General features: G+C 39.0%; 2 protein-coding genes, 1 long non-coding RNA gene and 1 pseudogene across 8 annotated transcripts; 3 read left to right on the top strand and 1 right to left on the bottom strand.

Annotated features, from left to right (window-relative positions):
* Nucleotides 1-1,343: 1,343 nt before the first annotated feature.
* LOC143853972 (pentatricopeptide repeat-containing protein At3g16010 pseudogene) lies at nucleotides 1,344-55,768 on the top strand (annotated as a pseudogene). Of its 2 annotated transcripts, none has more exons than XR_013237311.1 (2): nucleotides 1,344-1,536; nucleotides 53,912-55,768. The product of XR_013237311.1 is annotated as a pentatricopeptide repeat-containing protein At3g16010 pseudogene, transcript variant X1 (transcript). The 2 variants fall into 2 exon arrangements; XR_013237312.1 differs by lacking the exon at nucleotides 1,344-1,536 and adding an exon at nucleotides 33,228-33,282.
* A 1,224-nt stretch (nucleotides 55,769-56,992) lies between these two features.
* Nucleotides 56,993-62,828, top strand: LOC143853981 (uncharacterized). The gene is made up of 2 exons (XR_013237313.1): nucleotides 56,993-61,098; nucleotides 62,285-62,828. It is a non-coding gene; the product is annotated as an uncharacterized LOC143853981 (long non-coding RNA).
* A 24,106-nt stretch (nucleotides 62,829-86,934) lies between these two features.
* On the bottom strand, nucleotides 86,935-89,708 carry LOC143868028 (uncharacterized). The gene is made up of 5 exons (XM_077376153.1): nucleotides 89,468-89,708; nucleotides 88,990-89,166; nucleotides 88,228-88,872; nucleotides 88,032-88,144; nucleotides 86,935-87,483 (listed from the first exon to the last, which is right to left on the bottom strand). The coding sequence occupies exons 1-5, from the start codon at nucleotides 89,706-89,708 to the stop codon at nucleotides 86,935-86,937; spliced, it is 1,725 nt and encodes a 574-aa protein (XP_077232268.1).
* A 15,987-nt stretch (nucleotides 89,709-105,695) lies between these two features.
* On the top strand, nucleotides 105,696-114,202 carry LOC143853956 (proline-rich receptor-like protein kinase PERK1). 4 transcript variants are annotated; one of them, XM_077363656.1, is made up of 9 exons: nucleotides 105,702-105,900; nucleotides 107,938-108,426; nucleotides 109,466-110,262; nucleotides 110,594-110,680; nucleotides 111,187-111,257; nucleotides 111,571-111,650; nucleotides 112,307-112,454; nucleotides 112,671-112,820; nucleotides 113,844-114,202. In XM_077363656.1, the coding sequence occupies exons 3-9, from the start codon at nucleotides 110,055-110,057 to the stop codon at nucleotides 113,913-113,915; spliced, it is 816 nt and encodes a 271-aa protein (XP_077219771.1). In that variant the 5' UTR covers nucleotides 105,702-105,900; nucleotides 107,938-108,426; nucleotides 109,466-110,054; the 3' UTR covers nucleotides 113,916-114,202. The 4 variants fall into 4 exon arrangements, with proteins under 4 accessions (XP_077219767.1, XP_077219771.1, XP_077219778.1 ...); XM_077363663.1 differs by lacking the exons at nucleotides 105,702-105,900; nucleotides 107,938-108,426 and adding an exon at nucleotides 109,122-109,266; XM_077363660.1 differs by lacking the exons at nucleotides 105,702-105,900; nucleotides 107,938-108,426 and having other exon boundaries at nucleotides 109,327-110,262.
* Nucleotides 114,203-121,896: the final 7,694 nt, after the last annotated feature.

The raw sequence follows: 121,896 nt of genomic DNA, 5'->3' as shown, positions 1-121,896 counted from the left end.
TTGAGGTTGTGGCCCATCTAATGGATGGTTTTGATCGTCTTTTGGTGTGGGACATACCGTACTTTTAATAATGTGAGGAGTGTGATCATCAAAATACGGTAGTGGTGATATTATTTCCCGCAAATAATAGTATTTTATGTTGAAAAAGTCTAAACTGAAGGGCACCCTTGCATAAATAAGGTGAAAGGGCGCCCCCATTGGTTGAAAGTGCATTTAATGCCTTTGACGTTTACATTAAATGCACTTTCAACCAATGGGGGTGCCCTTCAGTTTAGATTCCCTCTTTTATGTTATTTAGAAATGAGATATTAAGTTTATTTGCAAGCTTATTAACTATATCATTATTAAAATTAGAGAATTGTGCTTTAGTATGCGAATGCGTCGGGAGAATCTGCCGGTCTGAAACCCTTATAAGGCCAAGGCCAGAGGGGCAGCCACATCTCACTCGAAAGCCTGTGAGGAAGAGTTGAGGTGGATGATCATACTTGTTGGCATGTTGGTATAAAATACATGCTTGTGCGTGTCTACGTGGGAGCTTGCAGCCTCTCTCGAGGCAAGAAATCGTAAACTCAATTCGAGGGGCTCGAAGACCTAAACCTCTCCGTCTCCTAGGATTGGATTTCAGGTGATTGAGAAAAAGAGGGGAACGACACTTCTTCCTTGGGCCCCTCTACCTTTGCACAGATATAAATGACCTTTTAGTTGCAGTGCACGACACTAAATTTAAGGGGGTGTCCCATGCGCAGAGCACGAACAACACTCATGGTCGACAGACCGTTCGACTCAAGCTATACGACAAAACAGTCACAAATCAGACGCTAGTGTCAGGGATGAACAAATTAAAGAGAAAGACTCACTTGAGGAGATAAATTAATTGCTCCTTAATCCGGGTACAGCTACAGCTACGAAAAGTAAAGGGTACAAGTGTAGGAAAAGTAAAGATAAAATACCAATACATGTTTGGATTTGGTTCTAGGATCTCTTTCATAAAGACAGACGCCTCCTTATATAGCTATATTCGGATAACCATTTCTCATCACCCCACGTTCTTCTTAGAGGGAAACTTTTTGGTAACTACCCACAATGGGTCTCCTTATTCTCACATCCTTCATTGTCCAGGTGGTTATCATCTACCTTCACACGATTGCCAATAGTTGTGCCACATCCTTACATCAGCCCAAACAAAAGGTTACTTGATAATTCGATCCCATTCCACCGATTGTTTCCTTAGCTGGGCTTAGTCGTGGTGGATTTGTGTGGTCTTTGGCGCATTTGACGAATCCACCGTTAGTCGAGCGTGTCTTTTTTTGTGGACTTGCAAATACACCATTAGTGGCAAGTTCCGAAAATCGTGAACTTTTGGTGCGGCACGGACATAAAGTCACGACGTACAAGAGAAATAGCCCGGCCTAATGTTCACCTCAAACAGCTGAAACTTAAAATCCCACGTGAAATCGTGTAACCCTAATCGCTAAGGATGAAATAAGAGCTGGAAAATGAACGCACATCTTCATCTCAAAGGCTAGAAAATCAAAGGTATGCTCTCTGTGCACCTCTCTCTCTCTCTCTGAGTTTGGCCTATGAAATAAAACTGGAAAATCAATGAGAAAATCAAAGGGAGAAACCCTTGAATTAAAACTCTTAAAATCTAGGGTAGGAAGGAGAGTTTGAGTGGAGAGCAGGGGGAGATTTTTATGTTCTGGCCGGGTTTCAATCGATCGGGTGATGGATTGATGGAAGAAGGTTATTTTTCCTTTGAAAAGGGTTTGAATCGCTATTGCTGCTCTTGTTTATGATTGGAAAAAAACGGTGGTGGTCTTTTGAAGCTTCACGACCACATATTGAGCTCTCCATCTCCATAAAAAATGCCTCTTCTCTACCCATTCTCCAAGAAACTGTATTAAATTCACAAACTTTAGATGCATCTTCTCTGCCTCTTATATGTGTATCTCTTTGCAGGTTCTACTTTTTGCACGGGGTTGGGTATAATATGGGTTCTGGGTATAATATTTTACTTCTAAACTTCTAAATCATGGGTTTTAAATAGGTTTTCTGGGTAACATGGGATTTAAAGCTTCATGGGGTTTAATGCATATTTTAATGCATATGTGTATATACTCTTTGTAGGTTTTTCTTTTTGCAGATTTTACTGTATATAATATAGGTTTTGGTGGGTTTTAATGCATATTTTATTCACAAACTTCTAAACCCAATGAAGCTTCTAACATAGGTTTTGGTGGGTTTCTCGGTAACATGGGTTTTGGGTATAATATTATACTTCTAAACCATGGGTTTTTGGTAACAATATTTTTTTGGGGGCTTGATCGAGCCTTGATTTGGGTTTCTCCCAGAAAGGCTAGATCATTAGTTTGTGTAGTCCTAGTTGATGGGATGTTTGTGAATGGGAAGACAATGTGGATTGTCTTCCTGATGAGGGTTTTTCAGTTTTTTCCTTACTTTTTATATCATATATATTTGCTTAGAAATACTTTGTCTATTACTTTATGTTCTCAAACTCAAATGTTTTGTGGCTCTAAATTATGTGTATTATTTATTTGTGAGATGTTTGTAGATGTCAAAGCCATCAAAAGCCAAGTTCCTTTGAGTAATGGAGTACTCAGGAATCTAGAGAGTTGTTAAGGATTTTAGTGGATGAGGCCAATAATGGGGCAAGACAGGCAGATGGTTCTTTTTCCAAGAATCTCATCACCATTAAAGTCCTTCCAGCATTGAATTCAAGACTTAGATGTAGCAAAATGTATGATCATGTTAGGAGCAAGCTCAGAGTCTAGATGAGAATATACAAACCGATTGCAGAATTGATGGCATCAAACTCAGGATTTGGTTGGGCCATATCCAAAGTGCAATGACTACTTTGGCCTTACACTTAGTAGGACCTACAAATGCACAGTATTACTTAGATATTTTAGTAAGGCCCACAAATCCATAGGATCATAGTAGAAATTGATTATTAAAACTTTAGGACTTCAAATTCATGTATTTGTTGATGACTAACGGGTGATTTCAATGACGTGTGACTCTAAAAAGTCCCTGATGGAGTCCCCAGAGTTCCAAGTGTCCGCACATTAAAGTTCAAGTCCCCAAAGAGTCATGGACAATATGGAAAAGTCCACACATTAATGTCCACACATTAAAATCCCGCAAAACTAAACCCCCCTTAAAGACGAATGTGCTCTGATAGGATTTTCAATAATTGTCCACCATTATAGGTTCCAGTGCATGTGTATTCTCCCACAAGTCCATCAAGTGCTTGCATGGCATATCACTTGGTTGACCCAGTCAAAGCGGACTGCCACTTGATAACTCGGCCATCTACGACCGATTAGACACCAAAATGGGCGTAAACATTGCCCCTCACATTTCATTGGTCGACGAATGGAGACCGATAGAATGTATCTTTGAGTGTGGCCATAATTCTTTAGACTTGTTGGTTCACCTCTCTCCATTTTTGTGTATCGACGGTATTCTAGGGACACGTGTCCACTGGGGATTCAAAGTATCTTTCCGAGTTTTGTGAGATTGTAGGTCCCAGAGGTTCAACCCTTAGCTATTTCTATCTTGTTTTGATGATTCCAAACACAAGTGATTTTGGTAGTAATGATTGTGGTGTTTAAGTTGTAGATTTATATGTTCAATTTGACCAAAATCACAGGAGTCTGGATCAAGGCATTAGAGCCAAAATAGACTATCAATCAAGCGTAAAAGAAGATTTAGAAGATCTAGAAGATCAAAGGTTCAAAGGATTAGAAGCAATTGAAGATCAAGTGTGCTCAAGTTAATTAGATTTTATTGGAGATCAACTTCAATATGGTTTTGCAAAGTACTTTCAAAGATTTCAAATGATTTTAAATCCACTCATTTTGAAGTGTTTCCAAGTCGTAAAGATTTCAAATGATTTTAAATCCACTCATTTTGAATCAAATTGAATCAAAAATCAAAATATGGGAGACACGGACGTTGGCCCAAACGTCTGTTCCCAACAAATGTGGAAAGGGCTCTCTGGTTGGTGCTGCAGACAATCTTCCAAATGTATGGCAGTGCGATTATAGCTGTTGGAGGCTCTGACGACTAGTTTTGTTTTTGCCCTAAATTTTACCAAAATGCCATCAAATGGTCATATTTGAATATGGGCTATATATAACATTAAATCATGTTTTTAACACAAATTTACATTTGGAAAATCTCCAAAACACTTGGAAAACTTCAACTTCACTTGTAAATCACATTTATCATAGTTTTACTTGTTTTATCTTCTTCAAAGCCTATAACTTGCATTCTATTTTGAAGAAGATCTCCTTAGGGCATTATTGTATATTCTTTTGAGAGAAAGATTATCTTGAGAGCTTACAGAGATATCCACGCTTGTGAAAGGATTTTGTATTTTCATTTTCCTTGATTCATTCACATTGTAATTGACAAGTGTTTGGAGAGTGAAGCCATCTCCAAGAGCAAGTGTTGGGAGACTCGTAACTATCTTTGACGGTAAGTGGTGAGGCGTAGAACTATCCTCATTTGTAAAGGGTTTAATCTTCACCACAAGAAGATTTGGTTTAGTGAAGCCATCAAGGAGACAAACTTGGTGGAGCGGAGTAGGAATCTTGGTTGAGGACCGAACCACTATAAATCCCGTTGCACTCTATTCTCTCTCTCTCTATCTTTTATTTGTGAATCTTGTGTTTATCTTCATCGTGCTTGAATGTTTGCTTTGTCCTTTTAGTTTTAATTTTATATTAATCTTGAACAAGGGCAAAAGTTTTTATAAACCCAATTCACTCCCCCTCTTGGGTTGCCTATTGGGATTTCATTTGGTATCAGAGCACAAGGCTCTTACATAGAGATTTTTTATTTTTCAAAATTCTAAAAGAGTAAAGATCATGGCAACCCCATCCAGATATGCCGAAGGCCAATATGTTTTAGACCATATTTTTTCAATGAAACAAATTATGGTTATTGGAAAACTAGAATGTTCTTTTTTTTGCAATCTCTTGATTTTGAAATGTGGGAATTAATTAAAGATGGGTACACAACTCCCACAAAAGAAAGAAAAAAGTGGACGGCCGGAGAGATTCGGGCTGGCAACGGGGCGGGTCGGGGCCGGATGTTGGGGTCCCCTACTCCTTCCCCTCTGTGGGGAATTTTCCCCCTCCCCTTCCCCTCCCCACTACGGGGATGGTGGGGAATCCCCCTCCCCTCCCCACGGGGAATATCTAATCCCCATCCCCTCCCCTTCCCCGCCCCGCATCCTTCGGGGACAATTACTTTACTTTCTCATTTTACTTTGTTAAATGTTAGGTTTAAAACTAAAGATTTGCTAGGGACAATCACTTCAGGCATGTTGCGGCTTGGCTGTTGCATGTGAGAGTAGCCACACAACCCACATAGGCTAAGATTTTGTCTTATTCATTTTATTAACCTGAGGACAAAGGTGGTTGCTCTCAGATTCATTTAATTGATCACTAGTCCCTAGCAGATCCCTAATTCCCAATCCCACTTGCCAAAAAGTACTGTACGTGCCACACCATAGGAAGATCCAAACCTTCCATTTGATGGGCACACCATACTACCATAGGCATAGGATGATCCAAACCTTCCACTTGACGGGCACATTGTAGGATGATCCAAACTGTCCATTTGATGGGCCACAACGTAAATAAGTTGTGGCCCAAAAATCATTTCCATAGGATAATCCCAACCCTCTGATCTATAGAGGAATTGCATATTATGGTACCTTCTATAGATCGGAGGGTTGCAATCATCCTATGGAAATGATTTTTGGGCCGCAATCTATTTACGTTGTGGCCCATCAAATGGACGGTTTGGATGATCTATGGTGTGGCCTATAAAGTACTTTTAAATTGTAGCCTATCAAATGGACGGTTTGGACCATCCTATGGCGTAGCCCATACATTACTTTTTGAAAAATAATGGACTATACGAGCGCACACCATATAAAATTTCATCACTCATCAGAGAGATGTTGCCTTTATTTGGGGGAGGGAGATTTTCAAAGAATTTAATGTTGCCTTACAGTGATGGTTCGAGGGAGAGATTTTAGGGATTTCTAAGGGTAATATACTAATATAATGAGGGACAATGCCCAATGAATTATGGGTAAAAGAAAACATAAAAAGCTATGTCAGGGACGAAACTGTACTAATGGAAATTATGAAAATTTTGGGAGAATCTTGTAGATATGTTTTGATCCAAGGGGTTTCTAGTAGTTTTCCCCAAAAAAAAAAACACTTAAAAAAATACAAGAAAAAAATGGCATAAATGCGAGGCGGGGCGGGGCAGGGCGGGGCCAACTCCATCCCCTTCTCCTCCCCTTTCCCGCACCGGGAAATTTTTTAAATCCCCTTCCCCTTCCCCACTCAAATTGGGGAATCCCCTCCCAAAGCGGGGCGGATCCCCGCTTTTCCGGGTGAAATTGCCAGCCCTAGGAGAGAAAAAGAAAGCCACATTGAAATAAACATAATTTGTTGTGCTTTAGCGCTTGAAGAATTCAATAGAGTTTCAAATTGCAAAACGGCAAAAGAAATTTGGACAACCCTTCAAACCACTAATGAGGGGACCTCCCAAGTCAAGAAGTCTAAAGTAAATATGCTAGTTTATGACTTCGAAGCATTCACCATGCATGATATTGAATCTATTTCTGGTATGTATACTTGTTTTATTAATATTGTAAATGAGCTTGAATATTTAGGTAAAACAAATACTAATCTAGAGTTGGTGAAAAAACTTCTTCGATCTCTTCCTCCGATTGGGATTCAAAAGTCACTGCAATGGAAGAAGCAAAGGACCTTGACCATATGAAGTTGGAAGAGCTAGTTGGATCCTTGATTACGCATGAGATGAAATTGAAGAAAAAATCAAGCCAACTGGAAGATAAGAAAAGGCCAAAGGAGAAGATAGATGTAGCTTTCAAAGCCTCCTACTCAAGTGACTCCGAAAGTGAGGATGAAGACGAAATTTAAAGGAAATTAAAAAGATTTGGAGAAACAGATACAAGAAAGAAAGAAAGAAAAAGAAGAAGATGAAAGATAGTGAAGAAGAAGATGACGATCCATCCCAGTGCTTCAAATGCGGGAAGGAAGGACACATAAAACTGGATTGCTCATTCGACAAGTCCACCTCCTCAAAGTACAAAAAGAAGAAAGGCATGGTCGCCACTTGGGGTGATTCGGAAAGTGAGAAATCATCAAGCCCAAGTGAGAAGGATGCCAACATATGCTTCATGGCACATTCCTATGAAGATGAGGTAAGTTGTAATTTTTGGAGAAGATTACATGGATCAAACTCATCAAATATCAAGGTCAATTTTTTTTACTAATAATTAAACAATATGATAAATACTAATAAAATTTGATGCAACCATTACATATCTTTTAGGAAACAAGGTAATAAATATAAAATATTTCATCATAGATTATATTCTTAATATTTCACTAATCATGACTTAAATTAAAGTATCTAATTATAAATCTATTTTTAATCTGGACTTTGCATGTACAATTGGGGCTCTTATAATTTATATTCCTGGTGGCATCCTTTTATATAAAATATTAAAGTATATTAGGTATTAGAAAATAAAATCTATCGCCCCATTTTTCCTGCAATATCATCACCCCTTAAATTTCATTTCTTTTTAGCATCTAATATCAAGGGGGAGAGAGTGGGAAGGGAGAAATGAGCATTCTTACACTTTTTGTCATTTGAGAGAGATGAGTTGGAGGGATAAGTTGAAGGGCTTACACTCTTTTGGTTAGAAACATGCTGCATGTACACACCCTCCAATCCTGTCAAAATGCTAGTAGTATAAAATGCGGTTAGGACATGTGAATTTTGACACCCGTTTTCTTTTCTATTTTCTTTTTCTCTTCTCCTCCTATGTTGTACCTCATATAGTATTGCAAAGTATATATAATTTGAACAACACTTTCTAACAAATTACACTCTTATATCTTATATCAATAGAATTTTCTATTTTTTCTTTATTAAGTATTAGAAATAAGATATTATAAATTACCAACGTAAAAACAAGTTGGTTCCTGGTCTAGCAATAAGATATAAGAGATTATAAATTTATGGAGCATTAACCATGAGAGCCCCAACTATAATCTTACCTTAATTTTTAGTTTAACTTGATTTTATTTCTCCCACCCTTTATTCTTCCACCTTTTCTCCTCTTTTTTTTTTTCTTTTTTTTAAAACAACTAAAAAAAGATTTTTCCTTCCTTCTCATGTCTATTATAGTTTTTTCAAGTGAGGTGCTGGTGACCCCTGGCAACTCAAATGACACTTGTCAATCTCAATTAACACTTGCCAATCTTAATGACACGTGACAATGGCACTTGTTAAGCTCAAATGACACTTGTCAATCCCAATGACACTCATCAACCTCGAGTGACACATGGCAACCTCAAGTGACACATGGAAACATCGATGACACATGGCAACCTCAAGTGACACATGGCAACTTCAGTGACACTTGGCAATCTTAGTGACACTTCTTAACCTAAAATGACACTTGTCAACCTCAATGACACTTGTCAGTTTCAATGACACTTGTCAATCTCAATGACACATGGCAACCTCAAATGACGTTTGGCAATCTCAAACGACACTTGTTAATTTCAATAACACCTATTAAGCTCAATGACACTCGTCAATCTCAATGACACTTGGCAACCTCAATGACACTGGTCAATTTCAATGACACGTGGCAATGACAATAAATGGATTGAAGCCATGAGATATGGATTCCTTGGTTTGGATTTTTACGAGTGATGCTTCACAAATTTACACCTCTTGCCTCCACTTCTTAAAAAGACCATTCTACCCATGGTGAAACAACAATCTACATCTATTGCCCTCATTTCTTATAAAGTCTATTATACCATTGTTGTAACTACTAATTATACCACTTATCAATCCCGATCATAACTTTATTTAAAATTAAAATTACCATCTAGTCCTAGGTCTAATGGTCTAAGATCTTAGGCCTTGTGGGCCTCCATCTTTCCTCAATCCAAAGAAAATGCAAATGGATCTAGATAAAAGGTCTTAAGAGATTTTACTCAAATCTTCTTAGTCCTAATCATCCATTAATATTATTTTAAAACCCAAGGTGTTACAAATAAGGCCCTATAGTGAAAGTAAATGAGCTTCGAATAGTTGAAAAGATTTGAGGGCAATAAGCTGCATCAGCATTTTCCAAGAATTCATCAAAGGTCTTCAAGCTTTTCAACGGGTCTGGATCAAGGAGGTTCTCGAAGGAAGAAGACACCATGGGAAACAAGTGAGAAACCTAAGAAGGGGAAGCCTCAATTGGAGAAATGAGGTGAAGAATCGGAGAGGATGAATGTGATAGCCGTCGTTTATTTCGGTCTTCATGTGCATTTTGCTGGTTTTGAAATAACGCGCTCAACCCCAAAGCAACATGTGTCCCTACTTAACCGCCAAAACTTATGACACAAAATGACGGCATCGGGCCAATGGCATGAATTTGAGTTTTGAAAATTTCCAAAGGTATCAACATTGCATCGGTCATGGATGAGATAATGATGTACAAACATGACCAACATTCGGTCTGAGATACATTCCATCGATTTCCTTCTGTCAATTAAAGGAATGTAGGTATTAATATTTACACCTACTTTTGAGCACAATTGGTCATAAGAGACTGAATTATTAGACCATGACTCATTTGGACCGAGTCAATGAGGTTGTGTGCCAGGCTGGCATTGGATAGAAATGTGGGGGAATGTGCATATGGTGGAACTTAGAAGACTAGGCAGTTACTAAAAGTTTCCCCTGCTCATACCTATCTCTAAGCCCGATCGTTCAAGCGGGACCGAGTCGCTAAATAACTACCCAATTGGACCGGGTCAAAGAAGTGGCGCTTCAGTTGCCACTCGAAAGAAGGTGGGTGATAACCACCTGGAAGAACGGAGGACGTACAAATAAGGGAGCCCGAGATAGTCAATTACCAAAAAGTTCTCTCCTAGAGAACGTGGAGTAATGAGGAGCGGTTACTCGAATAAAGCTATATAAGGAGACACCTGTCTTCAAGAAAGAGGTCCCAGAACCAAATCGAAATATGTTTTAGTATTTTATCCTTTATCTTTCTACTACTATACCTTTTACTTTTCGTAGTTGTAGCTTTTCAGGATTAAGGAAGCAATGAATTCATCTTCACATGCGAATCTTTCTCTAATATTCAACTATCCCTCGCACCGGTGTGGACCCGCAATCTCGAGGCTGAACTCGAAGGGGGCCTCTCGATCTCCACACGATGGAGAGCTCTAGCCAAGGCTCTCTTGAAATGGTGCCCTCACAGCATGAGTAGTGATATATGAGATACCCCTTGTTTCGGAGTCAAAGCCCGGAATCAAGACGTACCTGAAAATGAAGAGTCGCCATCCATGGAATAAGGCCAGGGAACCAAAGATCTACTCTGTGCAATGGATAAATCCAGAGATATAACTTGGGCCTGTGCCTGATTACGAGTTGGGAAAGTATTAGGCATTCAACTCGCCCGAGCGCACTCGGTCTCTTATGCCATTTATTATTATTTTCAACAAATTTTGAGCGAAAATCATATGAAATGGGAACAGATATCCCTGAAAAAACGTCTACCTAAACATGCATGACCCGGGGATGGGTAAAAGAAAAGAAAACATCCAGGTCCTAATGAGAAGTGATATCAGAATTATCTGATATTGGAATGAATACTAGAATCCATCGTCTCTCATGGAAGCGTAGAAAACTAGAGCTAATCCAATATCAAACAATCCTGCTACATATCTCCATACGTCATATCTAACATCCATACCTAAAGAGAGTTGGTATCAGTATCATCTGTCATTAGAATGAACAACTAGAATCCACCGTCTCCTAAGGAGGCGTAGAAGACTAGTGTCGATCCATAACAGATAACCTGTTACCAGTCTCTATACATCCATCTAATCCTAACTCATCACATCTAAGAAAGCGGTAAACAAACACATGCATAGCTATAGCTAAAGAGATAAACTTGCACAATGAGCAAATGTCAGTAGATGATAACAAAGGTAATAATCAGCAATAGTAAAGAGCTGCAGCTAAGCATGTGAGAGCTACAACTAACATGTGATCAGGAGATAATAAACAAGTAAGCGGTAAAGAGCTAAAGCTAAGCATGTGAATAAGCAGTAAATTAGATAAGATAAGCATGCAAATGCTACAACTAAGCATGTGAGTAATCAAATAAGAAAATAATCTCAGTCTGAAAGAAAACACACTGTCATGATCCTATGTCAGAAATAATGATAACCACAAACACAAATCCTAAAAAACTAACAACAAACCCTAAGACTCTAATTATTTTCGGGCCCGAATCTTTGAATGGTCTGATGTATCCATCCAAACCGCCTACGTATCCCCGCCTCTACAGGAATTAAGGCCATGTAGTTCTTGTGCGCCTATTCTAAACTATGATGCCTAACGCATCTAGGACCGCTATCCTAAACTCGATCAACTAGACTCGACTAGTTGTTAACAACTTCTTGTGCGATTACTTAAGTTCAAGTGGATTGTAAATTTTAAGACACCCTATATGTCCTAACTAAATGCAAGTTTAGCCCTAAGGTAATGCAAGTAGTTCATATATCCTATGTGCAACTAGGCTGTGTGTCCTAAAGAAAAGAATGGGTTATCTAGCGCATCCTAATCTAGTCATCAGTCGGCGAAGAGTATCGCCAACTGACCGGACAGAGGCGAGGACAGACTCCTAGCTAGGACAAACTCCTAACTCTAAAACACCCAAGACATCTAGGACAGACTCCTAACTCTAGAGAAAGATCTTTTCAAAAATATGTGTAAAAGATTTGTTTGAAGAATTTTTATATTTTTGAAAGGATTTAAATAATTTGTGTTTGAAGGTTGGACTGGACCTGGGATAAGGATCCCAAGCTGCCTACTTACCTAGTGGAAAAGGATCAAGCCAACGTAGTTCGGAAACAGACTTTCCTAACTACTCTCCTATTGACTCATGACTTTTATATGTTTTGAAGTTTTCAGATATTTTTTATTTTTGAAAATGTTTTCACCATCTCAACTAAAGGGAACCTATATGACTACACCCCGTGATCCACATCATGGCGGAGTGTCAACACTAATGACAGAATCTCTTGAGCTAAAGGGTATACTCCTATCTATAGGACAGACTCCTAAAAAGAAAAGGACAGACTTCTAAACATCTATAAGTGCAGGACAGACTCCTAAGATTTGCAAAGGTTTGACAGAATCCTTTACTTTGCAAGGGTTGGATTGAATCACATGACTTGATGAAAGGTTGGACAAAATCCTAGCTCCCTATGATGATAGGACAGACTCATATGACTCTATGGCAGTAAGACAGACTCCTGAAAAACCAACTCCTAAAACTAGAGGACAAATTCCAATCTATAGGACGGACTCCTAACTAAAGGGTAGACTCCTAGTCTATTGGCTGACTCCTAACCTATAAGCTCTAAGGGGAGTGCTAACTAGACTAAAGCAAGTCTCCTAGAAGAAGAGGAGATAAATGACAGTGCTAGTGAGACTAGATAAGTCTCCTAAATGCAGAGGTGGGCTCCAAGTATCCTTATCATTGCCCTTGCAATGATAAATATGGTAAGGCAACTAAAAGACTAAGTTAGTCTTCTACTAATAGGGGTACAAGTTGGGGTACAACTTACAGAGGGTTCTATAAATGATGCCAAGCATGCCTCCTATGAGTAACTTTCTAATGTAACTGAGCTTGCCTCCTAACATCTCTTAGTTAATCATTTTCACATCTTTTATTTTAGTTTTGATTTCTACTTGCATGCATTTAACATTTTGCATCACAAAGCATTACGCAAAGCATGAAATTCAAGGCATCCAAACATAGCAAGACTCAAAACAATTAACTTAAGCATGAGTGAAAGCCTATAACATGTATAATATCAGAAACTAAACTCAAAATACTCAAAGCATTTCATCTCATCCATCACAAATTAAGCTAAGTACGAATTATGCATCAAAAGCAAGCATTTGCATTCTACATGAAAGCTGCAAATTCACATTGAAAATTACACTATCCAAATGGAAAAACTAGCAAACAAAATACACATCAAAGTTGTAGGGGACAAATCAGGGAACATTTGATTAGTTATGCACTTCCGCCGGTTCTCACCGGAAGTGGTCAACAAATTACCATCTTTGGGCTGATTTCAGATTTTATTTATGCAGTTTTGTTTTGAAAAGTTTCAATTTTGTTTTACAAAACAATGAAACCAAAACACATTTTTAGGAAACGTGTTTAACACCAAAGTCTCGAAAACTTCATTGATGAAAACTTTCCAAGTTGACAACTCCGGCTAGATCTGGCTGGAAGTGGCCGAAAAATGGTAATCTCCGATCAAACCGCAAATTGGAAATAGGGTGTTTTTGGCTGAAATCTTAAAAATATCATAACTAAATTAGACCCATAATATGTCAAATTGAAGGTCTTGGAATGCTCTACAACCCCTCATAATCCATTCATTTCAGATTTGACCGTAAATTATGAAAATGATGAAAAATAATCTGGACAACATGTAATTTTGAGGTTTTCAAGACATTTCAAAGCCAAAATTCACATCTAAGAAGCCTGGGTCTAAACCTTTGAATTACATATGTTTCAAGACTTGAAATAATAACTATTAGGCTCAAATTCCAAACTTAAAATTATAGAAATGAGAAAAATCAAGGAGATTTCCCATTTGAACCTTTGAAAATGGCTGAAATAGTAAAATCGCCACAACTTTTTCATTTCTAACCCGAGTTTAGCTTAAAATATGTCAAATTGAAGGTCTTGAAGAGCTCTACAACTTTTATGTGTATCACTTTTACAAATTCTAACTGAAATTTAATGAAAAAGCACAAATACAAATCTGGACATCATGTATTTTAATATTTTCAACATCTTGCAAGAGCATTTCACATCAAAACCCTAGATCTATCAATGATTTCACTAGATATTCACATCACACACATATTAACACATATATTTTTGAATTCCAAAGCCTAACACATCAGATCTAAAGATTTTCACAAAAATCAACCAAGAATTCACCATTTTAACCTAAATTTTCAGCTGAAATCTTAAAATTGGAATAACTTCTTCGTTGTTTAGCCAATTTTGAGCCATACTATGCCAAATCGAAGATCTCAATTAGCTCTACACCTTCACATTTAAAATTTTTACAAAATAAAACTGAAATTGATGAAAATGGCAAAAATGAGGCTAGACAACACATAGTTTTGTTATTTTCACATCGAAATTCAAATTAGAACTCAAAATCTGAGGTGAATTGCTTTAGATCTTCATATGAGACTTATTTTTAAACATATTTTGGTAGATTTTAGCCCTGAGTTGCTAGATCTAACCATTTTAAAGCATTTTCTACTCAGATTTTCCATTTTAGGCTAGATTTTCAAAGAAAACTGAAATAAACTCAAAATCTACTAACCTTGTGCTCTTCTCTTGGATCTCTCATTGAAAGCTTCTCCTCCTTCTTATTTCTCTCTCTATATCTTCTTCTTTCTCTCGCTAAAACTCTTTCTTACTCTAGAGTTCTCTCTCTCACTCTAGAATCTTCTCTCTAGAAAGCTCTCTCTCTCTCTCTCTCCTTCTAGAAAACTCTCTCTCTCCCTCTCTAAAAAGCTTTCTCTCTTAAGAGAGATTGTGTTAATTTTTTACCCCCATAAGTTTTCCCAAACAACCCTCTTTTATATATATTTTGTGCTTTGACTAAAAAATGGTTCATTTCAAGTAAAATCCTTAATGGGCGAATTTATACGGATAATACACCCCCCTTTCTGCTCTAGTACAAAAAATGGCTGGTTTACAGGATATTTCACTCCCCTTTTGCACTACAATTCTAACTCAGCTCGTCTTATTAGGCAATTCTTATCCGATTTTTTCAAAATTTTACGAGCACCAACTTGAGCCTAACCTACGTTAGGGAGAAATTTGGGACCCTAATTCACTTATTTGGAAGATTTTCTATTCACACACACACACACACACACACACACACACCTATTTAGGGTTCTGTCAAAATTAGGTGTCTACAACTGACATTTCGCTTTCGTCAATTTGCCGTTTAGTTAAATCGAACGGTCTGTCAACCTTGAGAGTTGTTTGCATTCTACGTGCATCAGCGGCGGCGTTTGCGTTCTGCGCATATCGACATTTTGATCAATCACGAGTTGTTGATGTTCTGCGTGTGTTGACATCCCCACATTTGGCGTCGCGTCTGTACTACGAAGTTCTTTCCATCTATGTAAAGACAGAGGAGCCTAAGGAAGAAGTTTTGTTCTCCTCTTTTTAAATCTAATCCCAGGGGATGAAAATGTTTCGGTCCTCGACCCCTTGAATTAAGTTTATGATAGCACGCTTACGCATCTCACACAAACACACACATCCCACACACGGTGCACTTACTGACCGCACCAAAGCATTTTAGACCGAACAAAGATACATGCACCGACATGGTTTGATGTTTGGTTCTAGGACCTCTTCCTCTTAGGTAGTGGTTTCCTTTTACAGCTTTTCACTCATATAATTGCTCACCATTGTCCTATGTTCAAAAAAAGGGAACTCGTAATAACCGTATATTTCAGCTTACAACTTACAAGTGTCACACATTCGCTTGTTTCAAGATAACTGCCAGCTGACCCATCTCTAGAGAATGATAGATGGTGTGCAACTTCTTTAACTTCATTGGAATAGTCATTAGTTTTGACAGTTGATTAAATAAGAAAAGACAGTGACTCTGTGCAATTATCAAGACATGGCAGTGCTAATATCAGTAGCCAATAGATAATACGAGGAGGGAAGTGATATTACGCCCCTTTTGATTTCTAGGGACACCCAGCGCCAGTGTATCAATGACTAAAGGGGGCGCTAGTGTACTTGACGTCGGAAAAATCTAGTGGGTTTGATTGCCACGTACATTGGCGCTGGGTTTGAGCGTTTTCACCCCTTTTATTTGTCTTTTCATAGAAGCAAGGTCATTTTTAAGAAAGCAAGGGTTTTTGCAAAAAGAGTAACCTACTATTCAATATTTGCAAAAAGGGTAATATGGTTTGATAATTTGCAAAAACAGTAATGACATTTGGCCCTTTTTCGTAAATAGGTAAAGTTGACGGTCTGTTGACGGAATTCAAACGTAAGATGGATTTTGAATTTTAAAATGACAACATTGCCCTTTATTCAAAGAATGTTTGGGATAGCATTATGATATTCTCCCACCCCGTTGACTGTATAGTTTTTATATGGTGTAAGCTTGCATGGTTTGATGTTTTTCAAAAAGTACTGTACGATACACCATAGGATGATCCAAACCGTCCATTTGATGGCCCACAATGTAAATAGGTTGTGTCCCAAAAAAAGCATTTCCATGAGATGATCCTAGCGTTCCAATCTATAGAGGAACTACATGTTATGGTAACCTCTATTGATCATAAGGCTAGGATCATACTATAGAAATGATTTTTTGGGCACAACATATTTACGTTGTGGCCAATCAAATGGAAGGTTTGGATCATCCTATGGTGTGGGTCGTACATTACTTTTAAAAAAATGAATAGAAGGCTAGGATCATCTTATGGAAATGACTTTGATCACAACCTATTTACGTTGTGACCCATCAAATGGACTGTTTGGATCATCCTATGGTGCGGGCCTCCACTTTCAACGCGAAGTGAGCCCCTATTATACAATTGCCCCTCTGACTAACAAGGGCCGTACATTACTTTTTGAAAATACTGAACTATATGGGTTTACATCATATATCAATTCAAGTTTTTAAATATGCCATGGCCCAGTTAGTTTGAAATCTAGATTAGGTGCAAGCTTGACTGAAATTTCGAAGTACTTTCCTTCGCTCTCCTCTGGCGTCTTTCCTCCCTCTCTCAAAAGTGTAGTTAGGACTTTAGGGTAATAGGATGGGGTTTGCATTTTTTCCATTTGGGAGTCAAGGGCATTTTCATCTTTTTCTAAATTAGAATCGTGTGACGTTTGCTTTCCGTCAAAAGATACTTGATTTGCATACTTTTTTCAGCAAACTAGCAAACAATGTTACTCGTTTTCGCAAAGAGACAGTTTCACGTGCATCGCGACGAAGCCATTTAACGCTTCGTCGCCCAAGTTGTACCGTGCGATATCTTCGACGGTCAAGATTAATACTAAATGGAACTTAGTTTCAAAAAAAGTAATACCGGTAACTTGTAATGTAAAAATGTAAATAATCCCCCTTTTTAAGCCCTAACTTGTAGAAGTCCATAACCCTCTCCATCTACGCGTCCTCATCCCTGCTTTTTAGGGCAGAAAATCAAGACCAAATTCGTTCATCTCTTATGCTGACGGCAACAATATAAAAATCCCGGCCGAGATAAGAAATCAGCAGAAATGCTTTCTTCTCTATCCGAAGCCCCCATCTCACCTTCCTTTTCATCTCTTTCATTTCCACCCAAATCGTAAGACAAGCCATCCACCCACTTTGGATTGACATGACCTTAAAATGATTCTGATGGAATTTTCTATCTTTTAGGCCATTAAAGTGATATCAATTAATAGCCTCTTTTCATGGGAATTCTTCTCTTAGGCTCTGTTCACTTGTTTTTCCGCTGCGGAAAGGAAAAGAAAGGAAAGGAATCTGACGTGGCAAAATGGAAAGGGCAGGAAAAGAAACCGTGATTTTTCCTTGCTTTCTCGCTGTTCATTTGCCCAGAAAGCAAGGGAAAATACGCAAGAACCCATATTAAACATATTTTCAACTGATTTTTTTTTGCAACAGAAGTTTTCACGAAACTCTGTGGGATACACACGGGGTTCCCGTGAAATATTATTTTTCAGACAGAAGATTTCATAGAACTCCGTGGGATATCGACGGAGTTCCGTGAAATATTTTTTCTGGGATACCCACGGAGTTCCGTGAAAGCTTCTGCTGGAAAAAAAGAAGTAAAAAAAACTATTCTTAGGCATTACCTATTACCACATAAATAACATACACATAGTATGATACACCACCTAACTCCTACACTCAAAATACAGATAAACATCACATAGTTCATATATAAACAGTTCAACAAAAAATAGATAAACATCACATAGCCAAACGGTGCAGAATGCGCCCTAACATCTCCACTCTGTCCATCTCATCCAGAGAAAGGAAGGGTAAGCCCAAGGGTTCCCATGGGTTAATCATTCACCTTACCTACTTATTTTGATGCTAGCATACTAAATTGATTAGCATTTATGGACTGATGTGTTGCTTTGAGGTGTTATGTTATATACAGGATTTTCATGTCATAATCGTCATTACACAACTCTTCATAACACATGGCTTGTGGATCAAGGAGCAAAGGAACCAAGAGCTTGCACCTACATTGAAGACATCCTCATTTGAAGATGTTCGAATAAAGAAGCTCATCATGAAGATTCCACAAGTTTCCTAAGCAAGTGTCAAGAAGGAGCTTGGAGTTGAACATACCATGGTGACATCTCATGTACCTCAACAAGCATTGAAGATTTGAGGACATGTCACAAGAGCCAAGACAAAGTTCAAGATGTTCACTCAAACCAAAGAAGTCCAAGAAAGTGCAAAGGAGCCAAGACATTTCAAGAAGACTCATGGTATTCATTTTTAGAATGTATTTGGAGTCCTCTTGATTTTATGTTTAAATGCACTTTCAAAAGGTTTTTAAATGGTTTTTATACTTAATATTTTACAACTTTGAAAACCATCAACACACCCAAAAATGTGTTTGAAAACCTAGGACTTATGCCCAAAGACCATAGCCAAAAGCTCATGGATTTTAAAGTTAAAATGAAATTTCACTCAGGGCCGGTCGACCGGGCTATGCCGGGTGACTGCGGGATGGAACCTGAAAATCCAGGCCATCTCGAATTTTATCGGGCCGGTCGATCGGGATTATCCGGGTGACCGCCGATGCACTTCTGTTTCTACAGAAGCAATCCAATTTGGGTCTAAGGCGGGCGACCGCCGTGGGTCGGTCGACCGGGATATGTTTTATGAACCAAAATTTTGAGCAAACAGTTAGCCCTCGTTGGGCGACCGGTCATCCGTGATGGTAAGAAATTTAAAAATAGAATAGGGCGCACGATAAGGGCAGACAACCGCCGTAGCCTGGTCAACCGCCGCGATCGAGCAAACTAGCCGTTGGGGCATTTTCTGCTTGACTTTTTCAAGCCATTTATTTACAGTTTTACCCCAAACGGTTATATTTTCAAATACACTATATATACATGATTAAAACCTATCTCCACAAGGTTTTGAACATTAGAGAAAGATCAAATCTCATTTCTCTTTGAGCTTCAGCATTTTATTTCTAAAGCTAAAAACCTCTTTGATCTTCCATTTCTACATGTTATCAAGAGGCATTCTATAGGGCTTTTATTTGTTTATTTGTTGGAGTGAATGTGAGCTTACAAAGTTGTAATCCGCCTATTAAGAGGCATTGAGAGTTTTATATTTTATTTGCTCTTCAAGAGAGGGTCTTCTCTTTGGCCCGTAAAGAAAGGTGAAGAAAAGGGTCTCCGATTCGGCCTGTGAAGAAAGGTGAATCATGTGTGAGGGTTTTATTCCCTTACCAAGCTTCGTGCGACGGGCTTCGCTTTGGCCCTTGAGAATGGAAAAGCTTATTGTAAGAGCTTCAAGATTAGGCTTGAAATCTCACCATAGTGGAGTACCCAAGGAGCCAAACTTGGAAGAGTGGAGTAGGTCAAGTTGTGACCGAACCACTATAAATTCTTCGTGTCATCATTGTGGTGTGCATTGTCTCTCTGTCTTCTTTTCCTTCTCTTACACGTGTGGTAGTTGGTAATCTCTAACCTTACTTGTGTTTATGCTTTAATTGAACAAGGGTTAGTAAATGCACTTGTGTTAAATGTTATAAACCCTAATTGCATTATGATATCCATTTGAACAAGGGTTAGTAAATGTGCATGATTAGAAAGTCTAAATCCTAGCTTTTATTTATATACATATTTTAACAAGGATTAGACTAATTAATGCTTAATTAAAGATTAATTTTTAATCTCCCTTAATTAAGCCTCAAATTTCTAATTGACCAATTCACCCCCCTCTTGGATTGTCACACCTGTATTTCATTTGGTATCAAAGCTTAGGCTCTTAAAGAGATTTTTAAATCCTAAAAATCTACAACAGAAAAGATCTGTGACAATCCCTATGAATTTTGAGAAAGGCCGATCCACCCAAATTCCTCCATTATTTGATGGAACGAATTATGGAGCTTGGAAAGCAGAAATGCAAGCCTATCTCAAATCCATAGATAATGACATTTTAGATGTCATTAAAGAGGGTATTTCTTTTTCAAGGAAATGCACTGAAGGCGACATAAAATTATTTTCCTTGAACTCAAGGCAATGATCTTATTGTGTTGTGGTTTAACTCCTAATATTTTTGACAAAATTTCAAATTGCATCAATGCAAAAGATATTTGGACTTTATTAGAAAATATTTTTGAGAAAAATGTTTGTCTCTTTTCAAATGATCTTAGACAAAAAGAAACTTTACAAAAATCTTTTGCAAATGAAGTTTCTTTTAAACATTTAATTCATGATTTGAAAATTCAAATTGAAAATTTGAAATTAGAAATAAATGAAAGTTTGAAAGGAAATGAAAAATTAAGTTAATTGAGCATATTTTTGATAAATAAAAATGTTGATTTATTTCAAAGATGCAAGGCCTTTGAGAAAGAAATTAAATGCCTTGAAATCACAAACATTGAACTTGTTGAAAAATATAAACATGTTTATGAAAATGAAGAACAAATGAACGAAGAACTCTCCATTAAGAATCAAAGACTTCATGAAGAAAAAGATAAACAACCTTCAAAGTCTTATGATTCTAATTGCTCATCATCTATCAATCATAATTATTGTGGTAGAGTTGAGCATCACAATTCTGAGTGTAAGCTTGGAATTGAGAAATCTAACAAGTTTGTTTAGATAAGAAAATGTACACTCCCGCAAACAAACTTGGATGGAACCAAAGGGATTTGGGTTCCAAAAGAGTCCCTCTAATCTAATTAGTGAATGAGTTAGTTTAGGGGCTATGCTAAATTGTTTTATCATTTACATTCTTGCTAGATACTTGAAATTCATTAAATATATTTTGTATCTAATTTTCTTGAGCTTAATGATATATCTTTTTAATTTTGAGCTTAAATGATCACATCTTGTTATTTCTATAATCTAAGTATAATTCAATGATATATTTTATCCTAGATTATAGTTTTGTACTTATTGAATATCTTTTAGAAAAGCCTATCTAAGTGCAAATCACATCACTTGTGCACTTAGCATCCACATAGCAAATCTACAATAGAAAATTCAAATGTGAAAACCATGTGTGCTTCCATAAAAATTAACCATCATTCTTGCCCTTGAGTTCAAATTGATCATTCAAGTTGATTTCTTTCATTCTTGAACTCTATTTAGGATAATTTTGGCTTTTGCTAGATCTTTGTATATTCAACTTAGGAAGAATATCATTTCTAGCAAAATTAAGTGTTAAAAGTCATGTCTAAAGTAATCCACTCAAATCCTTTCTTAGACAACTCTTTTTCCCTATGTGAGTAAGTATGTTTATTACTATCCACCTAGTTGTCCTTCTAACCCATTCTTTTTTGCTTAATGATTATCAATAAATGCATAAGAAATCTTAATGGGTTAAATTGATGTATTCCAAAAATGCCTAAAATGAATATCCTCTCATGACTAAGATAAAATTATCTAGTCATAGTAGTTCTTTTTGGAATGCATGTCTCCAAGGTGTTCGTCACTTGACATTCTGTAGAAGTCCTTGGATTATTCTCTACAGTGCTGCATGAATATCTTTATTTGTGTAGAGAATTGAAAATGAGTCTAGATTCAATGTATGAAACTCAATTGAGTAAAATTAAAAATGTCATAGGAATCTAGTACCATTGTTGGGCAGTTTCTCATTGTTATGGTTATCATGTAACACATAGTGATGAGAACACTTGTTTCCCACACATCTTGGTTTTTCATGGGCCTTTTGCACTTTGTGCTTAAATGCCCTATTTTTATATGGTGATTTGTGGATATAGGCATAGATGTTTGGACCATGATTCTTGTGTCCAAACATGGTAGATTATCCATGAATGCTCTCATTGGATGAGCCATGGAAGTCTCTCTTAGACATGGGACTCTATTGATCCCTCCCATAATATCTAAGTTCTATAGATTTAAGCCTAATTGATAATTTATATAATCTATAGTTATTTTCCCTTGCATGCTACTAGGTACATGATAAAGATGGTAAACTTAAATTTAAAAATCACTCAACTAGTACTTTAGTCCTCTTACCTGTAAGATGGAGAGTGTACACTCATCTTTAATTAGAACACTAATTTCTTTGGTTGTTAGCCAACATCTTAACCATAATAAGCCATATGTGCCTTGAGTGTTATATATACATATATATTATTTGCACATATTTAGGGGGAGTATGGTTTGCTAGGTTGTCACCTCTTTTGGTATCATATGACTACCTATAGCAATCATGCTTTAGTGGCCCAAGGCTAGTTTGAAAATTATTCACCTTTAAATCCCTTGGTGTCTATGTGGTTGGACAGCCCTTTGAATTCATACATTGTATGAGTCACTTACAAAGGAAGAGCTATACATGCTGAATGTTTGTCCATCCACCTTATCATATGATGTGTGATGTGCATCACATATGATAAGTACACTCATGTGGAGCCACATTGCTCCATGTGTGTTATAGTTGGGTCTTGTCCTATTCTTTAAATTTGAGATCATCTCTCATCTTCTCACATGTTTCCTTTGCCTAAAGCCTTAGTGTCATATCCTTTTTGGCCTTGTACTTATCTTGGATAGACTTATATGTTTCTATCTCTGCCAATGATAAGTATCTTGCTCTAGAGTTTGAAAAATCTCTAGAACCCTTCTTCATTGGACAATGCCTGAGATGATCATCTCATTGTCTATGAAGTAATCTCTTATCATGTGCTCTTAATCCTAAGAACATCTTTTTTCATGATAAGTTCCAATGGCTGTGCTTTTACATTCTTATCTATAGCCATTGTGTATTGTCAGGCATTGCATTATAAGAATTATCTAAGGCCAATGACAATTTCTTGGAAGATGGATGATTTAAATATTTTTGAGTTTGTCATGTCCCATCATCTCTTCTAAGATTTTAGCTTCGGAGGACCCCACTCAGATCATGTCCTTCTTAGCTTATTTATGGTACTTATCTCCTTTCATCGTGCCAGATGTAATAAGATGGTAGACGTACTCAATTTTTCTCTGTCCATCTCTACATTCTTTCACTGTGAAGGATGAACAGAGATTAAGAAAATTGAAGACTCTGTCTAAAGGCTGGCATGTGCACTTCATGATCATTCTTTCAAGGATGACCCTTTGTTGAAGGAGAAGATTTAAAACAAGTACCCAATCTTTCAATCCGGAAAGATTTGTCAAATGATACTCCCTTACATTGAAGAAATGGTCAAGCATTGATCTAAGCTCTTCTAAACATTCATCAGTACAAGAGTTCCGGATAGAAGAAAAGAAGTTTAGTTTTAATTCTTTTGAGAGTTTTCAAATACCACTTTTATCACTTCTTGAAGTAATAAAAGAAATGTGGTATTAATCTTCCATCTTGATCATGTATATTGAGTTTTATGGTCCTCATCTATGTATACATGTTCTTTTGGTTGCCATGGATATGTACCTCATTGATTTCATTTTCTTATCCATGTGTTTATTAGACCATCTACCTTAAACTCATATTCTATGTCTAATAATCATCCATTCATATTCAAAGTGTGATTGGTTTATGAATGGAGCAATCCGAATGGTTAAAGGTGATTAATTAAATCATGTGATCTATGTGCCTTGATCTATTACATTTAAATTAGATGCACTCAGTCAGGGGGAGATTTCACTTTGATATGTGTAAATCTCTATGAGCAAGAAACAAGTCATCTCAAAAATATTATATTATAGTTCAGAGCATATCAATGCTCTAGAAGAGACTTGTCTGCTTATTGTCAAGAAATCCCCTACACAATGCAACTTGTGAACGTGAAAGTTATGTCAATACTTGAGTATATCCTTGCTAAGGCAGAGACTCATCTTCTTACAAGTTGCAAATGAAGCCCAAGTGTTTAAATCACTCACCTTTTAAACCATTCTGCCTGGTCATGCCCTATCACATAGGTTTCACCTAGGGCCACTGACAAATAAAGGGGGAGAGCCAAATGGTTATTTTTTCATGTTTATATAGACCATTGTGATATGCTCACATAGTCTATTGCCCCATAATTGTGCTTAACTTACATATCTTTCAAAAAAAAAACTCTGCTTATCATGCATTTCACTTTGTTTCCATTTTGATAAACATCATATGAGCTTCATTGACACATCATATACACTTTGAATAACTCTTATGAGTTATTCTTCATCTTGACACCCCACTTGCACTCACACTTGCATATTCCTACCTTTTTGTTGTTGCCAAAAGGGGGAGAATTTTGGGAATTGATTAGGTAGTCCAATTGTATCTGCACCACATACCTTATATTCATTTATTATACTTTTGCATAGAGGGGGAGCATTGCTAAATTATTTATTGTATTTAATGCTCATTCATATATTTGTTTAATATCTCCTACCTCCCTAACCAATTTGTTTGCCATCATAAAAAAGGAGGAGAATGTAAGCCCAAGGTTCCCATGGGTTAATCATTCACCTTACCTTCTTGTTTTGATGCTAGCAAACCAAATTGATTAGCATTTATGGACTGATGTGTTGCTTTGAGGTGTTGTGTTCTATACATGATTTTCATGTCATAATCGCCATTATACAACTCTTCGCAACACATGGCTTGTGGATCAAGGAGCAAAGGAACCAAGAGCTTGCACCTACATTGAAGACATCCTCATTTGAAGATGTTCGAATCAAGAAGCTCATCATGAAGATTCCACAAGTTCCCTAAGCAAGTGTCAAGAAGGAGCTTAGAGTTGAACATACCATGGTGACAGCTCATGTACCTCAACAAGCATTGAAGATTGGAGGACATGTCACAAGAGCCAAGACAAAGTTCAAGATATTCACTCAAGCCAAAGAAGTCCAAGAAAGTGCAAAGGAGCCATGACATTTCAAGAAGACTCATGGTATTCATTTTTAGAATGTATTTGGAGTCCTCTTGATTTTATGTTTAAATACACTTTCAAAAGGTTTTAAATGGTTTTTATGCTTAACATTTTACATCTTTGAAAACCATCAACACACCCAAAAATGTGTTTGAAAAGCTAGGACTTATGCCCAAATACCATAGCCCAAAAGCCCATGGATTTTAAAGTTAAAATGGAATTTCACTCAAGGCCGGTTGACAGGGCTATGCCGGGCGACCGCGGGATGGAACCTGGAAATCCAGGCAATCTCGAATTTTATCGGGCTGATCGGCCGGGATGATCCGGGCGACCGCGGATGCGCTTCTGTTTCTACAGAAGCAATTCAATTTGGGTCTAGGGCGGGCGACCGCCGTGGGTCTGTCGACCGGGATAGGTTTTATGAACCAAATTTTTGAGCAAACAGTTAGCCCTTGCCGGGCGACCGCCATGTGGCCAGTCGACCGCGACGGTAAGAAATTTGAAAATAGAATAGGGTGCCCGATAGGGGCGGACGACCGCCGTAGCCTGGTCACCCGTCGCGATCGAGCAAACTAGCCGTTGGGGCATTTTCTGCTTGACTTTTTCAAGCCATTTATTTACAGTTTTACCCCAAACATTCATATTTTCTAATACACTATATATACATGATTAAAACCTATCTCCTCAAGGTTTTGAATATTAGAGAAAGATCAAATCCCATTTCTCTTTGAGCTTTATCATTTTATTTCAAAAGCTAAAAATTCTTTGATCTTCCATTTCTGCATGTTATCAAGAGGCACTCCGTAGGGCTTTAATTTGTTTATTTCTTGGAGTGAATATGAGCTTACAAAGTTGTAATCCGCATATTAAGAGGCATTGGGAGTTTTAAATTTTATTTGTTCTTCATGAGAGGGTCTTCTTTTCGGCCCATGAAGAAAGGTGAAGAAAAGGGTCTCCGATTCGGCCCGTGAAGAAAGGTGAATCATGTGTGAGGGTTTGATTCCCATGCCAAGGCTTCGTGCGACGGGCTTCTCTTTGGCCCTTAAGAATGGAAAAGCTTATTGTAAGAGCTTCGAGATTAGGCTTGAAATCTCACCATAGTGGAGTACCTAAGGAGCCAAACTTGGAAGAGTGGAGTAGGTCAAGTTGTGACTGAACCACTATAAAATCTTTGTGTCCTCATTGTGGTGTGCATTGTCTCTCTCTCTCTTCCTTTCCTTCTCTTGCACGTGTGGTGATTGGTAATATCTAACCGTACTTGTGTTTATGCCTTAATTGAACAAGGGTTAGTAAATGCACTTATGTTAAATGTTATAAACCCTAGTTGCATTATGATATCCATTTGAACAAGGGTTAGTAAATGTCCATGATTAGAAAGTCTAAATTCTAGCTTTTATTGATATACATATTTGAACAAATGTTAGACTAATTAGTGCTTAATTAGAAGATTAATTTTTAATCTCCCTTAATTAAGCCTAAAATTTCTAATTGACCAATTCACCCCCATCTTGGATTGTCACACCTGTATTTCAGGAAGGCCTCAACTTCCTTGTGATGCCTATACAGGTCCACATAAGCATCAATGAGCTCACCTCTGGTGAAACCATCAACGTTCAGCAAGGCATCTTTGAGGTCAGGGAGGCTGTGTACCCCACCAGCAGTAATTTTGGCATCATCAACCATTTTAATGCGCAGTCTGCATATAAAACCATAATGTGAGTCAACATACCTCATAAACAAGTGGAAAAAAGTCTAAAATGCTACTTTCAAAAGTACTAACCCCACACCAATGGCTAACTCCAAAAACCAAGGAACACTGTGGATGTCCTCCTCCCGCTTGTCTTTCAAATGCTCCTCATGGCGCTCATCATATGCATTTAAGCCTCCTTCTGCCTCCTTCTTGTGGCATAGGAGCGATAAGATGCTCCACTATACCTGTTCACTTGAAGGTGACAGTCTGCCCAACTATCGAATATGCCCACCTGTTGTCCCTTGAAAATCACATAAACCTTTTCCTTCGCCATTACCTGGTACCACTTAAACAACACATACATAGTTGCAATAACAAATGATAGATAAACATTTACTTAGATCCATAAAATCCATCCACCCAAAAAGAGCATTCAATAACACATACATAGTTCCATAAAACCCATCCATTAAAAAGAGATAGAATGATGCACTAACAAACCCATAAAACCAAAATATAGATATAACAATTCCATCAAACGCATACATAAGTTAGTCCATCAAATCTATACTAACAAACCCATAAAACCCATCCATGATTTATTACAATTCCATCAAACCCATACGCCCAAAAAATAAATAAACATCACAAAAGTAGTTCATATATAAACGGTTCAACAAAAATACCCAACAACCCAAAAAACCATCCAACCATAAAAGATACTTATAACTTCATAGGCAAGCGCCGCAGAATGCACCCCAACATCTCACTCAGTCTATCTCGTCCAGAGAAAGGAAGGCCTCAGCTTCCTTGTGATGCCCATGCAGGTAGACAAGCATCAATGAGCTCACCTCTGGCAAAACCACCAATGTTCAACACCTCATCTTTAAGGTCAGGGAGGCTGTGCACCTCACCAGTAGAAATTATGGCATCAACAACCCTATTAATGCTAGAAGACACAACCTGCAACTCCGATAGAAGTGCAGCATTAGGACTCTTCTTTGACTTCTTCCCACCACTAGCAGAAGTTGGGCCCCTGATAGGAGAGGAGCCACTAAAGCCCATGCTAACATCTACGACAGGTGTAGATGAAGAAGCTCTAGCACGAGGCGGACTACAGAGGAAGCTGTTATCCATATCATCGAGCCCAACCGGAAGGGTCGATGAAGAAGCACCCGGTGTGTCCTGTGTCGCCTGAGTGGGGTCCGCTCTCCTATCTCTCACCTCCTCCCCATGTGCGTAATCATCATCGCTGACAGCTTTCATCTCTTCGTAGAGTGGATACCGTTTCGAAAAGAACCTCTGGTGTTCTGGATGCATCTGTAAAAAATGATTGTCATTGTCACGAAGAGATGATTTAAACACGTAACTTATAAATGACACACAACGATATACGAAAAAATTTTATTACCTTCAAGTTATTATTCTTCACTTCTTTTCCAACCGATACCTTGCAGAAGGTTTCATCCCAGCCAAAGCCACTAAGATTAATAATGGAGTTCAGAGTCCTGTAGGTTGTATTGAGTGTCTTTCACCGATTCTTAACATTATCTTTTTGTCAAGGTCTTGTTCAGGACATCAGACACTTCCTGTGCAACAACATTGTAAGCGCACTCCTTGAACCTGGCACTAGTCTTTTGCCCTTCAGCTATCTGATTCTTAAGGGTTTCCAAGAGAACCCCATCCATAGTTCCATTCCACGTGACAATCCCCTTCTTTTCGGTCGTACCTGCACTTGTTGCCATCTCGCCTGCAAATTTTTGAAAGCCTTCATATAAAATATATTTAATCAAAGAAGTATAGATAACCAGTACTAATGCAAACATAAAAGTAACATTAACCAAGACTTGCAAACATAGAAATTATATCAACAAATCTCAACAAAGCACACCAAATGAGTATCTATAAAAATAGTACAGCACAAAGCAAGGAATATAAGCTACGGTTCCAGCAAACAACACATTGAATTTGTAAAATCCACATCCAAACATAGGTGCACAACTATTGCGACCATGTCATTTCCTAACGACGACGACGTGCTTGGAACTCATTCCACATTTGATTCATGATTGCGGTTCGAATGTTACGACCTTCCCTTACATCCTCGGCCCTGGTCAGAGGAGAAGGAGGAACAAGTCCTTCTTCCTCCTCTTCCTCTTCAGCTGGAAGCGATGCCGGCTCATCCTCAACAACCTGAATGTAGGAATCGTCAGCCATCTCCCTCCTAATGTGGTTGTGGACGCAGCAACAAGCCAACACTATGTCGATCTGCTTGGAATATGAGTACATGGGTGCTGAATTTAATATGCTAAGTTGCTTCTTCAGGACACCAAAAGTTCGCTCGATTACATTCCTGGCTGAAGAATGCCTTTGATTATACAACTCCTCGGGTTTTCTAGGTCTGCTCTCTCTAATCTGATTGAGATGGTAACCAATACCTCGAATTTGAGTTATAAAATGGGACAGACACATATACCCAGCATCACCTAGGTAAAACTTTCCTACAATCAAACAAAGAATTATACTTAAATTAGCTAAGTACTATGGAAACCGCATCGATATAAATGGAATAATAAGCTAACTATTACCTAGCAAAATGGGAATCCCGTAGCAGATGCTAACACCCGTGAGTCTGATGCCGAACCCTCCACCCACAAAGGATGTATGTAAACTTTAGGTCAAAGTCGCAATAGGCTAACACATTTTGGGATGGGAAGTGCTTATGACAAATATATCTTTTTTGAATATCCTGAGATACTTTTGCATGAATGTATGTTCCGTCAATTGCACTGATACAATCCTATAATAAGGACATTCAGATGTCAACCGTAAGTGTAAACATACCGGCCTGAATTACTAACAACCTACAGTCAAAATGCTTAGCTATCGTAAACGAACCTTAAAGTAAGGCATAAAATTAGGATTATCAAGGATTGCCCGTGGTGTCTCCCTTGAGGGACGTAATATGAACATGTCTTGCAGAATGAGAACAACATTGAGAACCTTATTAAAATACTTTGAAATAGTTGCCCCTGACCTTCTTGTGGTTTCCCTAATAGTACGATTCCTTTCGTTGTGTGCAATCACACTTAAGAAAATAGCCACATGTTCCTCAACAATGCAGTGAATTGTGTCTTCCTACAAGGTCGTGTTTCTGAAAAGGCCCACAAAGGTGCAGAAGCACCAAACATCCATACGAAGAAGAGCAACACAATGGTCCTCTGCGTGCGTGATACGTGTAACAAAGGTCATACGGGTTAAGTACCCGCTTTCGTAAGGGGTTCTTGTAATATTTTGCTCAAGGTATAGTCGAACCCTAAGCGTAACTACAGCCGCTGCAGAGATTACTATAGCTGCAGCTCGGAGATCAACATGCGCTTATCTACTGGTTGTCGAGGCATGACGGTAGCCCTACCAAATACTAGAAAAACTACATAATTTAAGATAAGAACCCAACCACCAACAACACCATAACCACATTGCAAACCATTGAAGCAAAACCATTGAAACAATCACCACAGCCACCCAACAACCACCAAAGCTCCAAACAACCATCAACCACCCAAGAACCATTGAAACAAAACTATTGAAACAATCACCCACAACCACCCAAAACCACCACAGCTCCAAAAAGCCATAATCCACCAAAGCACCAAGAACCATAGTCCACCAATCCACCAAAGCACCAAAAATATAGTTCAAGGTTATACATAACTAGTAAGAAGCAATAGCTGATAGTAATTCAAATACATAAACTAAATATACCCATGAACGAACCCATCTGCAATTTCTTCAAACATAACAGGAAAAAAATGCGCAAAATCTAACTGTTGATATCGAAATCCGATCCTTTGATTCGATCAAGAAGACCCAATTTAAAGAAGAAAGCCTCCATATTTAGGGTAAAACTCCAATAACATATAGTGACTGACAAACCCCTTTTTTGACACAAAAATTTGGATTTTCATTTTTTTCCAAACATGGGGTTTTCAAAACAGATATATATATATATATATATATATATATATATATATATATATATATCCCCATTTTTAAAGAAAATTTCCACCATTTTCTCAACAGATCGAACCCCTTTTTCAGACATTATTTCAAACTCACAGACCAAAAACCCCATTTTTGCCGGAAAGAAGGGGTTCCGAAAACGAGAGAGAGAGAGAGAGAGAGAGAGAGAGAGAGAGAGAGAAGAAGAAGAAGAAGAATCCCCATCTGTTTTCAGAAAAAAAACACGACACCAAAGTTTCACAACAAAATGAAAAAGGAGAGAAGGAGGGAGAGGGAGACGAGATCTAACCTGGAAGAGTTCGCTGGAGGGAAGAGCTCACCGGAATCTCATGATTTTGACGGCCGGATTTGGATGGGAGGAGGAACGTTCGACCAGAAATGGGTTCTCATGGAGAGGAGTTCTGAAAACCCTAGCATGAGTAATTTTCCCGAGCAAGAAAAGAAAGTGCTTTTCCCATCCCTTTTGCGAGAAAATTTAGACTGATTCTGCGAGAAAATTCGTTTTCGACGTATTCAAAAGTAATTTCCACATCATTAAATCAATTTTCCCGAGAAAAGTAGTGAACGGCAGGAAAAGCAAAATCCCGAGAAAATTTGCCTTATTTTCATTTCTTTTCCTTTCCCAGGAAGGCAAGTGAACAGAGCCCTAAAGAATGGATTCAAATGGGTCTCTTGATTTTGTCCTTGCTCTCATCTTAATTCTTTGCTGCATGTATGTATTGCAGCTTCCAAATAATGGTATTTAAGACTTACGCACATACTATACACAAAAACATGGAAACAAAAGGCATCAATTGATATCACTTACACGGGCATCAATTGGGTGCTTCGTTTCTTCCTTTGGTTGATGATCAACTCATAGATAAAAGCATGTGTGGGTAGGGTTTTTTTTTTTGTTAATTTTTTTTTCTTTTGGTGCATTATTAGAGTAAATTTTTGCTATGATTATTCTCCATCTCTTCTTTTAAGCCATGTTTGGCAACATGAGATTTTTTTCTCCATGGCCTTTGGCAGTGCTGCCTCTCTGATGATGCCAAAATCCTCTCTACACGATCTAGTAATGATAGAGTTATTCCTGTAAGCAACTCATACTCACAGAAAGATGTTAGTAGTACCGGAATTATGATACTTCAATATTTAAGCTAGAAATCAGAATCACAGGTGAATTGAAGGGAAGGAGATGGGATTCAGAAGCATTACCAACGAGAAAGAGGGGTAGATGATTGTGACTGAACCTGGTCTTCCCAAGCTGCCTACGTACCCTTTTTTTTAGGATCAAGTCTAACGTAGTTCCATTATGAAGTAAGGGTCCCTTTTTATAGAGAAAGGAGTCCTCCATGATTAGAATCCTGCTATTTTAGGAGTCTTTCCTAATTGGTTGACTTCTCCGGGAGATAAGTTTATATCTAATTTTAATGATATCATATTTCCCTTAACGAACAAGTTACGATTCAATGAACTTCCTATAGGTAGAAAGTCATCGCCTTAGAGTACATTGCCTCTTTGAGGGGCGATTTCCTAACTATGAACGTTGCTACTTATTCGGATGAGATAAGGTCCGTGACAATTCATACTAAAACCACTAAGTCGGTTTCTATATAGTTGGAAATGCCACGTGTCGATCATAGACGGATGGTGCCGATTTTATCCCCAACACTCTCCAAACCCATCCAAATCGTCCAACGAAGGTAGATAGAAGGAGAAACATGCCTTCTCCCAAGCAAAAAAAAAAAAAGATTTTCATTACTATTACCTTTTCTAGCAGACTCTACGACCCCTGTGTTTCTGCTGTATAGGTTTCAATGAGAGGGAAAGAAAGTGGTGCTAAAGAGGAGACAAGGGATAGGCCTAGCTGGAAAATGGCGTCCTTTTTTAGCAGGAATTTGAGATCGTCTCTTCCCTGGTTTTAGGGCTAAAAAACATAGACAAGAGAAGAGGGTTACCGGATTACCTTTTTGGAATGGGTTTTAACCCTTATAATCCGGACCGTGTATTCAATCGGACGGCTGTGAGAGGGCAACGAACCATTTTATTGTGCAGCGCGGCGCTTTTGCAAAACAAAGGATAGATGATAGATAATTTCATTCTTAACCCCTCTGCCTTCTCTCTCTCTCATTGTTTTTTATTTTCTTTTCTCTGCAACAGAACACAAATTTTTGTTTTCCTTTCACACCATTTATTTTCCTCTGTGCCCCGACGTTGGCAATTGAATAGACCCGTAGGAATGATGATCTCGAGGTCGAGCATTTTGAAAAGAGCCTTTTCATCTTCGCCTCATCTCTGTGCCAGAATTCCTCAAACAGGTACGAGGCACTGCCCTACTTCCTTTCTTTATTTGCAATCGGGTTTCAGTTCATCATGTATTCAGTCTATTTATTTATTAATGTTTTAGGAGTTCAATTTCATTTGTCGTGGTCCTCTATGGTTGAAATATTCAGAGGGAGCATCTAGAAACCTATCACTATGCTGGTGTTTTCTTTTCTTTTTTTGTTTTTGTTTTGTTGAGAAGTTCAATGGTGGAATGATGAATCATACAGAGATGAAGGGTCTTCTAAGGTTTCTGTTTTTATTTGTTTTGGTTATTTGATGAATATTCAGGGCTCGCGATACTCTAGTTCTATTAGAAGCCCTAGCACTGGTGAGCGGTTGGCTATCATTTGGCTGCAATGATTATTGATCGCTTATTTGGGGCTTTTTTTCTAGGGTTACAGATGTTTTCTAAGAGTTTGTGTGTGGAATCTGGTAGGTAAAGAGTAGAGAGGAAGTTGGGGTTGAAAGAAGGGGAATCTGTTGACATTTGGTAGTAGGATAGCCTTGATCAAGGCAGATTTTTCCAATCTGGCCACATATAAACTATTTTCGGGATTGCAAGGGAGGTCATAAAGAAGATGGAGAAGTTATAGAGGGATTTCTTATGCGAGGGATGCGAGGTGGGAAAGCAGATAAGACACATGGAATAGGAGTGCAATTCTAAGAGAGAAGCTGGTTTGGGACTTGGAAGATTGGTTGCGAGGAATAAAGCTCTGCTGGAGAAATGGTTATGGAGGTTTGGGGAGAAAAAAGAGGTGATATAGAGGAAAGTCATTGTGGGAAAATATGGGGAGGGAGGCGATGCCTAGGGAGAAGCTCAGGTGCACAACGGTGTATATGTGAGGCCAAAGATTATTTTTTAAAGTTCAGGGTAGGTGGGGAGAGGATATTAGATTCTGGATATAAGTGTGTTTAGAAAATGTTACTTTGTGCCATGCGTTCTTGAGCCTCTTTCAGTTACATTGGATAAAGAGGCGAGGATTTCAAATGTTATGAGTGGGGGAGAAGGTAGTGTGGGAGTGGGTTGTTATTAGAAATTTTGTGGATGATAAATCCTTGTGTCTTCTTAACCTTTTTGGCCTTCTTGAGGTGGTCTATGTTTCTCATGTGGAAAGGAGCCAGAGGATCTGAGTCAGATACAAAAGGTGGGTTTTTGGTCAAATCTTCTTCAATGTTAGTGAAGGAGACATTGAAAAAGATTTCAGCCAGGATATGGAGGACCCTTGCGGCCCCACACATGCCTTATTTCATTGAAGTGTTTTTGAAATATAGGTGTGACAACCCAAGAGGGGGGGTGAATTGGTCAATTAGAAATTTTAGGTTTAATTAGGGGAAGATTAAAAATTAATCCATTTAATTAAGCACTAATTAGTTTAACCCTTGTTCAAATAAGCATAATGATCATGGCTAGGGTTTAGACATTCTAATCATGCACATTTACTAACCCTTGTTCAAATATATATCATAATGCAATTAGGGTTTATATATTTAAATCAAGTGCATTTACTAACTCTTGTTCCATTAAAAGCAGAAAGAAGTTAGGGTTAGAGATTACCAATCACCACATGTGCAAGAGAGAGAGAGAGAGAGAGAGAGAGAGAGAGAATAGCAAGCATCCACAAGGCACAAGATTTATAGTGGTTCGGTCAATCACAAGTCCTACTCCACTCTTCCAAGTTTACCTCATTGGGATCTCCACTAAAAATGATGAAGCCGTACACCCGACTCCTCCATCTCCAAAGGGAACAAACCCTTTTCGCACGAAGCCTTGAGAGGGACACTCCCTCTTACATGATTCACCTTTCTTCACAGGCCGAATCAGAAACCCTCGTCTTCACATTTCTTCACGGGCCGAAGAGGAGACCCATGTCTTCACCTTTCTTCATGGGCCGAAGAGGAGACCCTTGTCCTCACAATTCTTAACGGGCCGAAGAGAAGACCCTCACATGAAGAACAAATAAAATGAAAACACTCAATGCCTCTTAATAGGCGGATTACAACTTTGTATGCTCACAATTACTCCAAGAAAATACAAATGTAAAGCCCTATGGAGTGCCTCTTGATAAGATGTAGAAATGGAAGATCAAAGTGGTTTTTAGCTTTTGAAATAAAACATTGAAGCTCAAAGAGAAATGAGATTTGATCTTTCTCAAATGTTCAAAAGCTTGTAGAGATAGGTTTTAATCATGTACATATAGTGTATTTGAAAATATGATCGATTGGAGTAAAACTGTAAATAACCGGCTTGAAAAAGTTAAGCAGAAAACGCCCCAACGGCTAGTTTGGTCGACCGCGGCGGTCGACTGAGCCACAGCGGTCGGTCGCCCCTATCGGGCACCCTATTATATTTTCAAATTTCTTACTGTCGCGGTCGACTGGCTATGGCGGTCGCCCGACGAGGGCTAACTGTTTGCTCAGAAAATTCGGCTAAAAAACCTATCTCGGTCGACCGACCCACGGCGGTTGCCCGGCTCAGCCCGATCGACCGACCCGATAAAATTCAGGATGCCCTGGATTTCCAGATGCTATCCTGCGGTCGCACGGCCTAGCCTGGTCGACTGGCCCTGGTAAAAATTCTATTTTAACTTTAAAACTTCAGGGGCTTTTGGGCCATGGTCTTTGGGCTAAAGTCCAAGGTTTTCAAACACATTTTTGGGTGTGTTGATGATTTTCAAAGATGTAAAATGTTAAGTATAAAAACCATTTGAAAACCTTTTGGAAGTGCATTTAAACATAAAATCAAGAGGAGTCCAAATACATTCTAAAAATAAGAACCTTGAGTTTTTTTGGAATGTCTTGGCTCCTTTGCACTTTCTTGGACTTCTTTGGCTTGGGTGAACATCTTGACCTTGTCTTAGCTCTTGTGACTTGTCATCCAATCTTCAATGCATGTTGAGGTACATGAGGTGTCACCATGGCATGTTCATCTTCAAGCTTCTTCTTAACACTTTGTTGGGAACTTGTGGAATCTTCATGATGAGCTTCTTGATTTGAACATCTTCAAATGAGGACGTCTCCAATGTAGGTGCAAGCTCTTGATTCCTTTGATCCTTGATCCACAAGCCATGTGTTGTGAAGAGATGACGATTATGACATGAAATTCCTGTGTACACCACAACACCTCAAAGCAACACATTAGTCCATAAATGCTAATCAATTTAGTTTGGTAGCTTCAAAACAAGAAGGTAAGGTGAATGATTAACCCATGGGAACCATTGGGCTTACATTCTCCCGCTTTTTGATGATGGCAAACAAATTGATTAGGGAGGCCGGAGATATTAAAAAAATACATGAATAAGCATTTAAGTACTACAAACAATGAAGCAATGCTCCCCCTCATTATATGCACAAGTACAAAATGATAATGTAAAGCATGTGGTGCATATAAAATTGGACTACCTAATCAATTCCCAAAAACTCTTCCCATTTTGGCAACAACAAAAATGTAGGGATATGCAAGTGAAAGTGCAAGTGCAAGTGGGGTGTCATGTTGAATGATAGCTTATATAAGCTATATATATGGTATATGATATAACATTTATGTTCATAGAATGCTTATCAAAATAGAAAAACAAAGTAAAATGCATGATAAGCCCCCCTTTTTTTTTATTTTGTTCTAAAGTTTTCTAGCTAAGCACAAATATGGGGGCAATCGATCTTGTGAGCATATCACAATGATCTATATAAACATGAATATGAAACCATTTAGCTCTCCCCCTATGTATTTGTCAGAGGCCCTAGGTGAAACCTATGTTAGGGCATGACAAGGAAGAATGGTTGAAAATGTGAGTGATTTAAACACTTGGGCTTCATTTGCAACTTGCAAGTACATGAGTCTCTACCTGAGCAAGAATATGCTCAGATTGATGACATGACCATTTGGGTTCACAAGTTGCTTTGAATGGGGATTTTCTTGTAATAGGGTAGACAAGTCTCTTCTTGAGCATGAACATGCTCAGAATTATAAAATAACTTTTGAAGCATAAGTTGCTTACCCTAGAGTTTTAAAACTCCCCCTGACTATGTGCATCCAAATATAAATTTGAATTCCAAGCACATAGGCCCTTGATTTGAAATCACCTTAACCATTCATTATTGATCAATTCAAAAGAATTTTTCATTTAAAATGTGAATGGAGGAATATCAGACGAAAGATATAACAAATGAAATGAATATGGTCTGATATAAAAATGCACATGGATACAAAAATAGATAAGTATATACCATATCCGTGGCAACCAAAGAACATGTATATATGTATAGATAAGAACTATAAAGCTTCATATACATGAACTCAAGATGGAAGAATAATATCGCATTTCAATTAATATATCTTGAAATGCCAAGAGTGGTATTTGGAAATCTCTTAGAGGAATCTATTCGGAACTCTTTTACTGATAATTGTTTAGAAGAGCTTAGATCAATGCTTAACCCTTTCTTCCATGTAAGGGTAGCATTTTAAAAATTTCTTCCTGGATTTGAGAGATTGGGTACTTGTTTTAAATCTTCTCCTTCATCAAAGGGTCAACCTTGAGAGGATGAGCATGAATTGCACATGCCAGCCTTTAGACATGAATCTTCAATTTCTTTAGTCTCTGTTCATCCTTCACTATGGAAGAATGTAGAGTTGGACAGAGGAAAATTGAGTACATCTACCATCTTATTACATCTGGCATGATGGAAGGAGGCAAGTACCATAGACAAGCCGCGAAGGACATATGATTTGAGTAGAGTCCTCCGAAGCTAGAATTTTGGAAGAGATGATGGGACATGACAAACTCAAATATTTTTAAATCATCTCTCTTCTAAGAAATTGTCATTGGCCATAGATAATTCTTATAATGTAAGGCCTGACAATATTCAATGGCTTAGATATGAATGTAAAAGCACAGCCATTGGATCTTATCATGATTAAAGATGTTCTTATCTTTAAGAGCACATGATAAGAGATTACTTCATAGGAGATAGGATGATCATCTCAATCACTATTCTATGAAGAAGAGTTCTAGAGGTTTTTCAAACTCTAGAACAAGATACTTATCATTGCCAGAGATAGAAACATATAAGTCTATCCAAGATAAGTATACGGCCAAAAAATGATATGGCCCAAAGGCTTTAGGCCAAGGGAACTTGTCAAAAGATGAGAGATGATCTCAAATTTAAAGAATAGGACAAGACCCAAATACAATACATATGGAGCAATGTGGCTCCACGTGAGTGTACTTATCATATGTGATGCACATCAAACATCATATGATAAGATGGATGGACAGACATTGAGCATGTTAATCTCTCCCTTTGAAAGTGACTCATACAATGTGTGAATCCAAATGGCTATCCAACCAAAGGGACGCCAAAGGATTTAAAGGTGAATGACTTTCAAACCACCATTGGGCCATTAATGCATGATTTGCTATAGGTAGTCATATGATACCAAAAGAGATGACAACAACCTAGCAAACCATGCTCTCCCTAAATATGTGCAAATAATATATAAGTATAACATACAAAATACATATGGCTTATCATGGTTAAGATGTTAGCTAAAAGCCAAATAAATTAGTGTTTTAATTAAAGGTGAGTGTACACTCTCCATCTTACTAGGTAAGAGGACTAAGAGTACCAATTGAGTGATTTTTAAATTGAAATTTACCATCTTCACCATGTACCTAGTAGTAGCATACAAGGGGAAATGACTATAGATTATATAGATTAACAATTAAGCTTAAATCTATAGGACTTAGACATTATAAGAGGGATCAATAGAATCCCATGTCTAAGAGTGACATCCATGGCTCATGCAATGAGAGCACTCATGGATAGTCTACTACGTTTGGACTCAAGAATCATGGTCCAAACATCTATGCCTACATCCACAAACCACTATATATAAGATAGGGCTTTTAAGCACAGTGTGCAAAAGGCCCGTGGAAAACCAAGATGTGGGAAACAAGTGTTTCCATCACAATGTGTTACATGATAACCACAACAAGGAGAAACTGCCCAACAATGGTACTAGATTCCTAAGACATTTTCAATTTTACTCAACTGAGTTCATAAATTGAATCTAGACACATTTTCAATTCTCTACAGTAGAGAATAATCCAAGGACTTCTAGAGAATGTCAAGTGATGAACACCTTGGACACACGCATTCCAAAATGAACTACTATGACTAGATAGTTTTATCTTAGTCATGAGAGAATATTTATTTTAAGCTTTTTTGGAATACATCAATTTAACCCATCAAGATTTCTTATGCATTTAATGATAATCATTAAGCACATAAGAGTGGGTTAGAAGGACAACTAGGTGCATAGTAATAAACATGCTTATTCACCCAGGCAAATGAGATGTCTAAGAAAGGATTTGAGTGAATTTCGTTAGACAAGACTTTTAACACTCAATTTTCCTAGAAATGATATTCTTCCTAAGTTGAATATACAAGATCTAACAAATGCCAAAATTGTCCTACAAAGAGTTCAACAATGATATGAATGAACTTGAAAGATCAATTTGAACTCAAGGGCAAAAATGATGGTTAATTTTCATCGAAGCATACATATGGTTTTCACATTTGAATTTTCTATTGTGGATTCTCTTGTGAATGCTTAGTGCACAAGTGATGTGATTTGCACTTAGGCTTAATCAAGAAAGATATTCAATAAAGCACAAAAAATGTGATCATTTAAGCACAATGAGCAAAGATACAAACTATTAAGAACATGTACAATTATGAATATCTATGCTCATAAAAACTAGAAACAAAGAGTATTTAATAAATTATAGTATCTAGCATGAATGTGAATGATAAGACAATTTAGCATAACCCCTAAACTAACTCATTCACTAATTACATTAGAGGGATTCTTTTGGAACCCAAATCCCTTTGGTTCCATCCAAGTTTGTTTGTGGGAGTGTACATTTTCTTATCCAAACAAACTTGTTAGATTTCACAATTCCAAGCTTACACTCAGAATTGTGATGCCCAAATCTACCACAATAATTATGATTGGTAGATGAGGAGCAATTAAAATCACAAGACTTAGAAGTGTGTATATTTTTCTTCTTGAAGTCTTTGATTCTTATTAGAGAGTTCTTCATTCATTTGTTCTTCATTTTCACAAACATATTTATATTTTTCAACAAGTTCAATGTTTGTAATTTCAAGGCTTTTAATTTCTTTCTCAAGTCGTCATTTTTATTTATAAAAAATATGCTCAATTGACTTAATTTTTTATTTCTTTTCAAACTTTCATTTATTTCCAATTTCAAAATTTTAATTTGAATTTTCAAATCATAAATTAAATGTTTGAAAGAAACTTCATTTGCAAAAGATTTTTGTAAAGTCTCTTTTTGTCTAAGAATTTCATCATTTGAAAAGAGAAAAATATTTTTCTCAAAAATATTTTCTATTGAAGTTCAAATATCTTTTGCATTGATGCAATTTGAAATTTTGTCAAAAATGTTGGCAGTTAAACCACAACACAGTAAGATCATTGCCTTTGAGTTCAAGGAAAACAATTTTATATCACCTTCAGTGCATTTCCTTGAAAATGAAATTCCCTCTTTAATGACATCTAAAATGTCATTATCTATGAATTTGAGATAGGCTTGCATTTGTGCTTTCCAAGCTCCGTAATTTGTTCCATCAAAGAATGGAGGAATTAGGGTGGATCGGCCTTTCTCAAAATCCATAGTGCTTGTCACGGATCTTTTCTCTTGTAGATTTTTAAAATTAAAAATTTGTTTAAGAGCCTAAGCTTTGATACAAAATGAAATACAGGCGTGACAACCCAAGAGGGGGGATGAATTGATCAATTAGAAATTTTAGGCTTAATTAGGGGAAGATTAAAAATTAATCTATTTAATTAAGCACTAACTAGTCTAACCCTTGTTCAAATAAGCATAATGATCAAGGCTAAGGTTTAGACATTCTAATCATGCACATTTACTAACCCCTGTTCAAATATATATTATAATGCAATTAGGGTTTATATATTTAAATCAAGTGCATTTGCTAACCCTTGTTCCATTAAAAGCATAAACAAGTTAGGGTTAGAGATTACCAATCACCACATGTGCAAGAGAGAGAGAGAAGAGCAAGCATCCACAAGGCACAAGATTTATAGTGGTTCGGTCAATCACAAGTCCTACTCCACTCTTCCAAGTTTACCTCCTTGGGATCTCCACTAAAAATGATGAAGCCGTACACCCGACTCCTCCATCTCCAAAGGGAACAAACCCTTTTCACACGAAGCCTTGAGAGGGACACTCCCTCTTACATGATTCACCCTTCTTCACGGGCCGAATCAGAAACCCTCGTCTTCACATTTCTTCACGGGCCGAAGAGGAGATCCATGTCTTCACCTTTCTTTATGGGCCGAAGAGGAGATCCTTGTCCTCACAATTCTTAACGGGCCGAAGAGAAGACCCTCACATGAAGAACAAATAAAATGAAAACACTCAATGCCTCTTAATAGGCGGATTACAATTTTGTATGCTCACAATCACTCCAAGAAAATACAAATGTAAAGCCCTATGGAGTGCCTCTTGATAAGATGTAGAAATAGAAGATCAAAGAGGTTTTTAGCTTTTGAAATAAATGTTGAAGCTCAAAGAGAAATGGGATTTGATCTTTCTCAAATGTTCAAAAGCTTGTAGAGATAGGTTTTAATCATGTATATATAATGTATTTGAAAATATGACCGTTTGGGGTAAAACTGTAAATAACCGGCTTGAAAAAGTCAAGCAGAAAGCACCCCATCAACTAGTTTGCTAGACCGCGACGGTCGACCGAGCCATAGCGGTCGCCCAGCGAGGGCTAACTATTTGCTCAGAAAATTCGGCTCAAAAACCTATCTCGGGCCCCGACCCAAAGCGGTCGCCCGCCCAAACCATGACGGATTGTTCCTGACTTTCCAGGAACACTTCCACGGTCGCCCGGCTCAGCCCGGTCGACCGGCCCGATAAAATTCTGGATGCCCTGGATTTCCAGATGCTATCCCGCGGTCGCCCAGCCTAGCCTGGTCGACCGGCCCTGGTAAAAAATCCATTTTAACTTTAAAACTTCAGGGGCTTTTGGGCCATGGTCTTTGGGCTAAAGTCCAAGGTTTTCAAACACATTTTTGGATGTGTTGATGGTTTTTAAAGATGTAAAATGTTGAGTATAAAAACATTTGAAAACCTTTTAAAGGTGCATTTAAACATAAAATCAAGAGTCCAAATACATTCTAAAAATAAGAACCTTGAGTCTTCTTGGAATGTCTTTGCTCCTTTGCACTTTCTTGGACTTCTTTGGCTTGGGTGAACATCTTGATCTTGTCTTTGCTCTTGTGACTTGTCCTCCAATCTTCAATGCATGTTGAGGTATATGAGGTGTCACCATGGCATGTTCATCTCCAAGCTTCTTCTTGACACTTTGTTGGAAACTTGGGGAATCTTCATGATGAGCTTCTTGATTTGAACATCTTCAAATGAGGACGTCTCTAATGTAGGTGCAAGCTCTTGGTTCCTTTGATCCTTGATCAACAAGCCATGTGTTGTGAAGAGATGGCGATTTTGACATGAAATTCCTGTGTACACCACAACACCTCAAAGCAACACATCAGTCCATAAATGCTAATCAATTTAGTTTGCTAGCATCAAAACAAGAAGGTAAGGTGAATGATTAACCCATGGGAACCATTGGGCTTACAGTTTTTGGGCATTTTCCTTGAATTTTCTAAGTTTTTAGGATGAATTTTAAAGGTTTCCTATGTGGAAGGCAAATCCCGCTTTAGTGTTTTAGGAAATTGTGTTGGGAATCGAAGTTGAGTGGATTTTATGGGTTTTAGATTTCCTTGGTGGCAATCCTCACCACGGAGAGAGGTTTGGGGAGAAAAAGGAGATGATATAGAGGAAAGTCATTGTGGGAAAATATAGGGAGGGAGGCGATGCCCAGGGAGAAGCTCAGGTGCACAATGGTGTATATGTGAGGCCAAAGATGATTTTTTAAGGTTCAGGGTAGGTGGGAAGAGGATATTAGATTCTGGATAGACGTGTGTCTAGAAAATGTTACTTTGTGCTATGCGTTCTTGAGCCTCTTTCAGTTACATTGGATAAAGAGGCGAGGATTTCAAAATGTTATGAGTGGGGGAGAAGGTAGTGTGGGAGTGGGTTGTTTCTCATGTGGAAAGGAACCAAAGGATCTGAGTCAGATACAAAAGGCCGGTTTTTGGTCAAATCTTCTTCAATTTAATGTTAGCAAAGGAGACATTAAAAAAGATTTCAGCTAAGATATGGAGGACCCTTGCACCCCCACACATGCCTTATTTGATTGAAGTGTTTTTGGGCATTTCCCTTGAATTTTCTAAGTTTTATGGATGAATTTTAAAGGTTTCCTATGTGGAAGGCAATTCCCGCTTCAGTGCTTTAGGAAATTGTGTTGGGAATCGAAGTTGAGGGGATTGTATAGGTTTTAGATTTCCTTCTTATTGGGTTGTTCTATACAAGGGCTATGTGAATCTCTAGGGGATTTTTTCTGGATTGTCTTGTTGTCAATATTGGATTGCTATTTTGACCACCTAGTTTATCGACTTATGCCGAGTTCTTCTATAGATTGCTGCTGCTACTACTACTACCACTTGTTATGTTCTTTTTTCACGTGGTTCTGATATGAAGATGCATGTAGATTTAATTTCTCTTAGAAATGGGGATTAGGTTAAAGAGGAAGAAGAAGAGTAGAGAGATGGAGAGTCTCCACTCTCCACTAAGGGAGCTCCTCATGTAAATGATGTATATATAGGCCCAAGATAGGGCAATATGATACAATGACTATAATACCCTCTACAATACAAGTAATGCCTAAACTACCCTTACACATTATTCAACACTCCCCCTCAAGCTAGAGTGTATATACTATGAAACTCTGATGTAGGGCATCCCCTTCAGCAAATTTTACATCGGCCTTAAAAAAAAAGCTCATTAAAGTAGTCTTTAGTTGTTTTAATAGCTAGGGGTAGTTTAACTAGTTTTAGTCTTTTGGGCATTTTAGTCACTCATTTAGTAAGTGTAATTTAAGGTTTTAAACCTTGGGTAATGGCCTATATCAACCCTCATATTCATTTTGTAAGGAGCTTTTGATGATATCTATTTGAGACTTACGGTTTCTACCCCCTTTTTGTTATGTTCAATTGAACAAGGAAGTTACAAGCTCGTGATTCAAGCTTTTCTTCCTAGTTTCTGTTTTTACCCTTGTAGATTACAAGGTTTTGAAATCATTTAGGGGCCGTTTGGATACGCGGATTTTAGAATCCAGGTTTTTAGTTTGAAAACAGTGTAAAAGAGGGTTCAGGATCAAGCTGCTGTGTGCTGTCGTGGCAACGTTTCTTGGATTTTAAGCAAGAAAATCAGGCTTTAAAAATCTCTCCTGTATCCTAAGATTTCTAAAACCTGGAAATATGGGAGGATCTGCTACTCCCTTGCCGATGGGAAGAAGGGAGAGAAGTAAAAAATGAGTCAAAAACGATAGTTGGTCTGCTTCTTCTCTTGTCTCTAACCCTCTTTTACACTGTTTTCAAACTAAATACTTGGATTCTAAAATCCGCGTATCCAACGGCCCCTTAATGTTTCGAATTTTGGCATCCCCTTGCCAAAATCTGTCTCATTTCAAAGCATCAGGCGAATCAAAGAGGGCAACATTGATGTCCGCTTGAAAGCGTTTTAGGGCATTCGACAAGAGCTGCAATAGCCCTCCAAAATCTCGTGAGTTTCCCTTTGCATAATATGTTTAGGATATCCTCTCTTGCTGTTATTCACATGAGCATTAAAATTTCTGGAACGATGAAGCCAATTTGGAGAAGTGGAAGTTTCACCATGTCCTTATCTCTATGAGCATTAACAGAAAATACAAATTGAAAAGCTCATGCTTGCTTTCAATTTGCATGCTTTGGATGAATTGTTGATTAACAACATGCATATTTGGTATCCACGATCATCAGCCCCCTATATCGGTATTGTTTCTTGTCATTCCAATGGCGTGTACTCCAAGTGCTTGTTGAAATGTCTGTGAGGTTCCATGGTAAAATTCCTTGCTTAGAAACTTTAAAGAAGAACATGCAAATCATAAGTGCTCAATTATATTTTGTGAATCTATCTTGTTGAAGGCTCTCTAAAGTATATTTTTCTACTTGATGCTAATAGTCATCATCCCTATAGAAATTAAATCAGCTCCTGCAAGCTGGTGCATTTGCTTCCACTACTTGTGCCACCTTGTTCTACATCAAACTCCAGCTTGCTACAAAGAAACTACAACAAACAACTAAAAATAACCGTACAACAAAAAAGTACAATAATCTCATACACACAGTCAGCTTGGTACAACACCTCCTCTTCAAGCTAGTGTGGTGAATACATAAAGAAAAGCATAATAATAAAAGCAAGCAACGGCCACAAGAGTACATCAGCGAGATCAATAGCCATCAAGAAGAGCAGCTCCCCCTGAATCAACATGACGTCAAGAGCGATCAGAACAAGGCCTCCCCTTGAATGAGAGGCCGGCAAATAAATCTGCAAACCACAAAGGATCGAACGGAGGCTCCTCAGCAGGGAAATAGCAGCGATCCAACAAGCAAAATAAGCACACCAAAGCCGTTCACACAAGCAACAACGAAGTACCACGAGCAGAGACATCAACTGAGCAGCACAACGCAAATAGAAGAAGAACAACTGCCGGAAAGGTGATTAGAACCAACCAACGACGGGAGCATCGTCGTCTGGAGATACAAGGTTGACAACAGCACGTCGCCAGGAGATAACCTACCAACGATGGCAGACACCATCTTCTAGAGACAATGTTGACGGGGGGACACCGTCACCTGAAGATAACAAAGCAACGATGGGGAGACCATCTTCTGGAGACAAACTCGATGGGAAACACCGTCGCCTGGAGATAACCAACCAACAACGATGGGGGCACCATCGTCTGAAGACAAGGCCGACGAGGGTCACCGTCGCCTGAAGATAACCAACCAACGATGGGGGACACCATCGTTTGTAGACAAAGGTCGACGACATCACATCGCCTAAAGAGATAAGGCCGACAGCCATACTAAAGACCAGGCATATAGCCTGATAATGAAAAGTGGATTGCAACTCAAACCACGATGACCGCATAAAACTATGCCAAGAACAACTCCAAGAATGCGAAGAAGAAACAATGAATAATTCGAAGAACTAACAATGCGAAGAAGCAACTCACAATACACAGGACCGACAATGAGAGGAAGAACCAAGCCATAGAAGGGTGAACAACATCAACAACATCAACTAGTGAAGACGACAAGACATACGAGGAAGAACAACACCAACCAACCACCAACACTCCCCTCGGTCGAGGCTACATGAGTCCGGAGACGACATCACCAAGGCAACAACAACAAGACAACACTAGACAACACTCCCTCTCAAGTTGAAGGCCGAATACCTTCAAATTGCAAAGAAAAGAAGACTTTTAATGCACCAAATCCCTCTTGGACATTTCATCAAATACTTGGGGTGTACCTTGGAGATTAAGAGAAAAGCCATAGAAGAAATGAGAAAATAAAGGATTTGGGGTGGAGTTTTGGGAATGGAAAAGTATTTTGGGGAGTAGATCTAAACGAAGCCCAAGGTCATAGAAGCCAAAAAATAAAAATAAAAATAGAAAAGATAAAATAAGGGATTAGGGTGGAGTTTTGGGAATGGAAAAAGGATTTTGGGGAGTAGATCTAAATCCCAAAACAAAGATAGAAAAGAGAAAATAAGGGATTTAAAGTTGAGGTTTGGGATGTCACGGCAAAGAGAATGGAGAATCTGAGATTTTTGTGTTTCTTTTTTTGTTTGTTTTTGTTTTGTGTTTTTGGGATTACGACAAAGAGGAAAGGGAGAAAAGGATTTGCGCAAATAGGGAGACATCCATGCGGAGAGAGAGAGAGAGAGAGAGAGAGAGAGAGAGAGGTTGCGTGCGATAAAAAGAAACCCAAATTGGGTTTTGCGCAAATGCATTGAGAGAGATGTTTACGGCCAAAAAAGAGAAAGGGATGTGAGATTTTAGGTATTTTGGGACAGAAAAAATAGGGAGAGAGATTTGAGGAATTTGTGTGGAGAGATTTTCTAGTGCAAATGTGCCAAAGGAGAGAAAAAAAAATGTTGTAAACAAAAGTGTTGTGGGTTTGCCGTAAACACCCAACATGAGAGAAAATACCGAGAGAGGGATTGTGAGAAACATAGAGGCCTTGTTTGGTTCGCTGGGATTTTAGTAGTAGTAGTCAACAAGGAGGTGACAAGGATGGGAGATGTGTAGACTTGTCTAGGGAATAATAGGGGAAAAGTGGTAATGTGTTTGGTTGGGCCTCAAACCATGTGGAAAATGTAGGGGTGTCATTACCAAAATAAGTAGTAGAAGAAAGAGAAAAGGAAGAGAGAGAAAGAGAGAAAAATGTAATGATTAGACAAGACAAGACATATTCTACTCTTCTCCCTTCTAAAATCCACCAAAATGGAGTTTCTCCATTGGAAGATTAGCAGAGGGGACAAGTCCGCCATGTAGGTGCCACCTAGGAAAAAAGCTAATAATGATGTCCCCTCCATGTCTTGGAGTCAAATGGAATTTGAGCTCAAATTTTGCAACCAAACAACATCTCACAATTCATATTCCGGGAAATGCCGAGCCGTCTTCCATGTTTTTTGCTACCAAACAGGGCCAAAGAGAATGGGCTTGTGATGGCTCTTCTTCTTTCGTCTTCCTTTTTTGTGAGGATCAAACCTAAAGCTCTGATACCATGTTAGAAATGGGGATTAGGTTAAAGAGGAAGAAGAAGAGGAGTAGAGAAATGGAGATTCTCCACTAAGGGAGCTCCTCATGTAAATGATGTATGTATAGGCCCAGGATAGGGCAACATGATACAATGATTGTAATACCCTTTGCAATAGAAGTAATGCTTAAACTACCCTTATACATTATTCAATAATTTCAATCTAACATTCAACTCAGGTATATACTCTTATTTTTTGGCTTTGAGTTCTTTGGCCACTTACAATGTTCTGAATCTCCCAAGATTGAGATATACTTGGGGGATTGAGTTCTTTAACTGCGTACGGTGTTTGAATCATAATTGCCAGAGTGGGAAGCGAGTTTTTGAAGTGATGCGGGAAGCAAGGGGTTTAAAAAAGAGAAAATGCGGGAAGCGAAATGCTGTAAATAAAGTAAAGAAGTAAAGAGAAAATGTGTGTGAAGCACCATTGCTTGTCAACATAAAGTATGTAAAAAGCTTCATTGGAACGAACAAGAACATAGAAAGAGTATGATTGTAGTAGGTTAGGGATAAATGATTAATATAGGTAATGATTACAAGTAGAAAAGAAGACTTCGTGACATATTAGAATTGCAAGTTGTAAGAATTTACAGTTTCACATGTTTTATTCATGTATATTTAATGTCAAGTTTTTACAAAAAGATCCGCATAATTTTTATTTGAAACTTTAGATCAATTTTCAAACTTTAAATGCATTTTTTTTAAAAAATATGTCCCTTCAATGTTTTATCAAAAGGAAAAAATATTCATTTAGGAAGAAATAGTCACCTAAATAGGAAGCGTGCTCTTAATTAAGAGGAAACATGTGGGAACCGTATGGGAAGTGTGCTTCCCTTAAATATGGGAAGAGAGTACTTAGCTTCCGAAGCGAATTCTGGGGAAGCGAGCTTCCCATCCTACTAGGAAGTTTCTGGTAACTATGGTCTTTGAATCTACCCTTTTACAAATAGTGCTATTTCGCTGCTTGTAGTGTTTTGAGCTTTTGCATTTGACTCCCTGTTATAGGATTGTCATCCATTGTAGTCTTTGTCTTGTCAACAGTAGTTCTCTGTGTTCTAAAATTTTCAAGACCTTGTCATTTATTGTTCAAGCCCTTATTTTAGAGGAGGCTCTTCATATCTACATCTCAATCGATAGATCAAGTGCTAGTGTTGTTGAGTCAAAATCTACGGGAAGGCCTGCATTATAAATTTCTGGTATTTATGAACTTTTAGGCCATGACTGGCAGCCTGAATTTTTTTTCTGATAAATTTGTTTCTCCAAATGATGAGAGGCGTAGGGTGGACGGGAGAAGGAGAGATTTTAGAGGGCGTGAATGAATTGAGGGTGAGAGGTGGCTAAAAAATAGGAAAAAGCCATTTATGTTTTGAGTGAAGTTTTTTGTTTCCTGACTTTTCAGGCTTTTCTTGTCCTTACCTTTCTCAGTCCCTCTCGTATCTATCCCCATCCCCCCTCCACCCACGCACTATCCCTCACCATTGGGCAAGCTAATATTCCAGGAAAAAAATTCATTGTAGCCAAACATGCCCTTAGGGACATATCTTGATCTGAAAATAATTATAATTCAGGAATTTTTTGGGGTCAATAACAAGTCAGTGGCTGTAATTTAATTATCAACCATATTACTATCAGAGCAGGTTTTCTTGTGGAAATCATGGACTCGATAGCTCCCAAGAAGGCTGCCATAAAAAAACAGATTGATCATATTGACGAGACTTTACAAATAGCGCTACAACTAGGTCAGCTAGCAATGACTTTGGAATCAACTTTTGGAGGATGCACGAGAATGAAAGTGTCCTAGATGAGGATTGCATCATTGAGAATTGAGATTAATAGTCAGCACACACCTCAACTTTTTGTGGGGCTCTGATTATCTATTTTGTCGACAAGACGACAATGGATGATTTGGGGATGATCGACTAATGCGGGTGCTTAAGAGGGAAGAAGAAGAAAATATAGAAATCAAGAACACAACTTAGAGAAGAAGAAGAAAATGGGAGCAAAGCTCAACCCAATTGATATTCCATCAATTACATAAGTTAATCAACATCCAAAATCCCCTCTAAAGATGGTTTCTTACTCTTTAAATAAAATAAAACCAAAGTAAATTTGTTCAAGCTCCTCCACTAGCTAGCTTAGGGACTAACATAACATTAATTGCATTGGAACTCACTAACTTTGACTGTATTGGAACCTACAGACACAATCCACTAAAATTGCCATAACTTTCTAACCAGTTGACCAATTTCCGAGCACAAATACTTGTTGGAAAGATCTCAAAGAGACCTATAACTTTGTAGTTTATCATTTTTCATTATTCTGCCATTTAGAAGCCCAAAAATCAGGTTCAAAACGGGCCATCAACATTATTGTGGGAATGCACCTTGGAACTCTACCAAAACCACCTAGGCATGACTTGGCTGCCATGTTGGCACTGCATCACCGACTCACTCCGCAATTAGAATGCTATCGTGACTTTGGAATAAGTATGGAGATACTCGAATTAGGTGGGCACATGCACACCAAAGAATTCATCGGTTCACTGAATGCAAGGAGATGACTATAGACAAAAAATTGATGTTAATGGTCACCAAGTTGTCTAGCTACACCATGGTTCAAAATTTACTATCAGTCAACATACTAGCCGAAGGCCGTAATGATATGTAACGCACTAATGCCCATACCAGTGATACGTATCAGTCATATTGATTGTATCAGCTTCATTCGAGTGATATGGATTCTCATTGTCATAGAAATAGAGCGGCGCACAATGTTTTGAACTTGTATATGTGTTTACTTCCATTTTTAATGATTTTTTTCTTTATTTACTTTAACTAAAAGAAATGATTTCTTGTTTTAGATGACTTATTATATTTGGACTGTGCTGGCAAGCATATTGGTCGCCTGTAAGTTTGCTTATTCGTCAAATATTTTTTTGTTCGTCAAGTATTTTAGTAACTATTTCAAGCAAAAGTATAGAAACGATGGTTTAAGTGGTAGGGCTCGACTTCATAGAAGTTATCTACAAAGACGGCCTCATCGATTTCATTTATCAACAATACGTATGGGGAGATGATCCAAAAAGGAAGTTTCTACATCAAAATGGGTATCTCTTTCGCGGTGCTAAGTTGTGCGTACTGATTGCTCGATTTGAGTTGAGATCATTTGTGAACTTCATGGTGAAGGTTTCAGAGGATGTTTTAGGCATGATAAAACTTCGACACTAATGATAAAACTTTGACACTAATTGAGGAAAAAAATATTATTGGTCACATATGCGAAGAGTCGTTGCATGCTATGTAGATCAGTGTATTGTCTATCAAGCTTCTAAAGGCCACTCCCAAAATACCGGCCTTTATACCCCTCTCTGACCCATACGATCCATGGAAAATCTAAGTATGGACTTTGTGTTGGGTTCATGGTTTTAAATTTCCACCGTTTCCATACCCACCAAAGTCGAAACCGAAACAACCGAAATGCATAAACCAAAATCGTAAGTGTAATAGCGATATACATTATCACTTTGTATTGTGTAATTATATTTATATGAATTGCATGAGGAATGTGGTGCATGTATTATGTATAAATATATCTACGAATTACATGTAAAATTTGATATGTACTAAATTATGAGAGATGTGTGATAGTGCATGTCAGTTGGTGTTCAATGTTTTTGAAACGATCGCAGATTGTTGTTTTGCTTATGTGATGATTTCTTAGTGTATATTTATACTTATTCTAGCATTTCCTGAAGTTTTATCTTTAAATTCTATCATTTGTATGTGTTTTTATGATTTTGTAGATTTTTTACCAAAATTTCCAACCAAAACCGAAACGTTTCCTTGCGCGGCGACCTTAGATATAAATTCCGTTCCGTTCCGGCCGGAACGGACCGGAATTCCGGTTCCGGACCGGATTCCGAAACGGAATGGGCATATTTTTCGTTCCGGTCGAAATTCCGGCCGGAATGGCCGGAATTCACTGTTCCGGCCGGAAATGCGGAAAAATTTAAAAAAATCGAAAAAATTCAAAAAAAATTCAAAAAAATTACAAAAATGCCATTAAGGCCGTTGGAGAGTGTATTTTACAGATTTGCCCTCGTTTTATGACCGTTTTATAGTTGTTGGGAGGGCATTTTTCGTCTTTTTCCAAAAAATTCGAAATAAAATAGTAAAAAAATCCAAAAAATTACAGAAATGCCATTATAGCTGTTGGGGACTGTTTTTTTACAGATTTGCCCTCGTTTTATGACCGTTTTATAGTTGTTGGGAGGGCATTTTTCGTCTTTTTCCAAAAAATTCAAAATAAAATAAAAATCCAAAAAATTACATAAATTCATTTATGGTTGTTGGGACCTGGTGGTGACGGCGATGATGAGGGCTACCAGTCGGTTGAGTATGATGATCCTCAACCAGATTCACCACCATTTTGATTTAGATTTAGAGATGATATGAGATGTGGCTGGCAGCTGGCACTATGTATTTGGCTTTTGTTCTTCTATGTTCTACTTTTTTATGTCTTAGTTGTATTAAACTTTGGTTTTTAAGTAATAAATATGTCTTTTAGTTCATTTAAGTGTTTCTTATATTTGTCTAACAATTTCTAATTTTTTAGAATTTTTTTCATATTTTTAACTATTTTTTTCGACCGGAACGGAAAGTTTCGACCGGAACGCCGAACGAAACGGCCGGAACACCGGAACGTTCCGTTCCGGTAGCCAAAACGGAACGGCGACCGGAACGAAATTTATAACTATGGCGGCGACCAAAACCGAAATCAAAATTTAAAACCTTGGTTGGTCTTGCATAGAACTCAACAAGCAGTGGATTCTTTCTTTCTTTCTTTATTCTCTCTCTCTCTCTCTCTCTCTCTCTCTCTCTGCTTTTTTTTGAATGGTAAGCAGTGGATTCTATATGTGATTTTTTTTTTCAAAAAATGGTAAATTTCTTGTCGAGTCGGAAGAACGGATGCTTCGCATGTTCAAATGTTTTTCAATGAACTTGTCATCTTACTCATGCTTCCAAACACTGTCACATCAGGCAACGATGTGAAGTTTATGATTCAATTTTGGAGGAATTTGTGGAAGAGTATGGGAACTAAGCTACAATATTCTAATGCCCACCATCCTCAGGCTGACGGTCAAACAGAGCTAGCGAACCAAAGCTTGGAATCTACTGTAAAGCATAGTCGAAGACCTGAAGTCTCGGTGAGACTTAGTCATACGAGAAGAGTTTGCTTATAATGCTATAGTAAATCGAGCTACGGCCAAGTTAGCATTTGAGATTGTTCATGGTAGAAGTCTAGATCAGGTCTAGATTTGGTCCCTTTACCATTGCATGCCAGAAATAGCGAGGATGCTCAAGCATTTGTTGAGTATATCCATGACAGCCAAACTCAGGCGAGACAAGATTTTTTAAACTTTTGAAGACTAAGGCCCTGTTCGTTTGAGATTATGACGGTAAGCCTCCAAACCGATTATTGGACCCAAATTACATTAATTTTGAGTCCAATAACCGGTTTGAGGGCTCACCATCGGTTATCATAATCTCAAACGACAGGGCCTGAATGAAATCTGATCGTTTGAGACTTGAAGGAAATAACAATGTCTAGGTTCACTTTTTCCTGTTGTTAATCGTTACATTGCTATGTAGTATGTAGCTGTTTGAGAAAACTGTAATTGTCGATCTCGTAAAAATTCAGACTAAGAATCTGATCTGCATTCTATTTTCTTCTAATTTGAGTTCCTGATGAATTACAATTACATGTTCCAATTGTGTGAAATTGTGCAGAAAAAGACATTGTCCAGATGTTCCATGTACCAAATCTCAAAGAAAGCCTCTCAAAGTTGCCCACGAACACCAAGCTATTGAGAAATGATAGCTCGGTTCGCACATTGGATGGAAGGTTCATGAGAATTTTGAAAATATTTAAGTGGGGCCCAGATGCAGAGAAGGCCTTGGAAGTGCTAATGGTGAAGGTGGATCATCGACTGGTTCGTGAAGTCATGAAGGTCAACGTTGAAATTGGCGTGAAAATCCAATTCTTCAGATGGGCTGGAAAGAGAAAGAATTTCGAGCATGATTCAACCACTTACATGGCTCTAATCCATTGTTTGGAGGAAGCCGGACTGGTAGGTGAGATGTGGAAAACAATCCAAGACATGGTTCGGAGTGCTTGTGTCATCAACTCTTCAGAATTATCCGAGATAGTTATCCTTCTTGGAAAGGCAAAGATGGTTAACAAGGAATGCTCAATTTTCTACCAGATAAAGGCTCGAAAGTGCAAGCCATCTGTGAACGCTTACAACTCTATGATAGTTATGTTAATGCAAGAGGGTCACCATGAAAAGGTCCACGAGCTTTACAACGAGATGTGCAATGAAGGAAACTGCTTTCCCGACACCATAACTTACAATGCACTTATCACCACATTTGGCAAACTTGGCCATGAAGACTCAGCCGTGAGACTGTTTGAGGAGATGCAGGAAAATGGATTGCAACCCACAGAGAAGATTTATACCACTTTGATGAGTATTTTTTTCAAGTCAGGAAAGGTCGAGAAGGCACTGAGTTTGTTACATGAGATGAAAGTTAAGTGTTGCGCTCCGAGCGTTTTTACTTACACCGAGTTGATAAAAGGTCTTTTTAAAGCCGGAAGAGTTGAGGAGGCTTACGGAGTCTTTCTTGATATGCAACACAAGGGTTGCAAGCCAGATGTTGTGCTTATGAACAATTTAATCAATGTTTTAGGGAAGGCGGGTCGGTTAAGTGATGTCATTAAGTTGTTCGAGGAAATGGCCTTGCTACAATGCATGCCAAATGTGGTGACATATAATAGTGTGATCAAAGCTCTTTTCGAATCAAAATCTCACGCATCCGAAGCCGCGTCCTTATTTGAGAAAATGAAGGAAAAAGGGATTATTCCAAGTGCTTATACTTACTCGATTCTGATTGATGGTTTTTGTAAGACCAATCGAGTCGAGAAAGCGTTGCTTTTGCTTGAGGAGATGGATGAGAAGGGTTTCCCTCCTTGCCCAGCTGCCTATTGCAGTCTAATTAATGCTCTTGGAAAAGCAAAACGATATGAAGCCGCGAATGAATTATTCCATGAATTAAAAGAGAATTGTGGGTCTTCAAGTTCCCGGGTGTATGACGTCATGATCAAACACTTTGGAAAATGTGGGCGTCTTGGTGATGCCCTAGATCTTTTTGATGAAATGAAGAAACTTGGGTGCCGTCCGGATTTATATGCTTACAATGCACTGATGTCTGGGATGGTAAGAGTTAGCATGATTGATGAAGCTCAGTCCTTGCTCCGAACTATGCAAGAACAGGGTTGTGATCCAGATATAAATTCTCATAATATCATATTGAATGGATTGGCAAGGACAGGTGGCCCAAAATGGGCAATGGATATGTTATCGAAAATGAAGAAATCTAAGATTAAACCAGATGCTGTCTCTTACAACACAGTTCTTGGTGCTCTCAGCCGTGATGGTATGTTTGAGGAGGCTGCTAAGCTGATGAAAGAGATGATATTGAATGGATTTGAATATGATCTCATTACCTACTCATCAATACTTGAGGCTGTAGGAAAAATTGATGAAGAGTGCACACAATCAGTACTTTAAGGAAAACCCGGTATGTTCCTAATGGTACTTCAATTGTATGCTTTTCTCCTGTTAATATTATGGTTACTTTACCTTGTCAGTTTGAATTATTTTTTATTTTGATTATTTGCTATGGAATAAGGACAGCAACAATTAAAAGAAATTGACATGCCAGACATGGCTGTTGGGGTACACATTCTCTCACCTATGCTGGAACCCGAGTAGTGTTGAAAATTGGTCAAATAGTTGATAGAGTTTAGGAGTTTAAAAAACTTATGCCTTAATCTGATTTTTTTGAGTGTGATTAGTACTTCATGGGCTTCCTTACGTTCTAAAAAAAAAAATTACCCATTGACTCGACCGATTTCAATTATGTCAAGTCAACTAGGCTTCTTTTGCAAGAACTTGCTTGAGTTTTTAGACAGTGTTTAGTGCATTTTTATATTTTTCTGCTTTATGGAGTAATATTTTGTCAATAAATATGTTAATACTTTATAATATCATGTAAAAATATTAAGTATTATATATTCTGATAGGTTTGTCATATGGGTGGTATTTGTATACTTAATACTATCATGTTAATACCTAATACACATCTTTACATACTGTGATTGGTTTGTCAAATGGGTGGCATTTCTATAATGTTTTCTATTTGTAGTGCTATATTGTTATTTAGTTATGAAAGAGAATTTACTCTGACATCATTATGAAATTTTGAAACCTTTGTTACAGATAGATGTGCCTGAAATTGAAATAACATTGACAAGGCGATTGCAAAATGCATCCTAAATCTTAAAATCTGTTGTAGTATCCCGCTAAGGAGGTATGGCTTTGTTGGATTTCAGCTCAATTTTTCTTAGTCGTGCAAAAGGTTTCTCAATAAGAAAATCCATGCGTCTATTGATAAAAGAATAAAAATATAAATAAAGGAAATATCTGTGCTTTTACAATTCAAAAAAAAATCTCTATGCTTCATGTTATCCTAATCAGTTGATGTTTAAAAACTTGATTGATTTTTCAACAAGGACTTGCTGATCTGACTTGGGATGCTAAAATTTTGGGTTGAATTGAAGGGCATAAGATTTTTTAACAGAAAAATCGATTGAATTATCAAAAGAGTTTGCAGCTGGCTTGGGCTTGGGTCCTTAATTCATTGAGTTATCTAGATTTAAGTTTTGAACTTTATTTAGATTTACTTTCTTACACATTCTTATTGCATCGACTTTGATTGTCTATTTGCTTCTTTTCAAGGAAGGGGACCTCGTGTTTTCAAGCAATGTTGTACATCAGACTATATTGTCTCTTCATTTTTTTACTCCGAAGTTTTCATTCTAACCTGCAGTCTAATTCACAGTCGTTCCGTACCCGATACTCCTATTTGCGTCAGGATCATCTCATACCCCGAATCTCCCGACTTCCTTTCCTTGTCAAGATACGATTCGGAGTTTTTGAGGTATCCCTTTTTTCAATCGGATGAAGGATCTTCCATGTTCTTTCTTCCCCCTCTTCATATGCAATACCAATATCCGTTCCGATTTTGGCCATCTTCATTCTCTTCTGGGATGAAGATTCCGCAATTGAACAGTCTAATGAATTATTCCCATGGGTAGCTGCCCAGATTTTATTCTTTTAGATCTTCTTCGAGTATCTTGTGATGATTCCGAAACCAATTTGTCCTCCACATGGTTGATGTTCTCTGCTGATTTCTGAACGGATTCCTCTATCACCGTCATATGTTGAGTATTATGCTGAGTTTCCTCGACTCAATTGACGGATTCGCCGGCTTTATCCTCCGGATTTTCAGATTCGAATCGAACAATCAGTGGAGATTGTTTCTGAGCGGCCTCCCTATCCTTCAATTCCTCGCCTTCAGAAGAGTTGATCATATTCCTTCTCACCACAGTTGGCGAATTCACCTGTGTGATGACTTTCCTCATCTTTTTCTGCTTGACTTTCAAGAATTCTTGTATAATCTCCTCTCTCGAGGGTGATCCACTGTCCTCCTTTCGACGAGTGGAGGCGACCGAAGTTCGAACCAGCGGAAGTGCTTCCTCCAAAAACCCTTTCCATGTGAGTGGTTCGATTAACTTCTGTCGATTCGATGTACGATTTATCCGCCATGGTTCAGTAGGTGGTCTTTTTGGGGGCTGATAAAAAGCAGCATGCAGTCAAAGACTTGATACATAGCCGGAAGCTGGACGTAATGGCGGTAATCGAGTAAAAAATTATGGGGGTTACACACAACAATTAACAAATTATGGGGAAGAAGCAACATAAATTGGGTGGGGAAAGAAGCGACGGGCATGGCAGGAGGAATCATAGTGATATGGAGGAGCAATTTTATGGATGTGGAAGATGTTATCATCGGGCGATTTTCGGTGACAATGCTTGTTACATCCTGTAATTGGAACGGAAAATGGAAAATCACTGTGGTATATGGACCGGCAAAGGCGAGGGAGAGAAACGATCTATGGGTTGAATTAAAAAACATCAGAAACGGATCGCAGGGACCATGGATCGTGGGGGGAGACTTTAATACAATCAGATTCCCATCCGAAAAGAATCGGCCGAGTAGAATCACGACTAGTATGAGACGATTCTCCGATTTCATTTAAGAAAGCTTTCTGATTGATCTACCTCTGGAGGGTGCAAGGTATACATGGTCTAATCACCGAGATAACCTCGTCCTTAGTCGAATTGATAGAATACTCATATCCAAAGAATGGGAGGATACTTTTCCTCTTATTTTTCAAAGAGCACTGCCTAAGCCACTGTCTGATCACAATCCAATGTTACTGAAATGTCTGGAATTCTCCTCCGGTCCTTGCCCATTCAAATTTGATCTAGCATTGATGGAAACACCAGATTTTGAAGACAGAGTCAAGCGCTGGTGGAACGAGGATCAAACCCATGCGTGGAAGGGATTCATTCTATATAGAAAATTAAAAACACTCAAACAGAAGATCAGAGAAAAGAACAAAAGCGAGGTGAAAACGAAACAATTCAGAAAAGAGAAGTAGATACCACCTTCTTGACCCTAATTCCAAAAAAGGAAGGAGTCCTTGGCATTAAAGACTTTTGTCCTATCAGTCTTATTAATAGCATATACAAACTCTTGGCCAAAGTACTTGCAAGGCGCCTCAAGGAGATTATGGGCGTTATAATATCGCAGTTTCAAGGTGCCTTCATGAATAAAAGACAGATACAAGATGGTATCCTCGTCGTGAACGAGATTCTCGATTCTGCGAAAAGGGAAGGAAAGAGAGGTTTGGCTATCAAGGTAGACATTGAGAAGGCTTATGATCATGTGGACTGGAATACGCTGGAGCACTTTCAAGATCGGATGGGATTCGGTGAAAAATGGAGGGCATGGATGAGAGAATGTGTTAAATCTGCAACGTTTTCTATTTTGATAAACGGGAGTGCAGAAGGCTATTTCGCCAGTTCAAGAGGCCTTAGACAGGGGGATCCGCTCTCGTCATGTTGTTCATTATGGTCGTGGAGGCTCTGAGTCTCATGATCAGCAGGGCCGAACAGAAAGGATACTTCCATGGACTGAAAGCTAGCCAGAACTCACTTGCTATCAGTCATCTGCAATTTGCAGATGATACGCTGGTGCTGATTGAAGATGATGATGAATTGGTGAAAAACCTCAAAAGAGTCTTTCGGTGGTTCGAGATCTGCTCTGGTCTGAAAATAAATTTTTCTAAATGTGCACCAGCCGGGATAAATGTAGATCAAGATAGTGTAAAACAGTATGCTGTCAAGATTGGGTATAGCGATAGAAGTCTGCCGATGACATATCTTGGTCTTCCACTCGGCTACGGGTACCTTCAATAGCCCAATGGATCCCGGTGGTTGAGAGGATCAAAGGAAATTAGCAATATGGAAAAAGAAATATATTTCCTTGGGCGGGAGAATTACCCTGATCAAGGCTGCTCTTTCCAATATGCCGGTCTATTTTATGCCCCTTTATAAGATTCCAGTGAAAGTTGCTCAAAGAATCGAAAAACTGCAAAGGGATTTCTTGTGGGAAGGAGACGGCAAAATTAAGAAACTCAAACACCTGATAAATTGGGAGAAAGTGACGAAGTTGAAGAAACATGGTGGACTGGGAATTGGAAAGCTAAGAATGCACAAGAAGGCTCTCCTTGGAAAATGGTTATGGCGCTATGGTGAGGAGAAGTAAGCGATGTGGCACAAGGTAATTGGGGATAAATACGGGAGGGAATGGAATGCTAAAAGTACGTCGGCAGGAAGAGGATCTGGCGCATGGAAAGCAATCTGTTCTACAAGGGAAGACTTTGAACCACTAATCAGATACAAAGTGGGTATAGGTGACGGTGTGCGCTTCTGGGATGATTTGTGGGCTGGTGACACATTACTACGTGAAGCATATCCGTCACTCTTCAGAATTGCAATCAACTCAGAGGCCAGAGTTAACGAATACTTAGTCCGGGCGGACCAAAATGGGAATGGATTTTGGGATATAAGGCTGAGAAGAAACCTCAAGGATGATGAAATCCCGTGTTTCGAGTCGCTTCTTACTCTCCTAAACTCACAATATGTTTCAGTCAACATCAAAGATGAAAGAATATGGATCCCAAACACAGAGGGTGATTTCTCTGTTAAATCTTTCTTCTACCATTTAAACAAGGGCAACAGAAAAGCATCGCGACGGGTGACAATATGGAGAAGCCTCGCACCTCCACGTGTGGTGGCATTTGCATGGACAGTAGCCCACAAAGTATAAAGTTATAAACACTTGTGATCGATTAAAAAAAAGGAAGTTTCTGTTGGCTAGTAGATGTGTATTATGCTACCAAACTGAGGAGTCACTCGACCATCTTTTCCTTCATTGCCCCCTCTCCTATCAGATATGGACGGACTTGCTAAGATCATTCGGCGTGGCATGGGTGTTTCCTAAAAGGATCAACCAGACTCTTCTACACTGGACAGTTGGTATGTTTGGGGAATCCGGGCAAGAGATGTGGAAGCTAATTCCGTTTGCTGTATTGTGGAACACGTGGAAGGTGAGAAACAATCAGATCTTTGAAGGTACATCCGAGAGATTTGATCGAATCTCCCTTGAAATAATCAGTTGGGTCGAGGAGAAGCGGGGAATCCAATATGGGATCTGCGAAATACTTCGCAATTGGAAAGCTGTAATATGGGAGAGAGATTGTGGAGAAAATCACTCCAAAATGGAAGGCTCCACCAAAGGGTTGGCTAAAACTGAATTTTGATGGCAGCTCAATTGGCAACCCAGGGAAGGCTGGCATCGGCGGCATCTTTCACGATTCGGAGGGGAAGATACGGATGAAATACTCGGGACCTGCTGGTGTATGTGACGCAAACAAAGCTGAGGTAAGAGCGTTGTTGTTTGGAATCCGATGGTATGCTTCAAATTATCATTTTTTTTTGAAATAGTAATATAATTATAAGAGAACCGAGATGGTCCACGAATTACAAAGAGAGAAGAAAAAGAACTAAAGTAATAATAAAAAAACAATTATGGCGGGAGATGATCGAACCACTCCAAGCATGACCTGCTAACCCACGATTTGGCTAGAGAGTCGGCCTCACCATTCGCCGATCTCTTAACATGCACAAAAGATGCAGATGAACCAGAAACATAATCAGAGAGCTCCTCAATAAAACTGAGAAATCTCCAAGGCGGGGCGGGGGGCAAAACCCGAGAGCCACTTTACTACATTTGTAGAGTTTCCTTCCACAATCACCTTGTTCAAACAACTTTTATCTAGATTTAAAATACCCAAATAAGCCGCTTTTACTTCCGCCTCATTTGAGTCACTTATACCATTAGGACCGGAAAATGCCCAAACCACCTCTCCTTTTTCATTCCTAAGAAGGCCTCCAATGCCCGCCGCACCTGGGTTTCCAAAATAACCACCATCAAAGTTTAATTTGAGGAAACCATTTGGAGGCGGAGCCCATTTTGGAATCACCTTCATTCTCATTGCTGCATCGTTGAGGGTGATTCATCCAACACAATAGCATGGGCGGAGAGTCATGCAAAAGGACCCTGGAGGCTTCATAATTATATCACGGAACTTAAAGCGATAGTGCAATCAATTGGTCCACAAATTGAACATCGGAGGAGATCGGCCAATGGAAGGGCGGATCAGCTAGCAAAAGCGGGTGTTCTCTTGGATTCAATGTCAGTCACAATTGCGACTGATGGCGCCGGGATCGGTATCGCCCTTGATTAGAGTCATTTTTTCTTTTTTTGTACCTGATGTAGCCTCTGGGCATGGTGTTACTTTAGTCAGGGACATCTTGTCCCCCACCATTTGTAACTTTCTTTGGGTAATATATGTCATCTTTCAAAAAAAATAAAATTCAGTCATTCTACTATGGCTTTTCAGTCACACAACCTTACTATTTCATGTACTTTTATAGAAGAACTTAAATTTGTTTCCATGAACTTAACATACTGTGTGACCTCTAGAGTCGAGACCCAAACATTGTTTGTCTTAAGCTGACTGCAGCTTTTTTTTTACTCATGCTTTTTTGTATGTGTGTTTCATAGGCTGGATTGGTAATCTGCCCACCAAAGGGATGATGCCCTTTGTGTTTGCCTACATGGCTTGCAATTTTTCAAGTCAATGATGCTACAACAAAGGACCAGAGAGGATCAGGATCTTGAACCTATCAACTGAGATAACCCTATGATTTCTGACACTTAATTCCAGTTCAAAAAGATTTCTGAGGTGTAACAATTGGGCTGAATTTGGCTTTGGTCTGCCTTGTCTGGAGCTTTAGCTAATTGTTAGCCATTCCTCTTGGTTTTGTGCCCCTGCATGAGGTTTGCGAAAGTGAACTTTGATTGATGGGATATTTTGCTACTCAAAAAATGGGGACTGTCTTACTGGCAGCCCACCGGAGACTTTATACTGGCTGACCAAATGGGTGCAAGTTGTTCACAGTATGCAAACGGAGGGAGAATACTCTAATGTTGTGGGAGTCTGGGAGAATACTTCAATGTTGTTCACTTCGCTAACGAGTGAGAAAACATCTGTTGAATGATTTGCAGGTTTCTTGATTTAATTGCGAGCTCGGGGACGTTCAATTTATGTGTTTGGGACTTGATCATGACTGGGGAGATGTAAAAAGCTTTCAGTTAGGTCCTAAACAATACTTTTATGAATTTGGTAAGTATATTTTTCTTTTTGAGTAACTCAGATTTATGTCAGTTGCTCCATCAATGGCTACTGGTAACTAGGTGATCATTTTTTTTTTGAAAAGTGACAATATATTACTACTATTTTACGAGGGTTACATTAAAGAGGGACCATGAGTCCTCTATGTGACCAACGAGTGAGGCCAAGGAGTGAACCCCTAGGCCCTTATAAGGTTTATGAGTCTTTTCCTTTATGCTACACTATTTCCTTTACATTTTGCTTTACATTTTCTTTCCAGAAAACCAAACAAACTCAATAAAACTAGCTACACAAAAGCCAAGTGCGACTCCTCTGATGGGATTTCAAGTCTTTTGAAATCTCAGGGCAACCCAAGAGGGGCGGGTGAATTGGGTAATTTAAATTTTTCTTAAGTAACTAGGGAGTGTGAGATTAATTCTAGATTATACTAAACCTTGGTCAATTAATATTCCAAATAAAAGAAAGAGATTACCAAACACCACAAGGAGAGGGATGAAGAGCGAGGAGACCACACAACGATTTATAGTGGTTCGGTCATAAATGAACCTACTCCACTACCCAAGTACTTGGTATTTTCTTGGGATTTTCTTTCATTATTGTGAGATTTTACACGTTGAATTTTCGAGCTTTACAACTAACTCCGCCTCCAAGGGAACAAACTCTCTTTACAAGAACCGTGTCCAAGAAGTCAACCCTCTTCGCACAGCGCCTCAAAGGGAACAATTTCTCTTCGCAAATACAATGAAGAATAAAAAGAAGAAAACTTTCAAGCTTCTTAAAGGCAAATACAGTACACTCAAAGCTCATACACACTTTAAGATTACAAATGCTCTATGGAGTGCCTCTTGACAAGAAGTAAATACAAGAATAAATGCTCAAGGGGTAGAAGATGGATTATTTTGATTTTCAAGAGTAAAAGCTCTAGGGTTTCTTAAATGATAGTTCAAAAGGTTCTTTAAAAGGTCTTGGATAGGGTATATATGGCCTAAGTGAAAATATGACCGTTTGGAGGCAATATGGTAATTAACTGGTCAAGAAAAATCAAGTCGCGCAAGCCCCAATGGCTACTTTGCCAGACGGGGGCGGTCGACCGGGATTGTCACAGTCGCCCGCGAGGGCCTTTTGGACATCTATATTTTTGTCCAAAGCCTATTCGTGGTCAGCCGAACCATTGGCGGTCGACCGCTGAGACCTTTCTGGATGGCTCCTATATTTTCAGGAGCACATCCGTGGTCGACCGGGGTTGCCTCGGTCGACCAGCCCACTTTTGACTGGTAGATGCTAGAGTTCCAGCATCCATCCCGCGGTCACCCGGAAGAACCCGACCAATTGAAACTTTGGGGCTTTGGGCTAAAGTCTTTGGACTTTTGTCCTAAGTTTTCAAATACCTTTTTGAGTTTGTTGAAACACACTGAAAATGTTTTGAAAACACAAATTCATGCAAATCGCTTAATGTCAAGATGACTCTAATACAATCTAGAGTGTAATGAATCTTGAGTCTTCATCTTTTAGATACTTGCATGAGATGTTCTTGACTTGGAAGAGTCTTCTATCTTGCTTTTGTGCTTGTGGTTTCCTTGGTTCTTCAATGGTTGTAGGGTGACCATCAATGCTTGACTTTCTCCAAGTTGAGCCCTTCTTCTCGTTGCTTACAGTGTTGACTTTAATATCTTTTGTCTAAATCACAACACTAGAGCACCCAGTAGCATTCTACCATCAATTTGAGTTTGTTAATCATCAAAACATGAATGGGTTGCACCCTTAGGCTTACATATTTCCTACGCCTCATTGAGAAAGGTCGTAGCACTTGAATTTCCTTCCACTACGAGCGAGCTTCATCTAAGTCTTTCCAAAAACTGCAACTTGGATAAGGCCAACCGCTTTACCGGTTCCCTTCATCAGTACCCAGAACAATAAGGGAACGGACTAACGATCTAAAACAATTTTGATCCAGAGGAATGGACAGAAAGATGAGCTGGTCCTTAGCTTCTAAGTGCGTTAAGTTCCCTACTGCCTCTTCCTGGGGTTTTTCCTTTTTTTTAGCCCAGAATCCCTATTTTCAATATCTAAGAACATTTTCTATGTTTCTTCTATATTTTCTCGGTATACTATTCCCAGATGATCGCCCATTTTTGACATTTTATCAAACTCCTCAGAGAATATACTTTCTTCTTCGTTTGACGCGACTTCCCTAACCTCTTCTAGAATTTCTTCGTCAGAATTCAACTCCTTTGCTTCTTCCTTAGGGGTTTCCAACCCTCCTACTGATAACTGATCTCCCCTCTCCATGCAAAACTTAATTTTCCCACTAAGATCCACTTCCAATGAATCTCTTGCCATTTTGGATTCTTCGTCCTGGGGGATTATTTCCTTCTCCTTTGCCTTTTTTCCAGCCCTATCTCCTCCAGCAGATCCTTACTTTCCGGCCTATTTTTTCCCTAAACATGTTGTTGATTAGGCATTGTGCTGCAACCTTCTTTTCTAGTACTTCTACCTCTCTTCTCAGTTGGTTGCCTGCCTAAGTTTTGAATTTGGAGTTTCTTGAATTCTTTTGCAATCTCGCTTCTCGACGGGATACATCATGAAAGCTCCCCTTTTTTCTCCCCTATCTCTTTGATGATGTGCCTTCCTTTTATTATATTTATCTCCTCCTTCCTCCTCTTCCGAAGCATCGAATCACCCGACCGCTCATAATTTTTAGCATTTTTAATACATATGAAATAAAATGTTTCCTTTTTTGGTCCTTTCTATTTGGGAGGTTTCGTCCCCGCCATTTCTTGGGAAAAGCAAACCCACCTTTCTTAACTTCTCTGGGATGTTTTTTGATCTTACTTCTCTGGGATGTTTTTTGATCTTATCAAGGCGGCTTAAAGATGAGACTTTATCCGCACGGAAGCTATACGATTTCCAATCGACTACATCTTTTCGGACGAGGTGACTATTTTCAAAAGCTCTGTGATCTTGGCTGCGGAAAGGCTTTTTGAAACCAAACTTCGAGTTGTTCGAGGCTATTCCTAGCCTATAATCCTTACTCCCCTTATGATTAGAGACAACACCTTTATGAGAGTGGAGCCTTTTCTGGCCACGATTTGGACCGACTCGGTTTGAGTGGCCCTAAAAAGGAGCTACGCATGGTAAATCATTTAATGTTGCTTGCTTAGCAGACTCTATCCTTTGTCTAAGGGATCCAGCTAGTGAAGTCTCATGGATGGGTGGGAATTTGAATTTTGAATTCAACAGCTCCTTCTGACCCACCTGTCCTTGCCTCAATCTGCCTTCCCCAACTATGGTGATATTATGTCCTAGTTGACTTGTCGATTGGGAGGAGGCTTTCTCATTTTCCACATCAGGCACGAGTCTCACTTGAACTAAGTAGATTTTGTTATCTACTTTTAACTTAATAAATGGTGGAACCGACATCCAGTACTTCTTTAGAACTTTCATTGATGCGAAGGTCACACAATAATCATGATTCCCTGATAATTGAACTTGAGTCACATGACCGAATAGTTTTCCCAAGGTTTCGACAATTGTTAATGATCATCCGTGGAGAGGGATGTCATAAAACCTTAAGCATACTGTTTTGGCTTTTGAATGTATTGCTGGGTTCCTTGCATGCAGGGAGGCTATATAAGAATCCAGAGCATCCCCCCTTACGTAGAATCCGCAATGCTTGATATTCTGAGTCAAACCTAAATAAAACCTCTTGATTATTAATGACAAGTGGTTTTGGTAGTACTAGTAGTTCCTATTCTTTAATAGCCCACCTCCATACCACTTTAAGGTCCCATGCGCCGATTTTCATACATCCAACCAAGGATCCTTTTTGCATTCTTCCATTTCTTTGCCTGTTATTTCAACTTCGGGGTATTTCGCCATAGCTTCCATGTCAAACGGAACAGATATCTCACTATTATCCTGTCTTGGTCTGACTCTTCTCCAGTTCCTTGTCTCTGTGTTGTGCGCACTTCCGGCATCTATTACGAGTGCCGTAATTATAATATTCACAGGTTCTGCAAATCCAATTTTCTGGATGAAATGAACCCTGATTTTCAATTTCCAGACTGCCTCCTGCGATTCAGGAGAGTTTATGATGTCCTCTCGCTTCTGTTCCCTGCCCTTAAATCTTGTTCACTGGGCTCCTCAGCATAGGCATGGGAGATGGTAAGGTCCGACCATTTCCTAATAACACTAGGTTTCTCCTGCAGCAGTCTCTGTCTATCTCCAACCACTGCAGAGCTTCAAAAACTGTATAGCCTGCTTGTATAATGTCTTGGTATAGATCTTTCAGACTTTCGATTCAATATCCACAGGTGCAGGCTCCATTTGCTATATTCCTTCCTAGGTAGAAGATGTCATGTGGGCTTACCGAACGCTTTCCGAGAGTGTTTGGTGGACTTATCGGACACTTACCAAAGTATCCCGCACTCCCATCCACATAAAGGAAGTTATATTCCTTGTCCCTCTTATTTTCCAGATTTGAAAGTCATCACGAAGTTTTATAACTAATTAGGTGGATCATCAATATTATGCCCCTCGGTTTGGTCAAATTAATAATGCTAAATCCTCCCTTCCCATCTTTTATAAGGGAAATGATATTTCCACCTAATTTTGTTATGTCTTTTCTTGAGAGTAACTTCATTCACAAAAAGGAGCTGGAAATGCAGTCTTTTTGATAAAGAAATAGAATTGGATGGAAATGCTTGCAATATGGGTTGGAAATATCATTTCTCTATTGTGAAACGAAACATAGATGCCCCCAAATGGATACTGAATTTATCAAATTTGAGAGAAGGGCAGCAAAATATTGAAGACCAAATGGGTTGGTTATCAATATTAGGAAGTGATAGGAATCCCACCCCCTATTCGAGGGCTTGAATTTCAAATAAATGCCAAGGTTAATTAGCTATATAACCTGCTGTCGGGTGAAACCCGAATTGATACAAGTCTCTCCACACGGCCAATATGAGTCTGGTGGCTTTTCCAGTCAGAAAACAATTGGATTATCTACTCAAGTCTACTCAACTAAGCCTTTGTCCCAAACTAGTTGGGGTCGGGTAATGAATCCTTTTGTAAAATTTTATGAAGCAGGTGAAATAATCTACCCGGTTCAAATTGACTAAGTCTAATCCTAACACTAGTTGGGTTCGTCTACATGGATCATATTCTTCCATTCTCTCCTATCTAAGGTCATGTTCTCTGTTATATTCCTAGCCATCAAGTCTTTCCTCACTGTTTCTATCTAAGTTGTTTTCCGTTTGCCCCTTCCTCTTTTCACTCCATTAAGTTGGCACGAGTCACTTCTTTTTACTGGAGCATCCAAAGGCCTACGTTGGATATGCCCAAACCATCTTAAGTGGTGCTCTCTCATCTTCTCCTTAATTGGTGCCACCCACACATTTTTACGAATGTCTTTATTTTTAATTCTATCTAACCTTGTGTGGCTGCACATCCATCTAAGCATTCGCATCTCCGCTACACTCATCTTATGCACATGCTGCTTCTTGGTGGCCCAACATTCTGAGCCGTATAGCATGGCTGGCATTACAATTGTCTTATAAAACTTTCCCTTCAACTTGGTAGATATTTTACGGTTGCACAGAACTCCTGAAGCATGCTTCCACTTCAACTAACCTTCTCTTATTCTGTGGTTAACATTCCATCTCTCCTTCCTTATGTAGGATTGAACGGAGATAGAGAAAGATATCCCTCTTAGGTACCTCCTCTCCAGTCATATTTACTACATCCTCGCCACGCCTCCTTACATTACTAAAGTTGCACTCCATATACTCTGTCTCAGTCCTGCTCAGTCTAAAACATTTGGATTCCAAAGTAGTTCTCCATAACTCTAACTTTGCATTAACTCCTTGTAGACACCCAATTTTGTCAAGGTGGTACTAATGATAGGTTGTCTCGAGGAAGAGTCCCATGAAGAGCCCAGAGCCCCTGTTCTCTTTCAGTTAATCTCTCTCTCTCTCTCTCTCTCTCTCTCTCTCTCTCTCTAGTTAATGAAACGGGGAATACTTCTCCAAAACGAATTTGCCCCAAAGTTAAAACCCAAAAGCCCGTTTCCACACAGCACCCACCATTACGGCACGACTGAAAAGCCTGTTTTCACACGACACTCACCCGAATTTAGCTTTGAGTTAAAAAACGTGTGAAATTACACACACTGTTTCAAAGCGTGTAGCTAGGTATGGGATGCCCCTAGCCACAAGGAGCTGAATGAACCTGACCACACACGATTTGGAGTCCAAACGGAGGAGTTTTCGACTTTTAATGTTACCGAAAACTCCCGGAAAACCTGATTTCGGGTGCACCAAAGTTATCCACACCCCTCCAAAGCACGATATTAGGTTCATAGGATCCCTCTTGTCCCAACGAATCCAACGGATCTGACCAAACACAATTCGGAGTCCAAACGAAGGAGTTATGGCCCATCGAAACTCTTGGAAAACCCCGATAAAACTTGAAGTGTCCCCAAACCGACATACAGGTGGCATTAAAATCGTGGGGCATGACCCCAAATCGTAATTTGCGATTTCCATTTGGATACTCACCTATATATAGGGGGCAAGTGTAAAATCAGATTTTAAACTTTCAGAAGTTAGTTTTCAGATAAGAAACCTCTGTTTCTTTGCTTTTCAACCATTTTCAAAGTAAACTCTGTCAAAAAAACCCTAGTTTCTTTACCCGACAGAGAAAAAGTAGAGAAATTCTTAGGGAGCTCACACTGGGCGTCGGCATTCTGCCGAATTTTTGAGAACTCGAAGCGACACCCTCCAACTAGCGCCGTTGTTCTACCGAATTTTCGAAAAAATCCGGAGCTACACCATCCAACTAGCACCGTTGTTCTGCCGAATTTTCGGAAAACTCGAAGCTACACCATCCAACTAGCGCCGTTACGCCGCTGACTTTTCGGAAGGCATCCCCGTTCCTTTTGTAAAATTACATTTATTTCACTGCCTTTTGCATTTCTATTATAAAACCCTGTACATGATAGTTACAGGGTCTAGGGCTCCTCTTGCCCCGGGTCCTGTAACTTAAATCTAGTACTTCTCTTTGTAAATAGGGCTACGTTCCCTCTCCTTATCCCGCCACTTTGTCTCCGGTCGTACCATAGACAAAATAGACAGAGATGAGAGCCCCAACGACGTTGGACAAATGGAGGGAATTGGAAACCCACTGTTTTCTTTCCTTTATGTCTTGTCAGAATTTCAGCATAGCTTCCCCTGGCATTCTCAGCATGGTAGACCAGATTCCCGACGGAGCTAACCCTGTTTCCATAATCTTAGCTGAAACTCTTAATGGGTTAGACGAGGTCTTTGAGGATTCTAGTTTTCCATTTTTAGGGAGTCCCATCTTGTTATACATTGGGCTTTGTTTAAAGCTCGGTGTCTTCATCCCTAGGTCTAGGATAAATATCTCCATTACAACTTCACCGCCTGGGCCTACGGTCAGCGCCTCAACACATAGACAGAGTGGTCTTCATGGTTAGCCGCCCGTACCTTTAGAGACATACTATGGAAGTTGAACGGGTATAACACCGCCACTTTGGCAACCCGTAAGTCCAATTACGTCGGAATCCTTGCTTTGGAAAATACCTCTTTCTACCTCCGGAATCGCATCATGCGACAATATGGGGCTAGGCAGGAGGTATGCCGTCCGTCCTCTCACTCAGTATTTTCCCCCACTAGGGTTCAACCGCATGTCGGCTGGAAAGATTGCTTCCAAGTGGAAGAAGAGGGACGTTGTCACCATACTTGGCATCACTGCAGCTGAGGAGACGAGTGTCATCAGATTACTACCCGACATTACAAAGAGAGGTTGCCGACAGAATGTTAGCCCTGGAACTTTGAACTAGTCCTCACAGGAGACAGGGGTGAGGACTAGTTCAAAGAGAGGTTACTACCCAGCATTAGATTACTACCCGCCATTACAAAGAGAGGTTGTCATCAGATTACTACCCGGCATTACAAAGAGAGGTTGCCGGCAGAATGTTAACTCTGGAACTTTGAACTAGTCCTCACAGGAGACAGAGGACCCGATTTTCTTCGTTCCTTTACTGCTTTAACAGTGTTTTGTTTTCAGCCTACTATAGGCCATGTAAAATGAAGAAGAAATGTCAATAAATAAAGTATGTGCATAGGTTTTGTACTTATCTTTTTTGTCTAAAAATTCCCTTTTATCTTCTATATGAAGCAAGCTATGATTGCGGAAATGATGTCCGAGTGGATCCAAAGTTACGATACTCCAGAGAGTTTCCAACTTTTTTGATCGTATGTCTTAAAATGAATAGATTTTCCCTTTGTTTGAATCCATCCAAATAGACTGGAACCTCCTCAGAGCAACGATAAAATATTGGGATCCTCGATATCATGTCTTTTGCTCTGGTCTCGAGGAAATGTGTCCTACCTTCGAGGAGGGTTGCACTCTTTTACAGTTCCTCGATGGCGGACCTGTCATTCACCCTGAGCTTAGGTACGGATCAAACAAATTCCCGTTTCTTAGGCTACTTTGCATGCCATCACAAGATCCCGATGACTTTATGACACGAGAATGTGTTTACCTAGATAGGCTTATTCAAGCCTATGCTCTAGTTGGAGACCCAGAGAACCTGCTGTTCCAACAATGTCGTCTTGAAGCCTACATGTTTTGTGTATACGCAAAACACCTTTTATGTTAGAGGTCCAACCTAACCTCTCTTTCTCTCCTAAGTGTGGTTGACTGGTTTCCATCAGATGCTAACCTTATACCAACCATACTTGTGGAAACGTTCAATGGGCTTGATGATATCTTCCAGTACCCTCATCTCCCATTCACAGGGTGTCTGACCCTCCTCTACATTTGGCTATGTCTGAAGCTTCTCATTGCGACCCCTCGACCTCAAACAATCCCCTCGATTCTAAATATCGAATCATGGAGTCGTATTGTTCATTTCATTAGCAAAATCGAGTGGTCTAACTGGTTAGGAACCCGTACCAATGATGACATACTTTGGAGGCTTCGAGGCCCTGATAGTGCCACCATGACCTCTTTTAAATCCAACTATGTTCGTCTCCTCGGACTCCAGGATACTTCTTTCTACATCCCTCACCGAGTCATGCGTCAGTTCGGAGGTAGGCAACGACCATGGGAACCTCACCGTTGATTCCATCCACCAGAGGAATTCGATGCAATGATAGCCAAAACTGTGTATTCAGCATGGCAGAAACACCTGGTAGTCTCCATCCATTACATTTTTGTCCCTCGTGAAGATAGGGTACATCCAGTGTACTACTCAGCACTATGTATGATAGTTCCTTACGATGCTGAGCCGTCAGATCCCTCCACTAATTCCGAGACCTAGGAGTTGCTCAATGTTCATGAAATTCCACTTAGCAACCCAAGAGGGGGGTGAATTGGGTTTCTTTAAAATCTTACTAATTTAAAAACTTTGTTTGCACTAGTTTTAGATTGATTAGAAAATCAATATTAAGATTCAAGACAAAAGTAAAGAACTTACCACAAGAGAAGGAGTGAAGAGACAAAAAGGATTGACATAAGGATTTTTATAGTGGTTCGGTCTTAACCAAAGACCTACTCCACTCTTCTCAAGTTTTGGCTCCTTGAGGTTTGCACTATCTTCTCCAATGAACTTAAATACGGCGTTCCTTTCGCCACATACAATCCGAGCTTCGAGCTCCAAGGGTCTTCTACGGCGCCCATTGTGCCAAATACAAAGAAGATGAGAGGTTTTAGCTTGCTTGCCTCTAGATAGGCTAATTACATGTAAAGCTCACTCACTCTCACAAGAAAAAGATCAACAAATGAAAAGCCTAAGGTCTCTCAAGAATAATCCAAGGTCAAAGCACAAGAGAGAGAGGGAGAGTGAAAATCTTGAAGAAAATGAGTATTAATGCCTTTCAATGCTCTTAGAATATTAGGTTAACTCATTTGATGATTTTCCAAAGCTCCCAAGGTTCAAATATATAGGGGAGCACAAAAAGTGCCTTTTTAAAACTCTCCAACGGTCTTCTCGGACTGCAGGCTTGGAGCTCCGAGCGGACCGTAGTCCATATAATTTTTGAACCTGGAACTATTCTCGGAGTTTCGAGCTCGGGGCTCCGAGAAGCCTACAACTAGCAGGTTTTTCTATTTTTCATTGTTGATTTTGTTTGGGCTTTTGGAACTCAATCTAAACATGTTAAATGTAATGTCATGTGGGTCCAAATATGTGAGGACACCACCATGATCATTCACTAACCATTTAGGACCATTTTAGGTTGATTTTAATTCCCTTTTGTGCCTTTGACCTAGACTATACATGATGGACCATTTACATTCTAATTTCTCTTGGTCTTCAATCTTGTTAGCACCTTGTAGAGGCTTTGACATGTCTTCGCTCAACTCCATTGATGCTTGAGCCAAGCTTGAGCTTTTGAGTTGATTTCTATTCTTGTTGGACTTGAATTCAACCTTGACTTTGAATACCTTTGACTTGCCTTTATGTTGGTCTTCTTTTGTCTTTGAATTGCCTTTGTGATGGTGATGCCTTCTTCATGCCTTTGATATCACTTTGAGCTTGAATGATTTGCCATTTGTTGTGCAATCTTGAATGTACTAAAGCTATTAACACAATAACTTAGCCAATGAAAATCATTAGTACATAAAACCATTTTATATCAAATTGAGTTTGTTAATCATCAAAACATGTCAATGGGAGTACTCGTTGAACTCTTGGGCTAACAGTCGTCATCCACGCAACTCGGATCTGCCAGTTCAGAGACTGCTTCAATACATAAGATGTCAAGTTCTTTTCCCTTTTTTGGAAAATTTTGTAAAAATGCTTTTGAAAATCAGGCTAGCATAGGCCTCTTGTACAGATTGTAAAGATGATCAGACATGTAAATCAATAAGAAATTTCTGTTGAAAATCTTGTTTGTATGTTTCTTTCTCCTCGCATGAAAATTCTCTAAAACTAGTGTATGAATATTCCTATTTGCAGGTAGAAAATTTACACTAAAAAACATTGCACGTAAGAAAAAGAAAACCTGGTCCCGAACCGATGCTTGTCTCTGATTCCCACTTAGTAGAAATTTTAGAATCATCTAGTCCTTCAACTCCCCTCACCATCATGGCAGAACTTACGGATTAGTCCCAGGTCATTCACGAGCTGCAACAGGAAGTAGCGGATCTCACACAGAAGCTCCACAAATATCTGAAGAGAACACTGTATTGAGATCACTTCCTCAAACTGCTGCGAGGCCTGGCACATCTCGAGAACCCCGTCCTCCTACTATTCAGGAAATTCGATCTGCCCAACCCACTAACCCAGCCACAACACAACCTTTGAACCCATTCTTGGAAGAGCAGTATCAGATGAGAATCATTCTTTTGCCCAAATAGTGAAACAGTGGGAAGATAAGTTTGCCAAGGTTGGTCAAGACATCATGGTCAACAAAATTCAACGGTCATCAAGACTCTCTTCGCACGAAGTTTCACTGTTCCCAGTGTACAACTTCCAGCCATCTTCAAATGGCCAGACATTGGCAAGTATGATGGAACCGTTATCCTCGCATGCATCTCGTAGTTTTTGAAAGTATGCTACGGTCACATGGTTTGTCCCCAGAACAATTGGCTTTGGTATTCAAGATGTCTCTGAAGGGTGTAGCACAGAAATGACTTCTAAGTTTACCTGAGTTACTGACCATGGGATGGGACTGCATAATGAACGAGTTTATCAAGCAGTTCTATGGACCCGCGATCTCGAATCCGGGTATAAATCCCCTCATTCTCGTTCTCCACATAAGAAAGAAATTTCCACTGAGGCTCTCTTAAAAGTAGTGCTCTTACAGCATGAGTCATGGCGTGTCACTCGCTCGAGCGAACTCGATCTCTTATGCCATTTTTATTATTTTTGAAGAATTTTGGGTAAAAATCATGTGAAATGGGAACGAGTATCACCGAGATGAAGAACGACCTATCTAAGCATGCATGATCCGGGGCTGGGTAATATCATATAAAGGAAAAAGAAAAGGCATCCATATCCTACGGAGGGTTGATATCAGTATTACCTGTCATTGGAACGAACACTAGAGTCCGCCGTCTCTCCCTCTCAAAGATGTAATAGGCAGAGAAGACTAGTGCCAACCCAATGCTAGATAACCCTGCTACCTGTCTCCACTAATCATAGCTCATCACATTTAATCCTAACTCATCACATCTAGGAAAGCAATAAACACTCACATGCACAGCTACATCTAAGCAAGTAATGACATATATAATGAGATGTTAAGAGATAATAAACAGGTAAATAAGATGAGATGAGCAAATAATAAGATAAGATAAGCAGGTAAATGATAAAGAGCTACATCTAAATAGATAAACAACTGATAATAAATAGGTAAGCATTAAAGAGTTACAGCTAAGCATGTGAATAAGCAGTAAAGACAAGAAAAGACAGGCATGTAAATGCTACAGCTAAGCATGTGAACAAGTAAATAGATAAGATAAGATAAGCATGTAAATACTACAGCTAAGTATGTGAATGATCTCGTAAAATTACACAAGAGATGTATCTAAAGAGAATAAACACTCAAGATAAAGGAAGAAAACACACTAGCATGTCCTTATATAAGGAATCATGACAAGCAAATGACCATAAGCCCTAAAACTCTAAGAAACTCAAAAAAATGTGCCACGGTATGATCTGGACTTGGATGGCCATCCAAGCTGCCTACGTATCCAAGCCTCTTTTTGGAATAATGATCAACGTAGTTGGTGGTCTATTCTAAGCTACGATGCCTATTTGTGCCTAGACCACTAAACTAGACTCGACCTACTAGACTGAACTTGACTTATGATTAATGCTTGAGATTTAGATATGGAAGAAGATGACTCATTTTTCAAAACATCAAGTTCATTTTCTAATTTTGAAATAGATTTTTTAAGAACTTTATTTTTTAAAATTTGATAATGCAAGGTAATGTACAATTCATCATAAGATATGTTTCCACTATCACTACTTGATGAATGAAAAGAGGGGTTAGAATTTACCTCATCTTCATGGGTGAGTGCCATGAAGCAAAGATCATCCTTATTAGCTTCCCCTTCACTTGAGCTTTTTCCCGAAGTGCTAGAAGCATCCCAAGCTACTACAAAACCCTTGTTCTTCTTCCAATCCTTCTTCTTTCCCTTGTACTTCGAGGAAGATGAGTTGAGAAGAGGGCACTCCGGTCTTTTGTGTCCCGTCTTCTTACAATTATAGCATCTTATACCACCCTCAACTTCACTTTCTTCTTCTTTTTATCATTTTTGTGCTTCTTTCTCCATAAGCTTTTGAATTTTCTGAAAGCTTCTTCTTCATCACTATCTGCCTCACTTGAGGAAGATGAGTTCCGCTTTCACCTTGAGTGCTAAGGATCTACTCTCTTTTTCTTTCTCTTTTGGCTTCTTCTCCTCTTGTCGGCTAGTGAGGAGCATCTCATGAGTGATAAGAGATCCTACAAGCTCCTAAATAGTTAGTGTCTTGAGATCCTTTGATTCTTGTATGACGGTGATCTTTGGATCCCAATGTGGAGGAAGTGACCTAAGCAACTTACCCACAAGCTCATCAGTAGGATAAGATTTACCAAGATTAGCTAATTCATTTGATATTTTAGAAAATCAGGTATACATTTCGGAAATACTTTCATTTTGACCCATTCTAAACATTCATATTTGCTTTTTAACAAGTTTATTTTGGAATCCTTGACTTGTGATGTTCCCTCATGGGTAACGGCAAGAATATCCCAAATAACCTTGGCGGAATAAAAAAGAGCTACTCTATTAAACTCCTCTGTAGATAAGGCGCAAAACAAAGAGTTTATTGCTTTGTAATTTAAATTTGCATGCCTTTTTTCTACAACATTCCATTCTTCAAATGGATTGGAAGGCAAAGTGTATCCATTTTCAACAATATGCCAAAGCTCCACATCTATCGAAAGAAGATAGATGCGCATCCTTATCTTCCAATGTCCATAGTTGGACCCATCAAAGAAAGGAGGTCTAGTTGTGGAATGGCCTTCCGGAAGTCCGGTTCCATTTATGTTTGCCATTTCACAATTAGAAAGTTGCCAATGATCTAATGATCTTTCCCTTGTTAAATTTTTTTAAAAATTTACCAAAGATTTTAGGAAAAGAAAATCTTTTAAGAGCCAAGGCTCTGATATCAAGTGAAATTCCAAGGGTAGGCCCGAGTACTATTCTAATGACAACTTATGAGGAGGGAAAATTAGGTTACTAACAAGTTTTAAGCTTTTGAAAACTCTAACCCAATTTTGAAGATTTAAGAGATCAAAAAGGCAATTAAGCATACAAGTTACATCCTAAGTTCAATGTATATAGAAAGCAAGAGATAAGAGAGAATGCACCCGAGATTTAAAGTGGTTCGGTCCTCAAAACGCAAGGCCTACTCTACTCCACCAACCAAACCCGTTGATAGCTTTACTATGTTGATCTTCTTAACTACGGCGAAGATTGGTGCAAATTACAATTCCAATTGCCTTTAACCTTGGTGGCAATCTTCACCACGGAGAGTGGGCTTCGCTTCTCCGAACACTCGCCTGAATACAATCGTTTGAATAAGAAAGAAAGAACAAAAAATCCCTCACAAGGGTTTACAAGGTTTGTAGAAGATGTACAAATTTAAGCCTAATGATCCAAATCCTAATTCTAAAGGATGAGAGGCGTAAACAAGCTTGATTCACTCTTAGGATGTTCAACTAGAGTTTTTGAGTGTTAGGATTGATCATTGGGAAGCTTAGAATACCCATATATATGCATATAGAAACCCAAATATGACCGTTTGGGGGCATAGTCGTAATTCTGGCAAAGTTCCCCAACAGATATATTTTTCCTGTTATAGTGTTCTCGGAGTTCCGAGAATTTCTCATATGCATTATGAAAATGTGGATATCATATGAAAAAAAAGAAGTTCTCGATAGGTTAGTTAGTACAAAATTTCATGAAATTTATTATAAGATTACCACACGCTTATCAAAATTAGATCAGAGAAAATGCAGCTTTCAAAGCTAAATGAAAATTCTAATACCTCTCCACTTGAATTACAAATTTTCCGCTTGAAATTATCATAAAACAAAAGAAATGTATCGCCACAAGATAAATAGCAACCTAAAACCCCTAAGAGAATATGAAATTCTCGAATCCTTATTTCCTGCTAGAAATCTATTGATATTATATGAACAAAAGTATACAGATCAAAGAACAAACATCACTACACATGATCAAAATCTTAACTCATACTTACACAATACTCTTTATAAACTTCTCAAAACAAAACCTAATAATAATGCATATAAGTTCTTTTACGAAATCAGCAACCTCTTCTAAACAAAAATTCAAGCAAATTGAACCACCTCAAAGCATCAGCTCACATTATTTTCAAAGGAAAGAAAAGAATTGAAACAAGATGAGTGAAATAAAACTTACCGGAAAGACAATTTACAATCAATCTACTTGAATCCTCTTCCTCTTTTTCCTGCTTCTATGAAATTGTAAACAAAGTAAATTTGAGGTAGAGGAAGCTAGATCTGAAGGTAAAATTGGCCGAACAAGCTTAAATCTAAGGTATTTATAATTAGAAAATGAGTTAGGGTTTTAAAAGTGCAGATCTAGGGTTTGTTGCTTGAGACCTAAGGCTAAGGGTTCAAAAGTAGATAGAAACCGGAGTAGTGATGGTAAAGGTAAAAACGGCAAGCGAGAATTGGTCGAAACTCCGGCGGATTTGCCGGAGGAGTTGGCCGGAGAGAGAGAGAGAGAGAGGCCCTTCTCGATCTTTCTCTCTGCCTTTTATAGGTAAACAATAAATTTTCACTTATTTTTTTACAAGGGACACCCTCCTCAGTGTCTAATTCACCCCACTCTTGCTTAAACCACTCAAATAACAAGCTTTTCCTCTTTTTTTAACTAGGCTACCTATTTTGGATGATCCACCACTCTTTTGCTCTTCTGAAAAAGTGATATTTCTTCCTCAAAACCACCTCAATCTAGATAAATCACTACCCTTCTGCGTAAACAAAGTTACAATAGCCGCACAAAATTGGCCTGTCTTATTAGGCATTTCTTACTGAATTTTCCTACATGGGATACTAAGCTAGCCTATGGCTAATTTTGGGACACTAATTCACCTATTTGAAGAAAATTTTATTCACACATAATGGTTTTAGGGTTCGGTTAAAATGGGGTGTCGACAAGTTCTCCTATGAGGATGGTATAGAAACCTCTCGTCAAGATCTTCAGACTACCAGGCAGGAACCCATGGAAGCTTTCTCAGACTTTGTGAAATGCTGGCGTCAGAAGACAGCTCAGATGCTCAAAAGGCCATCTGAAGAAGAATAGATTGACATGATATAGCAGCATCTGACCTTAGCATTCCAACGTCCTATGGCCATGCAGAGCTTCACTAGCCTCAAGCACTTCATTGATACTGGGAACAAAATTAAAGATTCTTTAGCTTGTGATTGGCTCACTAAATCCACCACGGAATCAAAGAATACCCCATCTAGGAAACCGCCTGTGTCCAAAGAAGTTAACAAGACAAAGGCAGTCGCAGAAACTCTTGAACCACTCGTTATCTGGCAACAAGGCGACGCACCCCAAAGGCTCGCCATCATGAACGAACCTCTAAGGGAATTTATTCCCTTACCCGACAGTCTTTCCACCATCATGAGAATTATTCTCCAGAAAAAGAAGTTATTCTTACTTGCACCCCGTCAGCCACCCAATCCTCTGCCAAATAACTAGAACAACAGAGAATACTGTGAATACCACCAAGGTAAGGGAGACATAACTAATAGATGTTTCTCCTTGAAACATGCTATCCAAGATCTTCTTGAAAAGAAGCAGTTCATCCTCCCGTCTGGGCCAAATATCAATACCATTCCTCTTCCCAACCACAACCCATCTTCGTCTACTTCAAATGCCATCTTGACGAAGTCTCCATCCATTGACTTCTCTTCCTTGATTTGTGTTATCGAACCCTATCCTTGGGGAACGAATAACAATAATTACAAACTAGAAGTCGGGGAAGAAGGAACCTTTCCTTTCTCCACGTACACATATTTCAATGAAGAACCCTACATCTTAGACTTGGAAGAAGCTAGAATAGATGACACTCCCTTCGTCCTTTCGTTCGACGATTGCAAAATCAGTGATCCTGAAAGTTCTGAGTTGGGACATCTTACTAGGGGTGGCAGGAACAACAAACCCGTAGAGCTTCGAGCAGAAGATCAGATTGAAGCCGTCAAGAATAAGGTTGTCCGTACAGGGGTTGATCAAGAAGATCTAAATATCATCAAGCAGCTGAGCAGAACTCATGCAGACATTTCACTATGGGGATTGCTAATGGTGTCCCTTTAACACCGAGAAGTGCTCCTCAAAAGCCTGCAAACTTCGCAAGTCTCGATGGATACAACACCTGAGCAGCTTACGAATTTGGTAGCAGCAGTCAGAGTCTCTACAACTGTCTCGTTTTCAGATCCAGACTTAACTTTCGAGGGTAAGAACCATTCTAAGCCTCTCCTCATCACCGTACTTTGCAATCAGAAGAAAGTACCCGCTGTTCTCGTGGACAATGGTTCAGCTTTGAACATCTGTCTGTTGAGCACAGCCACAACCATCGGATTTGGTCCAAGTGACTTCTCCCCATAAGATCAAGGCATCATGGCCTACGATAATTCCCATCGTGACATAGTTGGAACACTTTATACGAGTATCCATCTGGACGGTGAAAGCTTCAATGTCAAGTTCCAAGTATTTGACATCAAGTCTTCCTTTAATCTGCTGCTAGGACGACCGTGGCTTCCCAAATATGGAGCCATACCTTCTTCCCTACATCAAAAACTCAAGTTCATGAAGGGGAACAAGGTCATCACCATCCGAGGGGATGTCGGTTTAGAAGTGGGCGCCATCCTAAAAGTCAGTAGAAGGCGACGTCTATCTGAACGGTTTTCACCTGAATCTCATTCCAACATGTCTAATAGACTCTTTTGACAAGCTTGAGAGGAGGATTTGGTTTAGCACTAAAGAACCGGGAAGTTAGTGATGTCTGATCCGTCCAAAGCTCACGAAGACTCTTCATGCCAAACAAAATACCAATGTTGGTGATACCTTCTTATGGAGGAATTTAAAATGAAAAGGAAACAACAACTACACGTTGACATCTTAAGAATTCTACTATAATAGAATATAATATTTGTATAGAGATCACTCTCTCAATTCTGCCCCTAATCATAGCAGTTAATTGTCAACGTTTCCTATCTAAATATGGAATCATTACTCTCCAATTAGCTTAGAATCTTCTCCTTTCTAGTATGCCAAAAGTCCCATCCGGTTCCTATTGGAAATAGTCTAATTTGAGTGGTTCACATGCCTTATTTGCTTTGCAAGCAATATTCAAAACAATGAATTATTAACTGTCCCATTTTCCATGTGAGTGCACTTCCCATATAGATGAAATTTAAAGGAGGAAACCTACCAAGATTAAATCATGACCATGATAGCACTTCCTAATATATCCTACCTACTAGTCTAAGATTCTATTCAAAATCAAATAAAACATAGGTGGAATGTGTCACACTCGGTCAATCCAATTGGGCTTAACAAAATAAGCATCCTTTAGAGGAGAAATTATATGATGCCCGACCGTCAAACAACAGGGGCGGAGAGAGAGAAAACTCCCGTCCTTGATTTCTGATCCAACAAAAGTCAAAAAGGGGCTTTTGCTAGACCAGAAATCAAGGGTGGAGGGTCTCTCTCCCTCCGCCGTTGTTGTTTGACGGTCGGGCACCATATAAAATCTCCCTTTAGAGGGTACTTAAAAAGGACCTTAGTCCATTGTGATAACAACACCCCTTACAATTTTAAAAGTCTTATCTTTAAACACCATGCTTCAATTTGAAAAAGACACCCATTTCGAAGCAATTATTCCCAAACTCAATGTTGGTATTGACACCCATTCCAAGCAAATAGTTATGGACTAAATTTTGATAACGACATCAATAGAGAAAAAAAAACCATACGTTCAATTTGATAAGGACAACCACATATTAAAAACAAAAAACTTTACTCGGGACCGGGTATTACTGTTAGATTGGTTGTAAAACCCCGAGCAAAATCACTACATATTGTGGAAGAATAAACCGTGTAGAACAAAATTTTTGTTCTAACCCAGGATTCCTAGGGACTAATTGATTTTATTGTGATTTAATAAACATAAATATAAATACCTTTATGTAGAAAAGAACTCCTCCGCTTGATCTACTCCTCAAAAATTCGCTGGCGATCTAATCGACACGAAACCGTAAGTTGAATAAATTGATTCGTTTTGTTGCACAAAGGATATTGTGTACAACTCCTTATTCACTTTATAACCTAATCTAAATCAGATTATAATATGAAAATATATATTTAGATCAATGGAGCTTGGTTAGATGTTTGTCTTTGATCTAGAAAAGACAACACTAGTTGATGGAATTGAAAGAGAAGAAGAAGATAGACTTTGGGGTGTCTCTACCAATTTCCAGCACATAGAATTATGGAAGAGCTCATGAAAACTCCAGCAATATGTCTTGTATTTATAGATTTTTTCAATTTCCATATGCACAATCTAATGTTTCTAGAGGAATTCCAAAAACTATGGAAACTAGCTACAATTGGAAGCACCAATTGGACAAGCAAGCAACCCTCATTATGGAAACCCATATGGGACGTCCCCTAGGGGATTGCTTGCTGCCCAAGCAATCCCTTGGGTTGCCCCATGTGGTTCCTTAGCTTCCAATTTGGTTTATTCATTCTTTCTTTTTTACTCTCTTTCCTATTTCATCACATATGTTGCTTTAATTTGAGAAAGCAAATCAAGCAATAATATTCTAAATATTATTTGAATTCCAAATTGATAACGGCACACCACATGGGGTGTGTGGCAATGGGTCCCACCAAAATTCGTCCAATGTGGGTCCACTTATCCAATTCAAATTCTCATTGCATTTCACATTTAATTCCCAATTGAATTAATACAACACAATCCTATCCAATAGGATTAAAGTTCCAACATAATTTATGATATTCTCAAAATACCCTTATAGTTGATACTTAACCATTTTGGTATTCCCAATTTATCCCATAGTACATATACACTATATACATTGTGTATATCCTTTCAATGCATCCAATGCCACGATACTAGTTCGTGCATGCAACTAAATAAATGCGGGATCTTTATCTAATAGATACTAATAGGTCAATCGAGTAGTGAGTGGGATTGTAGTAGGGATTTAACGGTAGATCCTGCAGAACCCACAAGAGGGCCCCACTGCGATTATTGCTCCGTAGCTAATGCTACAATTGCATTGAGTCAGTGGCCTCCATCGAGACGTAACCCTGAAGATAATCGTCAAATCATCATAACCCCAATCACATCAAATGTGCAAGTCTTTCCTCCAAGTCCACATGTACGGAGTTGAGTCCTACGGGGGATGGACATCATGAAAATCCGATGTAGGGGGGTCCCAAGTTATACTAGAATGGCAACACAATGAGGAGGGAGAATATGGTTGTTTTAAGAAATAGAATCTACCAATTTTAAAACCTTTAAACCGATTTTAAAGTTAAGAGATCAAGAATCAATATTCAAGCATACAAGTTAAATCTAATGGTGCAATGCAAATAAAAGAGCAAAGAGATAGAAAGAGTGCACCCGAGATTTAAAGTGGTTCGGTCCTCAAATCCGAGGCCTACTCCACTCCACCAACCAAACCCGTTGATGGCTTCACTATTTGATCTTCTTAACCTTGGCGAAGATCGAATACCAATTACAATAGCTTTAACTTTGGTGGCTATCCTCACCCCAGTAGCTTTAACCTCGGTGGCTATCCTCACCACGGAGAATAGGCTACGCTTCTCCGAATACTCGCCCGAATACAACACTCGAAGGTTTGAAAGAAAGAAATGAAAAATCCCTCACAAGGGTTACAAAATGGATGTACAAATTTGAGCCTATGATCCAAATCCTAAAGATGGTGATGAGAGGCTCAATTGAAGTTTGATTCACTCTTGGGTATTCAAATGAAGTTTTAGAGTGTTAGAATTGATAGTTTGTATGTTTAGAAAACCCATATTTATAGGAAAACCAAAATATGACCGTTCAATGGCATTGAGGTAATTCCAGCAAAATTCCAAACGGCTCTTTTTCAGACCGTTGGAGTGTTCTCGGAGTTCCGAGAATTCTCGGAGTTCCGAGAATAAATCTCGGAGTTCCGAGAATACACACAGAAGTTGGAAAATGATCTACTGGACTATTTCTCGGAGTTCCGAGAATAATTCTCGGAGTTCCGAGAATTCTTGGAGTTCCGAGAAAAACTCTCGGAGTTCCGAGAAGCCTATGCAGAGCAGATTTTTAATTCTGTTTTGGGCTTCCAATTCTCAACCATGATGGGATTGCTATGAGGGTTCCAAGGTGTTGGAACTCCACAAATACAATCACTTGTTTATTTAGGGTGTGTGAGATTAACTTAATTATGCCTCTAAAAGCCTAATCTAGGTTTGGATCAATTACATTCTAAAAGACAAAAAAATGGTCTTCAATATGAATTTCTTCATGTCTTCAAGTCTTCATGACTTCTTGCTTGATGACTTTGGCCTTCCAATTGGTGGTCCAATGTGAGCTTCTTGGCCTTCAATCCAAGCATCCTTGATCTTACTTTATCATAATCTACAACTTAGACATTCAAACACATTAGTGATAAAAGATCACTTGTGTATTGGAATCATCAAAACAAGATGGGAATGCCAAGGTGAAAACCATTGGGCTTACACATCAACTACCCCCTGAGCTTACTGATGGTATATCTTTCAGTCAAGCAGTGTTGGCCCACAAATGCATTTGCTAAAACTATTTCAAAACTTATTTTGTGAAATCCGTTTTGATAAACATTTGATCAAATCCACCTGGCCAGGTATTTTCTAGGCCTACTGCTCTGACCAAAATCGTAGATGTTATCCTAATAAAATAGGTGGAGAATTCCATGTCGGGTATCACTATTGACCTCGAAGGTTTGGCCAACACTCCAGTACTACCCTCTGGTGACTCCAAGAGAATTATGGTTAGATAGACAAAAACTGAGAGACTCGCCAATAGACCAATATGACCTCTCAGGTCAAAAGACATGTAAAGGTTCCTGTCTGGTAGAATAGCTCAACTGTCTCCCGTCCACAAGCTATTCTAATGTGATCATGTTCAGTACGTAATCTCATTGTCGTACCCATTCTATCTTGCTTAGGGTCCACTACCCAAGTGATTGAGATAAGTCACTCAACATCTCCTGCATGTAGGGAAGATAGATGCTAGTTGTATACAGGAAGAGGTGTCCACCTCAACCCCAACTAGGAACTACTAAGGTCTGCAAAGAACCAGAATCCCATATCTCCTTGCTCTCTAGGATCTGTGAATCCATGAGCATGGGTTTCCTACTTTGCTACGTAAGGACAGATACGTGTCAATGATAAGTAATATATCACACATATTTAACTTTTAGGATCCATAAATTGTCATAAAAAGAAACTTTTATTGATTAACATGCGAAATATACTGGGTTTTGGGGCACCAACTCTAACAATTACCTCCTACCCCCCTTAAAAAAATTTCGTCCTCGAAATTCACATAACTGGTGTCTTAAAAAGCTGGGGGTACTTTTTCTACTTCTCTTCCTCTAGCTCCCAAGTCGATTCTCGCTCAGAGTGATTTCTCCACTGATCCTTTACATAAGGAATGGTGCGTTTTCTGAGAACTAGGTCTTTTCGATCGACGAGATGCACTAGGTGTTCCTCATATGACAAATCCTCTCTGAGCTGCAAAGGGGCCAATTCTACCACACGGTCCGAGTCCGGGACATACTTACCATCATAGAGATGTGGAAAATATTATGTACTCCAGCCAACCCGGGTGGTAGTGCAAGACGATAGGCAACTGTCCCGATCCTTTCAAGAATTTTGAATGGCCCAACATACTTGGGGCTCAATTTTTCTCTGATGTCAATTCTGACCACTCCCTTAGTGCGAGACACCCTTAAGAAAACATGATCTGCAACCTCAAATTCAAGCTCACGCCTCCTGACATCAACGTAGCTCTTCTGCCTACTCTGTGCTGCTCGGAGACGCTCTCTGATTAAATAGACCTTTTCTTCTGCTCGTTGCCCTAGCTTTGGGCCCAAAATCTGTCTCTCACCAATCTCATCCCAGTGGATGGGAGACCTGCACTTCCTACCATAGAGGACCTCATAAGGGGCCATCTGAATGCTGGATTGGTAACTATTGTTGTATGCGAACTCCACCAAAGGTAGCTGTCGATCCCAAGAACCTCTAAAATCTAAGGCACATCCTCTCAGCATGTCCTCCAGTATCTGGATCGTCCGCTCTGACTGTCCATCGGATTGCGGATGATACGCTGTACTGAAGTTCAACCTGGTCCCCAAAGCTTTGTGGAGACTCCTCCAGAACTAAGACACAAACCTTGGGTCTCTATCCGATACAATCGACACTGGCACTCTATGCAGCCTAACAATTTCCTCCAAGTACCACACTGCCATCTGATCCAATGTCGAACCAACTCTATAAGCCAAGAAGTGAGCCGACTTAGTCAACCTGTCGACTATCACCCAAATGGCATCATTCTTCTTCAATGTCTTCGGCAAACTGGTCACAAAATCCATAGTGATGTGCTCCCATTTCCACTCTGGGATAGGGAGGGGCTCTAACTTCCCTGCATGTCTCTGATGCTCTATCTTGACTTGCTTGCAGATTATACATCGAGCCACAAATTCTACAACCTCTCGTTTCATGTTATTCCACCAGAAGGTTTATTTGAGGTCCCTGTACATCTTGGTACCTCCAGGGTGCACCGAATAACCAGAATTATGGGCCTTATCCATAATCTCTCTCTTCAGATGTGTAACAGTAGGCACACACAATCGACTTCCGAACCTCAAGGACCCATCCTCATGGATTCTAAAATTTGATGGGGATCCTGCCTCAACTCCTGCCTCAACTCCTGCCTTGATCTTTGGAGTCTCTCATCAGTATTCTGAACAATTTTTATTCTTTCTAACAAAGTGGGCTGAACTCTCAGGTTCGTAATTTGCACACCAGGCTCGTGTTGTCTCACCTCAATACTCAACCACCTCAAGTCCTCTATGATCTGCCTCTGATTAGTTATCAAAGCTGTCATTTTACCCTGGGTCTTTCTGCTCAAAGCATCTACTACTATATCAGCCTTCCCTGGATGATAGCTAATGGTCAGGTCATAGTCTTTCCGCAATTCAAGCCTTCTCCTCTGATGCATATTTAGCTCTTTCTGCATGAACAAGTACTTTAGGCTTTTATGGTTTGTGAAGACCTCACATGGCTCCCCATAAAGGTAGTGTCTCCAAATCTTCAATGCAAACACAACTGCTGCTAACTCTAGATCATGACTCGGATAGTTCTGGTCATATGGCTTCAACTGCCTGGAAGCATAGGCCACTACCTTTCCATGCTGAATCAACAGACATCCCAAACCACTCTTAGAGGCATCATTATATATGGTGAATCCTCCACTCCCAGATGGTATAGTGAGGATCGGGGTAGACACCAATCTTCGCTTCAACTTTTTGAAGCTCTCCTCCCACTTATCAGACCATTCAAACTTGATTCCCTTACGCGTCAAACGGGCCAGTGGTACGACAATTCGTGAGAATCCCTCTACGAATTTCCTGTAATATCCTGCCAGACCTAAGAAGCTGCGAACCTCTGCCACATTGGTCGGCCTGTTCCAATCCACCACTGCCTCAATATGCTCCTCATGCTCTTCTTAGCTCTTTGGATTATGATGTCATCTATGAACACTACTACAAATCTGTTTAAGAATGGCTTGAACACCCTATTCATCAAATCCATAAATGTTGGGGGTACGCTAGTCAAACCAAACGGCAACACCAAGAACTCTTAGTGTCTATAGCTTGTCCTGAAAGCTGTCTTGGGCTCATCTTCTAGCTTGATCCTCAACTGATGGTAACCCGAGCGAAGATCGATCTTAGAGAATACTTGAGCCTCCTGTAACTGATCAAACATGTCTTCGCTCCTTGGCAACGGATACTTGTTCCTCACAGTTACCTTGTTCAGCTCTCGATGCACAACCGCATACTTCCATCTTTCTTCTTCACAAACAGCACTGGTGCACCCCAAGGATAAACACTAGCTGTGATCAACCCCTTGGCAAGCGGTTCTTATAAATGCACACTCAACTCCTTAAGTTCCACTGGAGCCATCCGATAGGGAGCCTTAGAAATGGGACCCGTGCCAAGCGCAAGGTCAATGGAGAACTCGATCTCCCTATTTGGAGGCAACCCAGGCAAGTCCTCATGAAATACATCTAGGAAGTCTAGCACAACTGCAATGTCCTTAGGTCTGAGGTCCCCCTGATTGACATCTGATACAGTGGCAAGAAAACCCTTACCCTTACAACCCTTACTTATCAATCTGCTAGCCTTACAAACTGAAATAATACGGGGAGGTGCGCCCACTAGACAACCCATAAAGTTGAACCCTAGATGCCCCGACATCTGGAAAGTCACTAGCTTACTGTGACAGTCTAGGTTGGCATGATTAGCAGCTAGCCAATCCATCCCGAGTATAACACCAATATCCCTCACCTGCAAGACTACCAAATCAGCGGGTAATTCCCTATCACCGATCTTCTCTACACACGACTTGCAAGCTCGGTCGGTAATCAAGCTACCTCCTACAGGTGTGTCTACACATAGCTCTACATCTAAAGGCTCATGAACTAATCCATGATTCATAACAAACCGGGCTGATATAAAAGAATGTGACACGCCTGAATCAATTAACACATATGCATGGACAGAAGCTACTAGAAGGGTACCTGTCATAGGTTAACCCATTCCCACTATTAATTAAGAAAACATCAAAATGCAATACATTAAAATTCTAGATAGACATTGATATGTATAAAAAAATCAACAACTAACTAATGCCATACTTGCCACCACTACATTAGAGGCCATAGCGTCCTTCTCGGTCAGTGTATAGACTCGGATTGGGATCCTCTGCTTCTGATTCCCTGCCCGATTCTGTCCTGTGGGCAGGGCCTGCCCTGTTGGGAGTGCTCCTGAAGACTGAAAATTCCTCTTCTGAGGACAATCTGCTACCTTGTGACCTAGTTGGCCACACTCAAAACATGCCCCAGTGACCCACAGACAATCCTTTTCTGCATGAGGTTTCTTGCATTTTGCACACAATCCAGACTCCTGTGTACTAGATCTCTGACCAGCACTCTGATGCTGCGGGCGCTGGCTGACTCTGCTGTGATCCGCCTCCCTGGCGGTGGAAATTGGGCTTCTTAGCTGGCCCTCCTGAACTCTGGCCCTCCTGCTGACCTCCTGTTCTGAATCTCTTCTTCTGATGGTCCCTATGCTACTGGGACCTGAGGACTCCTTCCTCAACCTATATGGCCTTACTCAACACATCTGCATAGGTGCTGAGCTGAAAATCTTTTACTCGATGCCTAATAGGCTCCTTGAGTCCATCTTGGAAACATCGAGCAAGAAGCCCGTCGTCCTCCATGACCCATAAGGGTGTAAACATCCCTAGTCTCGTAAACTCTGCCTCATAATCTATGACAAATTTGCTCCCTTGCTTTAAATTAAAGAACTCATTTTCCTTCAGAATCCTCACACTATCAGGAAAATATTTTGCCATAGAAGGCGGTAGTGAATTCATCCTATGAAATGATAGGGGTCCCCCTGACACGCCTCTCCATCTTCCACCAAGCGTCTGCGCCTCCTCTAAGCATGAACGTGGCCACTACTACTTTGTCCTGCTCTGGTATCCACAGAAACTCAAAGATTTTCTTTGTCTCTTGCAGCCATTTCTCAGCCACGAGGGGGTCAGTGGTACCCCCAAATGTACTAGCCATCCTCTGAAACTCGGTCATCCAACTTTGCTAACGAGGCTCAAACTGTTGCGGCTGCGGCTGATGCTGCTGTTGGGTCACCACCCCAACCAAAGTCTCCATCATACACTCTAATCGGGGTAACCCTGTCTCCTCCTGATGAGTTCTCCCCTCTGCAGTATGGACGATAGGGGTGGGATGACCTCCTGATGAGTCCTCCCCTCTGCAGTATGGACGATAGGAGTAGGAGGCTCCTCCTCCTGCGCCGGGTTTGCCTGCACTGGAGCCGATATAGAGTTTCGCTGAACTAGGGTCCGCGCAACAACAGGGGCACGAACAAGGTCAGCCACTCTCTTTGTACGAGCCACACCTATGCCATCAATACCAATCACTAGTAAGGCTCCAGGTCATAGAATACATGCATAATGATGATGATAATAATAATAATCGAACGGTACTAAAAATACAATTTGCCTAAGGTATTACAGGTTCTTAACCTATTGCTCTGATACCACTTTAACTGTCACGCCCTGTCATGCCCTAGACCCGGAATTAAGGGTCCGCTACACGTGATAGCCGCCGCATGCCCATAGGGTTGCCCCTACAAGCACGTAAGGCTCCTTTACAACCAACTATTATCATCAAAGCAACTAATAAATGCAGAAATTTTAGTCTCAATTAAAGCTCAAATGAAACACGCATACAGGTCCATAAGTCTAAACCCAACAATAATTATGCAACAACAATCACCTTGATAAAATAACAAAAGTTTCTAAACTGGAATAATGAAAGAAAGAAGGAAATCTCCTGGGCTCCAATCCAAGTGCCTGAATTCCTCAGCAAGTCTACTACTGCTCCTCAGGACCTAAAAATTGTTAAACCACACATAATGAGGTAACAACCCAACCGGTTTTCCAAATCCAAGTCAGCTAACAGGGAAACGAATATATGCTGGTGTGGAATAAGAAGTAACATGATATAAATTTTTAGTCTATTCAGAAATTGATAAGAAGCAAGAAAATCATTTCTACATAAGCCACATAAGCAAAATATATGTTTTTACTAAAAAAACGGTTCCAACCACTCGGTTATGCAATTTTCCACTTTGAAATCAATGACAAAGAATACATATTTCCAACCACTTGGCTTTGCAGTTTTCTACTTAGATATCAAATACTTAACAGTCTTCTCTGTGGCCAATTTCCAACCTTATTAGCAAGTAGTGTACCGAAGGCGATGAAAACTCGTTCGTGACGAACACTCATTTGCAAGACTCACAGGTCCAAAAGCTCACAATGTAATATTATCGATAGCCAGAGGATTCCCTACTGGCTGCCCGAGATCAACCTTACCGGCAAATAAACTCGACCAGTCTACGTGATCACGTCTAGTGTACCCACCCACTAGCAGGTTGGGCACTAAATCCCCACCAGAGATCAACCTTACTGGCGGAACCCATTCCACACCAAGACTGTATACAAATATAGATAGAAGCAATTTAATGTCTGCAATACAGTGCCATAAATTTTGTAGATGTTTCAAACCATAGGGGGCTCCTCCGTTCCAAACCATTGAAACCATATCATAAATAGAATGCTTTTCAATAGTATTTCATGGAATTGAGTTTCCAAAAATCATGTTAGTCACAAAGCTCTTTTTTTTTTTTTGCATAGATAAGAAAGCATGTTAAGACTAAAGCATTTCATGGATAATGACAATTCAACCATTTAATATGACATGCTAAAAGAGACCTGTGAGAAACCTTTTCAAAACAGGTTCCATATAACGAACTGTAATAAAAGCTTGCAACAAATCTAAGTATATGAAAATACTAGTAATACACTGACATAGGGTAGGATCACCTACCTTAAGCGCTACTCCAGGAATTTCCTTTGCAAGGTCAAGACCCACGAACAAGATCTTCCTATAGTGTAGAGAAATGTAAAGTACAGTACGCGGCTGAATCATAAAAAAAATCCTAGAGTTATATAGGATTGTTTGGGGTGGGAATTACACCAAAAAACACGCGCTATAGGAACTGTTTGTAACAATCCCACTGATGGAAATTTGGTTACGAAAATAAGGCACACAACTGTTAACGTGTTTCCCAAAATGAAGATGATGGAGATGATTCCCAAAAACTGGCTTGCCAATGCAAAAAGTCAGCCCCTTACAATGGTTGTGGCTCTGAGGCGTTGGAATGACGTATGTATCAATGGCTTGCGTGAAGGTTCAACCAAGTTCACTAGCTATTGCAGTTACAAACAATAACACATACAAGGCACTAATCTTTAAAATGGGAAGGAAAACACTTGAATTAACCAAGGAGCCTAAACGAGTACAGCTATATGTCCGCTACAATACCTTATGGATTTTATAAGAGGGAAAAATTACTCACCGGGGAACGGGTGGTGCTCTCTCTCTCTCTCTCTCTCTCTCTCTCTCTCTCTCTCTCTCTCTCTCTCTCTCTCTCTCTCTCTCGGCAGCAGTGGCATTGGTTCCGAGTAGCACGACTATTTCAAGAGTGAGGATGTGTGTTGTCTATGATCAAGTTCAACTAGTTAGGAAATTTTCAGAAGACGAGTGAAAGCAAACCGGTATGGTAATCACAGAGAGCTTAGTTGTATAACTAGAGATCAATTGCCGACACCAAGGATTGAAGGAAACATGGTCAGATCAAGATGATTGAATCTCACTCCAACATATCTAATAGACTCTTTTGAAAAGCTTGAGAGGAGGATTTTGTTTAGCACTAAAGAACCAGGAAGGTAGTAATGTCTGATCCGTCAATAGGTCATGAAGACTCTTCATGCCAAACAAAATACCAATGTTGGTGACACCTTCTTATGGAGGAATTTAAAATGAAAAGGAAACAGCAACAACGCGCTGACATCTTAAGAATTCTACTATAATAGAATATAATATTTGTATAGAGATCAGTCTCTCAATTCTGCCTCTAATCATAGCAGTTAATGGTCAACACTTTCTATCTAAATATGGAATCATAGCTCTCCAATTAGCCTAGAATCTTCTCCTTTCTAGTATGCCAAAAGTCCCATCCGGTTCCTATTGGAAATAGTATAATTTGAATGGTTCACATGCCTTATTTGCTTTGCAAGCAATATTCAAAACAATGAATTTTTAACTGTCCCATTTTCCATGTGAGTGCACTTCCCATATAGATGAAATTCACAGGAGGAAACCTACCAAGATTAAATCATGACGATGATAGCACTTCCTAATATATCCTACCTACTAGTCTAAGATTCTATTCAATATCAAATGAAACATAGGGGAATGTGTCACACTCGGTCAATCCAATTGTGATAACAGCCCCCTTATTTGAAAAAGACGCCAATTTCCAAGCAATTATTCCCAAACTCGATGTTGGTATTGACACCCATTCCAAGCAAATAGTTATAGGCTAAATTTTGACAACGACACCAATAGAGAAAAAAAACCATAAGTTCAATTTGATAAGGACAACCACATTAAAAAAAAAAAACTTTATTTGGGACCGGGTATTACATGATCTGACTACGTGGTTGAAAGGAAAGGATAGAAAGCTAGAGTGGAAAGCCAGAGAAGATGACGGATGCCAAGTGTGAAGACATTGAGTCAAAGATAGTCAGCACAATTCGGCAATGGCAGATAACATTATGTTTCACATGTCGGCCTTTGATTAGACGCCGGATTTTTACCCCAGGTTGGACTGTGGGAGGACTTGGAATTGCTGTGTCTAAGAATGTCGGTTAGGAGATTTAGTAATAGCCGTCAGATGGAAAAGTAAGAAGATATATAGGTAGATGCTCAGCCTGTTTTGGACACCATTTGAAGCCTCCAATATTGAAGCATCTATGGAAAACATCATGTTTCGATATTTTCTAACCTTACCAACTGTTATGCCCTAACGAACAGAAACTTTGTAGGGGCCGCTTGCACTAGTGCTTCATGGGCGCAACTTGGATTGGGTTAGGTCGAGTTGAGGCCGTACCTAGTTAATTTTTATGAACAAAAATACAAATCAACAAGAGAATAAAGAAGTTAGTTCTAGAAACTAAGAAGATAATAGAAAGAGTGGACGGTTTTCTTTCTTCTATATCTTCTTTCCATCATTTTCATTGATCTATAACAATTAACAAATAACCACAACTAGCCTTTTAAAATAGAACCACTGTCCAACACCCCAACATCTCTAGAAAAACCCTAACATTTCCACATCCGATAAACTTGCTTACATGATAAAATCTACTACCTAAGAAATAGGTACTAAATTCTATCTTCAACCAAAGATAAAATAATACTTCAAAGACTAACAAAAACACAATCGTCTTTAGACCTGGCAAAAGCAACCCGTGCCCGCGGGTCGACCCGACCCACCCGCAAATTTGCTGGCACGGGTCTGACTTTTAGTGACCCGTCAAATTTAACCCGCGGGTTGATACAACCCGAAAAAACACGGGCTGGGTCGGATCGACCCGCGGGCACCCGCATTTTTACAGTAATTTTTAAGAATTTCTCGGAGAATGTTACCAGCACCTATGGAAATGATTTTTGGAGCATAACTTATTTAGGCTATGGCCCATCTAATGGACGGTTTGGATCATCTGATGGTGTGGGCCATACCATACTTTTAATAAAGTGAGAGTGCCCTCAGTAGTGTTGATAACATTTCGTTTTTTTTTTTTTTTCATAGGTGGTAATACTCTGTGCAAAGATGCGTGTAATCATTACAAAACAAAAGTAAAATAACTGAGTAAAGTTTGAAATGAAAAATTACGTATAAATGGTTATGACGTTATAAAATTACGAGAAAAATACTAACAACATGTCGAGAATTATGACAATTACTGGAAAAACTTCTGCGGTGCGGTCAAATCATGAGAATTACAATCCCATATTATATTTGCGGGTGACCCGGCCCACCCGCGGGCCGCGCGGGTCACCAAAATTCTGACCCGCAAAAATGCGGGTCATCTCTTGACCTGACCCGTGTGACCCGCACCCGCGGGTTGACCCGGCCCGACCACCCGTTTGCCAGGTCTAATCGTCTTACACCAAAAGACCAATTTCACAAAAATTGTACAAACATTACTTGGGTGGGCCCTACTTGTTTGAATTAGAGCCGTCTAACATCCCTAACCCAACCCCACTTAACCCGGCCCAACCCAAGCCTCGGGTTGAGAAGGGTTAACCCTAACTCAACCCGTCTAACCTGATTTACAAAATCGAATCAGGATAGGCTTAGGTTTGCCCTGGTCAAAAATACAAAAACATACAAAAAGTGTATATTGGGTTCAGGTTCATGTCCGGTTGGGTTTGCTATGCAATAAAACCATGATAAAATTAGGGGGACGGGTTGAGGTCGGGTCATTTCGGGTTGCCCAAGGCCTCAACCCTAACCCAACCCGTAATTCGGGTTGGAATTTCCAAAATCCAACCCTAACCCAATCCAACCTGAGGAAAGGCCAGCTCAACCTGAGCCAAAATTGGGTTGAACCCATTTTTATGGGTTTTGGGTTTTGTCCGACCGAAGTTGCACCCTGACTTTATCTCATGCATAAGTAGGCCATGAGGCCAAGTGCTTCACTAATTTTTTTTCTCTCCCAAACAGAAAACTCATCTCCCATGTCCTAATCATAGCCAAGAGGTAGCCAAAAATATTGGAAAAACTTTTTTGAAGGACAACCTGTTTTCTTTCAAGTAATATTTATTCAAACCCGTGAACGTGCACCATAAGAGTGCTTCCATAATACTGTTAACCATCTGTCCTGTTGTCTTTGGTCGTATTTTGAATGGATGAATCTACCTGATAAAATCTAGATTCATAGAGAGAGAAGGGGGAATAGTCATCATAATTAAAAGCAGGAACTGACGTGCATTTGTCAAAATCACAAAATAATTATATTTTCAATCTGAATTTACAGATGGCGAGTCGGACGTAGGACCTCGGAGTGACGCCGTATTATCTCAAAGACCATTTCGCCTTTCCAGGTTCTATTTTTGGTCTGTTAAATACAATAAAAAGAAGTAGAGGAAAAAAGAAGCAAAAGAGAAAAAGATATAACAAGAGCAATCGAGGCCGGACAAAATAGACAAATAAGCACATTTGTAAGAGATCGGGTTGACTCGCAAAAAATGGAGCCTATTCTTCAAAAAATTGGGTTGAGTCGTGAAGATTGGATCGGCTAGCAAAAAATCGAGTCAACCCATGAAAATTGTAAATTTTTTCACTTCACCCCGATTTTTTGCAAATCGACGCTATCTGTGGACCCCGATCCGAGAGAGACGCGGGGGACGAGCCCACACGCGGAGTCTCACTCTCACTACAGATTATCCACGTGAATGGAGAGCTCTACCAAGGAACTCTTGAAAGAAGTGCCTCTCACAGCATGAGTGGCGATACAAAGGTGAGATACCTCTCGATTCGGGGACTAGCCCAGATTCGAGGCGTACCTTAAATAAAGAAGAGTCGACATCCAAGGAAGTGGGCCAATGATCCCATACTATGCTCTGTTGCAACGGATAACCAGAGATATAAAAGAAGGTTCGTGCCTGGTTACGAATTTGGAAGGTCCGAAGAGCACCTCGTCCGCCCAAGTGTAAACACCTGGTCTCTTATGCCATTTATTATTGATTTTGAAGAGTTTTGGGCGAAAGTCATGTGAAATGGGAACGAATATCTCCGAGAAGACGTCTACTTAATCATGCATGTCTCGGAGACGATTAATGAACACACTTAAAAAGAAATAAAATAAGTGTCACCTAAAAATGGCTAGGTTATGAATGTCATACCTAATTGGTGTCTAAGTTCTGGTGGACATACACATGCAAGCTACAGCTAAATGTATAGTATCAGTACAAGAAAATAAGAAAACACATCAAAACATAAAACACAAATCAATCCTATATATGACAGGACAAGACAAATCCTAACTCTAATGCGACTTGACTCGGACCAAGATAACCGTCCATCCCAGCTGCTCTACGTATCCCGGCCTCGGGAAGAATCGGAGTCAACGTAGTTCGATGACCTATTCTAACTACGATGCCTAACCATCTAGAACCGCTATCCTAGACTCGATCCACTAGACTCAACAGATTTTAAAGCTTTTTGTACGATTACTTAAGTTCAGGTGAATTGTAATTTTTAGGACTCTCTATATGCCCTAACTAATGCAAGTTGATTAGCCTTAAGCTAATGCAGGTGGGCCCTACATCCTATGTGTAACAAGCCTGTGCATCCTAAAGAAAACCATAGGTTGACTATATGCTTCCTAGTTTAGCCATCGGTTCGACTAAGTGTCTAACCGATCGACTCGAGGCCTCCTAACTCTAGGGACACTCATACGACAGGACACACCATATCAATATAAATCAAGACAGACTCCTAATTCTAAAACACCCTAAACAGCTAGGACATACTCCTAACTCTAAGGGAAGATTTTTTTGAAAAGGTTTTGAAGAATTTTTGTATTTTTTAAAGATTTGAAATGTTTATTTTTGAAAGTTTGGCTGGACTTGGGATGTGGATCCTAAGCTGCACTACGTACCTCGTGGAAGAGGATCAAGCCAACGTAGTTCGGAAATGATTTTCCTAGTACGCTCCTAATGACTTAAGATTTTTGAGATTTTAAATTTTTCGGATATTTTTGGTGTTTTTGACTCAAGAGGACAGCATCCTATCATCATAAGAGTATAACAGACTCCAGATATCCCGCAAAGGTTGGACAGCATCCTATGTTTTGCGGGGGAAAATGACAGAATCACGACTCTGCGAGGATTGGACAACATCCTATGCCTTGCAAGAGTGGATAAAAAAAATCACAATATTTGATGAGAGGTTGGAAAGAATCCTAACTCCTATGATGATAGGACAGACTCCTAAAAGACTAAAGGACTGACTCCTGAAAGACTAAAGGACTGACTCCTAGGCTAAAGACTGACTCAAAAACAAATGACTCAAAGAGAGGTGCTAATGAGACATAGCATGTCTCCTAGAGAAGAGAAGATAAGAAGGGTATGATTTTTAACAGACCAAGTCGGTCTTCAACTAAGAAGTGAGTTTCTAATGATAAGGCTAAGCAAGCTTCCTACGTGCGACTCACTAATGAGACAAAGCCTGTCTCTTAAAGAGGTAAGACATTTCTGCACGAGACATAGCTCGTCTCCTAAAAGAGTTTGATCTTTCTATTGAGACATAGCTTGTCTTTCTAGATGGTGGGCTCTAGATGACTCTTTCATTGTCCTTGCAATGAGAGGGGATTCTAGTGTCAAAGATGATACACACCTAAAAGACTGGGCTAGTCTTAAAACATAAGAGGGGAACACTATACAGACTATGTAAGTCCGCTAAGAATGGGCTTGGGCTAGCGCCTTCATCGCCCTTGGCAATGAAGAAAAAGAAAGACAACTAAGATATATATGTCCAAATAAATTGAAGGAATGCAGTAGCAAACATAACGAAGTGCTGACAAAAATCACTAATAATACATTCTCACTTATTCCATCATATCTAAGTCATTTCATTTTCCCTAATAAGATATTATAAAATCAATCAACATACTTATCCTCAACAAGCAACAAATTTATTCTCAAAACCAAGACAATACCCTTATCATTTTCAACCTGAATACCAAATTCCCTGCACCAAGGATCTAACTTATATAATCAATAAGAATGAACCATTTCAATCCAAGTCCAGGATAATAAAATATCAGCACCACACTTATATACATTATCTAATATTATTTCTTCATATCACTTCCTAAATTCAAATGATGAAAAAAGACAACATTGAATAATATTTGGTGAATGTCTATACTGCCATATATATAACTCCTCTTGTTTTTTAAAGTATACAGATAACAAACAAAATCAACGAAAACAATATGGATATAATTAATTAGAGCTTAAACAGGTATGATAAAATGAACAAATGTACCTGATCCTTGAAAATAACCAATCAATAAATGGTTTGAAATGTATCCAAAATATAACTATAAAAATTGTAGAATAGCAAAACGTAACCATGGGGTACAAAAATATATGGGACAGATCTATAAATGACTTATAAAACATACCCATAAGGTTGAGAATCTGCAGGACAGCAGCCAAATATTTTAAACTAAACAAAGATCACCACTATAAAATGTATATACCTATAAAACAGTAGCTGGGTGCTTTAAACCAAACAAAAATCACAGCTATAGAGTGTATAAACTGGTGGAGACAGCAGCTACATGCCTTTGACTGAATTATTATTACAAGTACAGAGTGTACAAACCTATATGACAGCAGCTATGGGCTTTTGACCAAATTTAAAATTACAACTATAAAATATATGAACTTATGGGACAGCAGTGATTGTGGGACAGCAACAATATGCTTTTAAAATCAACCAAAAACACAAAAGCAGAGTACATAAAACTGTGAAACAGCAGCTATATAGTGCTGACTATGAAGAGAAAATCTTGAGCTTTATGTAACGTGTAATGCAAATACTTAGGAGTGTTCTATTCAATCTAAAAAAAAAATGTGGAGTAGGCAAGCAAACAAAATTAGGTTTCCTAGTATTTGAACATAATACCACTTTCTTAAAAATACTTTTACCATCTAGCTTGATCATGGAAAGAACTAATCAAGTAAAGGATTTAGCAAATAATATAAAATTCTATTAGATACAATGATCCTCTGAAATACCAAGTCATGTATAGCAGACCTAATTATCAAGTCCCTTTTTTTTATGTATCAAGAATGCACCCAACAGGCCTTTAGATATAAATAGATAATAAGATATCACTACATAAATTTTTAGAATGTGCAAAAAAATCTGACTTACTCTACTCTAATCATGTATCAAAATAAACCAAAAGAAATTAAGGACATTACCTAAACTTTGCTAGCTATGAACAAACCTTTATCAATAGACTTTTCTTATCTTCCACCAATACAGCCCACTCTCATTTATGCTTATTAATAAAACTATTGGAGCTCACTTGCTCAAACTGTGGTAATGCAAGCACCTGAACAAGGAAATAAATGAATCATCTATTTGTCTATTATGACATGAGACATTCTAAAGTCATAGCTCACTTAGTAACAACATGAATGGCAAGTAAATAAGCTGATTTTACAAAATATGGACTGAACCATTCACAAAACAGGAACAAGACTGAAAATGGATTTGTATTATGCAAGACAGGGTAAATCATGGACTGGACTGTTTTTATAAACACAAAACATGGGCTAGATCGTGGACTGCAAAAAAAAAAAAACTTAATCAATTCATTCAAAAAGCGAATGGAAAATTTAAAACAGGGAGCTGAAAAAAGAGGCTATAGAAAATAGGGGCTGAAACAGGGGCTGTAGAAAATAGGGGCTAATTCACTGCTAAAAAAAATAACCTTTACTAGTTTCCATACTATATGAATAATTCAATCAACTAACTACATCATAGGGAATACAAGTAAAGAGAACATTATCCAACCTGATCATGTTCATAACAAATGAATGCAAATCATGCTTGGGTAAAAAATCATTGATGTAATGTGTCACAAGCTCAAAAGAATAAAATTCTAAATCAAACTTTCTCACTTCATTGAAGCATATATGACCTGAAGCATCAACAAAGAAGAACTTAAACCTCCATACTTATACCATACACAGACAATTCAAAGATTTGAGAAGAACTCATCTCTCTAAGCTTGTTATGGGAGAATAGGTCTTATGATCTGATTTGTATGGGATAATGGCTGCTATCATATGATGTGTGCAGACCCCTAAAGAACACAAGGCTAAAGCCGAATCCAAGTGACATGTTCATACACTGTTTTTTATTCTTTTCAGGATAAGATTTGCATTATTTTAACAAATAGAATTCTTCCAACAATATGAGCAACAATATGAGCCAAGAATAAATCAATAAACAACTTCAAATCCTTTAACAGGTAATTTAAAAGAAATCAACCAAAAAGCGCTCCAGGGCAAGATACTGAACATCATTGAAACAATGAATTTCATTATTAAAACTGGTATTTAAATATGATCACTTGAAGGGCTGAAACTCACAAGGCATAAAGATTCAGCAACACATGCCTCAGAATTTTAAAAATCAGTTAACAAAATCACAATAGCTATTTTCCTTCAATCCAATCCTTATATATCTGCTTTTCATCTTCTTTTTTTTACACATGTATTATTTATATCTTTTTACAGCTCAAAATTCATAAAACAAACAAATTCTTTTCTGTTAAAAATTATTTCATTGATTAGAGTTAAAGCTAAAACACATCAGTGAACATGAGTTCATGGATCAGCATCATGAAGGATATTTTAATGAGATTTCTTCAAAATTTTAAACAAAATAACAGCTTCTAAAACAACTATGTCATTTCTCTCAAGAAAGTGAACAAGACTTAAAGAGTTTCTACATATCTGAACTTCAAAAACATATCCATATATCTAAACTTCAAAAGCACATCAAGAACAATCATGGAGCTATCTATATTACAACAATTTAATAACAAAAATCTACTAACCTGAAATAAAATTCGCCTTCCTCTTTTTAGCTTTCCATTTTCATTGATATTGCAAAGAAATGAGAGTTTCCACAATAAAATGCTTGATCTCTGCCATACTGCGATTTGCTGTAAAGATCTATTGAAATAATAGACTTCTGAGAGCTGAGAAGATTTTCTTTGCCGATGCTAAGCTTTCTTAAACAAATGAGATGAATCTGAAGGATTCAAGATCAGATCTAGAGCTCGAAACAGTTATGCGGTTTGGATCTAGGGTTTAGAGGCAAGAGATAATAGATCTAGGATTTGAGATGGTAGATCTAGAGTTCTAAAGCAGAAAATGACAAATTTAAGGCTTCAAAATGAGTTAAGGTTTCTACTTAAGAAAATAGCAAGATCAGAGAAGAAAATCCAGCTGGAGCATCCATTGGAAAAATGATCGGAGAAAAAAGAGGGAAGAAGTTAAGGTTACGGTTTTGGATCTCTCTCTCTTTAAATTTCTCAAACCTTCTCTTTAGAAAATAGGAAAAAATCTAGATCTTAGATTTAGGGTTTGAAATGAAGAAACAAAAGAGGAAATAACAGTTTTGCAGAGAAGATAACAAAAAATACATCAATTGAAACTTGCCGGAGTATGAACAGAATATTGCCGGAGCCGGAGACAATAGGAGAAGAAGATCGGAGAAAAATAAATTGGCTGGAGCTCAGATCTGCCGGAGAATGGAGATCATAGAAGAAGAAGAAGAAGAAGAAGAAGAAGAGGAGTTTGATCGGTTGGAGCTTGGGCGGAGTCCGACCGATGATTGACCGGAGAAGACGAAGGTAGGCTGGGAAAAAGAGGGTTTGGATTTTTGAGAAAAGGTTTTCTCTCTCGGATCTCAGCGATTTTTTTTTTTTTTTTTATAGAAATGAGACTTAAATAAACATTTATAGGGAATTTTAGGAGATTGATATCGGCACTCCAAAAATGATGAGCGCGCGAAATTTTGATAGGCGCACGAAATTACGTGTCCTATTCGGCCCAGGTTTGGCACCGTTCCAGGATAATTCGCCCCCCTTTTCTGGTTTACCCTACGACATTCCCTCGGTTTGTTTGCCAGGCAAACACGGTCAGATTTCGACGAAATTTTGCAGGGAGCTAGCTGGGATCTTAACCTACCTTGGGGTGAAATTTGGAGTTTTAAAACATTAGTTTGGTTAGGTTTTGCTCAAACACGGGAGGCTTAGGGTACGGTCAAAATGGGGTGTCTACACTATCTTTTGACGAGCCAACTCAATTATTTTGCCAATTAACCAGATCTTTGGACTAGTCGAACTGATCTTTTGAGGGGTTTACTTGAGTTCTGTTAGTCGAACCGATTTTTTGACAAATTGACTCGAGCTTTTAAAAGTTGCCCGATCTTTAGCGAGTTGACCTGATCTTTTGACGGATCAATCTGATTTTTTGACAAGTTGAACCAATCTTTTGATGGGTATCTTTTGCAAATGTGTTTATTTAGTTTTCCATTTTTTTAGAAAACATGGATTTTTTGCGAGTTGACTCGATATTTTGACGAGTCGACCCAAATTTTTGCGAGTCGACCAGATATTTTGATGGGCCACCCTAGTTTTTGACAAGTCGACTTGATATTTTGCTTGTGTTTATTTTTTCTGTATTTTCTGGCTGATTCTTTCTTTCCCTTCTTCCTCTTCCTATTTTTTCCACTTTTTTTGCGCAGATTCTCCTCTCTCCTTCTTCTTACTCTTCTTTTTCATTTTCCTACATTGATTCTTCTCTTTTCTTCTTCTTTTCCTTTTCTTCCGGTGTTGATTTTTATTTTTCCTTCCTCTTCTTTTCCATTTGTTTTGGTGCCAATTCTTTTCGTTTTGTTTCTGCGCCGATTCTTTTCCATTTTTTGCTCTTCCTTCTCTTCCTATTCTTCTTCCTCCTCTTCATTTTCTTCCTCTTTTGATTTGCAGCAGCAGTCGATAGTGGTGGAGATGGAAAAAAACAAGGAGAAAGACCCTGGAGGGGCAAAATGGTCTTGGGACTATACGGTGCCGCTCCAAGGTTAATAAAGTTGAAACTAAACCATCAGTGAATTCAGACTCAAACTGTGATTACTTGATCTTTTTTCAAAATTTTAACTACTTTGAAAATACCTCTTTTTAAAAGATTTAAATAATGAGCAAAATATGAAGGGTTTTTTCATACATTGACACCTTCCATTCAAATTTAGAGCAATCTATCAGATTTCATGGCTACGGGAGCTATGATCCAATATAAGGATCCTATGGGTATGGTTCAGATCCATATGCAGTGCATAAGTTCTGTCCATTGACACCCTGCCTATGTACAGAAATATAACCCTAATAAGATAAAAGGGTAATTTAATTGGTTTATTTATCATATCTCATGTATGGTAAATTTCAAGGAAAGTATTGTTTTAGTTCTTTATTATTTACATTAGGGAGAATTGTCAACCCAAAATACTGTTTTAGATCTTTATTATTTATATGGGATTTACTAGGGACTATCGCAGAAGGCATTTCACGCTGGGCTGTTGCATGTGAGAGAAGCGACGCCGATCATAATTTGTCTTATTCATTTAATTCATCTGAGGTGGCTGCTCTCACATGCAACAACCCAACCGCGAAATGCCTTCTGCAATGGTCCCTAGTAGATCCCTATTTGTATTATTATTGTCTTATTAATTATGTTATTTTTAATATTATTTTATTTATATGTACATATTTACCAATTGGGAGATGATATTTTCACCCCGCCCTGCATTATGTGCACACCCACCTTATAACCTGATTTGACGTGAAAAGTGGGCAACTTTATGTCAAATCACGCTATAAAGGGGTGTGCAAGTACTGCAGGGGGTGAAAATATCATCACCCTTACCAATTTAAAGTTTGACAAATCAACTTATAGCAGCATGACGCTGTCAATACAATATGAATAAACTTCTTCGTGATCTAATCCTAGTATATCTTTCTTTCACTCAGGCTCAATCTCTTTCAATGTGAAATGTAGGATTTGCTAGCGTCAATCGCAAAAGGCATTCGCAGATGGTTTGTTGCATGTCAAACCAGCCACATAGGCTCACTTTTGAGCAGCTTTTGTCTTCATTCACAAGGTGGCTGGTCTGATACGCAACAAACCATATGTGAAATGTCTTTGTAAGGGACGCTATCAAATCCCATTTTATATATGCCTAATTTTAACGAAAATTACAGATAGACCCCCTGTGGTTTAGCCATTTTCCGCTTTAAACCCTGTGGTTTGGAAGTTACTAAAGACACCCCCTCAACTTTCTGACATTTTAAAGAAGACACCCCCCGTTGACGGTCCGTTAGTTTAACTTGACGGAATGACTAAAATTAACCATGGTTAGTATTTTGAGGACATAAATACCCTATATCACTGGTTTTAAGCCATTTGCAAAAGGGATTAGGGTTACACCATTTCCCATCGTCGCCGCCGCCACGTCATGCCACTGCTGCCGTCGCCATCTCTGGCCACTGCCGTCACGTCCACAACAGACAATGAAACCCCACCCCATGGCTACATCAAACCCACATTTCAAGAAAAAAAATATTGATAAAAACAAAAAACAATTCCTTAAAATATTAGGGTTTATGTGCAAATCATTATAATGATGTGAATGAAGACAAATAAAACTCATAAATTGAGGTTTTATGTTGATAAATAAACAAGGGTTTGAATCAAACCCTAATTTTCAGTTTTAAAGTATGAAAACCCTAATTTCAGTTGGGGAAGACGAGGGCATAACAATCATTTCCCCCTTTCCGTCCACTCCGTTACGTTAAAAAAACCCACGGAAAGTTGAGGGGGTGTTGTTGGTAACTTCCAAACCATAGGGTTTAAAGCGGAAAATGACTGGGGGTGTATATGTAATTTTCCCCTAATTTTAAGTAGGAAACAGGTGTAAAATTTGTTTTAGCCCTCACGATTCTCAAAATATGACGGGTATGTAATTTTTGTATTTTGCTAAAATTTTCCCCAGGCCAACCAGGGTACAATTGTCAATACACATTATTAATTATATTTTTTCTTTCAAATTGATAGGGAATCTTTGGGTGTTGTAATTTGTACCTCCAGCTAATTAAAAAAAAAAGAGGATAAACGGATGTTCACGAAATCGGCAAGCAGATAGCATTTTCCTTTCATTTCATACGTAGAAAGTGACTCCATACGACTTTGAGATAACAATAGTGAGGGAAGAATCGTCAACAAAACCTTTTTAATGGTTTTAATATGATAATTTATAAAGAAAGTTGTTACGGGCATCTTCTCTATTGTGGGTGGAGGAAATCTCTGCCTCTTCTTCTGGTATGCCTGCAATTTTATTCATCACCGTTACCGTGCTTATCGTTGCCATCGTGACTGTTGCGGGTGGCATCCTAATAATATGCTACAAGAGGCGACGTGTGGTTCGATTGCCACCGCTATCGCAACGGCCAAAGAAAGGTAAGTCTCTGGAAAAAAAATAGGGTTGCAACTTGGGTGGGGTTGGCTCGATCTTTTGCTAATAAATTGGAATCAACCAGACTAGATTTTATAACAAAAGATGAACCCAAATTCCCAAATATCGAGTTGCACCCCAAGAAATTAATATATCACTAGAAATGAAAACTTAACATTCAGAGAAATTAAATGATGAAAGGCTGTATGAATACGTAAAGGTTGTATGGTAAAGATACCACCCTTGATATTTGATCACATAGTATTTCTTGCATTCATATTACATTAATATCTCAAAAAGTGAGCTGCTGTTGGATAAAATAGGATGTGATGCCGAGTACGTGTTCATAAGGCCTTTCATCATATAATATCTCTTACATTCATATTCCATTTACGTAATTACTTACCTGTTCGTTTGGGATTATAACAACCGAAGGCCTGCCCCTAAACAGATTATTTGATTCAAATTACATTAATTTTGGATCCAATAATCGGTTCTTATCATAACCCCAAACAATTAAGCATGCCCTATATTCTTTTGGGCTTACTACAACAGCTGACCAGACCCTAGACCATTTTCTCTGTTGTTTTGATGGCTTAGGTCCCATGATCTCCGCCCAGTGTATAGTGGGTCCCACAATGTTACAATTCATGTTTTGAACAGTGAGCCCATTTTTTTTAACACCCAATGGATAAGAAAGCTAGTATACATAGAAACGATTTCCTTACACCCTTGATTCAAAACTTATCTTTTTATAAGGTGATTTTTTTTATTTTCCTATATTAGCACATTTTGGTATTTTGTGAGTAAAAATATCTACCATGGTCACAAATCAATAGCATGACCTGATTTAAAAAATTCACTCAAATGTGATGAATATTTGCAAATTGTTAAACTAGAAGACTCTTTTTTTAAAATAAAGCCAAGTAAAAGACTTCATTTGCAAAAACCGCTTTAAAAAAGGACTTGAATTTTAAGCACAAAAAAAAAAATTTGTATGAAATATGCTCAAAAGTCATTTCATATGCTTGCCTATGCAAACACTAGGGTTGCAACTCGGGTCGGGTTGGTTCGGGTTGAGGCCAACTCGACCTGACCCGACCCGACCTGAAGAACCTTTTTTCCAACCCGAATCAGACCTGACCCGACCCAATTTCCAACCCGACGAGGTTAAACTCAATCCGACCCGAGGAACCCATTTTCCCAACCCGACCCTGACCCTACCCGAATTCAACTTGACCCAACCCGACCCAACCAGAAATTTTAAGCTTAGAACAAAAATTTTCATAAAAAATGTCGGGTTGAACTCAGGCCGGGTTACCCAAACCCTCAACCCGAACTCAACTCGGGTTAGGAAAACTCAATCCGAACCCGACTAGACCCGACCTAACCCACTTTTTTTTTTTTTCTGGATGAACCTGTCGGGTTTGGTTTGAACATGACCCAAGTTGCACCCCTACCCAAGACATGATTCTTTTGGTATAAAATAAGGAAAACACTTTTAAAAGTGTGGAAAATAAAAAGGGTAGTGACATCACAGTTGATTTGACGCTTTGCAAGTTGTACTTATTTCTTTTATGGGGATTTGAGCTCCCCTAATTTGTCTTTTAGTGGACATGGCTCTAATGGGTTGATGCCCTTTTCTTCACAAAACGGTACCCCGTTCTCCCAGCAGTTCTCCAAAGATAAATTAATAAATAAAAAGGGATGACATAATTCTTGGGACTGCAAAGCATGTATGGAAAGTAAAGAAACAAGGATATGAATTAAGTACACATTAAAGACCGTCAGATTGGCACGATTTACTAAGAGATCTGATGAATGGTCCAGAACAACCAAAGGTCTGCGCCTTTCAATATTGAAAGATACATAACCGAGTTTTAACTGTAAAAATTAGAGGCCTACTGGTCTTTTTATTTGGTCGGTTTGTCTTGCCAAACCCCAGCTTACCCAACAAAAGAAATCAAGAGGCCATTGAAGATTCACCGAATTGCTCTCATTTTTGTTGTTGTTGTTGTCTTTTTTGTCTCTTGATTCTTCAGGGGAACAGCCTCAAAACGAGCAACAAAATGTTCCTTCAACATCACCAGCCACCACAGACAAACACCATGTGTTGGACGAAACGACCCTTCACCGAACACCAACACTACAGCCTTCCCACGTTCGTCCTCCACGGCCACGACCAACGAAATATTCACCACCGCCACAGCCAAATACCTCCACTTCCTCACTCACTTCTACAGTACCATCACCAGTAATCCGAAGCAGGGATGGAAGTTCCCGCTATCATACAGCAACTGAAAACTCCCCAACTAATAACTCCCCGGTTAATAGAGGAGATCCGTTCCCATCAAATGAACACCATGAGTTGGTAGTCGAAACTACGACACAACAATTGTTTTCGCGTTCAGCAGCGGCACAGCCTTCCCATGTCCTACTGCCGGTAAACAGCATAGATGAAGGTTCCCGCCTTTCGAATTACAACAGTGCAAGGTCAGAAAACCAACGGCAGCCACCGCCATCAACATCTGGTATTCCCTTGAATATTTGAAGGCTTGCTTTGTTCAGTTATGAGGAATTAGCTGTTACTTTTAATTGGATCAAACAAGGATTAAAGGTGCAGCGGAAGGCCTTTTGGGTATATAAATGACAATTGTTTTTGAGAAGTGATATATCCGCTCATTTTGATCACTAGGAACACCCTGTCAATGTTTTTGGCAATCAAGGGCATTGAATTCTTCTGACATAAGTAGAACAGCCCCTCTTTAGCCACTGATATACTGACAGGGGTGTTCTAGTGATCAAAAGGAGCGGATATATCATTTCCCTTGTTTTTTCTCTTGTTTGATTTTCGAGGATGCCTAATTAAAATTAATTCGCACAGGTATAAAGACAATATTTGGCACTAACAATAGCTATTATAGAATTGCATTTCAAAAAGGGCTCTTTGCAAAAAGAGTCCTCTACCTGGCTTTATTTGCAAACACGGTCTTCTACTCTGATAATTTGCAAACAGAGGTTGTCACTTTTCAAAAAATTTTGCAAATCAGGTCTTGCCATAAATTTGAGACCAAAATAGCCATGGCAGATTTTGTTTTTTTTCCCTCGTAAAAGACCAAAATGTTCTTATATGTGAAAATATGAAAATTACCTTGTCAATGACCAAAATATCCCTAATGCTCTCATATGTTTTGATGAGGTGGGTCCCACCAACTCAATTCAAACACACGTACCGGGTGGGGCTCACCAATTTGCCTCATGATTTGATGGCTTAGGTCCCTTGATCTCCAAGCCACAATGTTACACATCATGTCTTCATCAGATGGGCCTATTTCATTTCCTGTCATGGTTTTTTTTGGTCTTTTTATATGGTAATTTTTGTATTTTCACTTTTAAGGACATTTTGGTCTTTTTGTGAGTTAAAAAAAATCTACCATAGTCACAAATCGATGGCATGACATGATTTACAAAATACCAGCTTACCCAACAAAAAAATACCCAGAGGCCATTGAAGATTCATCTATTTGTTCTAATAATTTTTTTCTTGGCTTTTGTTTCTCAACTCTCTAGGTCAACAGCATCAAAACGGGCAACATAACGATCCTACATCAATAGCCTCGAGAGACACACACCAAGTGTTTGACGAAACGTCCCTTCCCCCAACGCGGCCATTTTCATTCATTTTACAGCCTTCCCACGTTCCTCCTCCACAGCCGCGGCCAACGAATTCACACGCATATACCACCACCATCACCTCCAGTTCATCATTCACTTCTACACCACGACTAAGTTCCTATCATTCAGCAACTGATACCACCCCCACTTTATTCAGTCCAGGTGAGCCAGAGGATGGCTTCCCATCATCAAATGAACACCATGTGTTCCAAGTCGAAACTATGACACAACACTTACGTTCGCGTTCAGCACCGGCACAGCCTTCCCATGTCCCACTGCCGGTAAACAGCACAAATGAAGGTTCCCCTCGCCTTTTGCATCTCAAACGTGCAAGTTCAGAAAACCCATCAACATCTGGTGTTGCCTTGCCTTGAATTTCTCAAGGGTCACCTTGTTCAGTTATGAGGAATTAGCCAAGGTGGCTGATGAGTTCTCGGATGAAAACCTTCTCGGGCAAGGCGGTTTTGGGACTGTCCACAGAGGAATGCTAGGAAATGGTGTTCAAGTGGCAATCAAACAGCTGAAATCGGGAAGCGGACAAGGTGATCGTGAGTTTCAAGCAGAGGTTGAGATTATTAGTCGGGTACATCACAAACATTTGGTTTCATTGGTTGGATATTGCATCGCTGACGAGCAGAGGATTCTTGTTTATGAGTTTGTTCCAAACAAGTCACTCAAGTTCCATTTGCATGGTAAGCCTCTTATTTCTTGAGTTTAAAAAGCTAATGATATATTCCGAGTTATTTAGTTCTTGTGCTTAATTGACATTCACAAGTCTACCAGTGGATGTTTCATATATATATTTTTTCAAAATACACAATCAAATTCTTTATTATCTTCGAAAAACCGATGGTTGAAACTGTGTTTTGTGCTATGATTGCACAAAATCATCCAATTAGAGTACTATATACCGCTTTTGATTACGTTTCTTGTTGATTTTGGTAACGAAGATTTCATAAAACAATTGTCTCGGAACTGCTCAATAGGGTTTTGAGCTTTGATTTTGAACTTGGGTTCTCGTAGGCAGTGGGAGTCCAACCATAGATTGGTCCACAAGAGTGAAAGTTGCTTTGGGTTCTGCAAAAGGACTGGCATATTTGCATGAGGACTGTAAGCTCTCCCTTTCTAGTTATTTTCCTGTATTGATCATTCATTTTTATGAGAATTTATATGATGGGTGGCCTTGAAAACACGTGAAGTCTAAAAAAGTAGGTACGGCCCACTTTTTTCGATGATCCATACCGTTCATCTGTCTGGGCACAACGTAAATAGGTTGTGCCCCAAAAATCAGTTCTATAGGATGATCCTAACCCTCCAATCTGTAGGAGATTCCATAAATGATTTTTGAAAATCTCCATATTCAGATTAGTTCAGATCGGAGGGTTAGGATCATCCTATGGATCTGATTTTTGGGGCACAACCTATTTACATTGTGCCCAAACAGATGAACGGTTTGGATCATAAAAAAAAGTGGGCCATACCAACTTTTTTAGACTTAACATGTTTTCACGGCCACCCATCATATAAATTCTCCATTTTTACACTACATTTGAACTTCTTTATTGAAATGTGTCAAGGCATTGGCCCTAGTTCTTACAGACATTTTTAATTTCTAGGCTATCCTAAGATTATTCATCGTGATATCAAGTCAGACAATATTCTTCTTGATCTTAACTACGAAGCAAAGGTAGGATTCACATCTTTGCTTATCTGGTAGAATATATGGCAATGATCTAGCTTGCTGATATGGTATACTATTTATTCCTGGAACAGTCATAGCTTAAAATTTCTTACATTCAATTTCATGAAGAAATAATTTTCTTTTGATGGTCAAATTGGATTGTTAAGTACATTAAAAAAAATCAAGCCCTTTCCAAGCATTACTCAACTGCGCTTGTTGCACTGACCATTCTATTACAAAATATGGACAGTTTTATAGTTTTTCATTTCCTCAACTTTTATTTCTATGGTTCATATAATGAACTGAAGTCATCATGCAGATTGCTGATTTTGGCCTTGCAAAGATTTTTCCTGATGACAAGACCCACATTGAAGTCTCCCAATTAATGGGAACTTTTGGGTAAGATAACCCATTTCATTTTCATGAAAATCTTGTCTTTTCATTGGGTAGACTTTTGACTGATTTCAGGTCAAGTGATCCTATTGTATTAGATTATTGCTAGATTGTGTCAAACTTGGTAGAACCCATGATGCAGGAAACTTGTAGTGGCTAACCAAATGGATTCGGGAAGTAGGCCTTATGAATATGTTGGGTTTTAGGACTAATGAAAATTAAACAAATGTACTGATGGAAGAGAAAACAGGATTCAAATAATAATTAAAGTTATTCTTAGAATGAAAACCCTTATTGAAGTGTTTGATGAAAACTGTCAGTTTTTTTATGTTTTTTGGGCAGGTAGGATGGGATCACCGACTTAAGGTTGAGATACAAGTTTTCTTTTCTTTTTTGGATGTGATTATAGATATAGACCTGGGAAAGGGAATCCTTTTCAAATATTCAATGATAACACTCCATTTCTTAATTTAATCATTCATACCTTTTGCTTTTCTCTTGTGACATGTTTACTAATGAGAAGTACTTAAGTCCAGAATGTTTTGCTTCTCAACTTCATGGGAAATAGAATAATTTTCAAATATCCAATGACAACAATCCATTTCTTGCTTTAATCATTTATACCCTTTTCTTTGCTCTATTAATGTGCTTACTAATGCTAGGTACTTAGATCCAGACTGTTTTTGGACCTGCAAATTCACTAACAAATCAGATGTCTTCTCCTTTGGGGTTGTGCTTTTGGAGCTGATTACTGGACGTCAAGCTATTGTCAGGACTCAGTCCTCTGGGGTGTATAGCTTGGTAGAGTGGGTTAGTATCTTACATCATTGATTGTCCCTTTACTTAGAGCCGCACAAATCTTCATTTGCAATACCATTCCTACCCTAGAATCTTGAGATCCAAAGATGTTGTAGGCCATAAAATAACATATTCCTACTGTTGTTTATGTTTGATCTCTCATTTTCTATCGGTTCTGGCAGCTATGTGTGTCGTGGAAAATTGACAGTCAGTTGTCTGGCATTGCAGGCGAGACCTTTAATGGAAGCTCACAACTACCACCTGCTTGTTGATTCACGGTTGCAATCAAACTACAATGTTAATGAGATGACACGAGTCGTTGATTGTGCAGCTGCTTGTGTGAGGCCTTCTTCTCGAAGCCGACCAAGCATGAGTAAGGTATGCTATTAAAGTGATTGCACCTATCATGGATGTAGCATGGTTCAACCTCTAGCTGGACGCATAAAGAGCTGCTTTTATTGGTTCTGAGTAATGCAAAAAAGTCACACTGTAACACTGATTTCGATTTTTGACATTAGAAACACTAACTATTTTGTGTTAAGTTGTACTTCAAAATTTCTAATGTTTTACACTTCGACACTGATTTTAACATTAGGAATGCTAACTATTTTGTTATTTGTCAGTGACCATGAAACCACTGACGTATTAGATTAGATAGAGAGAGGCGGCAATTACAAAGAACCTCCCATGACTTAGCCCCATCTCTCACAGGCAATGACAACTGTGAGAGATGGGGCTATTCGAGAGGGAGGACGAATGAAAATGGGGGCTGGGTGAGAGGGAGGAGGTGCAGTGAAACCGAGATGCGAAAGTAGGATATTTTTTTCTTACTTGATAATATTTCCCTTTCAGCAAATGTGAAATCCAACCGTTTAGGTTCAATTTCACATTCAATGATTTCTTAACAAAAATCCAGGATGACCAATTTTTCTTTCAGTGGAGGTTTCTTTTTAAGCAACCATTTTGTTCAAAATCATTGATTTTAAAAATATAAAAAGTGAAATCCGCATATCAAAACAGCCCCTTAAATTTATTACAGGATTAAAAAACTTGTTTCATTTTGGACATCACTAATTCAGATTATTAGAAGGTTAAAAATCAAAGTTAAAAATCAATTTAGGCCAACTTGACAACCTTTTGAAGAGTCTAGATTTGGACTCGATTACTCAGAACACGACCAATGCAAGATAACTTGGCCAAGTTCCTCTTTAATCAGCAAGCTTGTGAAAAATGATATATGTATTTAATCGCTTTAGCATGTTCGATCGTTTTTCTTAAGTACATATGGTTGGTGGATCATGTAAACAAAGTGGGGATAATCGATTGAAATTGCCATCTCTACATTTTTTACGACACTAATATTTTTTAAACATCTTCCTTCTGCAATCTGAAATTGAGCAGATAGTTCGGTTCCTGGAAGGGCATTTGTCTCTCGATGATCTGAACGAAGGCATTACAGTTTCACATGCCTAAGCATACGACCCTATTGACTCCTCTAGCCTCTACAGTCAGACATCGCTTCCTTGAGCAGTGGAGGCTAACAAACTTGATGAAAGCTATAGTCATGTTTATGGTGGATACCTGTGAAAACTGACAGGATTGGCTGTTAAACCCCCTTACTTTCTTATACCTATTTTGAATTACCAAGAATGGAGAAAGAATGAAAAGTTTTGTTTGAGTGATCTTGTGTGTGGTCGAGTGATTTGTGTAAGACCGAATCTGCAAGAGAATATGATAAGTGCAAAAAACTGTTTTAAGTATACTTCTTTATTTCTTTCCTAATTATATTCCTATCCAATCTATTCATAAAAGAAAGTTTACTTAGTGGAAACAATTATTTTCCTCCTTTGACCCAGCGATTATTATTTGGTTATGCTGTTTCTGATGGTCCTGGCCCAAAAATCACACTGATTGGATACTGTCTAACTGACGAACTCTCGTGGACTACAAAAGGAAGGTCGGAAAACAACTGACCAATGATCTACATTTAACGAAAAATGTCTTCGATCAAACAGTTATTATCATCTAATCCATGTGATTATTGAGCAACATGTACGTGATTAGAATCAATGATTTGGAGAAAGGCAAAAACAAATCTTTGCAGTTTACTTTTAACGTTCCTATTAGAAATGTTTTTGGTGATTTAAATTGAATTTTCAATGTAGAGTGAATTCTGTTAGGTACATAGGAAGCACCAAAAGCTGTTTTCCTAGCAGTTTCTCCTCATGGGAGAAATTCATTGGAGATAAATGATTTAGAGTCTAGTGGCTTAGAGTGGGAGATAATGATCTCTGCCTTTCTACACTGTATAGTTCACTCAGGCTCTATATCTTTTCATGTAAAATGGGCGTAGTAATAAAAAAATATGCCTATTTTTAATAGGAAAATGGGCGTAAAATTTGTTTCACGCCCATTTTCTTTAATTTAATTTTAAATTATAAGGACAGATGACATTTGCACTACCTTATTTTGATATGAGTCCATTGCACAAACAGTCACTGTTGGAGTCAGTCTTAGTGATCAACTTTTTTAGTCCCAGATGAGTCGTGCATGTAAAATCAGGACCGTTGATCTTGTAGATGTTAATGAAACGATTCAAACAGTTACAGTCCCTTCCCAGATGGATATCCTTTCCGTAAAAAATGGACTACGAAAATCAACGGTTTATCTTTTCATAGGAGAAGCCCTATGATGCTTGATAGAACAAGGGTCTATATAACAGACTAGAATTATGATCCCACGTCAAGTCGTATCAAGGTTCCAAATCATGCCCACATGGTACACCTGGGTCACCTGAGAATAACGTTCTTTCCCAGGAGCTGGAGCTGAATGCTATTCTGATAGGTATCAGAACCAATTGCAGACAGAAGAAGAAGAAGAAGAAGAAGATGATGATGATAATGAGAAGAATATTTCATCTCATTGCCCTCTTTCTGATGACACTCACTTTTATAATGGCATATGCTAACCGTCTGTCATATCTGACAGATTCCACAAGTAATTGTGTATTAGTCTACTCTTATACCTTCTAACCTATACAGCTAATACATTGAGTTTAGTACGAAAATACTGCAATGAAATTAACATTTATCAGTAAAAGATTCTCTTATTAACAGGCTAATCCTGCACATAATCCACCATCCATTCAGGTTTACGCCTCACTCTGCTTTCTTTCTTCTTGGTCTCGAACTCTAACTGATCCCTTGCAAGCGCCTCAGATTCGCCGGCTTCCCTCTCTGTGTTGAAGTCATCTTCCTTAGTCTCCTGAATGTCCGAGATACTATCATTGCCTACCCCATCAAAATTAACCTTGTCCTCAATGTTCAAATGGGAATATTCTTTCTGAAGGTCGTTTAGATCTTCCCAAGAAGTATCTTCAGGAAGGAGACCTCGCCATTGAATTAGCACTTGTTTGATTGGTTCGTCCCTTTTGAGAATAGTTCGAGTACCCAGAATAGCTAAAGGGGGGATGAGTGGCTGATTATTGTAGCTTTCCTCAGGTAAGGAGCAAACTGAGTTGGGAAGGGGGCCATGAAAAGGTTTTAAAAGTGAAACATGGAAAACAGGGTGAATTTTGCTTCCAGTGGGCAGTTTCAATTTGTATGCGACTTTCCGTACGCTTTCTTCAATCTCATAAGGACCATAAAATCTTTTACTTAGCTTCTGAGAAGCTCTTTTAACCAGGGAATGTTGACGATATGGTTGAAGCTTAACTAAAACCCATTTTCCCACTTCAAACTCCTTGTCAAGTCGTTTTTTATCTGCAAAATATTTCATTCTGGATTGGACACGACTGAGATTAAGTTTGAGATTGGCTAATAGTTCATCCCGTTGCTTGAGTTCTGTATCTATGGCTTCAATAGTAGATGATTCCGGAATGTATGTTGGAATACATGGTGGTGGGCGCCCATAGACAGCTTCAAAAGGGGTCATTTTAATCGCTGAATGGAAGGATGTATTGGAAGAGTACTCCGCCCATGAGAGGTACGAATGCCAGAGTTTAGGATTATCTTGTGAAAAGGCTCTACGATACTGTTCAATGCACCGATTCAGAACTTCCAATTGACCATCTGTTTGTGGCTGATAAGCTGATGAAAGGTTTAAGGAGGTTCCACTTAATTTGAATAATGCGCCCCAAAATTTGTTACAAAAGTGGGATCTCTGTCTGATACAATTGTTTTGGGGAGACCATGTAATTTGATGACCATATCTGTAAACAATTTCGCAACTTTCACTGCATTAAAAGTTGTTGGTAAGGCTCCGAGGTGTGCATATTTCGAGAGCCGATCAATTACAACAAAAATTGTTGTGAAATCATTTGATGGTGGCAACCCCGTAATGAAGTCCATGGTTACATCATCCCAAATCATAGTAGGAATAGGTAATGGATGTAGTAACCCAATTGGAGGACTAGTGGAGTATTTGGTCTGTTGGCAGACTTGGTAGTTCTTGACGAATTGTGTAACATCCTGTCTGATAGTCTCCCAGAAAAAAACTTGTAGTAATTCTCAAGAGAGTGCGAAGAGTCCCGCCATCTCCAGCTTGTGGAGTACTATGACATTCGTACATAACCTTGTATCGCAGTGGAGAAGTTGAACTGAGGAATAGCCTTTGTTTATGAAAAATAAGTCCATTTTGAAAGGTGAATTCTGGTCCTGTGACACCCCTTTTGATTTTATCTTGAAGCTGAAGCAATGCTGGAGCAGTAGAGTTTTCCAACTGGAGTTCTGTTGAAATGTTGAAGATTGGTTGTGAGGTAGCCATTTGGAGTGATTTGGTAGAATCAATTGCTTGACATTGAAATGGTTCTTCAACTCTGGATAACGCATCAGCTACTTTGTTCTCCTTTCCTGTTTTATAAATTATTGAGTACTTGTAACCCAACAATTTACTTAAATATTGTTGTTGTGCAGGAGTTTGAATAACTTGGTTCATTAGATTTTTGAGACTTATGTGGTCGGTGTATATAATGAACTTTCTACCCAGTAAGTACTGTCTCCATTTCTTGATTGCTTCAGTAATTGCAAATAGTTCTTTCACGTAGGCGGAAGCAACTGACATTGTACGGGTCATCTTCTTGCTGAAATAGGCAATGGGATGTCTGTTCTGCATGAGAACGTCACCTATTGCAATGCTTGAAGCATCGGTTTCAATTACAAACTCTTGAGAGAAGTTTGGTAACGCCAGAACTAGAACTTGAGTCATCAGAGTCTTGAGTTTGTCAAATGCTTCTTGAGCCTCTATGGACCATTGGAAAGAGTCCTTTTTTAAGAGGTTGGTGAGGGGGGATGCAACCGTAGCGTAATGCTGAACGAATCTTCTATAATACCCGGTGAGGCCTAGAAATCCCCTGAGTTGTTTCAGATTTGATGGTGGTGGCCATTGCTGCATCGCCTTGATTTTTTCTGGGTCTGGTTGGACACCTTGGCCTGATACTATATGTCCTAAATAATCGATTTGCAACTGACAAAATTGACATTTGGACAATTTAGCGAACAGTTTGTTGGTGGATAAGCTCTGAAGAACAGAGGTTAAGTGGTGGAGGTGATCCTGCATACTCTGGCTATAGACGAGGATATCGTCAAAGAAAACATTAACAAATTGACGGAGGAATGGTTTAAAAATCATGTTCATGGTATTCTGAAATGTAGATGGGGCGTTGGTAAGGCCAAAAGGCATTACTAAGAACTCATAGTGTCCTTCATGAGTTCTGAATGCAGTTTTGGAACAATCCTCTGTTTTCATTTGAATCTGGTGATAGCCGGATCTCTGATCCAGTTTTGAAAACACTTTGGCGTCATGGAGTTCATCCATTAGTTCATCAATTGTAGGGATGGGAAATCGGTCTTTAACAGTGATTGCATTAAGGGCTCTGTAATCAACACAAAAGCGCCATGACTGGTCCTTCTTTTTTACTAGAAGAACAAGTGATGAATAAGGGCTGTGGCAAGGAATAATAATTCCAGAATTTAACATCCTGAACTAATTTTTCAATTTCATTTTTTTGAAAATGAGGATATCTGTAGGGTTTGACATTGATTGGCTTGGAACCGGGAAGGAGGTGTATCTGATGATCCCATTCGAGGGAGCTCCGTTGGAGGCTGAAAGACATGATTAAATTGGTGTAAAAGGGTTGAGATGGGGAGTGGTAGTTGGGCCTGTGTTTCTGTAGATTGTGGTTCTGAAGCAAAGGAAGTGGTAAGGTTAGTGGTAAGACACAGTAAACTGAAACAGGAAGCAATGGAATTGGATTTTGTTAGGATCTTGAAATGGGTGGCTTTGAGCGGAGAAGGGTTTAAGGCTGGTTCCCCTACCAACTTGACTGGTTGGCCTTTCCATTGAAATCCATGGTGGAAAGCTTGTAGTTTGTCATGATTGGACCTAATTCTGCCAGCCATTGTATTCCTCAGATGACATCTGCACCTTTTACAGGTAACAGGAAGATATCAAGTGGGAACTCATTGTTTTGAAGAGAGAGTTTGACACTAACACATTCTTTGTTACAAATTAATGACTCTCCATTTCCCATGAGGACTTTGAAGGGAGCTGTAGGTGAAATGGGCCAATTCAATGTGTGTGCAATTTTGTCCTTGACAAAGTTATGGGTCGATCCGCTATCTATCAGAACATGAACAGAGTGATGAGCACTGACCCCTATGATGCAGATTGAATTGGGATTGTGGTGACCCACCAAAGCATAAATTTTAGTGTCCTTTGAGGTTACCTGGTAGGATGCCTCTGGTTGCTCTGTTTGTTCTATAGGAATGTCTTCATCGGATCCAACTTCTGATTCATCATCTTGTGGGCCTCGAACCTGAGGAGGCGAAGAGGAACGAGTTCCCCGCCGGTACTATAGATCTCCACATGAAGGAGAGCTCTACCAAGAAACTCTCAAAATGGTGCCACCCTCATAGCATAGCACGAGTGGTGAAATATGTGAGATACCTCTTGATCCGGAGACAAAAGCCTCGAAACCAAGACGTACCTAAAACAATAAAGAGTCGCCATCCATGGATAGGCCATGGAACAAAAAATAAATGCTCCGTTTGCAATGGATAACCAGAGAAAAGAGGGTCCATCCCTGATTACGAGTTGTGAAGGTGTTAGGCATCCAACTCGCCCGAGCGCACTCGGTCTCTTATGCCATATTTTATTATGAAGAGTTTTGGACGAAAATCATGTGAAATGGGAATGAATATCCCTGAGAAAACGTCTACCTAAACATGCATGACCCGGGAATGGGCAAAAGAAAAATAAAAAAACATCCAAATTCTAAAGAGAATTGATATCAGAACCATCTGACATTGGAAAGAATACTAGAATCCGCTGTCTCTCAAAGAGGCAAAGAAAACTAGAGCCCATCCAATAATAGGTAATCCTGCTACATATCTCCATACATCACATCTAACATCCATACCTAAAAGAGTTGGAAACAGTATCATCTGTCATTAGAATGAACACTAGAATCCACCGTCTCTAAAAGATGCGGAGAAGACTAGAGTTGATTCGATAACAGATAACCCTGTTACCAGTCTCTATACATCCCATCTAATCCAAATTCATCACTTCTAAGAAAGCAGAAAACAAACACATGCATGGCTATAGCCAAAGAGACAAACCAGCACAAAGAGCAAATGTTAGTAGATGATAACAAAAGTAATAATCAACAATAGTAAATAGCTACAGCTAGGCATGTGACAATGAGATAATAAACTGAAATCAGTAAAGAGCTACAGCTAAGCATGTGATCAGGAGAGAATAAACTGAAATCAGTAAAGAACTATAGCTAAGCATGGAATAAACAGTAAGCTAGATGAAATAGGCATGTAGATGCTACAGCTAAGCATATGAATCACCTAAAGAGAGTAATCACTCAACATGTCAGAGGAAAGCACACTAACATATCCCTATACATGAAATCATAACAAGCCACAAGTCACACAACCAAAATCACACGAGAGATATATCAAAAAAGAGAAAACACTCAAATATACAACCAAGTACCAGACTACAAATCATTATGACTCTAGGATAATAAATCCTAAGACTCTAATTATTTTTCAGGCCCGAATCTTTGGATAGTCTGATGTTCATCCAAAGCCGCGGGCTCTACAAGAATCAAGGCCACGTAGTTCTCGCATGCCTATTTTAAATTATGATGCCTAACACATCTAGGACAGTTATCCTAAACTCGATCAACTAGACTCGACTAGTTGTTAACAACTTCTTGTGCGATTACTTAAGTTCAAGTGGATTGTAAATTTTAAGACACCCTATATGTCCTAACTAAATGCAAGTTTAGCCCTAAGCTAATCCAAGTAGTTCCTATATCCTATGTGCAACTAGGTTGTGTGTCCTAAAGAAAAACAATGGGTTATCTAGCGTATCCTAATCTAGTCATCAGTAGGCGAAGAGTATCGCCAAGTGACCGGACATAGGCGAGGACTGACTCCTAGCTAGGACAGACTCTTAATTCTAAAACACTCAAGATATCTAGGAAAGACTCCTAACTCTAGAGGAAGATCTTTTCGAAAATATGTGTAAAAGATTTGTTTGAAGAATTTTTGTATTTTTGAAAGGATTTAAATAATTTGTTTTTGAAGGTTTAACAAGACTTGGGATAAAGATTCCAAGCTGCCTACGTACCTCGTGGAATAGGATCAAGCCAGCATAATTCAGAAATAAACTTTTCTAACTACTCCTAAAACTTTTCAACACTTTAGATGGTTTTGATGTTCTCTGATTTTCAAATGTTTCAATATTTTTTTGAGTTTCAAATTTTTGATGTTTTTGAATATTTAAAATGTTTTTACCCTTTTAGCCAAAGAGAACAAATGAGAAAACACACTCTATAATTCAAAGCATGGCAGAGTGTCAACACCGCAGGGTAAAACCCCTAGGGCTAAAAGGAAAATCCTAAAATAGTAAACTAGTGTCTCAAAATAAGTAAACAAGTGTCCTAAAACAAATAGAAATGATAAGATCCCAAATAGGTAAACTAGTGTCCCAACTATGAAAAACATGGAAAGATCCCAAGTAGGTAAGGCTTTAATAAGACTAAGTCAGTCTCTAAAAAGGAAAGAAATATCTATGGCAAAGGATAAACTCTTAAACAGGTAACTTTAAAGAGGGGGTAAATAAGTCAAAACATATCAAACAGCCTTATAACGGGATGCACATAAGTCAAAGTATGAGTCCTAAATGAAGAGGAGATAAACAAGAGTGCTAAACAAGGGTGCTAGTGAGACTGGGCAACTCTCTGAGACACTAAGGTGGGCTCCAAGTATCCCTATCATTGCCATTGCAATGATAAATAGGGATAAGACAATTAAACTAAGTTAGTCTTCTAATTTAAAGGGGGTAAAAACTTAGAGGGGTTTTATAAACGAGGCAAGGCATGCCTCCTATAGGTAAACTCTCTACAAAACTACAGCAGACTCCCTAAGGGTAGGCT

This window comes from Tasmannia lanceolata, unplaced genomic scaffold (genome assembly GCF_043159265.1).
Source record: "Tasmannia lanceolata isolate RefF3 unplaced genomic scaffold, GAP_Taslan_0.1 ptg000003l, whole genome shotgun sequence".
NCBI lineage: Eukaryota > Viridiplantae > Streptophyta > Magnoliopsida > Canellales > Winteraceae > Tasmannia > Tasmannia lanceolata.
Note: the sequence above shows the minus strand (reverse complement) of the source record. Positions and strands in the feature narration are given on the sequence as shown.

Bases quoted from the DNA above. Each gene is read 5' to 3' on its own strand.
- LOC143853956 (XM_077363652.1), top strand. From the start codon at position 105,765: ATGCCTGCAATTTTATTCATCACCGTTACCGTGCTTATCGTTGCCATC. The intron at 105,901-107,937 runs GTAAGTCTCTGG...TTGATTCTTCAG, and splicing joins ATCGCAACGGCCAAAGAAAG to GGGAACAGCCTCAAAACGAG. The intron at 108,427-109,465 runs GTATTCCCTTGA...TCAACTCTCTAG, and splicing joins GCCACCGCCATCAACATCTG to GTCAACAGCATCAAAACGGG.
- LOC143868028 (XM_077376153.1), bottom strand. From the start codon at position 89,708: ATGGCAAAATATTTTCCTGATAGTGTGAGGATTCTGAAGGAAAATGAG. The intron at 88,873-88,989 runs GTATGGCATTAG...AACCTATGACAG, and splicing joins CTCTAATGTAGTGGTGGCAA to GTACCCTTCTAGTAGCTTCT. The intron at 88,145-88,227 runs GTGTGCATTTAT...CTGTTTGTGAAG, and splicing joins AGTGGAACTTAAGGAGTTGA to AAGAAAGATGGAAGTATGCG.